Below are 130660 nucleotides of genomic sequence, written 5' to 3'. Positions count from 1 at the left end.
ACTAAATATAAAATTGTTAAATACAGGTGTTTTCACACTAAAAGGAGACATAAGGCACAATTATTGAAAGTGACACTCAAGGAGCTCATTCTCAGCCCAACATTTTTTGCAAAACCCTCAACACACTTCTCTACATTGAACGCAGGAATCCAACATGAAGGCGTGACAGCGCCCGTTTCAACATACTTTTTATATACTAATTGATCAAACACGGCCGTCAGGTGAACAGACACCTGCGTTCTTACAGTTTTTACGATTGCTTCCACACTAAAAGCGAATGCTTCAAGAAAAAGCATTAAAAACACTTCTTCAACCGTGCTTTTCAGTTTTTCACAATTGTTCACACACGTTTCTCAAAACAAAAATGGCTTTCTCAGAACTGCACACACAAAACTGAAAACTTCACACACAAAATGCTCAGCCTGACACTCCCTTTGCAAGATGACTCTTTGCCATCAAATCTCATCACTGTTCACAAAATGGAACTCGTGTTTTCATTTGGTACACACAGCCACATTTTCAAATGGCACACACACACACACACACAGACACACACACACAAACATACCATTCATCGAGTACACACAACTAAGCATTTGCTGCACAGGCATTTACAGCACACTGAAGTGCAAAATTGAAAACACAATCATAAGAAATGGAACACACCGAATGACGATGACTGGAGAAGGAGCCATTCCTCCTTTTGTAAAATGTCTCAGTGTAGGTCTACTGGTTTCATAGTCACACATAAAACAGCACAAATATGCAGCAAAATGTTTTATTTCGGTACACAGAGGACAGTACTCTAACCAGTCTGCTCCCCCCCTTCAGAAAAATGAATTAGGCAGAATTTTGTTTGTTTTTTGTTCCTCCTCCTCCTCCTTGTCCTCCTTCTCCTTGTCCTCCTCCTCCTTATCCTCCTCCTTGTCCTCATCTTCCTCCCACTCTTCCTCCTCCTTGTCCTCATCTTCCTTATCCTCCTCCTTGTCCTCCTTCTCCTTGTCCTCCTCCTCCTTATCCTTCTCCTTGTCCTCATCTTCCTCCCACTCTTCCTCCTCCTTGTCCTCATCTTCCTTATCCTCCTCCTTGTCCTCCTTCTCCTTGTCCTCCTTCTCCTTGTCCTCATCTTCCTCCTCCTTGTCCTCTTACTCTTCCTCCTCCTTGTCCTCATCTTCCTCCTCCTTGTCCTCCTACTCTTCCTCCTCCTTGTCCTCCTCCATGTCCTCCTGTTCCTCCTCCCCTTGTCTTCCTACCTCCTCCTTCTTGTCCCCCTCGTCCTCCTCCTTGTCCTCCTCTTCCTCCTCCTTGTCCTCCTCTTCCTCTCCCTCCTTCTTGTCCTCTTCCTCCTTGTCCTCTTACTCTTCCTCCCCTTCCTCTACCTCCTCATCCCTGTCCTCATCTTCCTCCTCCTTGTCCTCATCTTCCTCCTCTTACTCTTCCTCCTCCTTGTCCTCATCTTCCTCCTCCTTGTCCTCATCTTCCTCCTCTTACTCTTCCTCCTCCTTGTCCTCATCTTCCTCATCTTCCTCTCCCTTGTCCTCCTCCTTCTTGTCCTCCCCCTCCTCCCTCTCCTCCTCCTCTTCCTCCTCCTCTCACTCTTACCCCTCTTCTTCTCCGGTTGTCTCTCTCTTCAAAGTTCTCCATTCTTCACCAAACAAAACGGAGGTTGAAGACACTTTTATGCTGCAGTCCTGATTACAAATTGCTCGACAGACCTGAATGTTTAGAGATTTAAACATGTTTGTGTTGTAGGTTGATGCTTTGAGGTTTCACTTGAGAAGTGTGTGTAAGATCTGAACATTGTAGTGTTTTGACAACAAGGTGATGTGTAGTTGACATCAGAGTGTAAAGAAGGACAGTCAGAGTCGAATGCATAAGGGAGTGTGAAGTTGTGCCAAATTGAGTCGAGCGATTGGTACATGATGTGAAGGTTGTGCAAATTGTGCCGAATTTGCGCTTTTTATGTGTTAGCAATTGTTGAAAACTGTAAACAAAGGCTCCAAAACACAAATATTCCGCTTTGCTTTATCTTTGCAACTCCCCAACGTACATTTTACGAAGCAGTGCCTACTGTTTCTTACATTAGACACGCACGTTCATGAATGAAATTCTCGCAATCTTTGGGAACATGCTTCTATTCAAGATACAAAACATACCTGAAATCGGCCATAAACACGCCCACACACACAGACATGAAAACATGGAGCCAGGAGTAGGAGGGGGAGGAGGAGGAGGAGGAGGAGGAGGAGGAGGAGGAGGAGGAGGAGGAATGGGACCAGGGATGACATTGCTTGTGATGTGGATGAGATGAAGTGGCCAGACCCAGAAGACAGGATCCTAAACCTTCCACCCTCCCTTACAATACTATTTGTTCTTCTTTGCCATTGCACTTGCACATGTTATTGTTTATTGTTGTGAAAAAAGCCTGTAATGGCAAAATATGTTTTTTCTGATGCCTTTCAAAATTTGTGTTCATTGAAATGCAAGTAGATGTACTGGAATAATCTTTCACAGAGGCCTTTATGAGGATATTTCTTTGTAAAAAGGTATTGAAATTACTAAAGAATAGCAGTGTATAAAGTGCATCAGTTCATTGTTTCCGCTTTGAAAGAGTCATTCAAACGGTGCATGCAAAAAGGCCATTTTGAAAAAGGATTATGAAGTTTTAATTATGGTTTCACTTTGACATAGAACATAGAACAAAAACTCTACATGCAAGCCGAGAGAAACATCTCACTTCTATGTCAAAATGGCATAGAACGGCAGCAGCACACGAATGTTCTTTATACCAAACATTGGAGTTTGGTTCAATTTTTCATGAAGGTTTCTGTTAAAGATTGTTCCAGTACATCGCATTTCAATGAACACAAAAATAGGCTTCGGAAAAGAATATACAGGTTATGCAGGTTTTTACAGCAAAAACACTCAAAAAAGCCGTAGCAATGAGCAATATAATAAGCTATGGTAAACTCACAGAAACCAGAATTACAACAAAAAAATTACAGTGCAAGGTATTCAAAAGAATTGTGTAAGAGATGGCGGATGGTTTATGGATCCCACGTTCTGTGACAGTCTGGTCCCTTCACCTTGTCCACATCACAAGTGATGTCTTCACTGGTACTCTGCTTTGACCTCCTCCTCCTCCTCCTCCTCCTCCTCCTCCTCCTCTTTCTCTCTTTCTCTTTCTTCCTCTCACTCTCACTGCCTCCATGTTTGCAAAGTTCTCAGAGAGAGGTGAACTTACCTCAGGTCTATTTGTGTGTGTGTGTGTGTGTGTGTGTGTGTGTGTGTGTGTGTGTGTGTGTGTGTGTGTGTGTGTGTGTGTGTGTGTGTGTGTGTGTGTGTGTGTGTGTGTGTTCGCTGCCAATTCCAGGCGTGTTTTGCCCAATGTTTGCAAGAGATTTCTTTCTTGAACATGCATCGTCGAATGTAAGAAACGGTGTGTCATCAAATGTGTTTGCATTTTTACTGCCTAAACATAAATTTAAATTAAATTTGAACTAACAATCAGGAAGGCAACCTTGTAGTCAGAGAACGAAGGAGAGTGAGGATGAGAGAGGAAGAAGCGTAAGGAGAGGAAGAGGCTGTATTCTATGGACAATATCAGGGTTGGTAAAACATACAAGTGGCTGCTTCGCTCACCATAAAGCACCAGATTACCATAAAAATAACGGTAATCTATTGAGTGGCTGCCAGGAATCCACCACCCAAAGTGTCAGGTGGACAAATGCAGCTTTTGGAATTGTACGGATTATATTTGTTGACTGATTTTATGTGGAGAGAATTAAATGATTTCATCGGTGTACAGTACAGGTATTATGTGGAGTCAGTATATTCATGTACTTCACTCTGAGAGTAATCAACCAAGTATTTAGCATTAGAAAATCAGAAATGCTAAAAGTGTTGAGCAAAGCAGTTTGTAACATTCCAACAGAATCAGATCGCATGAATCATGTTTGTTGCCATACGGTAACGGTTTTATAAATGATCACACAATCAATCAAGTGTTTCCTTTTGACAAACACGGTGTTCTGCTCCTTATGGTTGTGTGATTTCTGTCGAGTCCATGTATTTATTTAGGATTTTGAAAAGCAACAGAGGTGCTTTCCAATGGGCTACGATCGACCTCAATAGAGGGATACACAATAAAGTTTGACAAATTGAGCCTTCTTTTCAAACTTTTTGCTTAAGCAATCAGACGCAACTTAATTTGGCTCAGTTCATTTATTTTGAGTAAATTAAATCAATATTTACTTGAAGAAAGTGTGATCCTGCAGCCGACCAAAGACCATGTGTGATTGTGTAGATTCATACAGCTTGTATACCAGAGATACGTTGCCAATCTCGTGATGTAGGATGACCTTGTAGGTTCAATAGCTTTATTGATTGCAGATTTCAAACAACCTATGGGCAGCAAAATTGAACCCTGCAAAAATAGAGGTAGTCACAGCGACTGTATGCACACACCCACACACACACACACACACACGATGATAAGTCAATGGAAAGCTGGGGAAATGAGAGCTAAAATATTTATAGGTAATGAATATTCAGCTGAGAGTACTTTTGTATCATCCCCCACAACAGTTTTACAGTTAAAACATTTATAGCTGTTTAAATAAATGGAGCAGCCGCACAGCCTAAACATTGGGGATGTCTTGGTGAATATAAACACGTGGAACACGAGGCTCGTTGCTGCGGACACGAAAGACTTTCAGTTGTCTGAAAGCGTGACGTGAATCTCATTCATTCTGTCAAATAAAGTAACCCTGAGTAAGAGAGCAGTTCGGGCTTCTGAAAATTCACACGTGGCAGTTGATCCGTTTTACAATCTCCTCTTCCCACCCTTTTCTCAGACTCAACACCTCCCCCCCCGTCCTGACCGAAACCAAAGCATTAAAGCAACTTTGACTTGGTTATCACTTTGTGCGTTGCCACTGGCAGAATTTATAACCAAATGAGCTGCAGTGAAAACGTCTGGTGAGATTGACGCGAGGACGTGGGCAGTGATGTCGGCTGCCACCTGCTCCGGTCCCAATGTTTTCTGCTCGGCAGTGCGAGGCCACAGGCGGCGAGTCTAATTCCGTCTGCAGTGCGAGTTCAAGATTTAGGGACCTTTTACCAGGGTCGTAAAGGCATCGGGAGATGACGATGTCGGTGCAATTTAATCTTCAAACTTCAAGGTTGGCCCAGAGGAAGAGATACCGACGACCCAACAAACTACTGTAAGAAACTCTGTTGGGTTGATTCCTGGCAGGGTTGAGAGTGTAGGGCCATTAAATTTTGCACGCTATCAACTCCAAGGTGGCTGTTGTTACAGACTACAAACACTGCTTAAGAGCCCTAGAGTTAGACACTAAACCCCCAAATTACTTCGAGGGTGATGTACTGCTGCGGAGCGTACTAGTAAGAGAGTTTGGCCTCTTTGTGGATCTTATTGCTGCCGTATGTTGGCTAGAAGAGGAATGGTAACGACTGCGCTTTTTCAGATCTCTGGTACAATTACGAGTTCTGGCACATGCTGCTGGTTGGTATTCCACTTAGAAATGACGAGTGGAGCTGCTTTTTTTCTTTTAACAGCCGTCAATGCGTCTCAAACGCTGTTGAGTTATATAATTCAAAGTGGACTTTACGGCCCACAGGAAAACCGCTCTATCAAAAAGAACCAGTGGTCACAAGTAGATCCTCACTAACGCCGACTAATGAACGCTTAACAGGACATTTGCTTTATAACAAAACCACAGCCTCTGAACGACCATCCAGTTGAATCAACACACAGACAGTACATATTTGTACTTTGCATGAACATGGATTTACAGTTATTTGAATTAATTCATTGTGTGGCATTTGTACTGCAATAATAATCAATGTAAAAATGACTGCAACAATAAAAAGTCATTGTTGCAGTAAATTACTTGAGCTGCTTTAATATCATTAACAAAACTGTATGAGAGATAATTAGAAGTGTTGCACACTGCACACTCAAGCTGTTGTAAAGTGGGGAGTTCTGATCCAGATTAGGTATGGCCACATTTCCAATGAACCATCTTGCTTCCTGTTGCAGAGAGAAGGCTACTGTTAAGTCCCCAAGGCATTCGTGTATTAGAGTGAGATAACGCTGATAATGGATAGTCAGTTTTTCATCAGTCTTTCGCTCACTCCACCATCAGCTTCAGCCTGAATACCGCCCAACCTCTCGCTTTGTGGGTTAGGGTTAGGTAATTCTTGTCACAATCCAGTGAAAAGCATTCAGAGGCTTCCCAATTCCTTTTTTGATTTTTTTTTGTTTTGTTCAGGTATCGTGCAATCAACGATGAAATGGCTTCGCTTTGTCTCAAAACGTTCAGTTCAGATCTCTGAACAATTAGTTTGTTGTTCTCAACAGATTTGAAGTTCTCATTCAAACAAACGTGTATTTTGGCAAACGAGTAAATACAGTTGTCTACAATTTGCAAAACAACCACTTTTGATTGTCAGTGAAATCTCTCATGCTTTTCACAACTTCTAAACATTGGTTGTTGGAGCCACGGTTGATGGAAGTACTGTGATTACGGTTACACTGAAATGCTGCAGCACCTTTCCTGAAATTTCAGCTGAAACAAATTTTAATCCAAGATATTTTCTATGCATCTCCTGCTCACTAAGTCTGATGAATATAAGTTTAAGGTATTACCTGCGATGATCCAGACAGACAGACAGACAGACAGACAGACAGACCTCACAAACTTGCCTGTAATTGCAAGTCACTTCTGAAGCCAATGTAGCCGTTTTTATTGACCTATAGAGCCAGATTTATCTCAAAGTGGATCTTTCCCATCATTAGCCCCGAGCCGAGCCTCCCTACAGTACCACCATGCAGGAGAGAGTGAATTGTTGATCCTCCAAAGTAATGGTCCTCCACAACCATGTGCAGTGAGCAATAAAAAGGTGTGCTGCCCTATTAGTCTTCTATGAAAGGCTGTTGGAAACAGCATGGCTAATGAACTATGGGCACCAGAAATATAAAACAGAACAGAAACCAACAAGAGAAACTTACTGATCCAATACGAGAGAGAGAGAGAGAGAGAGAGAGAGAGAGAGAGAGAGAGAGAGAGAGAGAGAGAGAGAGAGAGAGAGAGAGAGAGAGAGATATTTAAGTGAAACGCAGACAACACCCAAATCGTTTTAGATTGACAAACACATAGTCAAAAGATCTTGTTCAGATGTATTATAGAATGAAGCAAATGGGCATGAGAAAAAAGGATGGAGATTTATGTTTTTTGTGAAAAATGATTACAACAAACGTGAAAGAGATGTAAGTTTACATATTTGAAGAAATAGCTGTTACATTTTTCATGGAATAATAAAGTAGGCTATATGGTATTTCCCCCCAGTCCTGACAAATTGACAAATTGCCTTCGATTTCTATCTGGTTATGTGTGTGTGTGTGTGTGTGTGTGTGTGTGTGTGTGTGTGTTTCCTTTTCATATGCGCCTCCACTTCCTAGTCCTCAAATGCGCACATTTCCTCCCTTTCGACAAAGCCTGAAGTATTTTCTGTCAGGTGTGCAGTCAGGAGTCGAGCAGTGCGCCGTGATGAAGAAACATCATAATTAACATCTTAAATCCCATTTGAAGTGTGCGCATTTGAGATTTCCTCCTCCACTTGGCGGGGGGAAATTGCTGTGTTTCGCTGTCTGTTCACCGACCTGCAGAGTGAGCAAACTAAGCGCCGATGTTTTCCTCTGCAAAAGTGGGTTAAACATGGGGGTCGCTGCGTCGTGCGATAAGCGCAGATCTTGCAACCATTCGCACTTTTCTTTGTGCTCGCCCGAAATTAGACAAGCCAGTCATACAGGAGAATTTACATTGAGTCCTCTGAATGGTTGAGAAATAAGACCTAATGACTTTTGCAGCTTAGCACACACATTTAAGGCACAATGCTCGATGCCGGCACACACACACGCACACACACACACACACACACACACACACACACACACAAAATGAAGGAAGTAATACCTTCAGGGGGTTGCTATTAAGATGGTTAATCCGTGGGCCTCGAGAGGAGCAGGATAAAATATTCCTGGAGGAAGCTTTTCACAACAAGCTCCTAGGATCAAGTGCATGAATAAATTACAGGCATAATTAAAGGAAATGTCAAATGGCTGCTGTATGGAGCATTATTAACGATGCCCTGGCCATGTTGAAGGTACCTGGGCCCTGAAATAAGGATGATCAATGTAGGTTTAATGGGGCTCCTAGTAGACTAAGGGACTACAGTACCTATGATAATACAGTAAGGCTTTATTAAGGTTGCAGCATGTTGACCTGGCGGTGATACAAGGAAAGCACAACTGTGCTAGTAAAGACAGCCAGCCAGACAGAGAGAGACAAAGAGTAATGAGAGAGTGTGAATGAGAGAGGGAGGAACAGAGTTGTTAGAGAGAGTGGTTTCTTTCCCGTCTTGTCATGGGAAATACATCCTTTCACCATGAACCAAAGCTGTCAGCGGATGCTTATCAAAAACAGGGAAACGTCAGCCTTCTGCAACTCAGCAGCAACCCAATTTCTTTCAGCTGGAGAATGCAGTTTTGAATTATTGTCAAGTCCAGTGAAGTAAATTTACTTTACAGAGGCCAAAAATCACAAGTTTGTCTTTTTTTTGGAATCTGTACAACATGCAACGCCCGTTATTCATCCCTGGAGCCTCCATTCAGATTAGAGTAGGGATAAAACTTAAATGAGTAGGGGGGGAACGAGTTACTCCAGGGGAACAGAGGAAGGATCCCTCTCCCAGGACAGACATGCAGATTATACAGAAGTAGCCATTTCAGAAGTACACGGTAAAAAAAACTATGTTTAGGTTAATGATGTAAAAGTAGATACTTAAAATAATTCAGTTAATATTAACTGAGAGGGTTTCAGACAGAATGTAAAAGTGTATGGAATAGGATCAATTATGCATAGTGGGTTGATCTCAGGTGAAACTGTTACAAAACAGTCAGGAAGCGACATTTTCAGGCTTTTTTTCCTCCACAGCAGACATTTTCTTTGTCATAGTGCGAAAAGATCAGGTGTTACTAATAACTATAACAATGTCTCTGTTCTATTCAAAACCACCACCCTGAATCAGAAGCAGCTAAACAGAATCCAGCTGCCCTTTGTTTACGCCCACGTTGTCCCTGCTGTGACGTGTCACAACTTCAGTGAACAGGGCCAATTAAAGGACGTTTTTATCATCATCGATTTTTGCAACAATCGAGTCCGTGTTTTGTTTTTTTTGGGGTTTTTTTGTGCGGTGTGGAAAACAGGTGCAGTCGTACCCAAAAACACTTCAGTCTCTTCCAATCACAAAAGTAGTTTGAGGGATGTCACTCCCAGCCCACACGCTTGCCCCGCTTGCAAACAGAAGAGGAAGCCCCACTCACACGTTTTTAAGTCATTCTAACACCCCACTCTGCCGCTCCATGTTTTCAGCCACTTGCTGCTCATTATATTGGTTGCCTGCTACATGTATGCTTCAGTCCAGATGGCTCTCACTGACCCCACATATTCTAACTGGCAGCCACTCCAAGCTCATGAGCTCTGGTTTTTACGCTGCCTGGTATGAACAGCTTGCTGAAGTAAACAAGTGGCTGGTGCAGAATTCGACCCAGACCCTATTTTTTCTCAGGAGTGAGGTTTTCTTTTTTCAGACTTTATGCCCCTTAGTGGTCAGAGTCTGAATGCTGCTTTAAAACTGTCAGGAAAACCCAAGAAATAAGTGTTGATACCTTTCCTCCGTATGCTGTCCCCGGCTAGCACCTGGAGTTTCTCACAGGTTATTTAATGTCGCTATCCAACGGTTGCAGATACCAATTTAACTTGGAGGATTTATGGAGAGAAAGATCACGGCAATGTTTCAGGTTTCTTCGTAAGTCTGATGCAATACTCTGTGGGGAGAAAAAGATCCAGTTCATCCCAACTATTAGTATAAAATTGGAAGGGGTTAGTAGTTCTGGAGGTTTTTACTTTACTACTGACAATTCACATATTAATGTTTTTTTGAAAAATGTGTTTTCAGATCTCAAGTTTATTTATTATGAATAACTTATTAAGGCAATGTTGAATGTATCTTTAAAAAAACATTCAACAAAAACTAGCTTGTTTTGCATGGAGAAAGATCCACTAGTGGTCAAATATCGCTTATTACCACTAAAATAATAAACTTTAATGGAACATTCTGCATGATTACAGGAAATGTACACATTTTCTCTGTGATTCACTGTCAAATTTAAAGGCAGAGTAGGTAATTTGGAAAAACCACAGAGATTTTGAACGCATCACAGAACCGAAAAAGTCCCGCCCCCTTAGTTCAGACGTCTTTAAAGTGCGTGCAATCAGGAAGTAAACAAGCAGGCCATCCAATTATTTTCTCTGGCCCGACTTTTTGGATTGGACGGGGTTTTTACAGTCTTGCCACGGCCACAGAAGCCATTTTTTAAAAATGTTTTATGTCAGAGCATTTAATGTATTCATTGCTATCGGTAAGTTACAAGGATTTCAAGTTATATAACAGAAAGTGTTTCTGAATAGAATAGAATAGAAATACATGTTTGAATTAACACTTCCTGATCGGGACTAAATAAAGATCCTTGGTTTTGCACCTTTCCTTTGTTAATTATAGTTCAGAGGAATCTAACCCAAAATAAACTTTACAAATGAGCTTTGTGCCTAGTTTTGTTGTCTCAACCTGGAGTAAATGCATCACAAAGAAAATACAGTCAAATACTCCCCTGACTGTGAATCACAGAGGCTCACAGTTCCTTTGCAATACTGTGATCTGACGCAGGGGGGCGCAGTTCCCCGCCAGGTGCGCCTTTTCTCTCCTTCCCGCACCTTCCCATCCCAGCCTGCTGCTGCTGCTGCTGCTGCTGGTCTGGCTGCTCCGTCGCCTCCTCGCCGCCGTGCAGCCCACTTCTTCTTCGCAGCCGACTTGATGCGCATAATAAATCATCGCGGCGAGATTCTCTTTCGAGCCCGTTTGCAGAACCTGAAGCGCGTCGGATTCGGGAGCGGGAACACGGGCGAGAGTCGAGCCTCTTAATTGGGGATGTTTCAAATGTGATTCAGCACGGCAAACAACGTGGGTGTCGTGTGCGTGCGTGCGCGCGCGCGCGTGTGTGTGTGTTTTGTTTTTTATTTTTCGGCGAGGAGTGGAAGAGAAGCGAGAGCAGCGATATGAGACGCGTGTGTTTATGCGTTACCCGTTATCTCCGGCTGACCACCGGCTCAATTCTTCACCTGTATGAACGACCTTGCGATTGTGACCGATTCTTTTCCTAAAAAAAAAAAAAAAAAAGGTTTCTATGGAGGATCAGTCCGTCGCTTTTTCCGTGAGGGCTGAATTCGGTTCCTGCTGTTCTCAAGATATTTCAAGATAGGAGGTAAGACACACACACACACACACGAGCGCGCTTGACAATTGTGAACGTGCACAGATACAGCAGGCTGAATTATTTACACAGTGATATTTATATGCTAAAATATTTATTCCCTCGACCGTGCTCTCGTGTCGGCCCGTCTTGCCCAGCTGTCCCGAATTGGCCCATCAATTTCTAATGGCAATTTATTTGATCATAATTGTTGAGGCTGGAGTAACGTGACGTACCCACCCAACTGCAGCCAATTCCTCCACACCGGGGCAGTCTGGGTTTTCTGGAGGGGGCATGCATTCAGACAGGCACGTTTGATATATATATATATATATATATATATATATATATATATATATATATATATATATGAAACGAGGAGCCCTGCCTTTTCTTTTTTGTAGATGCTGTTGCGTTACTCACATTGTGGTGTTTCAGCCTCCAGTTGCTCCTGTGTCGGAGCACACGTTGCAGAGCCCTGCTTCACTTCACCTCGCCCTCTGAAATGACTCGCTGCAGTCCAACACACTGACACCTTTTTAGGCGCTAAATCAGCCTTGGGTGCAATTGCATGTGTGGTGCTTGTATGTGCAAAACACCAAGACCAAGGACCCTCATCCAAATGTATTTGAAGGTTAGAAAGAAAAAAAAATACCTTCGACAAACCTTGAGAAGTGTCACGGCTGTATGGCTCCTGAGATACAGTACGTGCACACACACACACACAGATTCATTTGAACCCTGCTACATTCACCAGGTAATTGCATGCTGGTATGCCACAATGTCAGCTGGAATATGACATTATATGATGAATGCAGCAAAGGCCTTTAAGTGAGTACACTGCCACTTTGCCAGCTGGGCTATTTGTTCAACCAGCATGTTGCTTGAATGCAGGCAGAGTGTGATGGAGTCGGTGGATATCCTGATTATACATTATTTAACCATGTGGCGTCTCGGTACAGGGGAGTTAACCCTCTGTGATTGAGAGCGATTCACCCTGAAAATCTCTCCCAGCACCTTCATCGTTCGTGCCATTATCTAGGTGATCAAGCGTTGAGTGTGTTGTCTCACGTGTTCACATCTGTGGTTGTATTATAAACAATCTTATACAGTATGTACATGCGAAACCACCCGAGAGATCCTCTCAGATGCAGATCCCTCGTGTCATTCTGTAACTCAGTACTTTGCATTTGTAAATGATGTATTAGATCTGAATTTAGGAGAGTGGGGGGGGGAAAGGGAACACATGGCACCCAGCTGTTACACGGCGCCATCCCTGACAAAAACCCAATTATAATCACAAACCATAACACGCAAAGTCGACAGCAGAGTAATACCCGCTGTACCTTCTTCCACACACACCAATCCTCAGTCCTGAGGTGCCAGCACTTTGCACACTGCAGCCTATCACCGAGGTATGGCGTGCAGGACTAGCCTTGAGAAGAGGCGTACCAATCCAATTTAGCAGACTTTGGGTGGAAGAAAGAGGGGAGAAAAAAAGGACTGAGCAAACATGAAAGGTAGGGGAAGAAAAAATTCTGGCGGAGACCCCCACGTGTGTGATTTGACATCAAGGCAGCTGACAAACAATTAGACCCTCCATAAGTAGGCTCGCCCCAGGATTAGGCCTCAAATGAGCCGCACATCACGGCTTATGTCTTCTAAACGGAAAGTGTGTGTGTGTGTGTGTGTGTGTGTGTGTGTGTGTTTGTGTGTGTGTGTGTGTGTGTGTGTGTGTGTGTGTGTGTGTGTGTGGAGGAGGCGGGGTGTTATACGCGTCGTTCACGCGGTGAGAAAGTGAGTTTGGTGTGTAGGCGCATGTGGGCTGTGTGACATTTAGCAGGCTGGCGTCATTAACTGCCTCTTGTCCTTATACATCTCCAACACCTCTTGGGGAACTTTCTGTGTACAGACCTGCTGGTCCATGCTTTGCTTTTTCCGCAGGTAGCTTGCTTGCGAACGCGCTTGCAACTGCTCACTTAACCGCGGCGTTATTGCCGGTTCTCCGCCGTGGGTACGTTTGACATTTCCTAATTGCGTCGTTACTCGCTAGATCTCCCTGCGAGGAGCGGATGCATCACAATCTGCAGCACATGCTACGAGCAGACAGACACTCGCCCTTGATTATGGACCTGGGCGGGAATCTTCCTCGTCAGGCTGTCTTGATTCACCCCAGCATGTGGGGAGACACATGCTGCTGTGGGTGAATCTAATTGATTAGATGGCACCCAATTCCCAGGTCCAAGGCTCCTCAGGCAGCCAGAGTGAATCCGTCCAAGTGAAGGATGAGTTTAGGAGTTGTCCCCCCCCCCCCTAATAGATTGGCATGGGCATCTTCCCATAAGCCTCTTGGTATCACAATGAGACATCTCTGAATGCAAGTTGGCTGAAGCGCGCCACAACGTGACACCGCCTCGATCTCCACTGATCAGAAATGTGAGAACGGCCAGAAGTCACGGAAACACATCCTGCACCAAACGGTGGGGTTTAAAAAAAGATATGGGGGGTCCGCCGAGTTTGGTGTTTTACCACAAAGTCCTTGTTCCGACAGGTCAAGCTCCCCCTCTCTCGGAGAACACGAGTGCCATTTCAAAGCTTATTGGATGAAAGTCTCATTTGCCCTTGACTGCCAAAGATGACGTTGCCATGGAAACAGCTTCTACTGTTATCAATCATCGACTGTCTGGCAGGTAAACCACCTTTTTTTTATATATGAGTAATGATTCTTTCACGTTTGTACATTTACAGTTGTGGGATGATAGCCCAAGTGTCGAAAAATCATGTCGGTGTCAGAAATGATCAGATGGGCCCGGCGTTAAAGGGACACTCCTCACTCTTGGCCTCCATTCACAACACAGACACTATACTCTCAATCTTCCTCTTCTCTACACTGGGGTTGTAACCCAATGATGGATTTTTTTCAATACATAATGTTGAGCAATTTACCAACGGATGATCGTCTTCAACTCACAGGAATGGCACCCTGTAGATATTATTAATCTTGTTCTTTTAGACGATTCTGCTCTTTGTGATGACTAAAAATATTATAAAATGCATTGAACCACTTCCCATTTTGAATGAGCCTCCCTGTTATACCTGAACATCCTATTTCCTCCAGAAGAACTCCGTCAAAATGGCACTTTTTTTCCGTCGTTGTGCTCAAGTTGTTACTGCTTCTCTGACAGACTGTCTGGACAGTGGATCATACCATGGCCCAAGATGGAGGATGGAGCCAGGCGACTTGTTTATTCCCATCGACTCCATAGAAGAAGAAGCGACTCTGACCTGCGACGCGAAGGGAACGCCGCCGCCTCAGTACAGGTAAGGGCACATTGTGATGAAATTGCACACAAGCATTAAGATGTTCTATTTTTTTACTTCAACTATTAAACCAAGTGGAAATGCCTAAAACCTCTCTGAAAATGGGTTGATAAAAATACAATTTGCAGCACCATAACACTGTATTTGTGTTGCTATTAATCACCATTTATAGGTTTTCTTTGAGGAACTTGAGGGATTTTCTATGCTTTATTCACCCTTTGTAAATAAGGACGTATACAGATTTTTCACATGAAAGAGGCAGGTGCTTGTTCCCCTTTTTCATTTTCTCTAAATCAGGCTGAAATGCACACAGACACTCTTCGAGCAGCGGCGCCGTTATGGCTTTACTAATTCATATTGACTAACACGCCGTCAATCTGCCCGTTGTCTCGCCAGATATTATCTTGGCGTCGCACGCGTAGCATCTTAATGCATCTTTTAAAACCTCCTCTCATAGGGAGCTGCGAGGCCAATGCAGGTTGCTCGACACCAGTTGGCACCAGCAGGCATTGATTACAAGTGTCTGTGGCGTCTAACGGCGGCGTCGCTGCGGCACGGCGCGGCACAGATGAGCGGCGTGGAGTGCGTGCGTGCTCGTTATTTCAGTGCATCTCACATTCCCCCGCCTAAAACCAGGTATTTCCATGTACTGATTAAAGGTGAGGCTGTGCCGGGCCCTGCGAGCTCTCAACACCTCTCTGGCTCCTCTCTTGAAGTGTAAATAGGCTCACACTGCTCCCTCCCATCCCCCATCCTCCCTTTTCTTTCCTCTTCCAGTCCCTGTCACTCAGAGAGTGAGATGAGACTTTTATGCCATGCACACTGTAGCGGCATAATAACTCTCGCGGGAGAAAAGCCACATCTTGTATGGAAAAGAATCTTCTCCACAGCAGGTCATAAAATGATGCTTATTTTTTTTTAATCTAAACTCAGCGTGATCTGCTTAACCGTTACTTGACCTGAGGTTTGAAGACTGTGGCTCTGGGGCCCGTGAGAATGATCCAGAATACCTGAGTTTCTCTGAGGTGGACAAAACATGTGTTTGGCAAAATGAGTCTCAAGCGGAGTAATTCAGTTTGGGATTTGCTATTCAATCACCTGCTCGATGTTCGGGCCGCCACTGAGCGGCGGAGGCACTTCAGAGCGGGTCAAAAGGAGGTGAAAGTGGCGACTCTTGGATAAAGAGCTAAACACAATCGAATGGCCAGAGACAGCTAAACACACGCGTGGGTATATATCACTATCAGAGTCAAGCCTTTAGGTATTCATCAGCCAGACCGCCTCTCAAACTACAGTTAACCATATAGAATACACAAACACAGCCATCAAGTATAAGTGTCCGCGGCATGGCAGCAAGCACTCATCCACATTCAGCGATTTGGATATTCTTTAAGAAATGATTTTGGAGGTTAGACTTGAAAGCTTTTTGGAAAGTTAGCCATTATGGCCTCTGCGTCTTTCATTTCCACTTAAGGGAAGTAGAATAGGAGAAGGTGGCTAAAGGAAAGAAATTGTTATTTTCTATGCTTTGAGAGAAATGATGGAACATTTTTGAAAAGTGCTCCGTCCTTTATCCCATCAATACTCCACTTTTTGAATAGCATTTTTAAAAAAAAGAGATGAGCGCGGCGGTGGCAGGGGAAGAAATATTTTCAAGCAGAATAATGGGGCTTGTTTGAATCAATGAATTAATCTTCTGGGGGTTTTTTTAGAGCAATTTCGGCTTCGTTTATTTGATCACAACACAATCTTAACTTGCAAAGTACTTTTTTAAAAGGGAAGGATGTGATGGAAGGCAAAAAGTGTAAAAGGCATCCTTGGCTGATGTTTTTGACCCTAATGAGAAGTCAAAGGTGGAATAATGTCACATTATGTAAATATAATGTGACAGTGAAGAGGTGATTATGGTTAAGATGGATGATAATATCTGGGATGGCTTCTAAAACCTTTATCTTCTTGCCTCCCTTAAATAGCAGAAGACAGCTTTGTGGGTGATACTCCGAGATTAAACTTTAATGATCCCTGCGGGGGGAAATGGTTTAGCTGCGGCAGCAAATAGTGGTAGAGCAAAAATAAAGCAAAAAAATGAAACAGAAACAGAAAGAATACAATATAAATAAGAAATGTGCATTTTTAGGCGGTTATATAAACAACACTAGAGCGTGTTTTAGCGTTATGGGTTACAGAATTACCAGATGGGGGAAAACAAAATGCAACAATCGTGTGAGCATGAGGTAGAATCATGACATCATCAGTAAGTTGCATTTGATAACAATGTGAACAATATAGGACTGAAAGAATTCAGATGCTTAAACGGAATCTTTGCTTTCAACATATAGGCCTTCTCCAAAATACTCTTTATGACTTCATGACTCGAGGATAACACTTTTGTTTGTGACTTTATTCTCAAAGTTAAAGCACTGCAGGAAAAAAACAAACTTACTCACCACCGTAAATGCTTCGCTTCGACCCGCGAGCCTGCGGATTCCTCGACACCGGCACAGACGTACAGTATATTATTCTTTGCTTCAAGTGAGTTACTACGGTGAGTTGTGTTCTCCACTCACCTCCTGTCAGACAACCTTGGTCGGCGGGAAAGAAATGGACAGTGTGTTTTGCCAGCGACTGATGGTGTCTTTGCCCTCGCAGATGGTCATTGAATGGGACTCTCATAAATCTGGGCTTGGATCGCCGGCGGCGTCTGTCTGGGGGCAACCTCATTATAAGCAGCCTGGACCGCTACCAGGATGTAGGGATGTACCAGTGTATGGCGTTCAACGCCGCCGGAGCGATCCTCAGCAGGAGAGCCAGTCTGCAGTTCGCCTGTAAGTGTCGCCGCGGCGTACGGATGTGTGACTGCACTTAGCAAAGAATGTGATGCCCATCTAGGTGGCAGATGTCTGCAATATTTATGAGTGCCGGAAGTTTAAAGCAACATTAAATGAGACATGAGAGCTGTTGTTTCCTTATGGCCGTGCATGCAAACTAAGAATGACTGCTTCACTTTGCCTCGCTCAGCTCAATCAAAGGTCACTGGGGTTTTATTGGATGTACTCTGGGATAAAGCAGTCGTCCCAAATGCTATAGTGCTGTCTGGGAACCCTAGGAGGTCCACAGAGTTACTGCAGGGGGTCCCCGAAATGATTTTATTTAACTTTTTTTCTTCCAAAAATACGATTAACATGAATACAACCTATAATAAGCAAATATAAATCTTCCTGTTTGTTTAATATTTTGTTGTGAAATACATCATTAGAAAGTATTGTTATAAATGGCACTAAAGGCACTAAATGTTATCATTGATTCGGTTTAATAAGCAACACAATTTTATACGATATGTAATAGGGGGTCCCTCCACTATAACGGGTCCTTGGCCTGAAAACGGAAAGACCTCTGCTGTAGTGGATGAAGAAAACCTCAATGAGGGCTGAAACCTTCACATTGACTGAAACATTACATAAAAAAAGAAGTAATGCAAAAACAGCTTTGCGACAGAAATAAGCCTGATTTATCTCACATCATGTTATATTTTTGTGGCGAAAACAGCAAACATCTGAACTGAATAAATAAATGAATACTTACTATTTATGTACTTTTCATTAAGGTGCCTCCTATTCATGCAGATCAGCAACAACAAAAAAACATCATTTTCACACCTTCTCTTGGCGGCGTCTGGCCATGCAGATATGTTTGTGTTTCACAAGCTTCTAAGATATGCACTGCTCAGATATAATGACAAAAACCCTCAATAACAATGAGTGTTTGCAGATATAATACTCGCTTACACTGGATAATCTACACCCTTTGCTGATAAGGGTTTTTACATATTTTCACCTTCTTATTAAAATAGCTATTTTGTGTGTGTGTGTTTTTTTTTTTTAGTTTGTTTTATCTCTCAGCAACAGTTAAATAATTCAAAGTCATAACTTTAACAGACTATAGCCTAAGTTAGACCGAGCAACCATTTGTTCAGTGTTTTCAACTTCATAGCCCTGGTTGGGGTCGTGACCTTTCCCATCATGCCGTGCATGTACGTTTCTGGAGGTAGAACCTGTTCTTACCATTCTAGTACTAGTGTCATGAATTTTTTTTTTTTTTAAATCGAATATCTCATTCAGGTCCTGAGCTAAAAGATCTGCACTGTATATTTTTGTGCTTCACAAAAACCCCTCATATGAACAAGCACTTTTCTGTGTCTCTCTATCTCTCTCTCTCTCTCTGGTATTCGCAGAAGTGCAATTCTCATGACAATTTCCTTACGGGCTTGTGTCGGTGTCTCGCTGAAAGCTTTTTTTTTTGCTCAGCTCTCGTTCCACTCTTGATGTGTGAGATCCTGCGGTGATCTCGCTTTTCATTTTTTTATTTATTTTTTTATCTCCCCTCAGACTTAGATCACTTCAAAGTCCACACCAGGAGTGCGGTGTCGGTCCGTGAGGGACAAGGAGTGGTGCTCCTTTGTGGGACGCCCACGTCCTCGGGAGGTAAACATCCATCTCAACCTTTTCGTTTCGAGTTTGTCGCGGCGGAAGCTCCCATTTAACACTCCTGTTTGTCTTCCAGACCTGACGTACGCGTGGGTCTTCAACGAGTACCCGTACTTCGTTCAACAGGACAATAGGCGCTTCGTCTCCCAGCAGACGGGGAACCTCTACGTCGCCAAGGTGGAGCCCTCCGACGTGGGCAACTACACCTGCGTGGTGATGAACAGCGTCACAAAGGGCAAAGTTCAAAGCTCGCCTACGTCTCTGGTCCTCCGGACGGACGGTAAGGCACAATGGCACAATGTGACAAGCGCACCTTTCAGACCTGTTTCCCTTTTCAAGGTGGCTTTAATCATCGTATAGCGTGAGTGCTTTTTGTCCTGCCTCGCTGTAGTCGAGTCGCCGAGCGCTAATGCTCATAAGTAAATAGTTGCTCCTCAATGTAGGCCAGCAAACAAAGCACCCAAATCTCTCCTTTTGCTGACTTGGCTTTTCTTATAATTCCCTTTAAAAGCTTCCCCCCCGTGCGCTTTTCTCATGAATTCTCCAGTCGGTTCTCTTTGGTTCTGTTCTCCGTTATGCCTTCATAGAAAGGAGTGAATAAAGATTGCCTGTGAATGAATTAAACATGAGCCGTACGTCACCGGACCATTACATTGAGTGTTCTAGTGGCTCGACCAGTTAGTTTCCACTCAGCGTACTGTACACGGAGGAGCGGAATAAATTTAAATCTCATCGCATCGTTTTCTCATCCCGGCCTTGACTCGTCTCAAATGCTGATGAAAACAATAAAACAACCAGCGGTTGCATGGGGAAACTGCCCACTCAAGCTTTGGAATAATGGATAAACAGCTAGCTGACTAGCTGAGAAAAAAATAAGGAACCAGATTTTCAAAATTCCACTTTGTCGCTTCCACCCAAGTTGAGATTTAAATTATTCCTCGCTGGTGTTTCACTGCACTCCGCCGACTGCACATTTACGTGATGTACGACTTTGAGTTTACCCATGAGGAGATGTTTGCTCATGTGTCTTTTTATTTCTCCTCTGTTCGCGTTACGGTGCTATTGTTCGGTCCGTAATGCCAGCCTTATAGCTTGTAAGTCATGAATAATGGAAGGCTGAGCAAGTTCCCTGTGCTTTGCCTCTTCATAGGAGTGATGGGCGAGTACGAGCCGAAAATAGAAGTTAATTTCCCAGACAATGTACCCGCCGCGAAAGGATCAACAGTTACGCTGGAGTGTTTCGCCCTCGGGAAGTAAGCTGGATTCCTTGAAGCATGTTTTCAATCCTCTGCTGTCTTTCATTCCAGACCTCTGGATTTCTATACAGTAAAAAAGTCACTGTGGCAATTATATTTCTCAAGAGTGTGGCATCGAGCCGTGATTGGTCTGAAAATCGTATGAGATGGTTTTTTTTTATTTTTTAGTCGTTGTTGTCACGTTGGGTTAACTCTAAACCATTCATTCTGCAAAAAAAAGGATTTTAAGCTCCATCAAACACTTTATTGCAACCGGATTATTGCAGACGCCTGCGACCCGAGCAGGCAATCTGAGAAGTTCAAAAGAAGTTGAATCCCCCCGCTGAGGTGTTATTTCCTGTGTGTCATCCAGCCCCGTCCCAGAAATCACCTGGAAGAGGGCGAACGGCGTTCCCTTCCCCAGCAAGGTGAAGATGAAGTACTCCAACGCCGTGCTGGAGATCCCCAGCTTCCAGCAGGACGACACGGGAGGATACGAGTGCGTGGCCGAGAACAAGATGGGCAAGAACATAGCAACCGGCCGCCTGGCCTTCTATGGTACGGAGACACACGGCATAATGATTGTTAAATTATAATAAATGATAATAGTGGTGTGAGATCTCTGCTTTCATCACATGAAGCATTGGTCTAAGTGGTTAAGAGTTGATAATATGATATTTAACAGCTCATTTTTTATGTACACAGCCAGAAAAAGAAGTCATTACCATGTTTCCCCGGGATAATAAGCGCTGTTGGTTTTTAATTTTAGCGCAGCAGTTTGTGTGTTTGTGTGTTTTCTTGGCTCACTTCAGCTGCTGTGAATTTGAGAGAAATTCCAAATGACACCTGCGAAATTGGAATTGACACCATGTAAAGTGGCCGCGAAGGGGAGCTTGTGTGCTTATTGCGAGCGCAACGCACCACCCGTGGAAAATTCCTGAAAAGCTGTAAAAAATGTGAGAGGCGAGGAGCCGAGGAGGCGGCGGCGGGGAGCGAGGCGGGGGGATATCGTTATTCTACGCAGAATTAAGGTGACAGGTCGGGGCTGAGCAGAGACGCACTTCAGCCTTCGCGAGCGCTTCCTGCTTTTCGTGGCGTTTGGTGCTAATCTTGAGTTGCCACAGGCTGCTGACACATTTAAGTGATGAAACTGAGCGATACAATGCATTCGCTCCTCTCTCTCTCTCCCCTTTAAAGACAAACCTCCGTTCTCCCAGCAACTTGTGATTCGAGCTGTCGCACTATTTTGGATGAGGCATATTTCAGAGAGGTCATTCTCCCTCCAAACATGCCCCCCCCACCCCCCTCTGGTTCCCGTCAGATATTTCAATTATGATTCTAATTATGTGTGTCTCTGCTCCCTCAGCCAAGCCTCAGTGGATGCAGGCCATGAAGGACACGGCCCTGGCCATAGAGGAGCGGCTGTACTGGGAATGCCGAGCCAACGGGAAGCCCAAGCCCTCCTACACATGGCTGAAGAACGGCCAACAGCTACTCTCAGAGGTAAAACACCCCCCGATGTTTCATTCTTAAAGACTTAATCCTCCGCTTCGGCTCATCCTCGCATTTTCTTGAAGAGATCCCGTCTGTTTCTCCAAGTGCAATTTCCGAGGCGAGTGTAAACATCTTGCCGAGGTGTGCCGGCGATGAGACGCGGATGTAACTGTCTCTTACTCTGCTCTACCTTGACAGATTACACAGTCTTAGAGAGTGGATCAGTGTAGTCCCTGGGAGATTTCTCCCATTTCATCTGAATGGAAGTCGGTGGTTTGTTTTTCATTATTCATGGTGCATGTTTTAGCTCCTCCAGATTTAGGGGACAATGGGTTTAATCTGCTGTGAAACGTGCTGTATACCGCTGCACACCTTTGCACCAGGCCACCAGGGAGATGCGGAGCTTCAACCTGACGTGATTTTTTTTATTTTCTTAGCAGCATTTCATAATGCTCAGAGCTCCGAGTCTGATTTCATTATTAAAAATAACCTTTTATTAATGCCATTCTTTTATTTGATTTCTAGAATAGATCCACCGTTTCTAGACATAGAATATGATTAGCATTTTTAACCAATAAAAGGGCAGCATTGTCTGGTTTTCATGATTTCAGTTTCAGATATACAATATATGCTTCACAATAAGCATAACATGCAATATAATTCATCGTTCAGTCATTCATTTATTTTACGCAAAACAGAAACAATAGATTTGATTGATCTATTCCATCAAAAATGTCTGATGATGCATGCATATGGAAGAATGAATTGTTTTACAACATCCCATTCACTCAGTGTTTCCGCCATGATGTTATTACAAGCTGCAAAATCTGATTTACATGATGTCTTGAAAACAAAAAAAATGTGGTTTCATTCACTGCAGCATAATCCTGATTTGATCGCCGTTGACAACGCCTCCAAACCCAGTCCGACGCTTTTTGAGCAAAAACGCTACCTTAAAGACTGAAGCAGTAATTGCTTTCTCTCATCCTTTCCTTCACAGGACAGAATCCATGTGGAGGACGGGGTCCTGTCAGTGTCCGTGCTGACGCTCGCCGACGCCGGCATGTACCAGTGTGTGGCCGAGAATAAACACGGCGTGATATATTTCGCTGCCGAACTAATGGTTTTAGGTAGGATGGCATTTATCTCTCCCTTAAATCCCCCCCAATCACCGTTGTCATAGAATCTTGAAGGTCATCTTACTGTCGTTCTTAAAGGTTGTTTGGATTAGCGGATAATGGGGTCAGCCAGGAGGATTTTGTGGGGTCAAACATATTAAAAATGTTTTTCCCTTCATGATATCCTGATTTGACTTTGATGTTGAGGGTCTACAGATACAAAAAAAAATCCCATTTGAACAATAAAAATCATATTTTACAGTAAAACCAATTTAAAAAACACACTATTTTCTGGCTTTTAATCCATTTTCTACATAGTAAATGACATAAATTGTATATTTCTTCGCAAATGTTCCAAACGTCAGTCTCCATTACTGTACGATTTGGCGATTTTCACACATCAAATCCTTGAGTGCCCTGTGAGATTTGCCACAGTCTTGTTCTAAAGACAGTTTACTGTTTCCCATCAGCCTCTCCTCCAGACTTCACAGGGAGCGTCCTCAGAGCTTTGCTCAAAGCCAAGGCAGGAACTACAGTGACTTTAGAGTGTAAACCCCAGGCCTATCCCATCGCCAGCATTCTATGGAAGAAAGGAAACCTGCCTATCCACACCAGCGAGAGGTAACGACTCGTGTTGTCAAAGAGCTCTGAAAGCACTTTCATGATGCGAGAGCAAAGACCTGCAAACAAGTCACGCTGCACCCCTTTTTCATTTGGTCTAAATGATTAAATATTCACTGCTGCATGCGCAAACTATAAAACGTCTATGATGATGTAGAACACTGACTCCGGGATCAGAGTTTATCTAATGATGAAATGATGTTTTTTTTGGGTCTCTGTTGATGCGCCCCTATAGGATCACACTCTCCCCAGATGGAACGCTGAGGCTTGCCAACGTGAGCAAGTCGGACGCAGGCAGCTATACGTGCTTCGCCAGGAATAGATTTGGCATGTCGAGTACAACTGGAAGGCTCCTTGTTACCGGTGAGCTCCGCTGCGAAGCAGGCAGAATGCTCGCTCACGCGTCCCACTTAGTAAGCAGATTTTATCGCTCAGTATGGATTATCGCGGGAGAGAGAGAGAGCCACTGTACCGCAAGGGGCTCGAGTCAATAACCGCTGGGCGGAAACATAAACACACTCGGCTTTCGCTCCGAGGAGAACTGGGAATTCTTCATCCCCGGGAGACTTTCCAAGGGTGAAGCAACATCCTTTTAATGCTTTCAGATTCCATTTTTTCAACGGCATTATTCATTTATTTGAGGGGGTGTAATTGTTACCCAAACTCAACTGCGACTTGACAAAGAAGTTCTCGTCCTTCTGTTTAATTCTGTGTAAATATTTTCCTGTGGCTGCAATAATGCACTCGGAAGGTGTTTGAGAAAATACTCAATCATTGTTTTCCTCAAAGCAGCTGAAACGACCAATTTACCGCAACAAATGAAAGTGCCCTGAGTGGAGGCAATGGAAGCGCTGGTGAGGAGGTGTTACAGATGCTGTTATTGTCGAGTGCATGTTTCCAGTGGAGTGATAGTTGAGGATCTCTTATTGGTTTTATTAATGCGCTGAAACGCTATTGTCTGCCGCTGTAGCCACCAAGGCCAGTTTCTATTATTATTTTATTTTATTTAAACGGCTGGCTTATTTTTCAAGGCCGTAATGCACTCAGCACCAGAAAGCCATGACCCAGACATTGATTATTACCAGCTTTAGAACCGAGGGGACACTTCTCACATGTGATTTTCATATCCCTCGACAGTCTATATAAGGGCGAGATGTAAGAGTGCAAATCCTCTTCCTTTGCCCCCGCACCTTCTTTATTTGATTCTGGCAGATTCATTATCTTGACTTTTTGAAGCACGGCAGACTTATCCAGATGATTGCTATTGTAGACTTTGAAGCAGCGCCCTTCATTTTGGTCGGCGGATGCATAGAGCAGCCCATTACCTGAAGTTTTATCTGATCCGCCGTGTATTGTAATTGCTATCAGGATTTCAGAAGATTATTCCAGCTGTGTCGGCCCGGAGTATTAGGCCATTTTAGTGGCGACAGGCTGCGCGTTATCACATTGTTCGACTACGATTTCCTTCCTTTTGTAGAGATAATACTCCCGCCTGTGACTTAGTGTATTACAGAGCATGTTCCTGTAAGTGTTGAGCCTCTATACCAGAAATATCAACAATACACTGCTCATCTTGTTTCATCTCAGGAGTGAAATGTCTCATGTTCGGTGTGAAATTGGCTGCCGCCCCGACAGAAATGAGTCCTTGCTATGTGTTTTTTTTTTTTGTTTTTTTTTCCCGGGGAGCAGATCCAACCAGAATCACCCAGGGGCCCGTGGACATGGAGATCATCGTGGGCGAGAGCATCGTGTTACCCTGTCAGGTCGCCAGCGACCCCGTCCTTGACGTCTCGTTCTCCTGGGCTTTCAACGGACAACTCATCACCAAGGGAGACGGTCACTTTGAGCTAGTGGGCGGGGTGAGTGACCCCCCCACACAACCGCAGTCATACTTCTTCAGAACGTGCGAATGGGCAGTTGGCACCTCTTCCGTTCCTGCCTCACTTCGTCCCTGCCGTTAGTCAGAAGAGACAGCTTGTGGTTTGACATGGCGGTATTTCTTGGAGAGATTTACTGTGGCTAGTTTTGCTGCAGCGAGTGTGATACCATCCTTTTTTTTTTTCAAATCTTAAACTCTCCTTGGAGGCATAATAAGCTTTGGGAATATGAAAATCTTTGCACTATTAGCTCATTCAGCCCCCTAAGCTTGTACTTTAGTGAATGAATACATGGCTGTGCTATGTCAAAAATCACTTCCTACAATAAAACCCATCATGGAGGTGAATGCATTAGTTGCTCAGACGTTTTGACAAGTTGTCATCTTTTCTGAGTACGCTTCTCCTATTCGAGCTCAGCCCTCCGAAGTCTATCTATTTTTTAATACTTGACTGGAATTCTTTTCCAATCCTACCTCGACATAGCCTGCCCACGCCTCCCTAAAACAGATACATATCATCAGAGGTATCTTGGCGGGGCGTCAAATGACAAAACACTTTCAGAACGCCCTCACACCGTTGGAGATTAGCGATTCTTCCTGTGTGCGTTTGACTGACAATGTTCCTATCTGAAAAAGAGACTCCCCCAGAAATGCAAGAATGTCCCCAGTCCAAAGAGATTATCAACTTAACTTTGCTGCTTCAAGGAAATTTAATTTCCATAATTAAACCACGTTTGGCTCTTCCGCCACATTTCTCTGCCAATGCCAAGAGAACGATTTCACCACTAATTTACTATTTGCTGCTTACGGGTGTCCTCTCAGCTGAGGATCTAGAGGGCTTTTTTTTTTTTTTTTTTTCTCCAGTTGAGCAAAAAAAATGGCTGAACCCTATAGTAATAGCTTATATGTGTATTTCTTCACAACGGGTCCTTGAAGGTCATGATTATGACCTCTGTAAAAAGCCAGGGAAATAGCAGAGGCCTTGTCGGACACAAAAAATCCATTTGCTACAAATACATGTTTGACCTTGATCCTTTTCATCCGAGCTCATCTTCAACAGAAGTGTGCAACTAAAAGGTTCTGTCATATTCAAGATTTTTTTTCATTATGTTTGCCTTCATGGCATATATTTGGCGTTGAAATATCTTTCTAAAAACAGGCTTGATTTCCCTCTGCCGAGCTAAATAACTGCAGGATGGGCTAACGTCTTCTGGCACCGCTATTTACTGCACCTTTATATATGCTTCACTACGTTCTTTAATAAGCTGTCAGAAGTTCTGTTATCTTTCATGCCACATAAAGCTTTCTTTCCTCCTTGGTAGAGAACAGCAGGAGATCTGATGATCAGGAGCATTCAGCTTTACCACGCCGGCAAATATATCTGCGTGGTGGACACAGACGTCGAGAGCCTGTCAGCTGTGGCTGTATTGATTGTCAAAGGTAAGAAAAAAAATCTCTTTTCTGCTCTGCAGTCACTAATTAAATCGCGGCGAGCAGCCAGGACTGATTTTAGGTTCCTCCTTTTTAAAATAGGGGAATCTAGACTTAACTGTAAATGGAAGATGGTAAATTGACTGTACTTATATTACGCTTTTCTCTTAATGGACAAAATGTGTTACGATTTGCCTCTCATGCACACACACACACACACACACACACCAATGGAGGTGGAGCTGCCATGCAAGTCCATGGCGTGTCCTTTGGGAGCAACTTAGGATTCAGTGTCTTGCTCAAGCACACTTGGACATGTAATAGCCGTAAAGTGGGTGATAGATGTAGCCAACAGCCCACAATAAAGTCGCGCCTGTACTCTGTAAGGGTTAGCAGGGGGGGGGGAGCTTTGTTCTATCTCACATTTTTGAGATATTATATGAATACACTTTAATGGGAATATAAAGAATGCTTGACTGTCCGAGCATATAATGTTCACTTAGGCTTTTAAACCCAAATGGGTTTTGTCTCAGCCGGTGATTGCAGCGCAACCAAAATGCCCTGCATCCTCGTGAAAATGATTCTGAGTGTCATCAGAGAGTCCTGCTTATTTCTAGTAGCAGTCGCTTGATAACATCAAAGAGAGGAGACGTGCTTTTCTTTTATATTGCCTTCAAGGATATTTGTGGAAGCAGAGAACTTGGACAAAACCGTGTGAAAATCCTCTCTCTCTCTCTTAAATGGGCAATTTCCAATATTGTTGCAATGCTCTTGACAGTGGAAATGTTTAGATGCCTGTCTGCGCTCACTCGTGCAGCGTGAATAGCTCCGGAGAGACGCGATTGTCAGGAGCTACATCGGGCAGAACAAAGTAGAACAACGTTCTGTTTTGTGTTTCGGGGGCAGAGGCAGATTTGTGTTGCATGCAGAGCGAGAGCAGGGGAGGATTCTGCTCTTTGATCAATGCATCAAATAGCCCAGCAAATCGACAGGACGCAAATGTGTTAAATGTCACACGAGGTGAGGGATGATATTTGTGTCAGGATTTGAAACGCGCGGATCCATATCTTTATCTTGTAAGGAATGCCCGCCAGTGATTCAACTTGGCATGTTAAAGATCTTCTAGGCAAATGGCATTAAAGAAGCACTCCTTTCCAACTGGCTGAGGACTAAGTGGAAACGGGGTCGTCGCTGGAGCAGAAGCAATATCAAGGCGGTGGAAATGGATTGTCCTAGTATTGACACGAGAGAGAAACTTGTCTGCGCTTCAGATTGTGCATTATTTACACTTGCTGCTCGCGGCAGCTGTCGCGGATGTCTCATTGTTTGGATCGAACGGCTCCAAAATGTTGAGCGACAAAGCATGAAGGCGGATAGAAAAGCAGTCATGGAGGGCAGAGAACGGCTTCGCTTGATCACAACTGCAGACCTTGCAAAGAACTGACAGTGGTTACATTTATACCCCTGACCCCATGAAGGACACAAGAAACACTCTCAAACCATGTGCAGCATCTTATTGTACATATGAACCGCATAAGATACAGGCTGTGCTCCCCCAGTTTACAAGGATGGAAATGTGTTTTCTGTGGTATTGAACCATGCAGCTACTGTTTGTCGAAGTTGTGAAACATCCATATCTGAGATGACTGCACCTGAACACAATAACCACAGAAGAAGTAAAGTAAAAGTATCAACACAACAATTTAGAAACTCTCCATTTCAAGTAAAGATCCTGCACACAGTGTCTTAACCTCAGTAAAAGTCAATCATTTTAATCCACAAAATGCTCTTTTAGAAGTGACAGATATGTGAATAAATACAACATTTAGTTATTAGTATTAGTATTCATATTGATGAGTCATGTGTGAGTCGTCAGGTGTAGGCTGTCGAGAAGAAGTTCATTTTAACCACTTAACCCAACCTGGAGGTCGGACCGCACCAAAGAGTCACAAATTATATCAGAGCGGTGGGAAATGATTAAACTAGGAAACTTTTTGTTTTTAAATTATTCTACTTAATGGTTAACTTAAACAACCTATTTTAATAACATTTTCCACATTTTATATTATTATATATTTTCATTTTTAACAATAAGTCCTTATCTGTAAAAAGAACAATTCTCCTCTTAAATGTAGCAGAAAATCTATAAAAATTTGGATAAAAAGGTAAATACTCAAGTAAAGTACAAGTATCCCGAAACCGGTTCAGTACTTTCCGTCATTAACAGTAACACATATGTTGTGCTGTCTCACATTTTATGTCAGGGAGAGAAATCGACCCACCGAATAACTCAAGACCTTTACAATTAAAACCCAATTATTCCGCCTGGCATTAAATAGTGTGAGAGGTGGGTGAGAAAACACTCCCTCAGGCTTCCCGCTGCATTTACACATGCTTAAAAAAAATGCAATTTTAATGTTAAGACAACAATATGAATAATGCAGAACTCATTTAGCTGTGATAATGACTGTGTCAGATTGCACTATAAATCAGAGGGAGTGGGATCACACATGGGCTTTATGTGATATGATAATGCTGATTATTGACAACCACGTAATATGTTACCCAGGGATAGTTGCTTAGTAATTTCGCAGGGTGCTAGTTCCAATCTCTCCCTCCTCTCATGGCATTGAAGCATTAATGGCTGCCGACACAAAGACTCTCGCTTAGTGAGTAAATACACACTATATGACAGTCAGTAGTGGGTTTTTCATTATCATTTAATCGCCTTCATAACTAAAATGATATTTTGATCCCCATCTGAGAGAGATGTGAGATGCCATATATTTAAATCTGCGTAATATTCAGTTCAGATCCAAATAATATATCTGTCTGTGAGTAGTCACAATACAGCTAGATATTAATTTGCCCGGTGCCAAGTTCACAGTAAAAGCCCAGACAGTCTGTCCATATTAATAACAGATTATTTGAACACCCTCAAGACACTGACAGCACCCTCTTGCCTCAGCCAATGAAATATAATTAAGAGGATAAGGAATTGATCCTTGATTGTGTGCTCCATTAATATGTATTACTGAAGCCAGTGTATTAAAGGTGTTTTTTTTTTTAATCAGGACCCGCTAATGAGTTTTGCAAAGATCAATATCTGGAAAAGCCGGGGCTGAAAGGGCAAATGTATGTGGGCAGCACGTTCAAGGCTTCTGTAAACAAATAAAATAAAACCCCACTTCAGCAGTCAGTTGCTTAGCGCGCGTGCATTTGTATATCCGGCACGTCCGTGCTGCATGAACCATTGATTGTGTATTAAAATAATAATTTGATGCTTTAATAATTAGAATATTTTGCTTCAGATTAGCAACCACTACAGAGGCAGCGAGGAGCGCGAGCAGAGCTCGGGTGTTATTATTCTGCGGTCTGTCTCGCAGCTCTCGAGTGGTCTATTATTTCTGATGAGCCGACACGTTCATTAGAACGGGAATCAGTAGATGAGGCTAAAGTAAAACATCACGCCGCATAATTGGTGGGATAATGAAAATAAATGATAAAACCCCGGTGCTTCGGGGCTATGAGGCGCCTTTTTTTTCTTCATCTTTTACCTTTTAATTTGACTCTCTGCATCTACTTACGTCTGCTGTTTCATCGATCAATTACCGGGAGGACCATGAAAGGGAAGGATAACATGTTGGTTGAATATCGGCGGATAATCTTCAATTTTAATTCCTTGTGAAGGGCATAACTTTTCCTACTTAGAGCTTTTATTTTTTAAAGATATTTCTCTCTTGCTGATTTCAAAGTATAAAGGCACAGCAGCCTCCAGTCGCGATATACTTCAGGTGGAGGTGTTATTTTATGCAAATGTAAATGTTCGTGTTCTCTCTGCATGTGCAAGCCCCTCACTGTGTCTGTCCCTGTGATTGAGCCAGGCCCCCCCAGTCCTCCAGACTCCGTGACGGTGGAGGAGGTGACAGACAGCACCGCCCAGCTGGCCTGGAGTCCCGGCAGAGACAACGGCAGCCCCATCACCAATTACCTCATGCAGACCAGGACTCCCTTCACCGTGGGCTGGCAGAAGGTCAACACGGGTAGGCGGCACTCCAAGATGGCTTTTCATCTTATAACACGTGTGATGTGATTCAGGTAATATCTCGGATCCCAGCGGAGGTCTCCTCGTACTTCTCTTCCCGCCTCAGCTGGGAGGTGAGAGCGTAGGGTCAGGTCTAGATAAAGGCTCGGGAGCCGGTCGGGATTCAGGGTCTTAGTACCAGGTCACCGCCGCTGCTTTTACATGATCTCATTTAAACCACTTTCACCTTTGTACCCGCCTCGTTCACATCCCAAATGTCTGTGTGGATGTCTTCTTGAACTCTTGCTCCTATGGAGGATGAATGCACTTACTGCAAGTTGCTTCGGACAAAAGCGTCTGCCAAATGACTATAATGTAATGACATTTCTTTTTTTTCCTTATTATTGGTTTATGTGACAGGGCCAGTGCTGCTCCATCAAATGAAAGCTCTTGTAGCGTCTTCCCCCTTTCATTGCCTTTGAAGAGTTCATTTTAAGGTTTTGGAAGGACAAGGACGGGGACAGCTCAGTTTTCTAGCTTTGTTGCAGAACTTTGATAGTCTAGACTCACATTGAAGCTCACCTCGATGAAAAGGCCTTTGACCGCCACACGTTATGCGTATGTACAGTATATAAAAAAAAAAAAAATCTGTTTTTTTTTTCAAGTCCCGGAGATAATCAATGGGAACACACTGACAGCCACCGTAGTGGACCTCAACGCCTGGGTGGAGTATGAGTTTCGGGTTTTGGCCAAAAACAGTGTTGGGGTTGGAGAGCCGAGTCCCGTGTCAGTCAAGACCAGGACAGAGGACGCAGGTACAGTACATGTGATTCACGTGTTCCTCCTTTAAAAGGATTCTACCACCATCCTCTTCTTATTCCTAAAGTGTTTCTCACACGGAGGTGTGATGCTGGTCTGTGTTGTGTAGTTCCTGATGTAGCGCCGGGTGACGTGGGTGGAGGAGGCGGGAGCCGATCAGAACTGGTCATCACATGGGAGGTAAGTCATCAGTCTTATGTTCTAGTGTGTAACTCAAAGTTCATCTTATTTCATGCTGCTTAATATTTCTAAATCGAACCCCCCGCTTTGTTCAGATGCGGGTGTCATTGGGTCGGTGGAAGTCTGGCACGGCAGACGTTGTAATTTCTCAGTTAAAGAGTCTGTGTTTGAGACAGCAACGATGTATTTACATTAGCAGAACACTTCATCTGACGGGTGTTGTCATTCACGAGTCTGGGATTTGTGGTGAATTACCCTAAAATCTGGTAAACCAGTCGGGGTTGTTGAGAAATAATAGAATAATGTGGATACTGAAGGAGTCATTAGCCGGCTAAAGCTATCTCATTATCTGAGTTTTGTCATTTCATTAAACGCAGAAATAAGTTTTCATTTTAAATAGCCGCACGGACGTTTTTTTTTTGTAATAAGCTTAGATTAGTTTTTTTTTAATGGCATTTTATTGCTCATTTCATTTCGTCAGGTGGGTCACAAAAGCAATTTGTGGGTCACGGGCGGTTTGTGCGGCGCCGCGAGAGCAGGCGGGCGGATTGCGTCAGCCCCAGTGGCGGGACGAACGTGAGCGGCTTGTATATGTTTTAATATCACTATAGTTTTGTGTTTCACTCTCAGCCTGTCCCCGAAGAACTACAGAATGGGGAGAGCTTTGGTTACATCATCGCTTTCCGCGCCTTCGGAGAAGTCAGCTGGACCCACGTGGCCACCTCGGCCCCCGGCGCCTCGCGCTACGTCTACCGCAACGACAGCATCGCGCCCTTCTCTCCGTTTAACGTTAAGGTCGGCACTTACAACAGCAAAGGGCAGGGTCCCTTCAGCCCCGTGGTCACCATCTATTCTGCAGAGACAGGTGAGTGGTTTGCATTCAAAGTGCATCGACTGGCATGAAGGCACTTGATGGATAAAGGGAGATGGTGGAGGAAAAAAAAAAGGTAGAAAAATCGGGGGAAATACACGCAACACGTTCATGTCCGGATAGGCAAATTACCTCCAAATATCACCACTCCTTTGAATGGCCATTCTGAAGTGAGAACCGGTTGGCATTTAGATCTATGCCGCCTCTCAGCATGTGGAGAGGGGGGGGTCAGTCTGTAGTGTGGCGTCAGGTCTATTCACCGGCAGCGCCTGTGTGTGATGAATCATCCGAGCAGAGATCAGCGAGAACGCCGGCCATCATAAATGTAAAAATTGAAGAGATTTGTTCTGCTAGTCTCTGTGCTGTTGGAAGGAAGGCAGCAGCTCAGTCTCCTGTTGTCTGTTTCCAGAGCCAAGCGGGATGCCAGCGGGAGTTTGGGCCAGAAGTGTCTCAGCCTCAGAGATTGAGGTGAATTGGCAGGCGCTCTCCTTCTCCCCTGAAAGGGTTCTGGGCTATGAGGTACATTTTATCCTTTTAAATGGAAATAGAAATCACACACACAACCACACAACGCAATTCAAATACTTGTCATCGCCCCTGTTGTACACTTCCAAACTCCGCGTCGCCATGGAAATGGCAGTTTCAGTCAGGGGACTATTATAGCCAAAATTATACTGTTCTTTGTGCCGGCATGACAGGAAAACATGTCAGAGCGTTTTCAAGAGGACAAAGGGAAATTGCCTGTCCACATGCCTTTTCAAGCCGCTGTCATGACACAGAACTCATGATGGTCTGCGCTGCAATGCCAGACCCTGTGTCAAAATACCCCCCCAAAAAACCGGTGGGATGAGAACTACAACTGCCTTCCGCTGTTTGTTCCTACAGTCTAAAAGAGCAGCACCTCTGGGATTAGAGCCTTTTCATTGTTCTCTAAATAAAACGGGAATATTAAATTGCATTTTTCAACCCATAAACAGTTGCGTTCTATTTTAACTTCAAAATCTGGGACAGCTCGGCCTGATTGCCTCACCTGCATACTTCTAAATCTGAATCATCCCACTTATCAAAAGGCTTTATTATAAGATGCTGTTGTTTTTCTTTTGCCCAATAAAATGATGGTTCTTTCAATGTTTCCGTCCCGAAAGTGAGCTTCCGTACCGTTCATTGCACAATGATGACAGGATGGTAGATGGTTGAGAAATCACTTCTTTTATCTCCTTTGAATGGTAACTTGATATTTGATCTGTGGTGTTTTCATCCAGCATATCAAAACTAACTAGATTTTCATTAGTGGGAAAATAAATATTACATGCCGCGTTACGCAGAACAGACTGATGTATTGTAGCGCCGAAAGAACCAACACAATAAATCCATTAGCCGAGTGACGATGAAATCTTGATTGTTCATTTTGTTAATTGATGAATCGTTGCCGTCATCGAGCAAAAATGCAAAGCTGGTCCGATCGTTCTCACGTGGGAGCATATGGTGCTTCTCTGTTTTTATATGCGTGTGATTTAAATACCTCTGTGTTTTCGAGGGCTGGTTGGACAAAATATGAATTACGATGGTGTCACCTCAGGCTTTGGGGAATTAGAAAGGTCCCTTTTTGTATTTCTGACATTTTAATGATTAAATAGTACTAATTACTCAAAGAATCTGTAAAAGAAAGATTATCACTCTCAGTAATATCTGAGCTCAGTGTAACATTCAACAAGGTGTTGTAAAAGTACATTAGCAAAAGCTTTGTAATGTCAGATCAAATATAAATGTGTGATCTCTCTTAAGATGCACCCGGGGGCGACCGTTTAACATCACCACATTTCCCTGAAGACGTCGCATACAAATATGTTGTTGTTCCGTCTGTCACATTTTGCTCCAGTACAAAGCGTTGCGTCACGGTTAACAAGGCGCTCTCCGCCTCACACAGGTGGTGTACTGGGAGGACGACACCAAACCGGAGACCATGGGGAAGGTCAGGGTGCCTTGGAACCAAACCTCGGTCATGGTGAGCGGCTTGGCAGGAAACGCGCAGTATTTCCTCACAGTCAGCGCCTTCAACACGGCGGGCACCGGCCCCTTCCTCCCCGCCATCAACGTCACCACCAAAAAGCCACGTAAGTCACAGCGCCCCCAAGGTGGCCCGCTGCTCGGGCGATTGCTTTTTATATCCACGCCGGTTTATTATTCAAGTCAGGCGGTCGAGACCATGTTATAATGTCGTTCTCTGAAGTAGTCATTTCCCCCCCGTGAGAGAAATGTGGCGATTCGGATTTGACTGTGTTTCCTACTTATAGAAACAAAACTATTTTCATATCGCGCAGCACCGGCCCAACCGCCGCTGAATGTCGAATGGACCTTAATTGGCTCTCAGCTGTCTCTTTACTGGGAACCCGTGGTGGCGATGGAGTCGGAGTCAGACGTTACAGGTTACCAAGTGAGTTTTACTTCCTCTGTAGCACGACGGAGTCAAAGGGTGGCTCTCTCTAAGCTGTCGGGCTGTGTGTACAATGTGTCACCCACCTGTGTCCCCCCCCCCCCCCCCTCCATCCCCCAATTCAGCTGTCATACAGGAGACAGAGGCACAGAGAGATAAACACACTCACAACAGCCAATTCGACAGCAGAGCTGACGCTCCCCGAGGACGACGACGACTACATAATCCACATCCAGACGCTGAGCGAAGGTGGCCTCGGCCCGACCTCGGATCCAATACGAATCCACCAACTCAGTAAGTTCGTAGGGTTCAAACATGAAAGTGCGTACAAGGCTTCTCAAAATGTTATTTCCAGTATCGAGCCTGTGTCGATGACGCCACAACAGAATAGCAACATTTGACATATAACTCTTATTTTATTTTATTTTTTTTCTTCGTATTTACCCACTCTTGCAAATGAATTCACTTAGCACTTTTTAAACCTGACAGGGACATTTTGTCCTCCGTTGACTCACCATTACTCGCGTCCCCAGCCACCCTCCTTCCGGGCTTATATTCTGCAGAAATATGCAGCGCGATCCATCTCTGTCGCAGAGGTTGACTTCCTCTTTTGACTAGATGCTATTACTGTCCTGCGGGACTCCGGGGGGTCTCTTCTCCTGCTCTAAATGCTAATTTGCATTTGTTGATATTCTGTGTTGAATCCCTGGAAACAGCAGCTGAGAGAGATCGAATTCCACACTTCCCTTTAAATTTCATGTGGAAAAAAATTAGGCTATTTTCCCTCCACGGATTCTTTGGATAGAAAAACGTGGGCAAAACCACATTAGCAGGCAAAACCGAGCGCTGCGTTTATGGAAACGAGGTTCCTTTGGTATGAATCATTCCTTTTTTTTGTTTCTTAAGGGTTTTATGTGCTTGTCATTACAGGAAAAATAGTCGGTGATCCATAAGAGCTAATTGACTCACTTAAATCATACATGAGGAATTTGTGATTAGTGCAAACTGCATCAGGCTCCTGGTCCCTTTATACCCAACTCCCTTAATACATTTTTTATACCTACAATTGCCGTCATAAGCCAGGACATAAATAGGTTTTTACAACATTCTAAGCACCCCAGTGAAACCTCACGATGCATGTTTTATGAATTGGAAATGTAAGCATCCAATGTTCAGTTAGATGGCGAGTCTGTTCAGCGGTGTCAACAGGTAACGTAGCAGAGAGGCCGAACAAAGATAAGGAATTCAATCCCGTGTGTCGGTGCTGCTGCAAGTTGATTGTGATTTTATTTGTGTGTGTGTTTTCCAGGTATGAGTGCCCGTGGCTCGCGAGCCTGGAGCGCGGACACCTCCCCCCTCTCGCTGCTCCTCGCCATCGCAATATCAACATTCAGGTCGACGTCGTGACACTATGACAAACTCTGTTTTTCAACATTCTTATTGGTATTTTTTTTTTTTTTCTTGAATTTGTGAACGTTTGAACTGTTTTGGCAGCGTTAGATTGCGGGTATGAAGCAGCACAAGAGTGGAGTGCTGTCAGGCACTTAATTAACAGTAAATGCTTGAGCTTTTTTTTTTTTTTTTTTTGACGTAAGTCTGACATTTTTGCAGGTTGGAACAATGCTCCATCTCAACTCTTGGTTGTTGTTGTTTTTTTTTTTCGACTCTAGATTGATACAGATGCCTTACTTCCATCCATGTGCCAAAGTAGTTTCAGCCTTCTTGTTGTTGCTAAGCGTCATGCTTTCCTTAACACTTCACAGTTTCTGACCGGTGAAGGTGTCGGTGTACCTCGCGGAGGGCCTGTGATGAGGATTTTGTATTTTGGAATATTTTCCGTTTTTTTTCCTCTCCACGTCTGATTCGGCGAGTAGGAACACGTTCATTCGCCCGTGCCTTTGGAGATTCTTGTAACGCCGCTACTTATAGACACTAGTCAGTGATGCCCAGTGTTCCTGAACGTACGCCTTCATCTTTACGTGCGCCATTAAAGAGTTGTCCCAGACGGAACTCATAAAGAAGGCTTGCAGTGCCAGTGTTTAGCCGTTTACCTTTTATCATTTGATTGTCGGAGAGCTGAATGTGCACCGCAAGGTTTTAAATGCCCCCCCGCCCCCGCTGATTGATGGATTACTCTACGTTCAGAAAGATTATGTCTGCCGGTGTTCGGCATTAGCGGGAGAGATATACGACTGCCACTGTATTTTCCCTCAACACTAATGCTGAAACGATCAGTCAATCACCAGAAAAAAAATCAACAAGTGATTTAATTAATTTATCAAGGAAGGGAAAAAAAATGCCAAACACCCAACGAGGGAGCGTTCAATAGCAATCCATTTGCTTCCCCGGTATTCAACTTGGAGGGTATTATCCCGCTTTATGCCTCGGCCACGTGCCAACAAACTGTTATATGTCATCAAAATGTGGAAAAGCTGCAAATGGAGGTGGCTCCGTTGCCATGGATTATCACGTGACATCGGTCGTGTTAACTGAACCAACTCCAGTATAACTGAATAAACTCAATATGCTGAGATGTGGTTGAAAGGTAACCTCCGAACATTAATTTTGCCTTGAGAACAGCCAACTAACGTCCCATTAACCAGACACGCCAGCCAATCAGGATCCAGAATGATCAGTCGCCATGGAATCCATGGGGCGGTGTCTTCAGCTCTGTGGACAAAACCAGACCATACGTTTGAAAATCAGCACCTTGAGGCTCTGACAAATGATGTGCATTTTTCTTGACTTTGTGACATTTTATAGACTGAATGATAAGCAGATAATCATTAGTTGGAGCCGGAGTCTACGTCCATCTGGGGAACACACAGTTGTCGTGCCAGTCAACGTGCATAATTAGCCATCGCAGTCGAGACGAGGGGGTTTAAAGTGCTGCCAATTGTGCCAGTCTGATAATTGAAATCTAGCCACCAGCTTAGACATTATTTGGCAAAATGTATGGTCAGCTGTGCTTTAATACTTTGTGAATCTGTCCTTTCTTGTCAGTTGTATTGGCTTTTTTCTTCTTCTTCTTTTTTTTTTTTAACGTGGTATGTGTTGTTTATTTAATATAACCCCCCCACTGCTCAGGTTTTCAGACCTGCTTCACCACACCTTTCAATAGCCCTAACGTGGCAGGAGCAGATAGATCAGTAATCTGTCAGCACACAACACAAGGGTCTATTTAACCGTCTGACTTGACGAATGGAAAGCCTGATATGCGCCATGATTTAGCAGACATTAAAACATCTTAATGAATTAGAGCAGGCCTGAGGGGCTTCTGTGGGAAAGGGCATAGGAGTAATGGTCCTCATGACACCCACACAAGACTAATGTATCAGAATTTAGGGAGAACTAAATCAGGACAATCCCATCAAGATGACACTAGGAAGATTCAAGGGTGTGTGTGTGTGTGTGTGTGGTTATTACCTTACCTTATGGTGTGTTTTCAGGAAGACCATTCTGCTCTTTGGGGGTAAAAATAGTTTAAACTCATTTCTTGTACTTAACCGCGGTTCAGGGCTTTGGGCAACTGAAGCGTTGCGGACATTCAAATAGAGTAATACAAGGTCAATATAGGAGGTAGAAGGTGGAAAAATGAGTTTCACCCGGGGAGGAGTTGAAATGTCTGTTTTTCTATCCAATTACCATGGATCGCCAGTGCAAAAGGGAAAAGGTAGAAAAGAAACCTCCAGAATCCGAGGCCAGGTCGGGTACAAATTTGTATTAAATGACAAAAGACACAAGGCTTTTCTTCCCACGGTGAGTGTTTCTGAAAGCGGTCTTTGAATCCTGTTTTTTGCTGTTTTATGTGGCTTTACGTGTGGTTAATCTGTATACATGAACTCATCACAGAACTTTATTGTTAAGATAACAAATGTTTACACAGGAAATGCATCTTTCTGGTTGATTTATTGATTATATGAACTGAAAAAAAAAAACGTTACGCAGTTTATTAACTTGTGTCTTGGGTACATAGAAGCATTGCCAACCTCTTTGTTTTTGTAATGTATCAGTACTGTGGAGATGTTTTGAGTTCTGATTATTTTTTTCATTAATTATGGTTCCTGATTGTTTTGTTTTTATATGTTTTCTTCCAAATATTCTGCACAAAGGTCAAGTGTTGCTTTAAAATAACAATTAGGAGCCAGCGGGATGAGATCTGTAACTCGACATCAATACACCGTGCTGTGTGTGTATTGTTGTGATTTGAAGCAACGCCCCCAACTGGGAGACCAAATTGCGGTGTCCTACTTCCAATTGTAATTCTCTGTCAAACCCAAAATCTTTCAAAATAAAAAAAACATGAGCAGAGAAAACATAAGCAGCTGCTATCACAAACAGCCTTTTGGTGCAATGACACAAACACTACCTGTTACAAGGTAGCCGGTAGATAATCCACGTGGTATTATCTTCTTTTTGCCTTTTTCTAAAAACTTTGCTTCTCTCGAGATCAGAAAAGGGCAGAATTGATCCGTAATAAATTAGTTACCACAAAAAAAAATGTGTTATCCCATAAGGATTGATGAAGAAATACAATTAGAGCTCCGGGTGACAACGCTTGGCCTTTCTGTTTGTAACTCCTCAGTATTTTGATGTCAGGGTGATCTCTGTGAGATCGTGGCCGTAACGTTTTCACATTGAAAAGACCATCAGCTGATCTTGATATGCTGAAGCTGTGCATGTACGATATTGTTTGGTGCATTTGTGTTTTCTAAATGAGGGAGTTAATAAAAACAATTCACTGAGGATTGTCTCTTGGATTTCTTTGAGTTATGTGTGGCACGGTGTCATTTTCAGCATCAGCAGTTTTAGTGTCTTTTACTGCAGGACGAATTTGAGTGGTGCCTTGAGGCACCATCATAGCTATAAAATGCATAATATTATGAAAAAGCACTTAAATGAGCGTAAACGGCAGCAGTAATGTCCTATTCGGTGGGTAAAGAACACACTTGCAAGGGCTTTTGTTGCATTTACTAATTGTTTTATTATATAATAAGGAATATCATCACAGGGAATCTAAGATTTCAAATCTATATCAAATAATACACAAAGCTAACAACTAGGTCGCTGTGTGCAGTAGTTTTGTAAAGAACTAGAGCATGTATCTGTGGAAGTTCACATGCCTTCCACTGAAACAAGGGGATGACATGGAAAGCTACTGTGAAATATTGATTGAGCCGGTGTTGCAGAGATGCTTTTAAGATAATAAGAGGGAGAGGACCCTGTGAAGAGATCAATAGGAAGGGGAAGTGAAGAAAAGAGAGGTTTCTCCCTACACACCGCAGATCATCCATAATGAGCTGGTGTGTCAATACTTCGGCAATGGCTCTCCACATGCTATCGACTGCTGAATCACAACACTGGGCTTTTGGGCGTTTATGTATGATTACTATACCCGCAGCATCACCTCTATTGCTGCGAACTGCAAAATGCAGCTATTCTGATATGGCTTAGATAGCTCCTACAGAGATTATTGGCTAAGACATGATTGGTGTATATGACTTCTTTATAGCCCACCAACACAGTGCAGATGCTGTAGTTCAGTCGCTGCAGATTGCAAATGTCAATACTGCCCCCTCATGGTACCAGCACCACGGTGCAGCGTCAGGTTGCGAGGCGATACAAGGGAGGCAGTGTCTGCAGTGTCACTGCATTGAACGGGTACATTGAGCACCAGAGCCTGTCCGTGGAATAGTGTCTTAATATGTACGACCGATCTTGATTTGGATCTTAATCTGAGTGCGAGAAATCAACACAACATTAAAACAAAGACAACATTAAAATGGTGCAGATGTGTGAAATAACATTTACACGTGTCGGGAATGATGTCAGATATAAGTACAAACATTGTACACGCGGTCGTGTAACAATATTTCTCTTAAATTGGCAATACATTTGTTGAAAATATGGTCCGTCCTCTCGCGGCCCGTCCACTCCACGCCACCAGGTGGCGCTGTGTGTCTCTCTCTCCCCCTCAGCTTCCTTCCTGGCAGCGCAGAAGAAAAACATCGAGGCGAGAGGCTGCTTCCTGCGGCTCACATGTACACACAGCACCTAAACTAAACTATGGATTCAACGAAGAGTAAAGAGGGACTTAAAGACACCAATTCAGAAGCCAACGACGAGGAAGAAGAGCAGTTGTGTCCCGGATTTAAAGACGTGGATGCGTTTGTCAAAGTAAGTGAACTTAGCCGAGCTGGACGCAGCGTGTTCGGGCTAGCAGTCAGGGGGGCAACGTGGATGAGCTCGGTTGCTACTAGTTGCTGTGGTTGTATTTTAAGTTAGGCGTTGGTAGAAGACAAGCTTCGCTATCCGTTGACACAAGACTTTATGACTGATTTTATGTTTGTCTTTTATATATTTAAGCAACTGGTAACAGTCGCTATTCGGGGAGTTGAGTCTCTTTGGTGTGCTAATTAGCTTAAACATGTCTGTCTCAAAGTTCACGTTTTCAGGTTTCACAAACATTGCATGTAGAGCTGCAAGGAAATGTCGATATTCGACCAACCTGATGTATTGATTCTGTCGTTTAATGTGTTCGTCAAAAAAATATTGACAGGTTTCATTCGAGCTCAGGGCTAACGGTAACGCTGTTTTATTTAGCTAGCTAAAGTGGTGAACATAGATAGTAAATGGTTAGAAGGGGGGGGAAAGTCCTGAAGCAGGTCTTTTCTTATAAAGATAAATAGCTAAGACAAGTCATTATTAAAAACGTTAATGATGCATATTAGTTTGAACTTAAAAATGTCAAAATATGTAACAACCACGTTTCACTATATAGGAATAACCTTGTAAAAATGTATTCGACATTACACTAAAAAGCAATGCAAGCCTTCCCTTCTGTACATTTGTATGTACCTACATGTTCTAATATTAGTCTGACCTGTCTCTCTGCAGTACGGACTGGGTGCCGTATTATCAGCCACCAAAGCATCTGCCAGCTTACCTCAAACTGGAGATGAATATGATTTCTATCGGAGCTTCCCGGGCTTCCAGGAGTTCTGTGAAAGTCAAGGAGATAAGCTCTTACACTGGTGAGTGTTTGTGTGTATCGCTGTTTGTGTGTATCGGCTTCCCGTCCCGTTCACTCAAAGCCTGTGCAATGCTTGACAGGTCAAAGTTCACCTCTAACCATCCTCAAATCGGAAATAAAATCGGTGGTTCAATCTCCTCCAGCCCCCGTGTCTGTCCTTGGGCAAGATACTAAGATCGTGAAGGCTGCACAATGTGTTTAGAGTAGATCCTGATGGGCATCTGCCATCAGTATGTGAATGTAGACATGTAGTGTAAAGTGCTTTTGAGTGGTTGGGAAGACTAGAAAAGTGCTAAATAAATGCAGGTCCATTTACCATTTTGATGTGTCTTACCTTTGGTAACGGTGGGAGTATTTGATCCCAGTAATGTCATATCGCCCCAGTTTGTTCACTACCATACTACATACTGAAACATCCTTCTCCTAGTCCTTTTACAGTCTATGATTGATCCACTCATTATTTCCTGATGACCTTTGTCAGACCAATTATGTCACATCCTGTTTCAATGCTTCACTTGTTATTTCAAAATAAGAGAAAAAATAAATATCTTCAACCCTTTTCAGCATGAGTCAGCTAATGCAGCACCACGGCTGCAGATCTCAACTGAGAGACCGGAACAAGCTGACAGGGCTGGAGGAGAGGTTTGACTTGGTCGTGGACTCGAACGACGTCATCCTCGAAAGAGTGGTATGACCCGACGATTTTGTTGTTTCACAAATGTCGACATGAAAAAGTCTTTTGCAGACCAACCGAGCTCTCTTATCTCATTTCCAGGGGATTCTTCTTGATGAAGCCGATGGCGTGAACAGGACCCAGCAGCCTGTCATGCCTGCAGGCTTTCAGCCTCCCAAGATTGTTGTTTCCAGCTGGAATCGCACGGTTGGCTAATTAACCTCTTTTGGGGCACTTCCAAGCTTACACATTCTTTGCCAGTCCAGCACTGAAGGCTCTTGAATAGTTATTTTGAACACTTGATGAATATTCATACCATTTTCTTTCAAACCATGTTTTTATTGATCAGGGTCCGGGCTCTGGGCGTCGCTCCGGGAGTCGTTCTGAGACGTTCCGTCTGCTCCAAGCCAAGAATGTTGCGAGGCCTCAGCTGAAATTCAAGGAAAAAGTTGACAACAGCAACACGCCATTTGTTCCCAAAATCTTCATCAAGCCCAATGCGAAAAAGCCTCTTCCTTCTTGTAAGATACTTTTCACTCTGGTTGTTCTCTGTTGTTTTCATAAACTTGTGTAACACATGTCGTTGCTCTCCAAACGTAGATTTCACCAACAAACAAATCCGTAAAGAGAGACCTGAAGACCTTGATGTCCCGGCTGCCCTGGCGGACTTCATTCACCAGCAGAGAACTCAGGAACATGTTGAAGACATGTAAGTCCTCTCTTTTGTAATAATAATGTAAAAAATCCTAACTCTCTTCTGTCCATCTTAACTTGTGCTTCTGATCCGTGAAGGTTTGCACACCCGTACCAATATGAACTGGATCATTTCACGATACCAGATTGCCTTCTGTCTAAGCCAGAACCACAGGTAAGTTATAATGAGCCTACAATATAATCCTCTCGTGTGAGTTAGGCTTTAATATAAATCTATGGTTGGTTCTTTTTTAGATGTTCAAACCGATGGAGGAGACCAAATGCTCCTTCATCGACTCACTGGAGGATCTGGTGGATCTGAATGAGAAGCTTTGCAAGTTGTCTGAATTTGCAGTGGACTTAGAGGTACGAGATTAAAAAAAGTTTTTGGTTGAACATGGAATGGGCACAATATCCTGTATATACTGTATGGATGCCTTTTATAATGTAATGTGATCCAATACGAGAGCCAGGCAATACACTGTGCCTTTGCAAGGCTTCTAATAATGCTGACATGTTGTGTCAGGAAGGCTTTGGTTCAGTGATGTGGTTGATTTTGATGGTTACGGTCCTTGAGTATAAGTGTTCTGTTTAACGCTCTGTTCTCCATGACAGCACCACTCCTACAGGAGTTTCCTCGGCCTCACCTGTCTCATGCAGATCTCCACCAGAGAGGAGGACTTCATCATCGACACCATTGAGCTCCGCGGCGAGTTGTACATCCTCAACGAGGCATTCACTGACCCAGCTATTGTCAAGGTAATGGGACCACTCCCCAAAATATTTGTTCCTGTTACCTTAAACTGTTTAACGGGATGATGCGATCTTCATCACGTCTGATTAGATGAGTTCTCAACCTGTTTTTCTTTTAAATATTTGTATATATATTTTAAATTATATTACGGCAGGGAGAAGTGGTGTAGTTTGTGTTAAATTCTGTCTTGTGCAATGTTATTATTGTTGTTCTCTGAATGTGGAAAATGAAGCAATAGAATTTTCCAAATAAGTGGTTTAGATATTAAAACTGAGGATATTTAAAGGGAACCTGTCTGGTTGTCCAACCACTTATTCCGCTCGCCATATTGGTTCTGTGTAATAAAGGTTTGTCTAGCTTTTTTATTGCGTTCCCAAATCTCAGCAATTAAAATGGCTTTAAAAAGGCCCAAAGGAAATCTATATTTTAAGCAGATGAAATTGAAGATGGCTCAGACTATATTACCGTACCTGGAGAAGAAAGTCTCCACCTGTGTAGGATTGCTACATTTGTACAGACTTAATATTGAAAACTTCTGAGCCCGAGTTTCTTTGGGTGTCTCAGAGCCGCGGAGTTTGATCAAATTGGTGGATGTCATGCGGTGTGTGGGAGCCACTGTGACTCATACACTGTAGGATACCTGTGAAAATGTGTGTTGCGTAGGCTTGAACTGCTGTGACAATAATCCAAATGGGAAAATGTCTCATGTTGGCCCCAGTTTTAATACTTTTTGTATAAAAATACTAATGTATGAACCAAATGTTGTTTTTTCCAAAAGGAATTTGTTTCAGCTGAATTTGCTTTCCCACCTGTTCTCAGATATTTCACGGCGCTGACTCTGACATTGAATGGCTGCAGAGGGACTTTGGCTTGTATGTCGTCAACCTTTTTGACACTCATCAAGCCAGCCGAGCTCTGAATCTGGCCCGACATTCCCTCGACCACCTGCTCAAACACTTCTGCAACGTGGACTCGGACAAACGCTACCAGCTGGCTGACTGGAGGATTCGGTATGATACGACAGGGCCTCTTCATGCTTGATAGTTTAAGGTTTAATGGTGTTATTTTTAATCTCTTAACAGGAAAAGCCATCATATATTTCAGATTGATATTATTGATTTTTAAAAACATGCCCATTTCCTTTGCCCTGTAGCCCTTTGCCAGATGAGATGGTCCAGTATGCCAAGGCTGACACCCACTACCTCCCTTACATCTATGACTGTATGAGGGCGCAGTTGTTGGACTTTAACCACGGGCAGCCTGGTCTGCTGCAAAGTGTCTGGAATAAGAGCAAAGACATTTCTCTGAAGGTGAGCACAAATCTCAAATCATACACCATTAGGATTAAGTTTCCCCTTAAAAATCTGCACCTTTTGTCCAATCAGTGCTGATGAGCACGTGAGCTACTGATGCCCAGATGAAAACATTTTTTTTCCAATACATTTTGTCTTTTGGACTCAACAACACTCTGGATTTATTGGAAATGTTTAGCTCGCACAATTTGGCAACAATCCTACGGCTCCCACTGGAATCTAATTTTAGAAATATTCTCTAATTCGCTAATATTCACGACCAAGCCTGTTTTGTAACCGGTACGGACAGCTTAATCTTCACTTCTCCCCTGACCTCCCCTCCATGTGTGCATGCACTCAAGAGCGCCGAGGTGCGTCGCTGCAGAGTGAAAATGGATTAGTGATGAGAATTTGAATGTCATCATTATGAATGAAGCTTCGAAAATATTTGGCAGAGCCCTTCTGAAAGCAGGCGGGCGTGACGAGGACGGCGTTTATGAGATCCAGCCCGAGTCTGAGACCGCTGATGCCGTGTCTTCAGCCAAAATGTCAATTGTTCATGATAATATCATCCATTGCCTGCCTATCAATTGTTTTGAAGCGCATATTTGACTGAAATGTCTCGGATTCGTTTAAGACATTGAAGTCTTTCAGGATTTTTTTCTAACCGAATGGAAACCCTGAATCAGATGCACTTCCCGAGGCGGGTGGCTAGCAAGCCGCTATCTCTATGTTCCATCTGATATCATTCGCCCCAGCAGCATGACGAGACAAACTTTCTGCTCATTTGTTTTTATATATAGTTGTATTGGTTATGTTTAATGGGTCGCAGACCATTCTAAATAGTACATGGGGGTCGGCTGTCGGAAGGAAAAGAATATCTAATGTGTCCCCCCTCATCTCGTCTTTACTCGTCAGGGTGTAATGATTAGAGATATTTTTATATCATTGTCATGAAAATGAAAAAGGATGCCAACAATTACCCATTGTCATAATTTCCCCTCTGTCCAGTTGTTGCATGGTTTCTTTATCACTGTCATTTATTCAATTTCCACACCGTAATCACCACCAGCATTTTCTGACATTCGTCGTGGTTCACTGTGTGCCTTCCTCCCATACAGAAATACGTGAAGCCCATATTCACAGAGGAGTCGTATTTGCAGCTCCAGAGGAAGCAGAAAAGGTCTTTTAACACCCAGCAGCTCACTGCCTTCAGACTGCTGTTTGCCTGGAGGGACAAGCTGGCCAGGCAGGAAGATGAAAGCACCGGGTAGGCTGTTTGGAAATGGATGGACTCGCTGTTCTAGAAATCCGCTCGGGCTGTTTTCCTATTTATAGTTGGTGCCCAGCCAGATTTCACAATCTCTCTGCTTAAAGTATCATTCAAAGTCATTCTGCATCTGTCTCAACGTGTTTCAATAAAACCTTGCTTGTGCGTTTAGATTCACCCTGCCCACTCATATGATGAGCAAGATATCTGAGGAGCTGCCCAGGTAAATTGATTAGATTCCCCACTTAAATTCTCAGTAATTATCAGCGTTGTTCTCTCCCTTTTTAGAACAGGTGAGTTTAGTGTTTTAATTGAATGATCTCCAGCATTGTATTTCATCTGTATCCCCTCAGAGAGCCTCAGGGCATCGTTGCCTGCTGTAACCCTGTACCCCCACTCGTGAGGCAGCACGTCAATGAGCTCCATTTGTTAGTGCAGCAAGCCAGAGAAATGCCCCTCCTTAAGGTGAGGAAAGCTGCTTGGCAGCAGTGGGAGTGTTTTTGTAAATTCAATGTGAAATCACTTGTCAATGAAGGTACATAAATCCATCAAATATTGTCATGTCTTCATCCGTTCACACAGGCTGAGATTGTTGCTCAAAAGAATAAAGGACTCACGCCAATAAAAAAGGTTGGTTGAAAGCCGATTAAACCAGATGGAATTTTTAGTTTTTGCATTGAGTATCTTAGGATCAAATTAATGTGATGTTGTGTCATTTTCCAGCCAGAGGTCACATTGTTTGGTCCTCATGATACGTCCAGGGTCTCCGACAGCGATCTCCACCCCTGTCCTCTTGATGGTGAGCCTGATATTCGTACGTATTCTGCATTATCTTTGGAATTTCATATTTTAGGCCTCAAACAAATGTGTTTCTTTTTTAGAAATGCCTGTTAAACAAGGGACACTTTTCTCAGAAGATGAAGAAAACATGGATGTTGATGCACAGAAAACAAGCGGTCTTGTGGCAAAAGCTAAAATCATACAGTTTGAGGTAGAAATCAACTTTTAGTCTACTTTATACAGCAGGACGAATGTGTCCGACTGTGATACCTAATGTGAGAACTTTGCGTCCCTTTTTAAAGGAGTTGGAGATCCAAAAAGACCAAGAGTCCCTTTCTGTGGCTGAGATGAAAGCCAGACATATCATTGAGTCTTTTGAAAACCCTTTCAGGATGGTAAGAGATGACCAGGGAGTTACCCTCACTATTAGCATTTTATTTAACCAGTAACACTTTATTCAGCTATCTTTCTTGGGATTTCAGTATTTACCCTCCGGAGATGTGCACATCAGCAAGAATGCCAAGTTCGACCCATCTTCGAAAATATTTGAGGTAATCGAGGCGTTCCAAACATTCATCCACATCCAGGCTTATGTGTTTTGTGTGTGAATGTTTATAGTTGTCCCATCACATTTACAGATTAGCAAAAGATGGAAGCTGCAGAGTATCGAGCAGCAACAGAAGGACTTGGAGGAGAAGCGGAAAGTCAAGGAAGAAGCAAAGGAACAAAGAAAGAAATTGGCAGGTAATGGTGTTGAACTTAATCTAAATTCCCTCTTTTCAAAGTAACGTCCCTCATTGTATTTAAATGGTCGATTTCCACAGAGGAAAGAAAGGCGGCGAAGCAGAGTTACCAGGAGTCTCTCAAGAACGTCGCTACTGTTCGCCAGCAAGCAGCGGTGAGTGGTTTGCTCTCTCTTCCATATATTTCTTCTGTGCCACTTCAGAAAGACTTTGCACTCTGTCAACTTCGCCGTTGACGTCCCCGTTAGGAAGGTACATAGCCACGAAAAACACGAGGTGTTATATTCACACAAAGAGCCCGGCGCAGCATATGAAAGATAGAGTGTGGTAATAGGCAGTTTAACCCTCTGCGATGCCCTCCATTTACTGAAGTGATGGCTGATATTTTTTTTGCACATAAATAGGGTGACTCACAAGCAAGTGAACCGCTGCTGCCAGTCTGCAGCACAGGCGTGTCAGTGGCCTGTTAATATTTATATCTGTCACATGATGTGCCTGGGGAAGAAGAACACACGGCGTGGGATTGCAGCATTAGAGACAGGCCCTCCACTCATCAAATGCTTTTCCTCCCTCCTGGGGACAACAATACTTACTTTTTGCCCAGAGGCTTCTCCGTGGGCCATATGCCGTTTCCTCTCCGTTTTAAAAGCTCGGTGCGACAAACGTCTCGGTACATCGTGTTCTGTTCTCGCCTTGCTGCTGGTGGCACCCCCTTCCCCCTCTGCCTTTCACTGTGTTTGAGCCAATAGTCGCCAGTGCACACAGCAATGGCATGCACCACAGCAACCCATTGTGTGGCGAGGGCTTAAGTGAACAGTTTGTTTTAAGCTGAAACGTTGGACCGAGTTGGCGGCATGCATTATAGTCAGAAGTGTTGGCAGGAGTGCTTGAAAGTAACACTTGTCAACTGCCAACAGCAGGCAAATATTGGCTCTTCTTGGGAACTGATTCAGCCGACGCTTTAGTAGCGAAGTTTTCTTGTCCAATTTCAGTTTGAAAGGTTTCCAAAAGCTTCTACTGCACTAATATTAGGATTGATATTAAGACGGGTTAGTGCTGTGTTTGGGCTCCAGCAGCAGGTTGAGACAGGTGGAAGGAGACGGAGATTGTATCGAAAAGAACATTTGATTTGTCAAGACTCAAAGTTTGTTGCCCAACCATAAGAACAATGTAGCAAATACATTTTGTTGATTGGAATATCTCATGTAACTCATTGACGTCCTCTAATCAAACTCACAAATAAGGATGATTTAGAAAAAACTACTGTGCAACTGAAATTAATGGTAGATTCTGTTATATCGGCCTGAAGCTGTAGCTTCAACCGCTAATCTGCTGCCTGAATAACTGCTGTAGAACTCATTATTTTAATTTCAATTAAATCTCAAAAATCAACTTGAGTAGCGAGCAGCTGTGGGCGCATAGGGACGGTTGAGCTAGATGCTGATGATGACAGCCAGTGTCATCGATTAATAATACCAGAGGTGGAAAAAGTACTAAGATCTTCTACTTAAGGAAAAGTACTCGTACTACAATTTCAGTAGGGTAAGGATAAGTAGTAGTAGGCTATATAATCAAGAAAATATTTGAAGTATAAAAGTGAATTTACTCATTGTGCAGCCAAATGGGCTCTTGTGTTCTTGCATTATTATATATTATAATATTAGACTATTATTATTGATGCAGTAACATCTAGGCTTAGGATGCATTTTAATGTTGTAGCTGGCTACATTCAGACATTTAAGATGATATTAATTATATTGTTAATCAAAGTATTGTTCAGAGTGTAATGTTTCTGACCAATTTCAATAGGAATCTGCAAAAGGCGGCGGAAAGAAGAGAGAGAGAGTGGCCAGTGAGGTTGGAGAGTCGACTCCCAAACAGAGCAAGAAGTTGATGAAATCTGCAGAAAAGCCGGCGAAGACGGAACCGGCCCCCGAAGACGACTTCAAACCCTTCGACTACAGTCAGTCCAACATGAAAGTCTTTGCCGGTAAGCATGCATCAGTTATTTTGCTGATGTCACTACTTCCCTTACATTCAGTTAGTTGGACATTATAAAAATGAAGTCCGCGCCGTTAACCTGCTTTGTTTCTTCAGGTACCAAAATGAAGGACAACACACAGTTTGATCCAAATCGGCAAGCCACCGGTTTCAAGAAAAAGGTATAAGTTTGTTAATTTATTTATTAACGGAACAATATGTGTTTCATGAGTTTGTGACTAATTTAAATCGTATATCTAACAGAAAAATCCCAAGGGACAAAAATCTAATTGTGGAGCCGGGAACCGAAGTATGTCGTACCTGCCTGGAAAGTCTGATAGGTAAACACACACAATTTACAGTGGTTTCTTTGCCTCTGCTAATTCAATCATGGCAGCATGTTCACCAGTCTCTCTTTCCTTCTCTGCAGAGGATTCCGACACAACTGGCCCAAAAGATAAACTCTCTTTGAAGCTACTTTCTGTCTTATTTTAAAACTTTTTTTCTCATCCGGTAGAAACAATATTTTTTTTCTTTTTTTCTTGCAAGTGAAATTCAGTATTTCAATATTTAATGCATTTCCAAGTGTATTTTCTTCTATCTGTGGAGCAGTTTACGCTGTAAATATGTGGAAGCACAGACCTCTTTATTAAAGATGATTTTAGAGAAAAAAGTTCTTGCTGGCATTTTTTTTAACACCAAACAAAGGAACTTTACTTTAGTGGCGCATCATGATCAGACCTTTCTTTAGAACCATCACCACTGATATTAACTTGTGGAGTGTCAGTGAGGATCTGAAGATCTTTACTTAGCCGTTTGTGGTTTAAGTTATTCTCTGTAAGGACCTGTTCTCTGTTGTGTATTTCCAGAGAACAGGTACTTCCAAGAATATAAAGTACCTGGAAGTACCTGTTCTGGAGTGCATTCTGGACGCTCAGGGCGTGGCCAGTGCACCACTAATTATGTTTTGCACCAGATTGGGACCACTTGTGTACGTTTTAACCATGACTATAAAGAGGGATGATCCTGACGATACTCATTAAGATCACATTTCTTTCTAACATTCAACTGCAACAAGAGTGTAATCTTTGCTGAAGTCGCTTGCTCTGTCATGTTTGTTTGTTTTATCCTCTGTGGTTATTGCTATAATTCTTGGCTCGCCATGAAAAGTTTGACTAGTTACATCCTGTTCGGTTTAATTTGTCCTCTGTAATTATTGGTATCGGGGCCGCCTTGAACAAACAAGCTTTGGGAACAAAACTGTCAGTGAAGCACTAAATAAATGGAAATGTCACTATTGAGCACGTCGGATACCTTATATTGGAAATCATCCGTGACACACAATGCACCTTGGGATTGTTTCCCTCGTCCAATGTCCATCCTTAGGATGCCACGCCAAATCATGAATTAGTTTAAAGTGAGGAGTTTATATGTAGTAGTTATTTTGCAGCAGCCTGGTTAACTTCGCATGTAATTTGTTCAACTTTCCACGTTGGGTCATCATGGATTTGCGCAGTGACATGACATGAAACTGCAAAGTCAACAAACTGCTGGTTATATGTGGTTATAGTGTATTTTGAGATATTGAGCACCACAAGTACTGAATAAAAAAAAAATGCTTCCATACGATGAAAAAAACAATTTAAACTCCCACAAAGACTTGTTTGTTTTGTATTATGCTATTTTAAAGTCAGGCACGACAAGAGGGACAGTTTTATGCTTGTTTTTAAAAACGTTGAACGGCTGTTAGGTTTTTTTTATCAAAAATATTAACTTTGGAGAAGGCCTTAGTTTCAAATCAAATGGAATAAAAGTACATGCACGGTCGTTACCTAGGCTGCGCCGGCGCAGTAGTACGCCCCAGGGCTTTTATCTTCACGTGTGCTCCGTGCTCTATGGTGTGGAGTCAAACAAACTATACGCGAACCAGTCATGCCGGCACGCCATTGGCTCGAAAGACGGCAAACCAGTGACGTCAGCGGCCCCCCATTCGCTATATCGCGAGCCATCATGTTTAGCAGTCAGACGACGGACAAGCGGTCCTCGCTCCCATTGAAACTCTCACCAACACGTTAGTGCTGCTCGCCGCCGTAGCAGCTGTCATGGAGCTCATAAAGGATGGATGGTTCACGGAGTCGTGCGCGCTGTGGCCGGGGCAAGCGATGAGCCTCCAAGTGGAGGAGGTCCTCTACCACAAGAAGTCCGGGTTTCAAGATATCATGGTTTTCAAGAGGTGGGTACTTCAGCTACAAAACTTGGCTAACGTTGCTAGCCGTTAGCGTCTACTAGCAGTGACTGAGCGACCTGAAGCTCGTGGATTTTGACAAGTTTTCTCCAGCCGGTAACGGCAGCGTACATGTGAGGGTTTATCTTCCGTCCCAACCGGGGGTTTGGCTCATGAACTAACTAACTAACTAGATGGCGAGATGACTACTATCAAGTAGTCGAGGTGGTAACGTTGACGTGACGTTAGGAGGAATAAATCTGGGTTGGTGAAATATAACGTTCTTACAGGTTAGCCACGCTAGCAATCTGTCAATACTTTTGTTGTTGTTGTTTTCTGCTGCATCTTAACCAAGTTATGTAAACATCCTGAATTAGTCACTTACGCTTTCAAATGAGACCCTCACACTATGCTGTAATGTCACTTTTCAGTAAAACCTATGGGAATGTCTTGGTGCTGGATGGAGTGATCCAGTGCACAGAGAGAGATGAGTTCGCCTACCAAGAGATGATTGCCAACCTTCCCCTTTGCAGTCACCCTTGCCCCAAGAAGGTTTCACTCAGATTCTTTCTTTTTTTTTCGTTCTTGGGGAAATGATTGACTGCAGCACATCCACGCTTGGGATGAGTCATGTTTCCTGTCTTGATGTTCGTCCCGTTTCCCTTTCCACAGGTGCTGATTATTGGCGGTGGAGATGGCGGCGTGCTCAGGGAAGTGGTGAAGGATCCGCTGGTGGAATCGGTGGTTCTGTGTGAGATCGATGAGGTGGGAGCACTATACTAATTCACGTTCTTTTCTCCTAATGGTGCACCGGAGCAACGCCTGATCGTTTCAGTGTTGACGTTGTCTTCTGTCTAGGATGTCATCAACGTATCAAAGAAGTTCCTCCCGGGGATGGCCAAAGGCTTTTACAGTCCCAAGCTCTGCCTCCACATTGGAGACGGCTTTGAATTCATGAAGAAGAACCAGGATGCGTTCGACATCATTATAACCGATTCCTCAGACCCCGTCGGTAAGTGCCACTTTCTTTATTAAGCGTTATAACACCTTTCTTTGTCAGCTCTTATAGGATGCGGTCAAATTCTGTTTGTTTTTTTTCCTGCAGGACCGGCTGAGAGTTTGTTCAAGGAGTCTTACTATCAACTGATGAGGGCAGCGTTGAGAAGCGGTGGAATTCTTTGTTCCCAGGGTAACTTTATATTTCAGTTTTGTATTCAAAGTTGGAAAAGGGTGATGAGTCACTGACTTGTGTACAAATCGTTACTAGGCTACTAAATGACAATTCCACCCCTTTTCCAAGCTTCCAAAAAAAAACCTTGTTATCACTTTATTAACTCCTCTGAAGCTGTTATGTTTCCCATTTATCTAGTCTTCCCTCGGACTACCTCAAGATGGTACAATGCTAAACAACAAAAGGCACACAGGAAATGAGCATGCCCCTTCGTCTGCTCTTGTGTCAATTTCACAGGAGAGTGCCAATGGCTCCATTTGGAGCTGATAAAGGAGATGCGAACCTTCTGCAAGACCCTATTCCCTGTGGTGGACTACGCCTACAGCACCATTCCAACGTATCCCAGCGGTCAAATTGGATTCATGCTCTGCAGTAAAAATCCTGTAAGTGTGCTCTATCATTCTGCAGTTGTCGGATCGTCTATGAATGCCACTGGCTAATTTGAGTGCCATCCTACTATGAAATGTCCTATTTCTTGGTGATATGGTGATTGATTGATTCACTTTTTTTTAAATTAGGAAACAAATTTTGTGGAACCAATGAGGTCACTGTCAAAAGAAGAAATGGAAAGTATGAACCTAAAGTATTACAACCCTGAAATTCACAAAGCATCATTCGTCCTGCCCGAGTTTGCAAAAAAGGTAAATGTTTTTAAAAAAAATTTTAAAAATTCTCATATTTGATTTGAGCGCTATTTTAAAATACTGTTGACACAGTTTTCACACTTGTATCTTCTTGACCATTGACAGGTACTCAGTGAAGCATGACCAGCAACAACACACCACCATGTTCATCCTCTACCTGGCCCTCAGACCACAGACCACCCACCTTGTTCTACGGCTTCTTCACCTCCTCACACACACCGTTCAGCACCACTGAAGAGAGGAGCCTCCTAAAGATTTTAACGGGCGGAGGCACCAAATAATCAGTGGGTGTGGATTTGCTCAGTTACACAGTGAGAAGTGTTAGTTTGTTCATGCGTTTCCTTCCTTCCAGTCTTACATGCTCTCTGTGTTTTATTTATTTTACTGACATTGTTTGGGGTTTTTTTCTTTTCCATTTTTACCGTGTAATCGTCTTATCAGCATTTTGTGAAGAGCAATTTAACGGGCTGGACTGAGTAGGAAGAGCATTGCCGTCAAACCGGACCTCACTCTCAAACTTTGTACTGTATCGGATGATCTGTATCTACACATTATGTGATGCATTACACACCACATAGTACACTGCTGTACTTTTATTTGTAATGTTAACTATCAGTTTGTGCTCATGGGAAAATACTCAGTTGCCATCTATCATGACTGTATATTCAGAATCCTAATTTGTCCTCTACACATGAACCCTATAGTGCCTGAAATTGGATGTTTGTTGTTTGGGGGGGGGGGAATACTTGTTCTGTATCTATCAAAGTGTACCAGGCACATAGTGGCCTAGAAGAAAGCTCAAGTGTCAGTAGTTGAGAAAAGTGCCCCTTTAAAATATTACCAAGATGAAATAAATTTGCTCAGCTTTGACCATCAGTTTGATGCGGAAGTCTTTAATGTAACAGTGTTGGAATGGCTTTTAACATGTGAATTCATAATGCAGTTATTAAATTGTAGTATTGGTTACTGACTTGTGATATCTTTAAAAGGTGTGGCGCTCAGGTGGGAAGTACAAATGGGAGTATTTGTTTTTCTGACACCTTTTTACTTACTTTCTACACCTTACATTCTAAAAACAGGCTCATTACTTTAGATTTAATGCATTTGAGGGGAATTATCGATTTATTTTGTTAATATGATGCACGATTCCAGTAGAAATGTCCTTCATAGGGATACTTTTACTTTATTCTTTGAGTACATTTCAGAGCCTGTATTTTTTCACTTTTACTTGAGTGAAGAAGTTGAACTTGTACATTCAACAAGTATCTGTACTTCTACTTGAGTATAGAAAGTGTACCTTTGACTTTCCGGTAAACCTGTCTTGTATTTGTGAGCTAATCCTGCAGGTTAATGTGTGTTTAGCTTTAAAATGGTTTACCTGGATCGTATCCGTAGGTCCTCGTATGAGCAGAGTCGTAGTGCAGTTTCCCTATTCAGTCACAAGATGGCATCCTCTAATCTGTTATGTATAAACTGGTTCCCCTATAGAGGTATAAAGGCATGCATTTCAATTATATTGTTCAACTTAATCAAATGCTTACTCAGAGAATACAACTTTGTATTCTAGGTTTTCCCCTGAATTTGAATGAAAAGCCCCTCGGCTCTATTAAATTGTCCAGATCAGTCAGTGTTTTGCAGACTGAAGCGTCACTGTTGCTCTCGGTTGCATCAACTGTTGTGATCACGTAAGACTTCAGCCCTCGCTGCTTTTCTATTAAAAATGTGACCAACCTGCGACAGAGCAGTACATTATCATCACGCTGCCTTCGGAGTGCTTTACACGCTGCATCGAAGGGCGTTTGTGTTCACACTGTAATACAGGAAATTCAACATAATATCATTTTTTTAATTGGATGTGTATGTGTTTTAATGATAATAGAACTATGATGCATCTCTTTCAATGCTTATGTTTGAATATTTCCAGTGCATTAATAGATCCTCAGATGATCTTTGAGCCCATTCCCCTTCAGAGGGATGTTGCTTGAGGCCAAACGTCAAGTAGTGAAAAAGGAGGCTTGCACCCAGACCTGTCGTCACGCTGACGTTTTTCACAGCGTGAAGCCTCTTTCAGGTTGGGCTGCAGATATTTATTTGTAAAGGGGCCCCCCAGTCGTTGTTGATTCTTTCGAAACACGTTGAATTTTCAATACAGCCAATTTCAGCCGTCGACTAATCTTGGGATTGGCTCGGGGCCCTCTTGAGATCAGCGGTGTACGAAAAAAATACCTCAAACACTGTTTTGAAAGCACGACAAATCCATTCGAGGCAAGGCGTACTGGAATATAAGTACTGTATGTTCCCCGCCGGTAGCACCGTCTTAAGACGTCACAACAGTAAACCCTGTTAATTGTGCTATTCCAGCGATATATATCCTGGAGGGCAGCTTCCCAAACACTCGGAACAATTTCTTCTCTGACAAGCGTCTATGTTTTATGCTGTAATCAACTCTCCATAATCAGTTTTGGTGAGGAATTCACCTCATATAGACCAGTATAATTGGCTTTTGCAGTAGATTAGATGTAGCAAATGTTTCCTTTCTTAGACCACATTTAATGAGGCTATTCAGCTACATAAAAGGCTATAATATTAAAAAATAAATGCATCCTAAGAATAATGCATCCGCTAAGAATAAAGACGAGCATGCATGCTTCATTAATATGAAATGCTATATAAATCACATAAACACTGTCTGGGGAAAACCTCCAAAGTAGTGTGGAGCAAAGACTTTGGCAAAGAAAAAGGCAATTTACTCATTTTGGAATACGCACTGGTAGTCGGAAACCATTTGTCACTTGTTTAATCCAAGCGGCTTAGTCTATGGCATGAATTTAATTGAACTGCAGCTACAGCCTGTAATATATTTAACTGGAATATATTGTAACCTCACAGTCATTGTTACTTGAACGAGAGTCCAAGCATGAATAGAGATTAAACCAGTTGGGATATAGTTTGTATTTTTGGTGGTGTATTAATGGTGAAATGACTCACATGCCCAGCATCTATCCTCAACCAAAGGCTATTGATTTTGTGGTTTATTCAGACAAGCAGATACATATCAATTAAATCTAATGCACTAAACTGCTGGACCTAAACATCTGGCTTTAAATTGCTGAAGAAGAATTTCTACTTCTTATTCGTATTCATTCTAACAACTCTGTTTGCTCTTCCAAAATGGGGATGCGCATTTCCTGAAGGCACTTCCTCCAGTCATGGTGGGTGTCAGACCGCTCAATTGTAATCTGCAGGTGTCAGAGAGGCACATGGAGGCACCGTGACAGCAATCAGATGCTGATAGAAGTACAACTGCTGGTGTTTGTATGCGGCACGGTCGGCTTCTATTCCTTTTACATTTGTTTGAAAATGTGACCCATTCAATCCTTCAGTGTTAAGTGAGGGTGAGAGCACATTTGATGCACATTTGATGAGTTGTGGAAGTGGTCGTCCACCTGTCTGTCCCGAGGTTCTACGATCAGAACTGTCAATACTTTAGTTGCACGTCCAAACCTGGTTTTGGCCCGGTGACGTCGTCGGCCCTTCTGCAGATGTTCCTCCAATTTGTCAGAAAGGTTAAGCGTTCAACAGTTCCATTTGTTCTGTCCCGAAACCCCCTTCATCCGCCCCCTCCTCTTCCACGCTCAACACCCTCCCCTCCCCCGAAAAAAACACCCTCACACATACACCCACCAGCCCCCGTACGTCAGTGGCAGACAGGGGTAGAGGCGTATAAAAGAGTGAGGTACTTTGGAGGTAGAGACGAAGAAACATCAGTGGTTTCCAAATCTTGTGACCAGCTGCCACCAACTGCGCCTGCACTTTCACCACCACTCTCCTCCGGAACTCTGAGCTGCTCAGACTCTCTCCGTCTCTCCCTCCCTCACACTCACTCCCATCTCGGTGAGCCTCCTGCTCCTGTGACTCTCTGGTCCGTCACCTGCACTCCTGTCACAGCATGCAGCTCCTGGTGGTGTTAGCGGCTCTCATGGGGGTTCTGATCAGCGTTAGAGCAGCGGCCGTGCTTCCTGTGGAGGATAGGAGCTCCGTCCATTTGAACCGGGTGAGGAGGATTTTTTTTGTTCATGGGACATATTCTATATATTTCCCACTGTTGTTATTGATATATTTGTCTTTTCTTTGGCATGTTTGAATAGTTAGAATTTGAAAAAAGAATGTTCTGCTTGTGAAAATCAAGAAAAAATGTGTTTTTTAATTCAATATACATTTGATACCGTCTTTAATTCATCCTCTTACTTCACACCATCTTAAATGTGAAAAGTAAATGATAATACTATGTTAGACTTGAGCTTCCCAGCAGCTGTAAGAGGCTAAATGTTCACATTTCCAATGATCTAGTCTCTTTAATACTAGGTTTTTATCATAACAGTATCTGTTTTTCCGTCAGGAGCTGAGCAAAGAGCGCAAGGAGCTGATCCTGAAGCTGTTGTCAGGCTTGCTGGATGGAGCTCTGGACACCAACATGCTGCCGGGGGAAACGGGACCCGTGGACCTTGAGGAGCCGCTGGAGTCCCGTCTGGAGGAGAGGGCTGTCTACAACCGGCTATCGCTGCCTCAGCGTGACCGCAAAGCCCCCTGTAAAAACTTCTTCTGGAAAACTTTCACATCCTGCTAACAGTGCCCCAAAAAAACCCACCCGCACTCCTTCCCTGCCAGCTCCACATGAACTGTAGTAGACCTGTACATATCATCCACACCTGTCAGACATGCGGCATCGATGGACTCCACTGACACAGTGTGTCTGTTTGAATACTAATTATGTATGTATCTATTTGTCTATACAATGTACGTATTTGTGTATGTAGCCGTTTCTTCCAGGGTCAACAATAAAGCATGGATAATAACATTTGAGTTGGTGATCACAGTTAACTGCTTTTGTAAAATTGTTCATATTTTCCACCTGCTTCTACGATATAAATACAAAGTCAGATTTCATGCAAAAAAAATGTTTGGCTGTATTTTTCATTGTGAACGTGAACTGTTCAAAAAAAAAGTGTGGACATATTTCAGAGTATATATTTGTGTATCTACTAAAATCCACATCGTAGTCATAAATTGCACTCAGAGGATACGGAGACAATTCTTCACTAAAAGCCCTTTTTTATTTACTGCTACTCGTAAGAGATAACAGATCATAACGTGGGTATCGTACTTATTCTGCTTTGTAGGCTACGTGTTGCCGTATAACAACAATACCATATAAATCTATAGGATGAAGGGGAAATAAATATTGCATAAGAAAACATTTAAAATTCTAATTTACAAACAAATATTCAAATAAAAGTGACACAGTGAGATCCTTAAATGAATAGCGTTTCGAAATAATAGCTATAAAGATGACTCACCGCAGCAGTGGGGGGTTCGAATCCAACCTGTTGCCCTGTGCTGCATGTTATCGCCTCTCTCTCTCTCTCTCTCTCTCTCTCTCTCTCTCTCTCTCTCTCTCTCTCTCTCTCTCTCTCTCTCTCTCTCTCTTATTTTTCAAAAAAAAAAAAAAAAGACAAAAGCCCAAAAAGTAATTTAAAAAAGACAAAAAGCCCAAAAAGTAATTTAAAAAAGACAAACAAAATGACTGAATTCAATCAAAATAGTGCCTTCATGCTTTATAAATATAGATATGCACGTACAAAAGAAACTCGGAGTTGGGAGTCTGCAATGTGAAAGAACTGTACATGTTTAATAGCCGGACCGAGGCTTATTAATTCCTAGTCACAAGTTGAGGGAGACGCTTCAGTGACTTATAGCAGGTCATTAAAAATGTCAGTAAGACGGGAAAGTGAATCAATCAGATCTTCCCCCGTGTTCACCGCATGTAGTCTGGAAGGTGGGAACATGTTTTTACAATAAAACAAACATCTACATGGATAGAAAGTGTGTGTGGTGTTTGCCAGTGAGACGAGGCTTCTGTTGCATGTTGGGATAATGAAGTGGAGACCCTTTCCAGCCGGGTTTCAGTTCCTTCTGTAAACGAGTCCCTGCGGTGACCACGGGCGGCTCGGCCCTCAGTCAGTCACACTACAATTACCACTCGCTCTCTCAGCCCTTCTGGCATCTCCCACTATTGTTACACGTGTGTCTTTAAAACCACTTGAGGATGTGAGGCCACCATCAGATATCGACTTTGAAGCCGGCCCCTCAGTCCCCATAGTGATCAGATGGATTTCACGTGGGAAATGCATGCGGGTGAAATAACCTCCTGTTTGAGCAATATATCTGGATAGATGGCCATTCACCATACTTGATATTTCTTACAAAGCTGTGTGTGGTACGAACGGGAAAACTGGCAGGATTGAACCAAGATTGGATCTCAGAGCAAAAAGCAGATTTTTTTTGTTTTACATTGAGCTCTATAATAAAAGTTGAGATGAAACTGTTGTTCTTATAAACGCCAGTGAGTAGATAATAGCTAACAGTAGATCAGTAAAAAACTAATTCATGCAACATTAACAACATTAACAGCAGCAAAAGGGGATAGTGCAAAACAACAAAAGCATCAATATCAGATGCAAAATACAAAAGTACAACACACTTGCCATCAGTAATTTTTCTCCATTGCTGAGATGTTTAGTACTCGGCAATAGCAAAAATGATTATAACGAAATGTATGAATTCTTGAATAACATATAATAATGTAGTCCATAGAAAATCAGACGGGCAAAGCTCAGAGTAGTTCCCCTACACTTTCCTCCACCTGGGTTACCATCTCATTATGTTGCCGAACAGGATGAATAGGAGTTAAATGGCTCATAAACGTGCTTGTTTCACAGGTGTGAAGACACGAGATGACATAAGTTCACAGCACTCATTCAATTACAGGTGGAACATTAAAGGCCACACTGACGACGTGCTCCCCTTGTATTGACAGATAGAGAGGGGGGGGAAGCTCTTGAATGATCCATCTGAGTTTTTATCGAACAAGGCTGCATAATCCCCTGAAAACACCATTTGATGGCGAGCTACGGCGCCACAAATTTCAGAGCAATGTAATTGCATGCTTTTTGCGAGCGCTCCTTTTAACAATGCCAAATAGACAAAGGCCCATGTGGGCTCTCTTGATTACAGTTCATCACACAGCACCTTAAATTCTAACGTGCGGTTAAAAGCACCATATCAAAAATGACCCATATTCAGGTTTTACAGCTTGTGGGAGAATAGACGGACAGTCGAACAGAGGACACAATCATATTTGAAATATATAGAGAGAGAGGGGTAAAAAAAGATGTCGGCACCTAAAAGAGCAGCATCTGATGCCAATCGTTGTGTGTCTGGGTTGGAGACGATAAACACAAAATCTTTTTGACGTGGGTAAAGGTGCTGTCCACTCCTGACTTCGTGGCTCCCGGGGTTTAAATGAGCATGCAGAGGAGCAACATCAAAGCTGATGCCTGCAAGCCAAGCATTTTTTATTGGCTTTTCTTTTGATCTGAAGGAGGAGGAGGAGGGAAATGAGTGCTCGGGCCTAACTGTGCAATTCAAATTTAAATGTGACTTCATATGTGCCGGTGTTTAAAAATAACAAAGAGTTACATTTTGTTGGTGCTGCTCATAGGAGGGGAAACTTCAAAGTGATGGTTACATAAATGTACATTAAAGGCGGGGAATGGTTTTAAACTTAATAGAATATATATGTATATATATATATATATATATATATATACATATGTTGTGTGATTGCGGTTGGTGGTTCAATATGACGTATGGCTCACGATTTCATATTGGATAATATGGCACTATGTGTCAAATTGAAGGGGTTGCTTATAGAGTCAAAAAGAAATAGGATACCAGATGATTTTACCTTCACCGTACGCCGCCCCTGCCTCACTTAACGCCACATGGTCACAGTGTTTGTCTCAGACGTGTCAGAACCCATCTTCATCCGCCACTAGTGAGGATTTAGAAAGGGGTTAACATCAAACGGTTCGCTAACCTGGCTTTTATCGGTCAAGACAGGCCAAATTAACACCCGGCGCTCGGCTAATGCTCCTGAAGAAAGGTGCTAACAGGCAGATTGTGTGTCTCCAACCTTTTACACCAAACACTATCAGTTTCTCAACAAAGACATTGATTTACATAAAAGGGTCTGTAATGACCTTTTGAGTGTCTTCCATGTGCTCAATTGTGTTCAGGTATTGATGAGAGTAAATGGTCACACTGTTAAAATAATCGCCTAAGTCATTTTTTGTCAATTATTATTATTTTTTTTGCCTAAATCATCTCCTAATGACGCCGGCCACCTTTGGTAAAATCGCCTACATCCTCAGTTTATCAGATCATGTGATTTTACCCCTTTAAGATAATGGCCTATGTCAAGTGTTACACTTTTGGTGAAGTTTTTTGCGTTTCCTGAAAAACTTTAAAAAAAAAAAAATGAGTTTGGCGATTATTTTAACAGGGTGACGAAATTGGAAATATAAAAGAATATAAAATGGCTAATTGTACATCTTGATTAAGAAAAAGACACTCATCATACCTTTCCTGAATTTGATTTCATGTGTTATACAATGCGTGTACATGCTTTGCTTGATGAAACAGAGATGGATGTTCTGTGTCGTCTACAGACTTCTACTACTTTATTAACCCAGTGACTGATTCATCTCTGTCAGCCGGGATCAATTTGTCTAGTTGTGATATCTACTGCACAGTGTGGTTGAGAGGCTGAGGTGTTTTGAAGTAAAATAAATATGTATGTGGTTTATATTCTAGGGAAAGGACAAGCCTGGTAGGAATAATGGACCCGTCTCTGTGTGTATGCGGCAGGTTTGCATCACTCTGTCGAGAGATCATTCCTGCTTTTTCCCTTTGAGTCGATGTTACCATGGACCCCGCATCTTCCTGCTGTCTATTAGTCGTTGCCTCCTCTTTTATTACATAACAATATTTTAGCAAGTGAGTGTTAACAAATCAGCTAACAAGCAGATGTCACTGACTGAATGAATTATGTTTTTTTTAAGAGCTACATCACCAGGAATAGGCAGCCTTTGACAGCCGAACGATGCCAAAGTACGCTACAGCACGCGCAACACCAAGCTAAAGTGTCCTCTGATGTATTTCTCTCAAAGAGTTGGCCTGTTTAGGAGCACCGGCGGGAATGGAGGGATTGTTTTCCCCAGCAGGGTCTAATGATGCCTGATGGCTTATTCAGCCGCCCGGTGCCAGCGCTAAAAGCTGATCATTATAGGGCCCTCTGCTCTTTCGGTGCTAAAGCTGTGGCTCAGAAAATGAGCTGTCGCCGGCACGAGGAGGGGCTGCAGCACGCCGGCCACTAGTGACCCTGTAGACGCCACCACTTTGGGAGGCTGTGGTAGGGGTGGCGAGAAAGCTAAACACAGGGTTTCAAAGATTTAGTTTAATGAATACTGGAGCAAAAAGTAGCTCTCATCGGTTTAATATGAGAAACTACAGCTCATTAGTGCGCCGACGATGACAGCTACCTCGTAACGGGTTTCTTTCTCTCCAGTGTAATTAGGACTGCCGGTAAAAAGAATAAATAGGAATTAAAACTGATCATGTTTTGACCACATTATCCTCAAGTCCACAGCCACAGGGGCTTTGTGAGGTTGTATTTATAGGACCAGCCACCACATTCTCACTCCCAACTCATCAAGTACCAACACTTGGTACTATGACACTCTTGGTTCGCCTCTAGCTTCAGTGTTGAAGGTGTCAGTGACGTTTGCATCAGTGTCCTTTCAAAATAAACTTCAGAAGAAGTTGGGTTTAGCCAACAAAAGCACTTAATAGGTCGAGGAAAAGAGCGTAGTTGAGTCACATGAGTCATGTGAGTCACATGACTAACGACATTAATGACTCATGTGCCTAATGCCTGGCTCAGACGACAGCATTTTTGTGTGGAATGATTGACAGTGTGTCAGTTCAGGCGATTATAGTCATAAAGTCGTGTATTGACTGTCGTGAGAGACAGACTACACATCGGCCCCCGACCAATCATCCCTGATTCCACCACGTGTGTTATGTCATACCAACTCATCAAGTACCTCTGCTGTTTCTTCTAGCTTTTTCCTTTCTTCACTCTGTCGTCCCTCGAGGAAACATCAAAGAGGCAGAGCTGTTGTTGCCATAGCGCCATACAATTCCACCTCAGAGCACCGACACCGTTCCACTTTTGCTTCGCCCTTTTTTAAAGTCGTGTGCTCCAAAGTACGACAGCGTATTAGGGCCACTGTGGGAAAAAACATGACAACAAGTGAACGCTACCGCTAGCATCTACCCCAACTCCCCGATCAATAAACATTTGATGACAATTTGGCCCATATTAAATTAACCAACAACAACCATCAACAGCCATCACCCTAAGGACCTTAGCAAGGTGTTGTCACACGTTGTGATGTTTTAATTAGAAAAATAAATGCAACATTCATGGGATTTTAGCTAGCATAAATGCTGGTTGTTCGTAATAAAGTAGCCGTCGTATCAAAGTGACCAAAACGCAATTAAAAAAAAACGAAATTGCTAAACTTTCTGTCAGGTCTTTATGGTGTTAGTTTTCAACGTAGTTTATCGCTCACTTAGCGTTTTACCACTAAATGGGTCTAACTGTCATATGTTTTGCAGTTGTACCTTATTTGACCTGAAAATGGCACTGGGTGAAAGGTCATGATATCACCAAATCCATTACAATCTATCCGGAGAGGGAACTTTATGCCACAATAACAGTCTTTTCAAAAGCTTTTTGCCATAGGAGCCAGTCTTAACCATGCTACTGACTGTAGACCCAATAACATACTAGACTGGGTATTTGATTAATATGAACGCCACATGACCTACTGCAAAATAAAGGCAACCAATTTAAAACGGCAACAAAAGAGCAGGTAGACAAATTTCCAATTATGAGACACAATGCTTTATTTCTGTCATATCCTTTATACGGTTTATGACATCCCTTTTGACCCTTTCAAGGCTATATTTAGACCAGTGGACTATAAGCCTATTGATGACAAAGTTTGCCAAACAACAAACCATTCTTTTTAAGTCAAGCGAAGCAGCAAGGCAGAAGGCTATTGTATAAGCAGTGGAGCAGAGGCATCGGTGGGTGGTGTTGTGTGGTCTTCTGGTGGCAACGGGAAACATGTAAAGATTAATTATTCTGTGCTCCGTCGACCAGCTGATTGACTCTCACTGTCAACCAATCTCATCCCGTTATCTGTTTAGATTAATTGGTGTATAAACTGTATGTAGTTCAAGGTTGTAAAGACCAAACTCCTTCACCAGGTCGTGAGCCTCAACTTCCACTGGGATTATTGTGGCAAATATAACCGTCAGAGTCACGAAACAACACATCAGTGATGTTCAGTTGTAGAATACCGATCTTATGAAGAGGCAAGCTGATTAGATTTAAAATGCAAACTGTGCCTGATGAGAGAAAAACACTTGAGTCATCGACACTGACATATAGCCTCTGTGTATGATTTTCTATCACTTAGTGCTGCTGTATTACAGTCACTAAGCTGCTCTTGGTCGTGATGTAGGGGTGGGAGTTACCATGGCGAGTCATTATAGTTTGGCTTTCCAGCGTCGGACTCCTGACCCGGAGCCCCTCGTGTTGATGGTGTCATTAGAAGAACAGGAGCGCTGCGACGGAGAAGAGGCGCCACAAGATGCTGTTAACCGTCTTGTTTAAACACTCCAGTGTCCTGTATGATGTGTACGATATAGATCCCTAATCACACGGGTAACACTCCTGTGATTATCCACCAGAGCCGTCCTCGTCTGGCTCAGCCTTTTGTACCTGTAATAGATCTGTTGCCACAGCAGCAGATGAGCGTTCCAAGTAATGTTATTTCCCCCCAGTATGGAGCGCTGCTTAAGACTATTTTCAGGACAATTGGGCCCTTGTGGGATGGCAATACAACTGATTGCTGTTGCTCTAACAACATGAAATCCCCCTACATCAAATGGTCTGGACCGCGATGCAGAAACACACACACACACACCATCCTAAATGTTGCCACAGCATTACAAGTGACAGTGATGGTATTCGTTTATTAATGCGACGCGTAGCCCTCGCTGCTGCCGCCGACGGGAGTCATGCCATTACTCATATCGGAAATCCATGTTTAATGTTCAGGCTGACCATCATTTTTCTCCAGCCTAACAGACTCGAAAATGTTTAATCAATTATACAAGAAATAACCCACCATTAATATCCCTACTGGAGTTATTGAGTCGTGGCCTGTCGGCGCCGTTACATAGCTTCATATCAGTGACATGGGTGCTTTTGCAACGAGTCGATGTGCTATTAAAATAAGGAGTTACTGCTGATCAACTTAATAGATTTTTTTTTCCTTTCTTTGAGGCATTTTTCTGACTTGGGAAATTTACTTACAAATTCTCTCCTCACCCTAAATAGAAATTCTGTTGTTTCGTGAAAGAGAGCCGTTTGAAACATAATTAAGGGGGAAAGACACGGCGCCGTCAGGCCCCCTAATGAAGGAAAGGATTCAGGGGCGAGAGAAGCACCTGTGTGCCATTTCTCATCATCGCCTGTTCGCGCCGACGTCACCGAATGCTTTAGTGCCTCATGGCAGTCCACTGAGTCGCTGAAGCCGGGGCCCGCTTGAATTAGCAAGGAAATGACCGTATTTGTTATCTGTGAAAAAGAGCCGTGCAGGACAAATCTAAAGAGTAATGGGCTTGACGTCAGGAATGAAATCCAGCACAAAAAGGACTCAACATGAATTAATCAGGAGCCATTCTGTATCATTAGCATCTGGTGATGCTGGGAACCAGGATGAGCAATAAATTACACACTGAACATGTGGCTCTAGTATTTGGGACACTTTGGGGTAAATATGCCGCCGCTCTGTCACCGCGATATGCTATCAATCCAATCATCCTTAAGTGAAACAATACAACCCTTTTTAAACATATTTCAGTGCATTTAAGATTATTGATTCAAATTTTTTTTTTAAAAGCTGTCTTTCAACCCTTGCAATATTTTGCTCTTAACATTTATTCATGAATGAAAGTGTGGGACTGTTAAATAGGAGCATATGTTTTCTACATAAGGGTTTACACAACAGCATAATTAACCACATTTACTAAAAATTTCACTTCACCAAAATATTTTTATTCTAATGTGCAGCCTTCATCATTAAACAGAATATATTTGTCTTGTTATTTTTAAGAACCACAAAAAAAAAGCATGTATTTTGTAAATCCAATCTTTCAAACCGAACAACCACTGGAGATTTATTTTGGAAAGGTTTGCCATTTTTATAAATATATATATATATATATATTTTGCTCATGTTTTTCCAAATTGTCCTCTGATTTGTGTTGATTTTTCCTTTCTGTTTTCTCTTTGAACCAAGACGACAGCACGGCACAGATTTATTGGTTGCATTCATTTGCAAGTCCCATTTTTACTTACGTCGTCTTCTCTGAAAGCGAAGTGAGTGTTTTCCTGAATATTGCCCGGAGACATCTCCAGGTGTATTCTTATTTGATGCCATTTGATGCATTCTCTGTGCCCACGCATGGTAAGCAAGAACAATGGCCGTGTTAATGGCAGCAGTAAATGGAACCTGCTGTTTCCCTGCGAACAAAGAAAAATGTTAATATATATTGACGGCATTCAATCAATTGTGTTCCTTTGGCTCGTGAACATCTGGCCTCCAGGCAGCGGTGCGGTGAATCCCTGGAACGACATTTGAAAAACCTATTTTCTCTTGTTCCGTGAATTACATGTGGATGTTCCCGCCAGCAGCAGTTTTACATTGCCTGCACCGATAGCTGAATGAGTATCTGGTACTTAGAGACATCTTGGCATGTGTTGTTCCTAAACCGTCTTTTATTTGAGGCGTATGCCGTTGAAGCCGAAAAACCCTATCGTGTCTGCGTAACTACAGTGGACGAGCAAATTACAGTGGATTAACAGCACATTGTTCCTCGGCGTGCAGCTAAAGTGACACATCCCCACTTATTCAAGTCCTTAATTACAGTTTACAGCATGTGGGTGGTTGAGACTGCTGTGATTGCAGCCGATGTATAGGAAATAGAAAACAAGGGTGAAAGCAACCCGAGTGGGATAGCATGTCTGAGAGCACATGTGTATGTTTTTTGTTCAGAGTGAAGTGTAAATTGTGTAAAATGAGGGGTAGAAATGAAAGGAACGTTTCTTCCAACATCTTATTCGACACTGATTTGAAGCTTTCTCTCTCTGTTCCCGCATCTCCATCCCTGCCTATCGTTCTCTGGATACAAACCGCCACCGTCCTTTACGTCTTTTCACATTGATCTCAGGCTGGCCTGTTCTCTATTTAATGGCTGACTGACTTCCTATGAGGAAGTACTTCGTTAAGGCATGGTACGGCGAGCAGATGAACCAGTGCTGTGAAGTGAGTGACTGTCTGTCTCGGGCACATGGCCATTCGAGATGTGATCATGCTGAAATCCAAACAGCCCTGTGCCTTGTGTCTCCAAACACGTTTTGAGTGCACACTCAGCTCCGTGGGTTGGAGGGAATTATCCACGGCCGGTGCTCACCACCGACTTTGGTCTAGCAAAAGTGCTTTGTTTCATGATGCACATGTGCAATACCTGCCCCGACACACACCCTTAAGTCTTTATAATGAGTGTTTTTTTTTTTTTTTTTGCTTTGAGGATGGGCTCCAGAGTCACATATAAGCTCTTCTTTTCACCTTCAGATTCTGGCTATTGCAGGTACAAATGCAAACTCATCAATGCTGCATCAAAAAACGACAAATTGACAAACTGCTGATAATGCAGTTCCCTGGGTAAAATCTTCTAACAAACTTCTTTGAAGGGAAAAATCCACCACAACTTATTCAGTTGATTTGAGATGGAAAAGCAAATATCTACCAATAGAAAACTCCTCTGTAGCTGGAAAAGCTGAACGCTGAGGCTTGAATTGATGGTGAGTGTGTGTGTGTGTGTGTGTGTGTGTGTGTGTGTGTGTGTGTGTGTGTGTGTGTGTGTGTGCTGTCTCCAGTCCACAGCTAGCAACAACAGCACAAATGTTTTTCACACCTTAAGTTGTGACCTAAGGGTGGGGAACGTATGACCTGGGGGTATGAAAGGGTTATAAAGCTAAAAGCATGCAGTAAGGTGCTGGTGTCAGCAGCTGTACACATTTTAGAGGAAGAGGTTGCATTTTCTATTTTAGAACAGTCATCATCATTTTTTCCCTGTCAATAAAGCAAACAATTAGTATATTATGAAGGATCAGCTGCCTGGAGACTTATAATTACTCCAGATATGGCATTTCAGTGCCGATCGCTGCAATGACATTTAGATGATGGACGGGTTCTCACAAAGGCAAAGCTTAAAACTCAGCTTGAAGCAAAGGATATTGTTCTTGACAATATTATATTTTTGGAAAATGTGGAAGGTTTTCCGAAAGTCATCCCCACATTGGCTTAAAGAGATCTATTCGTGATCAGAAAATAGGATTGTTGACTCATTTATGATCAACGACAACTAGAAATAAAGGTATATTTCCTGATGACAAACACACACATGTAGAAAAGGCCCCTCGATTCCACGATATGAACATTTACACAGCACCTGATTTGTCGTCGACAGTGGCTACCAATCAGGTTGGAGCATTTCGACCAAGAGAGTTATGGAGCAGAGGTTCAATGCAGCCGGAGTGTTATTGTTCTGTTTGTGCAGTCGAAGGGAAAGTTCATGTGGAATTTTAAGAAGGTAACGATGCCTGGAAGAGATTAAATCCTTTAAATCAAAATTCAACGTCATGCTAGGAGCCCAACTAGTGAAATATGTACTCTTGACTGTGTTGGTAGAGGTCAAGTCTAAGAAAGACGGGAAACAAGTAACATCAGTCTGTCATTCGATTATTAAAACAGCAGATATTCTTTCATGAAGGAGGTTAGTGAAGATCTCTCCTTACAGTATAACTGGGTTTGTCAGGATTTGTGTCGCTCCTAAGGGGGAGGGGAAGTTGCAAAAACTCAGGATCTTTATATTTTCACCTTGAAGATCCCACTGAGTTCTCTGGAAATAAAGCTCTTTGATTGGCATTTCCACTCCTGGAGACCATGGAAGTGAGACTCTGTGTCTGAATGACGCATAGAACATGAACGTCACAATTATGAGTTACTGGGCGTTGGGTTTTTTTTTATGATTTTTGTTTTGTGTCAGAGGGTGTCACATCTGCTGGAGAATCAATGGCTGAGTGGCAGCTGGATGACATCCAAGAGGAGGAACATGTGCCATAAGTCCAGACTCCACAGTGGCCCAACAGCCCACCAGCTCACAGTCAGGCGAAAAAGGAAAAGGTCATGGCACCGCTCAAAAGGATCCATCAGAGAGGTCATTTGTAAAGAGGAAAAAAACATTGATATTTATGTGGATAATTATTATAATTAATTTCAAACGCTAGCCATTAGTGCTTTAGTGTTGAGGTAATGGGGGTTGGTCATTACAAGCGTACTAATCATGTGGCAGGGTGAAATGCCCCCATCACCATCCATATGCCATCAAAAACACACAGCAGGAATTAATTGTAAAACCTTTACAATGAAGTCTGACCTGAAATTTTAAAAACAAAAACGTGATTCAGTGTCGTTTCATTCACTGGGAAACTGCTGTTGACGTCCCACGGACTGTTTCCGCCCCTGTTGCAGTAATTATGACAAAAGGACTGCATTTATATGGCGGGCGCTTTTTCTACCTTAGCAGACAAAGTGCTTTACAGTCTCACACACACACACACACACACACACACACACACACACACACACACACACACCAATGGGGACAGAGCTGCCCACTGGGAGCAATCTGGGGTCAGTGTCTTGTCCGATGACATTACGACGCGTTGACATGAAGTGTCGGGATCAAAGCCAACCACTTGATTAGTGGAGTTACCTCCTGAGCCTTTTTGTCATGAGGACTTCATGTTGGTGGGGTTGTTCTGCTTGGCCTGGATCTGTGGCCCCCAAGGCCAAGTCCTCTCACTGCCCAGACCTGCCATCCTCGAACCATCCACCAGATGACCTCAGAGTTTCTTGGTCACCTGACATCCTCGCCTACCGACACACCTGTTCCCACTTTCCTCATCAGCCATACACCTGAACTTCCCCACCTTTGCTCTCATCTGTTTCCACTTTCCTTATCAGCCAAGTGGCCGTGTGCATCATCAACCTTGGTTGATGTTTCCTTAATTCAACATTGTTGTGGGTCAGTCTAATTAACTTTTACGGCTCACAGCGAATTAAAGTATGATACAGGTCAAATGTAAGCTGAATTTATCTTGAATACTTAATTTCAAGGTTTTTATGTTACATCTTTAATTAAAAAAAATACAAAATAAATTCAATTTACCAGTTTTTTTAAATTTTGGACAACAAAGTCAGTGCCGGTCTTCCTCCCTGTGTTCGATGGATGCCGTGAGTATTTTTAAAAATAGAAGTGTCATATTCATCGAAACTATAATTTCTCATGTGTGAAAACTGATTTCATGTGATAAAACGACAAGAAAGGGTGCAAAAGAATAGACTGAATATTCATGACTCTCTCACTGATTTCTGTGACTGAGGAGGATGATGACAAACTGATCATGTGCCCGTCTCACTGTTTACCTAAATGTAGGCAGCTGGGTTCATTTACCCTGAGGGCGAACCGTTCCAAAACACGCAAATATATCTGGGGACCGTGCAGCCAGCATGACCAGGTGAGTGTCAGTTAGCATTTTGTAAAAAAAAGAAATCCTTGAAAAGCTGCTGCCATCACACCTAATGTTGCCCAGTGGGCTCTGTCTATTTGTCCTGTTTTCCCTCCTCCACGTTTCGCTGAGTGTGGAAATGACAGGGTTGTACGGTAGCTTCACCTCCCCTGACTTCCCTCAGCCGTACCCTGACAACCAGCTCCTGATGTGGAATATCACCGTCCCCGATGGCCACAGGGTCAAACTCTACTTCGGCCACTTCAGCGTGGAGCCCTCGGACCAGTGTGAATATGACTACGTCCAGGTAAAAATGCTGGAGAAACTCCAACTCCCACTGTGTCTGCTGGAGTCATTAAAACAAGGCCTCTGACCTTGTCAAACTAGGTTTTGGCAGAGGGGAATGAAACCTTGCGGTTCTGTGGCGAGGAGGAGAAGAGCTATGAAAGCGCCCCGAGGAACACCATCGTCCTCTCGGCCGGGAACCTCATGTCAGTGATCTTTAGGAGTGACTACTCTAACGAGGGACGATTCATGGGCTTCCAAGCATTTTACGCCTCAGAAGGTGATGCAGGATAGTGACATTTTGTTGCCAGGAGGCAGATAACATTTATTTTTTTGGTGGGTGTAATTGCACTGAGAAATGTGTAATTCTGTGCGAAATAAGAGAAAGATGGTATCATATGTGTACAGTAATGTTTTTACATTTAGAAAGAAAGAGACTTTAAACAGAAATGCAGTCGTGACGAAAGGCACACAATGTTAATGCGGTAACAAACAAGTTACTAGAAGGCACTTATGTGTAGGATTTAGTGGCATCTAGTGGTGAGGTTGCAGATTGCAAGCAACTGAATACATCTCTGCTCAGAAAACTACTCTAGAGGACCGGCTCTGTGTGTAGATATAAAGTCTCATTCGAAGATAATGAAAACGCAACAATTATTAGTTTCAGGTGAGTTTTATTAGTTATTAATACAATATTCTATTTTGGCCAATATGTCCCGTGAATCCTTCACTGCTCCTTTTAACATTTAACTATTGGCTTATACAAATGCAATAATACTCATATACTAGTAACAGCAGTTTGATAAATACTTCTTGCCATTTTTCATTGTCCTCGCATCGTTATATATGATAAACAAAAACATTTCTCCCAGATAATTTTATTTACATTTTTTTTTTCATCCAGTTACTTTTAGGATTTAAGCGTTGAAGTGGTTGTAAATGTAGTTTGCCGTCCAACTTTTTTTGTGTGGACTTGAGTAAAGACATACCAGTCACATTGCTGGTGACGGCTAACATTTAGGTTAAAGGTGTGATGGTAAACATTTAGGACGTAACATCCATTTACATGAAGACACTTTCTCCATTTAAAGTATGTTAGTGTTTCTCTCTTTCCGTTTCCATCAGATATCAACGAGTGTCTGTCCAAGATAGACGGGGAAAGAGTGTGTGATCATTTTTGCCACAATTACATCGGTGGATATTACTGCACGTGCCGACAGGGATACCTTCTCCATGACAACAACAGATCCTGCACAGGTAAGAGCCATGCAGACGAAAGCTCAAGAGGCGTGTTCATCTGGGCAAAATCAAAGTGCATCAAAAACCTGTGTCGTGAAGTTCAGCGTGAAGAGCTTTGTGCACGGCCTTTGACCCTGTATTGATCTCTGTAAACACACTATATGACGTTTCTCAAGCTAAATATGCTGCTGCTCGGCTCCCCACTGTACACAGGAGAAATGACTGCAACAACACGGCAATAATGTCAAGCCATTAATGTGTATCCACTTACTCTTTAGTGTGTTTGGCTTTAAAGTATTTTAGTTCCACAGCTGTTGTTGATTATATAAGCAAATAATGGCCTTCAGTTTGTTGATGTGGTTTTGAGTTGGTGAAAATGACTAATTTCAGACTTTAGTGAGAAGCGTGGATGGAAATGAGATGGCGTTGTAAATTTCCTGACATTTCACACGAGGCACAAAGTTGATAATGTTCTAGATTGGATGTCATTCTATCGTAGTTGGCCGGCGCTGACTGATTTCAGGCTGAATAAAGTAGTTGATCTCTGCCAGCTGGTGGAAGGCAAAGGGTGACAACTTTCGATTCCCCTGAGAAAATCAACCTCGGAGTGGCATCAAAAATTGATACCTGTGTGCGGCACAAACAGGGCACTGACACGAGGTAATTAATCACAATTACCAGTTGATGTGCCTTAAATTATTATTCTTTGCCGGAGGAAAAGAGGGTGACTAAACAAATCATGCGCTGAATGGGCAAAAATGATTATCTGCCGAGAGATTGTGCTAATTATATGAATTACAGGAACTCAGCCTCTTCGTAATACTCATTTGTTTTTGTCTCCAACAACATCTGCACAACTCGCCGGAGCAATAATGCAAACCTAAATGAATCCCATCATTTATGATGCCAGGAAAATGTCTCAATTGACGTGAAAAAATATTTTTTTCTGAATCACTTTCATAGCCAGTACTTTTGTTCATCAGAAGGCCTATTCAAAATAACAGCGACTGAGTGTGTGCGTGTCCGCCACAGTGCCATGCCCCAGCCAGGTGTTGACCTCGCCGTCGGGGGTCCTGACCAGTCCGGGCTACCCGAGCCCTTACCCGCCCATGAGCAAGTGTGACCACACCATCCGTCTGCCTGAGGGCTACCGGATAAATCTGCAGTTCCTGGAGCCCTTTGACGTGGAGCAGCACTCGGTCGCCCCTTGTCCATACGATATGCTGAAGGTTAGTCATGTGACGGCAATGTATTCCTCCTCATGCCTGTAGAGGCAGTTTGTTACCGACTTGTCCTTCTCGGGGTGATATACTATACGGGCCGTGCCCTTTCCTGCATAATTAACTTTGGCTGGACATAAATCAGTCGGGCGTTTTAATCAATCTTCTTATTCTGATGTTCCCCCGTTTTACAAGATTTCAACAGCCGGACAAGAGTATGGACCCTTCTGTGGCTCGACGCCGCCCGCTCGCATTGAGACAGGAAGTTACCAAGTGCATGTGGCATTCAGGTCCGACCATAGCGGGAAAAACAAGGGATGGAAGATCAAGTACGCCAGTATCCAGACTGAATCCTGATTGGCTGGTCGACATGAACCACACATGTATGTATACTGATACCTATCTGGAGATTTTACACTGACTTTTACACTTTGGCAACTTGTTCCAACCATCTGAGTGATGAGTGTTTGATATTTTGTTTGAGGCTCACGATACTTGAGCTTGACATTATGTCACCGGAGCTACCAAATTTTATAATTTCATTGAATGCATCCGATTTCCGATCTAATTGCTATTGTTCATTTCTGCTGCTATAATCTCACCATCCTCTTTTGTATGAGGCGTTTCATTGTTTTTTGTTATGTACGAATAAAAAGACTCAAAAGACACTTTGACTTAAACAAAGGCCGAGTATTCCTCAGGTACTGTGGCTTAACGCGAACCATTCTGCGCTTTTAATGCTGCGGGCAGAAATAACAAATTAATTCTGTGCCGTACTCTGCAAGTCAGTCGGTCTGATCTAAACAGTGGTGAACGTTGGTCGTTTAACCTTCATACATTATGCAGCTTGTTCTCGGCAATTCAAGCTCCGCTCCTCTATCAAAACAGCTATTATAGAGGTTCTTCAGCATGAAATTGCCTCTCATTTGACACCTTTGCATTCACGCGCTAACATTCCCTCCATCTGTGGCCCACAAGCAGGGCAAAAGAGCACGCCTGAACGCGCTGATATGAGACACTTGTGTTGATTTATATCCTTTTTTTTTTTTGAATGAGGCCAACGCCACTTTTCTCTCGACTCGCGTCATATTTTACAGTCTCGTCATGTTAACTTTGACTGAACTGTTATTTTGTGACGCACTGTAAAGGCCAGCGTACCTTGGCAAGGCAAGGTATGTACTGACCCATACATCACCTTGGCATTTGCAACTCAATAGAAACACAAGGCCTCAGGTGGACAAGAGTTCTGTGAAAGTCATCCGAACACATGGGATACCGTTTGTTTCCAGCATGAAATGTCCAGACGGTCCTCGGGGCGGGACCTCATAATCTAATCCACCAGGACAGTGTGAAACAAGCCCACCTTACTTCTAACTGTTCAGCTAGTTGAAGTCGGCCCATTAAGCAACTACTGGAAAATTATGTAGCAGCAGCATGCAGCCAATAGGCTCACAGCTAACAACCCTGCATCCCGGGGGGCATGAAATGACTGCATGCGAAGAAATAGAAGAGGTATGTTCGTGTTTTTTGTCATCAGTCAGTATTTTAGGGCTCCTCGCTTCAGGGCCTCAAACTTCCAATCCAGCTTTTGATCTGGTCTTCAGAGGAAGTCTCAGGAATCTGCCAGTGAGATTTGTCAGTTTGCAATTCTACATGCATATAATATTCATTATACAAAAGGACAAGAGCACTGTCAAAAAATTCGAGGGCTGGTTTATTTTAGAAAATCCCTCCTACCACCATTCAGTTTATATAAAAGGCACCTTAAATCACAGAATGTACAGTCATTTACAAATTCCTCTGGTAGCCTGTAGCATGTTTAATCCAGTACCAAGTCTTACAGGGTTATAAAACAGCAGAGCGATGGCTCACTTGATAGATACAACAAAGTTGCATAGTAAACAGGAGATCTTGATGAATGCTGTGCTTTTGCCCTGTATCCAATACTAAATTACAAGCGGGCGGTGACGTCTAAATCTCCGCAGATTCATCTGTAAATTGTGATGACGGGCATGTCAAAGGCTATCTTCCACGTGACCCATGAGTCACACACAGCCCCGCACCATGCATCCTCTTACATCACTCAGCCACCAGACTGATACATAACTTCCTTGATGGTCTATAATGGATGGTCTTTAACGAGCTCTCATCCAGAAATATTGGTTCTATGCAACTCAAAGAAGCTGTCATTCCTTGGCTTGTGTTCAGTGAAGCTACCCTGTACGTGGTTTACATCTTGTCATATTCTTTAGTGTTGGAATGATGAATTAGTCTGCGTACCTCCATTCAAATTAAGCTTTGATAGAAATACATTTGGTCGATGTCGGCATTTGCATACGTCTCTGAGATTTTTTGTTCTCCGCCTGCATGTCACTCATGTAGTGCCGTACAAATATGTGCTCTTCATATTTTGGTATTACTGCTGCTCCATGTTGACATTAAGGTGCATATATGGATACAACATGGAAAGAAGTGTATTTACAAAAAACATTTCAATATTTTCAGCACAAGTTAGAAATGGTTTGATTCAAAAAGTCTACTAGTGGCCTTTATAACTTAGAAAAAGGTCAAAGCTATTGAACTGTACATAACATTTGTCTCTTTTTGCAGGAATCACTGAAGTTGACAACAAGTAGGAGCACGTTATGAGGTGCAGGATCAGCCTGGATGCCAACTGTTTGAAACAAGAACACACTGCAACCCATAAGTTCCCTCCCTTAAACTAAATCCCCTATATTTGAGATGTAAATGTCATTTCTGTGATAGCACATCAATGCTTCCCAACAGACGCAAAATAACATGCCCTTCCCAGCCATTTCCACAATGCCAACAGTCTTCAATCCTTCAAAACAGCCCTCAAATCTCACCTTTTCACTCTTGCTTTTAATCTTTAAACTTGTTTTTTTCCGTTTTGTTTTTTTCAGCTGGCTTGTTTGCTTTGTTCTGTTTTTTTGTTTTGATTTCGTTTTTTTTTGTAAAGCATCTTTGAGCACCGTATGTATTATTATTATTATTTAACATATTTTGTCATTCACCATATGCTGGAGAGCCACACACACATTAGTGTTTACCAGTGGAGGTAAACAATATTTGGAAGGTCATTCCCACAGCAGCAGCAGTATATATATATATATATATATATATACACATACATACATACACACATACACCGGTGTATATATATATATATAAAACCTTTACGTCGAGCTGAAATTAAAATGTTTTAACCCTGTTAGATCACATCCCTAGTCATATTGTGCGCCTTTTTAATCCATGCCCCCCAAAAATTACTAAACACTTTTACCAAAATCCAATGTTTTTTCCTTATGCCCCACCTGCCTCTCCTGTTTCATTGAGAAATGTCACAGTACGGAAGATAATAGTGTTCCAGCTCGGCTTTAAAGCAATGATTCCACATTTTGGGAAGTACGCTTATTTGCTTCCCTGCCAAAAGATGGATGAGACGACCGATTCCACTCTCATGCCTAGCTACTAACTATGAAGCTGGAATGAGCAGAGGTTAGCACTCAGACTGGAAACTGGGAGAAACAACTAGCCTCGCTCCATCCTGAATCTTATTTTAATCTGGAGTGCAATAACAAGTTATTGTTTAAGGGGGTTTAAGTTCGAGACTATTTCTTGACTGGGTCGTTTCCTTACCAGGTGCTGGTAGGCGGAGTTTGTTACAGGCTAGCTGAGTGGTGGTTTCCATTCTTTATGCTAGAAACCAGCAGAGAGCAGTGGTACCAATCTCCTCAGCTAACTATCAACAAGAAAGTAGAGTGTCGGATGTGTTTATCTCCGATTCATTTCACAGCATGGCACTTGAGAAAATAAGCAGCCAATAGAGGGTTGATGCCAGTGGTTAATGTCAGCATGCCTTTGATAAATATGACTCTGCTTCCTCTTGAGGCGAAAGCTTTCCAGTGGTTTTGCAGGTTTAACAAAACGAAGCAGACGTCAACATCATTAACATTCATGGATTCCAGCATTAAGGATACTATCAATAATCCCGTTCTTCTGACCCCGAGGCAAGTTGTGTGCATCCTTATCAGTCTCTGCTCAGGTGACGCCTAAGCCTAGTTGCCGTCTTGTGCCAGTTTCGTTTCCACACCCTCCTCCGCGTTCTGCTCGCTTGACTGCCGGCTGCTCTCCGGCTGCGTGTTGCTCCTGATGGACTGCACGGCCTGAACCTGCTGCAGACGTCCCGTCAGCTCGGCGTCGCAGGCCTGCAGCAGCGCCGATGTCCTCGTCCTGTCCCAGCCCAGCACCTGCTCCATGGCTTCCACCCCTCTGGTCACCACCATCTGAAAACACATGGACGAGGCTTCGTTTCAAACTGGAACACGTGAGACTTGTTTATAGATACACATGTATAATATGTTGGGTTGGGATTTGCTGTTCTCATAATTGTTTCATTACTTTTTTACAGCTGGTTATCCGAGTCAGATGGGGTACAAGTTTTGAGGCAGACTGGATCAGTGGTGAGAGTGAATTACCTGCAAATCCTCAGTGGAGAGTCTGGTCTCTGGGCTCGTTTTGCCTTTCAGGACCATCAGAGTCCTGGACATGAATCCGGATGCAGGGTCCACCTCCATTCCATCCACCACCTCCTCTCCAGCCCCTGAGACATTACAATTCATGCTCTTTGAGGATCATTCGTTGCGATAGTTTCAACAGATCACAACAAGAGGTGGGCTTATTCAGCAGCGACAACGGCTCCACCTAGTGGCCGAAAGGCCCAAGCACAGCTCTTCTCTTATTAGCAAGTAGATATTATGAAGCACCAGAGGGAAAAGACTGATTACTGAAGGTTTGGAGCTAAGAAAAATAACATTTTAAGAAGTAATATCTGCAGTTATTTAAAAGGGCTTCACTGTCTTGTCATGACTACATGCGTTGCCACTTTATGCACACAAAAAATAAAAGGATGTAACACGGACGTATTCAAATATTGCTCTATTGAACACATAGCAGTCTTAGCTCTTAAAAGTAATACATATATAAATATTCATCAATGCAATCCTTGCGATACCCAGCCACCTGTCCAGGGTGTATGTTATGTCGAGAGGTGGGGCGCATTTAAAAATGTTTTTCCAGCTGTAAACTAAATTATGTGACTGTAAGGCGATGACACGCATTAATACTGGTAATAATATTGACAGCTCTTCCCAAATGTATTATAAAAAAATCTGTATTTAATAGGGGGTCAAATGGCTCAACACATCAGTAATTAGCCCTGGACCTTGCAGGCCAATGCTGAGATAGATTCAACCAGTTGGGACTAATCTACATCATGCAAGGTTTCTAAAAATAAAATGTCCTGCCTCACAGATCCTTGCACACCACCTACCCTCCCCTCAGTCCCTTGCTCACTTTTTAATCATTTTTCAAAATGATGCAGTGGGTAGAGTTAGACCTGGGAGGGATGTTATACTTTCGTAAGCCACGTCAGTGATCCTTGTTTACCTTCCTGCAGAGCTTCACAATCACAGGTTCATTGTGATCATTTTGCTGGATGTTCTACTCATCCTTATTTCTCACAGCTATTACGGAAATGGCAGAAAGGATATGATGGTGGGCAGCACATGATGATGGGGATAGCACAGTATCAGGCCTCATTAGATGCCCAAAGCACAAGGAGTGTCACATTTCACATTTTTATAGAATAAAAGGAGCAACTCTGGTATTTTATGACTTAACATCTTATATTAAAATCGTACATATATGATTATAAATGTATAAATAAGTGTTTTATTAATGTTATGAACTCATTTAGGTCTAAATGAAAACTGCCGTACCTTCCTGGCTGGGCTCTTCCTGCTGTCCATCCTCTTTCCTCGCAGCTTTGAGGAAGAGTTGGAGCAACTCCTTGGACTGCCTCTCCTCCTCTCGCCGGTCCAAAACCCTCTGCAGTGTCTCCTGGAGGTCCTTGGCCTTCTTCTCTTGGAAGCCCAGCGCAGACGCTAGCTCAAGGCATGGAGCATCCACTAAGGTCTGGAATAGCAGGTGACACATAGCAATCATATACTAGAACACTGGATACTGAGAACACTGCAGTATGTATATACAGTGCTTCACAGCAACAACCAATACTGGAACGAAAACAAGGAGGAAATGGACAGCAAAGCTAAAAGGATAGCATTACATTGTTAACTCCTGCCATAAGCCTTTAAAGTCTACGGTGTGAAGCCCCTCCCACTGTGTTTTTTTACACTTTTGGATACCAATCCTAAGTGTTCAGACACTCATCCCATGCACTTGTAAGCACCACTCTTGTCATGTGACTAATAACTTTGTAATTCACTGGCTTTTCTAAACTATTAGAATTGCTATGACGTAACACCTCTGTCTTGGAGGCACACATGACACATCTATGCACTGTTTTCATTGCTGAGCTACACAATCTGTTGATAACCTTAAGAAATAGTTTGTACAAGTGAATCTCTTGTGTGGACTCCCTCATCATCAGTTTATTAGTATTTACATAAGAGTTGTTGACTATAAGAATACAGAATATTACCAGCCTTATCCCTCACAGGACAAACTTACCGGTGCATACTCAGATGATCATGACTAACCACTGTTGAAATGCAGGAATCATGCTTGTACCTGTAAGTCAGCCTCAGACATGAGGATGATGCAGGCGAGGTCCTGCTTCAGCTGCTGAGCCAGGTCCCACCAGGCTTCTACAGCACCATCTACAGTGTCAGCATCCAGCAACACAGAATCCCTCGCCATCCAGGCCGTGCCGCCGTCCACTACAATGTCAAGGAACAACGGGATGTGCGTTTCATGTTGTAAAATTCTAAGAATGAGTCTAGACTGTAGACAAAACTCAGAAGTAAACCTGCTTACCCCTGCGACCTGGAGACCACGTCTCTCTTTCATTCAACAGCATGAACTTTGTGTGTAAAGGTAAACACAAAAAGTAGGCCTGGTCCTGTACTATTGTCCCATCTTCCTCCAGGACCACTTTGACAGACTCACCAGAACTCAACCCAAGAAACTCGCATCCTGAGGGGAGAAATTACATTACATTACAGATCAGACCACATCAAACTTGGTACTTAGTACTAGTCTATAGCCGTATACGCAGCCATCCTTCATGGCAGTTATCGGGACAATCGGTTCCAATATTGTATATAAGCTAAATATTTCAGAGGGTAACAACTCTTGCACTATCTGATAATTTGAGGAATTAAGCATCTGGAACATCTGTAAATGATTCAATCCTTATTCTTATTTCACTTTGTAAAAGTATATGTATATTCTATGTTAATTATACATCCATATTTAGTGTATCTAATAATGTGTGGTGGATTTGCCTCTGGTGGTTTTCGGTTTAAGTCCTCACTAAAAAAAAATATTGCAGTCCAGCATTTACTTATGATTTGAATTCATGTGTGAGGCAGAAATGCAACCCTTTATGGCTGAACTTGTTTGTGTCAATCACCTGCAGGTTTAATAAATGAATACTAAGCTGCTTGAATTAACTTTTGTTGTTTTTATTGTATGTATGCATACACTCCGAGGCTGCTTTTAAAAGTAAGTAACATTCAGTACTGCCTTTGTAATAACACGTTTTGGTTGTAGCTCTATATAAAAAGGTCAACAATACTGAATTTGCGAATGGAAGCTTTTCAAAATAAAGCTCCAAGTTTTGATTCATCTGCAGATACAGAACTTTATCCAGAACAAAACTATATCATATGAGAGGTGTAGATAGAAAAACGTGGTAGTATCCATAAGAGCTTGTATTTTAGATACATGAAACCCTGAAGTGTGCTTTGGTGTGGGCGACGCCTGCTGGCTAGCATGCTCGGAATGAGCAGGACGGGACGGAGGTCTGTCCTGACTCTTCACGTTCAGAGCCTGCGAGTTTGAACACGATGGAAATGTTGACTCGGCTCGGCTCGTCCGTGATGACGGCGGATAGAGAGAGCTATGTAACACGGTGCTGGAGATCACTGTGTGTCTTAACGTTTAGTGTTTCACATTAGACGACAGCTTTAATGCCGTTTAGTACAACACCGACCAATGCAAACTGCCTAACGTGACGGTTAAATACACTTATATATTGTCAGGTGTATCCTCACTTTGTCTGGTATAATATAGTTTTTATATAAACATAAAAAAACGTTAGACAAACAATTACAAAGTCGCTTAAGTCACAGATGTTATAACACAACTCACCTTTTATCTTCAGCTCGCTTAAGGAGGGAACCACCAAGCCATAGGATTTCTGTCGTGTGAAATTGCACACTTTACACGGTTTCCTGTCTGTCATTGTCGGCTTTATTTGGAGGAACGTATTGTTCTTTCTTCCAACCTGAAACTGACAGTATACTTCTCGTCTGTCTGATCTTCAGCAGTTTGTTTGGAACACGGAACCGCCGCGGTGGCTACTTCTTCGTCTTCTTCTTCTTCTTTGACGTTTAACGGCAGTTCGCGTGTCGCATTACCGCCACCTTCTGGACGTAGTTAACTCCTACAGGTTCTGACTAACATTCCCTTAGAAAGATTACATACACCCCAGTTTTTAATACTGTAAATGCAATGTACACTAAAGGCTCAATCACAATTATACCTCAGTTGGTAATAAACAGTGACTTTATAAAGAGGAACTGAGTGGATGCTATAGGCCATTTTTTCCCTGTATAACCGATAAACCATTACAACCTCTTTTGGGCCTTATTTATAAATTGTGAGAAGAGTGAATTTGTGCATTAATGAATGTCCCTAGCCCTTTAACACCTATTCCTCATCACATATCTCTTTTATGCATATGCCATGAAAACATCTGTTAAATACTACTAAATGAGACTATATTAGAGCAACATGCCCCCACTTTTTTCTCTCCTTTGTGAAACAAACAGAATGTACGCCAGCCTTTCATATTAAATGTTCTAAGAAGGTTACAATTATCTGAACATTCAGCCTCCTGTTCCAAATTACAGGAATTATATTATGCTGTTGTAGTAGTGTAGTTGAAAACTATGTCAATATGAGAGTTAAGAAATCGTAAAGGCAGACCTTGGATTCTTATTTTTCATGTATTAATTTTCTGATGGGCAAAGACTAAATCCAATACAGTTTCACACCAATCCTTTTTTAATGTGTTATGAATCTGTACATTTAGGTGATTTAGTGTTCATTAGGGGGCAGCAACCGTGTCAGGGTGAGAATAAAAGAGATGAATAAAAGATGAAAAAAGGAACACATTTGTACAATATTCAATTGCCAATCTCACCCTCAAACGTTATTTTCAGCTAATCGAAAATACTGTGATTCCCGTCTCCAAAGAACACTTTGCTGGCATTTTACAAGTTGTTTTTTAAGGTTTCCTATGTGGACATATACACACACAGAATACAGACACTCAAATAAAATGGCATCAAGAAATGTAGTGCACTATATAATAAATAGGGAGTCATTTTTGACACAGCCTCTGTCTTCAATTGAGTCTTGAAATGTGTCCGTCAACTACTCCTGGGAAATATAAAGACAGCATTGTCTTTCCACAAGACATTATGGTCACGGTAGCTAATTTCACTTCTTTTAATGTGTCACTTGGTGGCGATTATGAAGATTAATGTTCCATTATTATTACAGCTTATATAGGGATATATCAGTCATACTGGTCTTGACTGACAGCATTGTCTTGGAGCAGTCAGACTGCACTTGAGGCTGGATTATGGGAGACAAAGGAGAAAACCGCTCCAGGCCCCGAAGAATCTCAGGACCCCCAGACCGCCAGGAGCTCAGATGGCCCCAGAGCAACTATTTTTTTCTTCCGCTGTTTCGATTCATTACAAATTCAAGCAGGAAAATGTAATATGTCCTGAAACAATAAGCAGCTTAAAGTGCTGGCCCTGTCATTATTAATCTTGGGACTATCTTGTAAAGGGGCCCCCGTGTAAAAATATAGTTTAATTAATGAAGTTATTATGCTTAGGCACTCGTGACAGCTGTCACTGGAGGAATGTCTGGGTTGTTTTGGGGTTGTTGGTCCAGTCCATTCTCTTGAAAGTGACATTTCAGGTACACCTTGAGGCAATTTGTTCAAATTTATCACAAACGTCCACTGGATTCAATGATGTACTTATTAGATTTAGGAGGTCAAAGGTCAAGGTAACTGGGACCTCTAATTGTCCCATTCTTGCAATATCTCAGGAGTGTAGTGAGTGGATTTCTTCAAATTTCAGAACTTTTGAGGATGAACTGATTCAATTTTGTTAGTCAAGGGTCAAAGTTCAAGATCACTACGACCTCACATCCCTCCCATTATCACAAAGTCGACATCTCCGGAATGCCTTTAGCGAATTTCTACAAATTCAATACAAATGTCTACTTGGACTCAAGGATGAACCGATAAGAATTTGGTGGTCAAAGTTCACTGTGACCCTAAGCTGTGACCTTTTGGCCATGACTCAAGAATGCATGTGTTAATTATGACAATTTCACACAAATGTCTTTTTAATAGGATACAATCATAAAGTGATGATATTTTGGACAGACATGGATGGAAAGTGCAGCAGACTGGTTGATGGAGGCACACAACACAAGTCGTTAATTCTAATTGTGTGTTAATATTGTAGGCTATTACATATTATTAGTAAGATGTTTGTATTATTATTATGATTATTAAGACTTTTTACAGATCCAAGTGTTATTGTGCTTGCCTTTAAAAACCAGGGTTTCCCTGTGTTGATTCAACTTTCATGTGAACTCTGAACTCAATGAGCGAGCCTGTAACGTCCTGTGATGGATGTGGACCAAACATATGTACCTTTGACATCCTTCAGGAAAAGCAGTCGAGCGCGGCTCATCGAGCAGCCTTGTCCTGTAAGGAAGCGGTGGCTAGAAAAGATGGCATCCACCGACCAACCTGCACCTCCAGCACAGGTCGACATTTCTGCCACTTAAACATTTCCGTCTTGATATCCAGATGAGACAGCGGGCTCGCATAGTGTGTTTAGACGCTGTGACCCTCGGAATGCCTTCATTTACTTTTATAACGGCTCTGCTCGCGAGGGTTAGCATGCTCGCTAGTTAGCATGCTAGCTCGCCCCCTTGAACGCTTGAAAAGTTGCCTCTCCTCAGACACGCTTGTGTTGACAAGTGGACCCCGAGGGCCAGGCTGAAAACTTCTGTGGTTCGCTTACCTAGTCGGCTAGCTATTTATCCCGTACACTTGTACGTCCTTCCCCCTGTCCACGTAGCCTCCCTTCTGTCTTATTATGTGCCGTTAATGACATGTTGTGGTAAAGGTCGCTGTGAGCCTGGCGGCTTTAACTCGACTCTTTGCTAACACTTTCTCGGTTTAAACTGCTGACGAGCCGCGATTATTTACGAGAAAACGCACGTCATATAAAGTTGTGTCTCATACATGCCACCAGAGAAGGCTTTCCATGTTGCCTCTGCGTTGATTTCAGCAAGCAGACACCATTCGTTATCCAGAATTAAATCTGCATAGGTCAAAACTGAATCATTCAAATATAGATTTCATGTTGACATAACCCAGAGACTGATGAAACAGAAAGGCAAATTAAGTAAGGATTACTGGATTCATGTTTGTTATGCATGGTAACATTTACAAAACAATTACTGATTTACTGAAAAATAAATCAGTTGTTGCATGAGCGCCTATATAATCCAGAATATGTCCTATTATGCACATGTATCGACGTCATGTCTTGCTATTTGCTGTATTAAATTGGAATAACTAGAGATAAATGGATTTGAGGTGAAATGGCAGCAATGTAGCCTGACTGTCTTCACTCCTCTCCTGTCAGAATTATAAATAGTTTGAGACTATGAAATATATATATATATATATATATATATATATATATATATATATATATAAATCTAATGTTTAAAACTGTTTTTCCTATCTTTTCTTGTTCATTTCAGCAGCATTAATCAGTCAGATAGATCGACTTATTTGCTCACTGCAAATGTCACTGCTGTCCAGTGGTGGAAGTACTTAGAGCTTTGACTAAAAGTAGCAATACTGTGGTGTAGAAATATTCTAGTACCCTCGCTTTCCAGATTTTACTGAAATAAAAGGAGAAATATATTTGCATCAAAACATACTGGTACCAAAAGTAAACATACACATTTTTTTATTGTTATTGTTGATACACTCATGTGTAAATCACATTAGCGTTGCAGCTGGTAATGGTGTGACTAATTTAAAGTACTTTATATACTATATGACAATTTATTTATTGATTGTGTTTTGTATTGGTGATCTGAATCTGCAAACTAACTGGTAATTGAAGATATTAAATGGATGTAGTGGATTAAGAAGTACAATATTTCTCTCTGAATTGTAGTGGAATAGAAGTATAAAGTAGATGAAAATACTCAAGTAAAGAACCTTCAAATTGAACTCAAGTATTAGTACTTGAGTAAATGTTACTTTCTACCACTGCTGCTGTCTGACCGTGGCTGTATTGAACTGTTATATCCTCTGTCCTCCAATAGATGGCACTCTTATACAAGTGTGTTTTTTATTTTTCTCAGACTGGCCCTCTACCTGGAGGTATTGACACAGCTCCCCCCAGAGAAGCACTGGTAAGGACTCTGTATGTATAAATAACTTGACTGATAAGGCAATATGGACTAGAATAACAAAACTAATCAAGTGTGCCTATTTGTGCTTATTAGATAGATATAGTAGGTTAGATCAAGTTATACTCACATTTCCTTTTAATCTCAAAAAAAAAAAAAAAAATGTAAAGAATGTATTTAAACACTTAAGCAACTGATTTTGTGCCAACCAATGACATCAGCTGCTGTAGAGAGACGGAAAGTCAGCATACACTTGGGAATGATGACGCATATTTAAGGAACGGAGAGCTTTTAAAATGTTTGTGATGTAGTGACTTAAAGAAGTTCACTTTGATCTTTTCATCAGCAAACTACTTTTCCTTAGCTAATCAGATGATATTACACAAACCCCAGTGAGATCAAGTGTTGATGGCTTCCAATTAGCAGCCAGTCACTTAAACGCCACACTGATGTCCCCAAGCTCATAATGAGAGTACTTTATGTTCCTTGACTTTAGACTGTAAAAGGCATGTAGGAAAGGTCTATTTTAGCAAGTCACAGTGGTTTCACAGTTGCTTTAATCATGTTTGGCAGAAAAGTTTTACCACATACTGTACCTTTTGTGATCCTCAGTTTAGCCCATTGTTTGGGTCCAGGATGTTTTTTTAATTAATTAATTTCCCAATAGTCAGTAGTCATCAATAGAAAAAATACCGTTTAAGCAAACTTTTTTCAATAGACATGCCTGCGATCCTCCATGCGCCCACAAAAAAAAACCGAAAGAAAGTTTCCTCCATTTATTCTTGAAGATGTAATAGAAAAGTAAAATAATATTTTAATGGCCGACCTCATAAGGTGTCCAAGTAGTGGATATATGCACAGCCATTTACATTTAATAACAGGAAGCATCTTCTCTTTTTTTTCTTTCAATAATGTGTGAAGGGAAGTGTTCATTAGACATTGCTCGGCTCAAATGATGACAACGATTATAGCCAGAACTTATTGCTGAGTGGGATGGAATACATCACAGGTACATTCACTGTCCTTGTTTGGACACAGCATCCAGGTTATGGGAGTGCTATATTGTTCAGCCTACATGTCTCAATGTCATTCACCACCATTCACTCTTCATCCTCCCCCCATCATCCCTTCATGCCAAGGCTAATTTAATCCTGGGGTTATTGATTGTGGGAGCATTCTCCCAGGCTTTCTTTCAATTTACTTCAATTTCATCACCCCAGTGCGCTTCACGACTGCCTCCTCAAAAAGGGAAGAAATTCTTGTTATGAGGGTCCTGATTCGAGACTGGTTGACAAGTCTCCCCGCACCACCACCACCCTCACTTCCAGCCCCTTTTCTCCTTTCTCTTTTTGATGAGCTGCTCTTTCTCAGTTAAGTGGATTATTACAGTAGGGATAATTCTTGTCACATGGCATTATTTGGATGAGGTGAATAATTGAAATTTATGTCTGAAAGGATTTTATCTGGATGAGAGGAAAGGGAGTGCTGGCAGGGTTGGGAGGGCAGAGAGGGGGAGGGAGGAGGAGGAGGGGGGGGCAGCAGCACACACGTTTGTATAACATTTATGTGCACATGTGCATGTCAGACGAGCCAGTGTGTCAGGCTGGGGACACCAGTCATGTTAACAGGTTCTGACTCACCTCGCCCAGATCAGCAGGCCCTGGCACACTGCACGGCGTGGGCTCTCCTCTGTGGCAGGAGGGCCCAGCTCAGGGGCCGGTGCCACAGCCTTTGCCACCATCCTGGCCAGAGGGGGGAGGTCTGGACCTGCAGTCGGAGAGAGAGGGAAAAGAAAGGGTGGAAGAGACTGTTTGAGTTTGTGTTGAATGGTTGACTGCTATACCAGTAGCTGCCAGCCGCTGCCGTTGCCTCTGGCGGTGCTCTTTGCTCGCTCTCACCCCGGCTTGCTGCATCTCCGTCTATAACTCCCCCCCCCCACCTTCCACTCATCACAACCCCTGCCAGTCTCTTGCTGGTGTATCCCGAGTCTTTGTGCTCTCACCCTGCAGTGACACCCTGCACTCACCCCTCGTCTCCTCCTATCACTCTGCCCTCGCCTTTACGTCCACCCAAACACAATAACAATTATATGTGTACCAATCCTTTTATGGTCACATGATAAGAAAACCGGGTAAGTTGAAAGCAGGAAAAACATCAAACTAATATCCAGTAGTGGAGGAGAATTGTGACACAAGACCACTGTACATATCATTTTTATTGGATTCAATTTAAATGTTGTATTTTCCTCATAAAAGCTGCATTATGGTTACATTTTACAATTTTTTTTAACTAATGTGACTGCATTGAGTAAAATGCAAATGAATACCGGTTTGCCATCATATCCAGATGAATAACAATTATTTTTCTCAGAAACTGTAGTTTAGATTTTCATTATTTAAAATAGCATTCACAGCCCAAGTATCTTGTTGATATGGAGATTAGGCTGCAACTAACAATTATTTTCATTATGGATTAATCATCTGATTATCTTCATGATTTAGCTTTTGTCTGTAAAATGTCAGAAAATATTGAAAAAAAGACCAAGGTGCCATCTTTCAATTCCTTGATCTCACCATAAGTCCAAATATTGTTGTTGTACTGTATCATTTATGACAAAGAAAAGCACCAAATCATCAGACAACATTCGGTTTCTCCCCTCGCTAAATAGGATTCCTATCCTCCTGAGTATCCTTGATAGAAGTAGGCCTGTCCTTTTACTCTCCGCACACTGAAAAATCACAGCCCCCTAATGAAAAGCCATGTGTTTGTATGTGGGGATGCAAGCGTGTGGTTTACATGTGCAGGAGTTGCATCCATACCATTTGAGCACCTCTGTGTGTGCATGTGGGCATAGATAGTGTGTGTGTGTGTGTGTGTGTGTGTGTGTGTGTGTGTGTGTGTGTGTGTGTGTGTGTGTGTGTGTGTGTGTGTGTGTGTGTGTGTGTGTGTGTGTGTGTGTGTGTATTTAGGTTTGGGGGTTTTCGTGCAGCAGAGGGAGGGTGGTAATGGGAGGGGGAAAAGAATTGTAAGAAGAACATCCTCAGTCTCACAGCAACTTCAAAAGCTCCCCTTCCCCAGGATATTAAGCGACTGTGATGAAAAATTTAGCAAGCGTTAAATAAGCTGCTTTGAAGTGATCTGTTTTGGCTCAGCAGTCTCCAAATTTCCGTAGCCCCTCTGCAATAGCCATCACACTATAGGGGGGGGGGGAGAACAGTGTGTTAAGTGCAGGAGTTGTGGGCGACCTGGCAGGTTAGCAGAGAGTGTGCCAACAGTAATCCGGTCCAGCCAGCGACAGTAAGGCACTACGGCTGCTACTGTCCCCGGTTGTCTTTTTCTCCTCGTTTTCACCTCTGACCCCCCCCCCCCCCCCCCTCCCTCTTCTGCTGAGTCCCATGAGTCACAAGCAGACAGATGTTCCTCATGTGTTAGCCCTACAAAGATTTATTTTTTTCTTCACTGGTGATACCAGGAAGGCCGAAGTTGCTCTCGGGTCTTGACTCAGTTATTATTTGATTTTTTGTCCTTAACGACTTCCCCCGTTGAACATGTGCTTGTGAAAATTCCATTCTGTCCTCTGCACGACTGCTTTCTTTACTCGATTATATGACTTACGATATTTCCGTACCACCCACCCTCCCCAAAAAATACATTTTAAGTGATTTGAACCTTTTTAGAGTTCCACCACCATAAAGCAAAAAATAACAAGAAGTTAATCTCTTCTTTGATCATTCTTATTTCAATTCATTTCCCATTCATCACTTTCAAAACCATTATTTTAATTTTTGAGGACTCCAGGTTTCAACACGCCCCAAATTAATTATTGGGGCAGAATAAGAAATGGGAGCCAGTAATGAGTCTGGTATGGTAACTCCATTCTGTCAAGAAACTAGGCTACCATTTAGTTAGTCAAGGGAACCTTCTCTGAGATTTTCCTTTTTTCCTCTTTGCTCATTACTTTAATTGTAATTGTAATCCTTTATTGGAGCTGTCTGCAGTAAAGGAGAGTTATGGTCCGAGTGGGGGCGCGAGCCATAGAGATATTTCATGATTATTGGAGAAGACGGTCACTAGGTGGCAGCCACTAGTTCGGCCTTGCTGTAATTACTGGGTGGGAAGTGATGGCGAGAAACTGTGTGTGTGCGCATGCGAGCGTGTGTGAAGAGGGATTTTTTTTTTTTCCCAGTAACACACTCCTTGAAAGAGAAACGTCGAATAAGTCTGATCACCTGCCATGTCGTAGTCGGCGGATTCAGGCTGTAAACAAGCTACACGCTCTGCAGAAGCACAATTACCAATCAGTAAACTTACTTTCATGTTATTTCACAGGATATGGCGATGACATCAATAGGATTTTATTCCCCTTGCCCATCACTTTACATGTGACACATCTGCACGCCACAGTTTGTTTTTCGGTTGTCGTGGTGCGGTTTTCTCTTTACGAAAAGCATAAAAAGCTCAATTCTCGGCGCAACATTCATGGTGCATCATGCGCTGTTTGTTTCGGTGGTTAATGATACAGGAAGGGCCCTCCATTTTATTGTTGCTGTGTTGCACTTTTTCCCCCTCCTCGCCCAACACGGCAGCCAACCTCCTTAGAGGACTCTGTATGAATTCTCACTGTCATGTCCAAGGACGAGTGGCGCAGGGTCAGCTAATTGCTTTTATGATTATGATTTCACGTCAGATTTATCGTGCATGCTCGGAGCACATCTTCCAGGTCCTGCCGACGTTGCTGGCTCAGATGGGGAAAATGAGTTTACAGCTTCTGGCTGTGACTTCTTGTTTAAGTGCAGGTCACACTTTTTGACTCATTAGAGTTGAACGCAAGAGAGTGAATCACACAGGCTTTTCCTGTAAAAGCCGGTTTTCTATGTCAGTCACCGCCTTATTCATATTCGGCCACAAAAGAGCATTTCTCGACTGTTGTCTTTCAACATGTGCTAAAGTTTGGAGCTTGCGAACGAGGAATGACACAGACAAGGGTTTTGGGTTTTTTCTGTCGTTTGAACTTTTTACGAGGCATAAATCTCTCATCTTCGTTTCTGTTCGCAGATTAAATCATTACGCGTATTCCCCTCATAGTATGCCAGAGTTATCAGTTGACTTCCTTTTGATGTTGGTGACTTTTTTTTTCTGATGGTGCCTCCCACCTCTTTGAAAAGGATGAGCACAGATGAGTCCAACCCCGTTTTATATATTTTATTTATTTTGTGGTTTCTGCCTCATGTGCCGAGACGGACTAGATCTACATTGCCGACCCTGACAAAAGCGTCTTTATCTTTGGATATTTATGGAGCATTGGAAATCCTTTAATTCACTGTAAAGTTCATAGTAAATGAAGAAGAAGCTGCTGTCACCGTGTGTCAATAATACGCATATTTTATGTAGATATGTATAGTCTCATGTCGTGGCCCGTGGCTCTTGATTTGTTGCAGTAATTTGACCTCGCTCTGACCTTCCTGGCTAGGCCGCAGTGTGACTAGTGACAGATGCAGCCTGGGAATATGGTTTGGATAGTTTTCCAGTGCTCGGAGGAATGTTAAAGCTAGTTTTACCCAAAGTTCATTCTGGAGACACATGTAAAGTCTGTGATTAAGCCGAATTCAATAAACTTTAATGAATACGTAGGGCTTTATTTGTAGGGTTTTTCGTCTCAGCGAGTACATTAATGTAAACAGCATGGTAACACAGCTGTAATTTCCTATTCTCCCACAATTTAGTGAACTGTCATAATATGTTTACTTAAGAAATGATAGAAATACAGCACCAGTTTAATTACAGTGCAGTCATTTTGCCTCAATATACTTGGGAAAGTGGCCTTATCGAGCTGAGCTTCCTTTATACTCTCTATTCTGCTTTGTAATTACTTCAGCTTGATTTATCGTCTTTTCTTTGTGTTTATGGTTGTAAACTGCTCGAGTGAGTAACTTGGTCTGAGAGTGGCTTGTCTCCTTGCAGCGAGGCTGGAAATCTCCCGATGAATCTGAGATGTCTCCGCTGTCAAGACTGCTCACATCGCTCTCAGCCTCCAATGTCACTTTCAAGGCATAATTACACAAGTTGTGTTGATTAGTATGAGAAGCAATTACACTGGCTTTCCGCCGCAAATGGAAAATGTGATGGCCCTTGATTGACAGGAAGCATCCTGGCTTTAATAAGTAAATGACTATGGTAATTCAGGTGCTGAGACCCTTTGATTTGTCAGCATCTTTCTAATTTTTGTGATGTCCTCTGATTTTAATGAACATGAATTTGATTGAATCCCCCTCCATTTCCCGTTGTCCCCCGCACCCGTCCGTCTGTCTCCCTCCTCTCTGACCAGCAAGTGCTCTCACAAGGGAGCCATATGCTTACGCTTCCAGAGCTATCCTAAACAATCCTGCTGCGGCTGCTGAATTATTTCTCTGTGAATGAATCCAGCGTGTAAAAATAAAAACCCGATTAAATGAACAACATGCAATTTGAGCACGCTGTTGAAAATGCTTTTTAGCTCATCACGCTTTCGCAAGTGTGGGAAATCAGAGGAAAAATTATTTGTAATTGACACTTTGGGGAACATTTTTTTCTCTTTTTATCTGGCTTCCCAGTAAGTTATTAGCTGTTAATTTGTCGGCAAGCTCCCCTACAGCGCCAGATATTTGTTCAAATGCTGGGATCCCCTCAGTGCATTTGTAACTACACTTCTGAAAATGCTGCCCTGTCTAATTATGTAATATAATACTGCCTTTTAGGCAAGTTTCTTTTAATTGAATAATATTTGTTCTAGCTCAGCGTAAGCCATTGGAGCAGCGATACTTTGTAAAAGCTCTTTATACTGTATAAAATAGACAGTGTTCACTGTAAAATGTAGCTTAAACAGAGTTTTCTCATTTTAAAGATACAATATCTTATTGATCTGAAGCTTTTAAACTAAGATCTGTGTGTGTTTTTGCTCTTTGAATCGAGGCCAGACATTTGAATAATACCAAAATTTGATTGGCCCGACCCACAGTCTCATATTTCTTTCTTTGTTAACCACAGTTGGCCTAATCAAGTAATTCCCTGTTTGTCTTAGTAACCCCCTATAGAGTCATACATGCATAAATATAATAAAATAATTTGCTCTTGCACTCCCTAGCCCAGCTGTAATTTATATGGATTGAATGAGTGCTGCATTGTGGAAAAGCACGAGTGGACCAAATGCTCGTTTGTCACCTCTAATAAATGTAGGAATGTAAATTATGAAGTTATGCTTCAGATGTAAATGCACTTTATTCCAGTCCTTTAATGTAAACAGCCCACACCAATACATTAGGAGGGGTGGGGGGAGGGCGGAGGGTGATTTCACTTGGAATTTTGAATGTTTTCATAATCAATAATAAACACAAAAGAGCCTAGATGGGGAACGTTATAACATATCTGAAGTCTGGTTCATAAATTATTGCATGAAAGCAGGCTTGTACACCAAAAATGTAAATACATTAATGTTATTAATAATGTAGTGACTAATAGTTCTATCAAGACTGTAATAGCAGTTTAATGGAATATGACAGCAAGAATGTATTACACTTCTTACATTTAGAGGGGACCTCACATGACATTTATCAGGGATTTCTGAAACAATTTTTTTGATTATTTTGTTAAGTTAATTGCTTCTTTTCCCCCCAACGTCTTGTCTGGGAGAGGGGCAAAAAACTGGTAATGGATATTAATTAATATGTGTCAGTTTTCTGGGTTTGATTAAAAATAATGAAAGCAAAATGCTAATGGGATTTCAGAGTTTCTCTGTGTGTGGCGCCCTGAGATTGTGGCTTTATCTGGGGAATCTGAAAAAAAGAGATAGTGGGCTACTCTCCAGGCTAAAATGAAAGTGGCAGAATACAGAAACTGAGATAAATTATCTGAAAACCTGCAAAAATAGAGCACTTAAGTGAAATATTGCACTCTTAATTAGCCCAACTTTAGATGTGTGATACTGAGGTGCGTGGGCAGTAAATCGTAAAGTTTTCAGTGATATATAATGAAAAGTTATGCCTTGCCTGCGATTCCTCACATCTTCTCAGAATAACATTATCCTCACCTGCAGATGAAGGACTTTCATTTCTGAATGAAAGAAACATGTGAATCATTTCCATTGCTGCCTTGGCAAGTTGGGTTTTTTATCGGCCTCCCGCGGTGCATTTCTAATATACGGTTGTTTGCCAGAAACAGGATATATGGTCTTGTTTTTCTGAGAACTCTTTCTATAAAGTGGTTTTGGGGCCTTTCATTTAAATCGGAAGCTCCTCATGCTTGAGCTACACTTCACTTGGCACTGATTATTGCGGGAATCCTAAACCGTCATCCGTAGTCCACTACAGTCAGCATGGAGAAACCCTTTCCAAGACTTCTTTGTGTCTGTGTGCAGACTTCAGCAGAAAGAGGTCTTTTAAAAGCTATTATTAAGGTGGGGCACTAGTGTAGAGTGGCAGTGAAACAGAGGCTGGCACAGTAAAAAAGCAACCGTAGCCACTTGCTCAACTGACAATTATCCAACACCTGGACTGGCTCCCCTCCCTGGCATGTGCGTTGAGACTGTCGTCTTCTTGTTAATGCGGTGATTAACAGGAAGATTGCATTTGTTTTCCTGTGCACCTCTCCTGGCAGCAGTACTTTGCGTTCTCTTTGATTAAAATAGTAGTTGGATGAATGCATTGTGGCTCTATCACAAACTTCAAAAGAATGGGAATGAGATGATAGAAGAAGGAATAAATAGAAGAAAGGCCAAGGCCTCTTTGTTCCTTCCTTATTATGTTGACTGTAGAATACGGGGATTTTAAGGGAGGAGGAAAGAGCAAACACTCCTCGGTTATTCCCAAATATGCCTCGATATCAGATTTTGAGTTATTTTCCGTCACTGCACGACTTGCCTCCGGTCCGCCCCTCTTCACATCTATTGGACTACGTCACACTCATTCTCCCCTTCTACATACTGTGTGGAAAGTAGTTTTAGGTATCATGGGGACGAGAAAAGGGGAAGTGAAGGGGCTTCGTCAAACAGCCTGTACTTTTGAAATGCAGAGAGTGGCATTGTCATGTGTTTTCTGTGTCAAGGTCGACAGAAAATGTCAGAACAGGTGCGCGTCTGCTGCTGAGCTGCTTGCCAACTCAGCCCCTTTGCTGTAACACGCCACCCTGTGTGACATTATAGTGGTTCACTGTGGGTCGTCTCCTCTCCTCCTTTCTTTCCGAGGAGCTTGGTAAAACATGTATTTTCCCCCCCGTCACCACGTGAGTTGATGCAGAGTTCAGATGGGTGTTGACGCCTTAATTTTGACCACTGCCTCTTGATTGTCACGTAGTCACAAAAAGTATGGGTGCTGTGCAGGAGTGACGTGCAACATTCCTTCCTGATTACTCTTTTTCTTTTCTTTTCTTTTTGTTTATCAGATTATATCTTCCTATTTAAGGAGACATCATTTTTAAAGGAGAGATCCCTGTTTTTTAGGGTTAATTATTGCTCATTGCCTTCTTAGGAAGAAACACTTCATTATAGAGGGATCAGATATGTTTTTTAGTAGTCGAATCATCTGTGATCTAATAGGGAAAAAAGGAGTGTCTGAACATGACATGACATCTGTGACTTAAGGCAGAATGGATGGCGTTATTGCAGGTGTGCTTAGTTATATCATTGTCACGTCACTTATAGTTAAGTTACAATCTCCCTCAGCCAAACAAATGTTGCAAAACCTGAAAATTCTGTCTTGAACTTCTCAGAAGAGGTGGATTATGTTTAGGTGTGGCATAAATAGAAATGTTGTGCAGCTTCACTGGCTCAGTAAGGTTGGAATTAGGAATTATTATTCGATCGGACGGGCTGTCGTGTTTCTATCCTCTCTGGCATCGGGTTAAATGAGAAGAAAGGGAACTGCTACTTCTGCGACCCTGAGTGTTTTCTGAAGCTGTCGGCACCGCACTCTTTTTTTTATGCTTATCCAATTCTCGAGGTTAGAATCTTACAGGCAGCTGGAAGCCTCCAGAAAAGGAGAATTGGCCAACATTTTTCTTTGTCACTTAGTGTGATCAGGAACAGACTCTGCCTGCTCTGTTTTTTTTCCTAACCAAAATGAAGGCCCAGTGCCCTAAGTTTCCTCCCTCATTTGATGGCGACTTATCTGCCGTTGTGGGTGTGTGGCCCATTGTCTTGGCAAGTGTGTCTAAATGTTTCTGACAGGTCTCAGTGAAAGACAGGCCGCAAGGGTAAAACTGCCACGCTTTTTGTCCCCCCTTTGACTCCACCCGTACCACCCCTGACCAGTAGATGGCGATGTTAATCTTCTCTGGCTACACTCCTGCCTCGATGCGTCTCCCTTAACATCACACTTCTCCTCTCCTTCCCTCTGTGGCGCTCGCCGAGGAAAAGCGGGGTCTCACCCCGTGTGGAGGGTCATGCCACCAATTCCTGCCCTCCTTTGAAGACCATGAAATTGCTGATCCAAGACGCACGATTAGTGCATTCAGCCTATTGACTGGAGACGGGTTGACGCACGATTATAATGTCACTGGAATGTCACAATCTGCCTGCTTGTCTTTGTGAGCGTACTCTCATCCGGGTGGCACAGTGTAACCAACAAGGCATAATTTGATCAATAAAAGGACACCTCTCTCTCTGTTGTCACTGGCCTCTCCATTTTAGTTTTATTAGTCAATTTGGCAGGCTGAGAGGACTGCAAACACAACTGATGCCAACTTGCTGAATCTTCACCCCAGCTCCCTGCTTTATTTGCAGATTGCTGTGGTTCCCTTCAAGTTGCTTCACTGTGTGCGTGTGTATTGCAGGATGTGTGTGTGTGTGTGTGTGTGTGTGTGTGTGTGTGTGTGTGTGTGTGTGTGTGTGTGTGTGTGTGTGTGTGTGTGTGTGTGTGTGTGTGTGTGTGTGTGTGTGTGTGTGTGTGTGTGCGTCTTTGGGTGGATGCTGCCTCAGTGAGAGGAGCAGTTTGGATCAACAGAGGAGGATAGGCTTGTCACTGTAAGTTGCTTGTGACGGAGGCGGCTCTTCTTCTGACACCACAACACAACTTCTGTGGTGTGTCGCTTGGACACAAGCTTCACGTTGTTTGCTGCTGGTGCCGCTTGCGTTTTGCCTCAATCAACTAATTGAATGTGAAAGGCTGGCGGGCCTTGATGATATGAAGGACAACACGCGAGAGAGCGTGGCAGTTTTAAGAAAAGCCATTGTGTTCGTTGATGCAACTGTAGCCGCTCGCTTTACCATTTCTGTTCACAGAAGAACTTTCAACCGGCTGCTTGGATTGTGGGGAGAAACTTTTATATTTCAAAATGGAAATGTTGAATGGTTTTATTGACCTCAGTGCTGTTTTTTTTAATATGCAAAGATCTTATAACATTATTTATCATGTTTTTATGAATTTCAGGTGAGCAACCAAAGAGGAAGTTCTTTTCTTCTTGGGTTTTGTGTCTCGGTTTTACAAAACTTTAGGTAGCGTATATATAAACCATTTAATAAGCACATTTTAGTTATTTCACTGTGAGCCAGAATGCCAGCATTGACTCTCATTTCACTACAGTTTTTGTTCATTTAAAAACTGGTGCACAATTATTTTGTGGAGTTAAATAATCTAAATAGGATCTTCTTTTTGAAACAGTAAAAGTTCAGTGACCAAAATGTATGTGCAGTTTTATATTTGTGTTGAAACATGTTGTTATGCACTTAATCTTGATTTTTCAAAAAACGTTTTGTGCATAACACATTTTGAAACCGAAACACAACCACATTATTTTTGCACATTCCAGGGCTTAAGTTTCATCTCGAGCACTCTTGTGTTAAGTAATGCTCATTCCCCACGCCGAAGAGCACCGCTTGTCACAGAATGTCATCATTGGCTGTAAAAGAAAAAAAAAAAAAAAACGAAAAAGAAAAGCTTCAAATTACAGGAAAGAGGCACTGCATTAAAGAACAAAGGAGATCGATGGCAGTACATTAAATTTTATGCGAATGAAAAAAAATCAACTAATTAAAATTGATTACTCCTGCTTTGTAAATGTGTTTCTGAATTAAATTATTGTATGAAAACATTTTGACCAATTGAGGAGCTGAGGAAGTATCCATTACTGGATTGCAGCTGAGAAGGGGCTTGAATGTTTTGTGGTGGCTAAGTAGTTTGTTGTGCTCCACTGCGACTCCTCTCTTGCACCCCCACTGCTAAAGTGCCATGGGTTAATCTCTGATGACCCTCATCTCTCACAGAAGCTCCGGACTCATGGTTTGGGCCTTTTACCTGAATTAAAAGGAATTTGTGGGATATATCAGTATTTCTGTCCAAAGCGGGTGAAAGTGAGGTGTCACTGACAGAGTCGCTGCTCTTTAGTCACCGGGGCTCTCAGGGCCCCGTTGGGGACGTCCTTCTCTAAACAGTCATCTGTCTCGCTAGTTTAGCAAGGGCAACCCCAGGCAGCACGACTGACAGTTACACATTAAGAAATGTCAGACTCTGCTTTATAGCGTATCTCTCAAGCTAGTTTTGAATTGGCTGGATGCCACATGTTTCTCTTCGGGTTTAGATCTCACAAGAATAAAAGAAAAGCTTCACTTTGTCGTTGCTTCATCAAAAAACACTTTTCGATGCTATTGTTTCTTAATGCTGCACTAAAATGTCTGTTTTTTATCTTGTTAAATCCTTTAAATTATTATTTCTTTTAAATAACCACCTTTTTTAAAACATTTTCCTTTAGTTTTTTTAGACAGGAAATGAAGCACTCACACGACATCATCATGCATACCCAACAATTAAATCATAAAAAAAGTCACTGTAGTAAAATGTATTTCTCTATCTGCAGAAGAGAAGGGGGGAACGGACAGGGCGACTGTTCTTATTCCTCACTGTCCTTTGTATAACTCCGAAGGCTGTATTATCTGTATTTATCTGTATTCTGCACAGTCTTTACAGTTTGATGGTGTCCTCGCCAGATCAAATGTACGTTAGCCCCCAGTGTTTCTTACCGTTGAACCTACACAACTTTTCCACGCTTGTGATGAGAGCGTTACGATAGGGAAATGCTGCGGAATGGAAAGTTGAGTCTGTGCATGCAGTGGACTTGAAAAAGCCTTGATTTCCGTCCACCAACCCCCCCTTTACAAAAATTGCGTAATGCCCTTTTGATGTCATGATTGTAGCCTTGCCCATGGCTCTGACACTGATACAGGGCTGTATGTTATTTTTAAACCTTTGCAAAGCAAGTGTCGATGAAGTTTTCCATGACCCTTTTTCATCCATGATGACTCTGATCTTTAATTTTTTTTAAATAACAGTCATTCGATAAAAATTGACCACATTCTGAGAATATTACATACAAAAACCAAACCGTCGTATTTAGCGTTGTAATTACTGGACCGTTTTAACAGATGTAAAAGTAGGTTGTTTCACCCGTACTCCTTTTTGTCAGAGTCGAGTTTCCGTAGTGGTTGTTCATTTAATTTTTCTCACATTGTAGCTTCTCTGAGAAGAACTGCCAAAAAGAAAAGAAGACACAAAGATGGGAAAAGTTCCCTTTGTACAGAACAGAATTGTCAGAATGGTTCAGTTCCTGCAGAGCCATTGAAGCTCTTGCAGTGTCTGAACGAGAGTGGATGTGGAGGTTAGCTAAATGGTTAGGTCTGCACTTCACTTCCTGATGTCTCTCAGGGTCAATAATTCCCTATTGCTGCTCCCATGAGGCCTTACTTCCTCCACTAAAGGTCACATCAAGGCGGGAAAGATGTCACAATTAGATGGGCATTTAAAGCTGCTCTTTTAAAAAGATTAAAAAGCACTGCTGGCCACATCAAGCAGCCAGGCGACTAAAGGAAACAATAATTGCATTAAAACGTCATTCCTTTTTGGTTGGGCTCTAGTATCAGAAAGGTATTGGGTTAAGTAATTTAAGACAGCTGCCCCTGATAGCAAATCATCCATGAAAGCACCAAATTAATATAGAGCTTCATTTTTCGCCGTCTCTCACTTTCTCTCGCTTTTGGTCCGCCAAACGTGTGTTTGGGGGGGAAATTTGAGATCAGCCTAACACAATTTTGGTTCATGTCTATCAGTCTGTTATTGTATCAGGGCACTTCTCCACAAATGTACAGGCCGGGGCAATTTGGAATGAATTGATTCACACTGAGACTAAATCCTATACTTGCTAATGATTTCCTTTTAGCCCCTCCATTGTACCCCACACCCAACTTCTCGTTCCATCATGCCCTCTGAATGTCTTCAGTGTTGCAGGCTAATTGTGTATATGTCTTTTTGTGGAATACATGACATGGATTAGGTGTTGCTAAGAACACACAACAAAAATTATTTTTCTGTAAAAAAAAATAAGAAAAATTGAAGGACAGATGTGAGACTTTTTACTATGGGAATAGTCATAATGAATGTTGTATTTTAATCAAAAATATCTGTAAGTTCAAAAGTTCTAAAGATGCCGAGAGATTTACAAGACTTCCATTTCAGAGTAATTACAAGTTAACTGGTGGTGTATTCAGACTGAAAACAAGAGTTTTGCATAATTTCTTGTGAGGCATTTAAAAAAAACTGGGTTCAAATGTTGTTCTGTGGTTTATTTTAGATACTGAAACTTACTGTAACTTCAAATACGGAAACAGTACATTGCAGTAAATGAATTTTCCAACTGCTCAGATCCTGAAACCCCCTCAATGCACACCTCCGAAACATCCATAGGCCTTACTGTATATTATAGTTAAGTGCGTTTACTAGTAGTTGGAGCAAAAATATACAACTGGTTACATGGATTCCCTCAGGCGTCCGACCATGTGGTTCGAACATAATTGGATTTCATCCTCATTTCTCCCAATTCAAGTTATCACAATTGTAATTTTCAGACAAGTGCAGTGCAAAGTCTTGTCCAATTCAAACTCAATAGCATTGCTGTAATCGTGTCCGTTCATCAACTTCACTCTCTTTAAGTGTGTTGGTTAATGTTATCTCTTCCTGTGATTGAGTTTCCGCCTCTTTTTCGCCTTTACCTGACACTTTATTGGTTATCCAGTTTGTAAAGATTATTGCTTTTAACATGGAGCACTTTGGTGCATTAGCAGCTTTACAAGAATCTTTACAAAATAGTCCTTGATTTAACCAAACTCATTTTAAGTCTTCCAAAAATAAAGAAATGCCCTATTTTTAATAATAGTTTGAGTTATTTACACTGCCAACCCACTGCCTTGTACTGTTATCCATCTTACCCCACTAAAAGCCCAATTGTGTGCTACCCAACACTATAACTGGGATGATCCATAAGTCAATAACAAGACAAGACTGAAATCTCTGCAATGTGGTTATAATTGATTGAGATGTCTGGGTGGAACTAGTGCAAAGCATCTATGTCATCTGCTAAGAAGTGCACTTTTCCTCTCCCTAAAGATCCACCACTACAGTTTTAACCAAATGGACATTTGCCTCATTAGTTTGCCGCTGAGCTAGCTGCCGTCCTTCCTAAGATGTCATACTTATGCCTATTAACATTGACACAATTTTCCTACCAATGTTGTGCTGTTGAAATTTTAAGTGAATGGTAAACAAGGTTTGCTCGTTCAGCATATTCTTCCTCTATTAGGTCATTGCCTCTCCCAAGGCCTACATCACTTCCTTCTTTACTGGAATAAATATTAGAATATTAGATTTCGGTGTGTTTATTATCTCTGGACGCTCTTCCTTTTACCACAAGTTGCCTCATTGGCTCACTTACTTGAGCAGTACGAGCTTCGCCAAGAGCTGAATGATTTTGTCTCGTTATCAAAGGGATATTTTCTCTGTGTTTTGACTGTATCTTTTGGCCCAGAACATCAGTTGGGGGTTCACCATGCAAATGGTTTAATCTGCTTGTCACAATGAAGGTTCCGGGTGACTGACTTTAATAAGCCCTCAGCATATAGAGATACAGGGAATTCCATACCCCTTGCATAACCCATAGGTACACCAAGGTCACGGTAGTGTCACGGTGAAATGGTAGATTAGTGTCTAAATATATTGCGCCGGCATCTCCCGGGATGAATCTGGCACATTTTGATAAAATTCAGTCCCAAGTAATCCTACAAAATAGTATAATAAGTCTCCGCACGCAGCGTGGTATTTTTAATGTGTGTATCTTATTAGAACAAAAATGTACTTATGTTGCTTTTGAGCATATTTATAGCCCTTTAAAGACGAGTTATATTTTCTGAAGTTCCATAAAGTTCCCTGTGCTGTGATCCTTTACTGTACGCTGTGTTTGACACAGAAATCCAGCTCTTTATGCAGCCTCCTTGCCACACCTACCCCTTGGACAAGTTTAAACTGCAATTCTTTTTGATTGAAAAAGGTTCATAGTATATGCAATGCATTACCCAAAACGAATTACCACTGGCAGGGCGCTCAATCACTTTGTATCTTTCAACACTAAGAGAAAAGAAGAGTAATCAAAACCTTTCAACCTATTAGAGGGATGACTTTTACAATTGAATCACGGGGACCACAGGTGCGATAATAAGTCATCTAAACCTCCCCTCCAGTGTCTTTCCCCTTTCTCTGTGTTCTTACATATTTATCTATTTTAGGAGGCGCCACTTCATGGCGCCCACTTCAAATTTATGTTTTAATACTATTTGAGGATGATCTTTTTTTTTTCTCCCTCCAATTCTTGGAAATGAATACTGGGGTGGAAAATTAAGGTGCATCTCGAAGGAAAACATAATAGAATCGATGAACGCGGTGCACTTAAAACTACTGATGTTCTGATGCTATTTAACGTTCTAGTGCATTAACGTTTCAAGTCATTACAACATTCAGGCTGGGTGATTTGATCATGGCAGGTTTTTAACTGGAAGAATTACAGAAGTTTTCAGCCTAGGATTCTCAAGTTATTAGATACAAATGATCACCTCTGCATTAAGTATAGATTTTCTTCCACTGCGCACTTAAGAATGGAAGTTTGTCTTTAAGAGGGTAATAGCAAATTAAGCTCCATACTCCATTTGTCCAGCACTCTTGATGGGCTAATTTTATAACTGCTGATTTGGTCATTCCCCACATTTAGCTGGAAAGTGGTCAGGTGGTCTTCCGCCTCACTCCTGGGTGAGGGGGCTACTATCAAATTGAATCCATTTATGTTTTTGTCTGGATTTATAATGAACCTTTTTCTTAGGGGAGATCTCAACTGTTGTTTGTACTGTTAAAAGCATCACTTTCCTGCAGACCATATCCTCTTCCTCTCACATCATCTCATTATGAGGAATTAAATCACACGTGTCTCTTCCAGATCACCACTGCAGTGAAATTTCTACAGAACCCGAAAGTACGCCAGAGTCCCTTGGACACCAGAAAGGCCTTCTTGAAGAAAAAAGGTGAGAGGCATTTGACTTGCTCTTGCTTTATTAGGCGGCAATACAGGAATGCCTTGAAAAATACTATATATGTATATATATATATATATATATATATATATATATATATATGTCTCTCTCTCTCTCTCTATATATATATATATATGTATATGTATGTATGTTTAAATATATATACACATGTCAGAATATTGTATTAACATTATAATCCATATATGTCACAAAATTTGGTTGGCCCTGGATGCACACGCTGTCTTTTTATTTTTTGGTAAGATTAGTCTATAAAGGTCAAAGGTTACGGCTGTAGCTCTTTGCCCTGGGGGTCTAACAAGGGTCGATTTTAGCTTCAGAGTGCATGATTCAGGCCCTGTGAATAAATGACACACCAGTTGGGATGCTCCTTTGGGTTCAGGAAAATTAATATTGACAAACTCCCTCTGCATTTTCAATGGAATTATCAATATTGCCTTCCAGCATTTTAACCCTTTTACTTAATTTAACTGTTATCGTAAATTTGAGGCTTGACACAGTGAGGTTTTCTAAGCAGCGATGGTGGAAATGTTTGCTGGCTCTTCAGTTTCTTTGCAATTCATTGAGATTATTTCTGACACATTGTTTGTGCAATAAAACTTGCAAAAAGCTTTATTACTCTGAACTCATTTAAGTCGGTTCAATATAAAGCGGCGGTGGAAATGCGCACTGTTATGCCATGTATCTCTTGATGTCGGCCTATGGCTGAGCAATCCCAGTATGTACAGAGAGAGAGCAGGTGGCTTTACCTCAGATAAGCTCTTTGTGGTGTGTGTTTTATTTGTTCTTTTGCAGGTTACAGGCCTATACTTACAGGACTGTACCTCTGCAGTGCTGGGGGACTTTGTCTCCAGCATTAGAGAAGCCAAACGGTGAAAAGTGAGCCTAAAAGCACCATGACAGGGGAAAGTAACCTGAAACCAAATCCATGGTTGCCGGCTGCTACTACACACATCTCATGTGGCTCTAATGATTCTTGATATCTTTTGAAATGTCTTTGTCTTTGTGTCTCATTATTGGCAACCAAAGCATGTTCGTAATCTACTGTTGGATATCTCCAATGTAATAAGGCCTCATCAATATCAAATGATATCATACTCCGCCAGATATTCATCTTACTTTCTGCTTTAAACTGCTGTAAACTCTGCAGAGCTCCGCTAGCCAAAATGGTTTGCTCTTACTGCACTTTAAGTCCATGAAATATGTATGACGCTTTAATGCAGATTTATTTTGGAAAGTTTGTTCCACTGTAGATCTAAACAGGAACCCTCGTTTTGCATAAGGGCATTGATCTCGGGGAGAGGGTAAAGAATGAGAGACAATAGAGTAATGAAACACTAAGCACAAAGTATGTTTGAGTAGTGCTCTGCAGTATTCATAGGATAACTCTTGCATGGTATAGTCACTCAACCTGCAAGTCCCGTACATTTATAGTTGAGCTTCCCTGAGTTGTTCAGGAAAATGTTCCAACACACTCATTTCAATGGGAGAGCACTATTTGTAAATGTTTATGCTGCAGGATATTGTACCAGGAAAAGGCTATGTAAGGTCCACCTTGAACATTTCTATAGTAATTATGTAACTGTGAGTGTAATTTAGTAAACAACTCATCTCAGTTTTATGGAGTGTAAATCATGAATGAAATTTGTTTCTGTGTTGGCAAGAGTCTTATTTTCAAAGGACCACTTTTCCTCCATAAAAGTGTTCATATGATGATATAAGATAGTAATAGAAGATGATCAGTCATGATGCAGATTAGTTGCTTCCTTTTCTGTCTCACTTGAGCCATATTAGATTTTTTTGCATAGGCATAACAGCACAGTGCTCACAGTTCCCCCGTTTCTGTACCCAGCATGCATTGTCCTCTCAACCCTTTGACCTAGAAACTGGATCATCCTCCTCCGTCCACCATCACCACAGCAAATGTGTCACTCTTAATTTCTAGTACAGTTTAATAACATATTTATGTAAATACATTTGTATTTTACTCTATATTAACAGCCAGAAATGTCAAAGCACACATAAAACGGAACAATACCATCTCCCCGCAGAGTGGATTTTAAATTGGATTCCTCTTGCTGCCAGTACTTACACTGGACAGCTGATGAAGGGGAAAACAGGGCCCACTTTGATTGCATGTTGCAGAATCTTCATGTAATAATCCCACTCCTGCATATTATTTCCCTGCATATTTGTGCCCTAATCTGCACTGAAGGATGGCTCTGTAGTTACATCCCCCCAATAGATTCTAATAGTGTGGTTTATTTCAATATTCACTGAAAATATAATTTTCTGTTTTCCTTCAACTGTCAATTTGAGGGTATGAATTGGCAATTATGCAGTCCAATATTTCTCGCTGCCCTTCTTGAGTCCTTAAACTAAACTGGCTGAAATATTGAAACTTTGTCATTTAGACGTAATATAAATCAAGATTCTAATCCAGATGCTTTTTTTCCATTTCGTTTGCAGAGGACTCGGGGAAATGAATTGCATTTAAACTGTCTTGCAGCCATCTTGAAGCAATTTTGCTTTACTTGTTCCGTGCCAAGATCAAGTAAATTTTATTGTGTTTGAGTGAAATATAATGTGCTCCAGTCTCATCTAGTGAATTGTGCCATCTATGTCCTCTACAATTAACAGATGTAACTACTAAAGAGCGTTGGGACCCATTTTGGCACCATCGTTAAGCTCAGACAATTAGCAGTTACACACATAATTACCAAAAAAAGAAAAAAGAAAAACGAAAATCATATTCTCAGGACAAAGTCAACAACATTTTCCATCTTTCAACATGTCACTTTGACCATAGCCCCTGAACTGACATCACTCAGCTGCTACCTGATTAGCAAACAGAGTGCAGTTTGTCTGGGAAAGTAAAGCACAGAGAGGACACATACTGTACGTTGTTGCATAGCAGGCAAATACAATATTAAATGCATTACAGACACTGTACACCCTCTTGTCAGCGAGACATAAATGATGGCTTGACTTATTTCTTTTTTATACCGTCCCAATTGTTATTGAGTTGAATAAATAATGCTAATAGATTTCACCCTGAGTAGAGGGCCAGTGATCGAGGGTCACAGGGAACACAGGTAGGCTGTTGGTCTATTACCATACCTGGTTTGAAGGTAAGGGTAAGGTTCATCATCCCAGATATTAATAGGATGCTGTTTGTAAGTGGGGTTATGTGACTCACCTCTCGGACAAAAATGACAATGACCAAGGCCTGCATAGAAGGTAAAGGGATTGATGTGGTTATAAATTACTCCACGGCGCCACCTAGCCTAGGCCTTGCCTACTTTGTCATCAGTAGAAGGCGATAAAGCAGGGAAATGAGAGCAGAGTCCCCCTTTTTAATACATAAATGAATACTCTATGAGAGTGGTCATTATTTAGGGCATGCTATTTTCAAGCAGTTGTACCGAACCGGATGACATGTAGAATCTTCCTTGCCAGCACAGCATGAGAAGTTGATCTCGACTTCTTAATAACCCGTTGCCCTCCGTCTATGTATGACCCTTGCCATGTCTTCTTCTCTTTTTTTTAAATACAATATTCAAAATGTAAGTAATTTTCACTCAAGGGCAACTTCATAATTCAGGCCTTGGGATGACAGTAAAAAAAAGCATTCACCACCCAAAATATTTTAGTAAGCAATTTTTATAATTGGCTGTCCAGCCTAGGTGTTGACCCATAAAGTCCAGAAGTGCCAGAATTGGAGAAATGGATTTAATGTAAGAGCCTTGCTGCCTCTTTGCCCTTTAAAAACACCCACAGAATATGAGCCACTGAAAATAGAGCTGTAAATAACCTGACGAGCAATGGGTTTTCCTTTAAATAAATACCGATCAGGTTTATGTTGAAAGACAATAGAAAACGTAGCCCAGATATGCAGTTTACAGTATTTATAGCTGTAATATCGAGGTGCCAGCACCGTAATTTCATGCCCCAATGAGAATGGCAAGGTCAAAGCAAATGCTTTGGCTGAGCATCTGCTAATACGGTGACTCATAAACAGGCACTGCGTGTATCAGGTGCACCAAATAATACAGTATAATGAAATACAGAATAGCTTTCCATTATTGTTCTTTTTTATGGTGTCGTCATTAGGTGTAATTTATGTCTTAAAAAAATTCATCTCCCCACAGGTCGATCTGAAATGGGGGTCCAGGGGTCATTCCACAGGTTTTGGAACCCATAATAAATTTCACAATCCCTTTTTTGTCTTTTCCTTTTATATGTAAAACTCACTTTCACCTTGTTCCGTTTTCTTTTGGATCTAAGGACTCTTTCATTTGCCGTTGTCTTCCCTTCGACAGTAAAGAGATCAGAGCACACAACACAACTTAGCAAGCTTGTAATTTGACTAGTAAACAGCTTTTGGAATTTCCATGTATTTTATTTTTGATGCAAGGTACGAAAACCTTTCATTTGCTGCATAAACAACATCAAAGACGTCAACAGCCATTAACATGTACATACATTAATGTTCAATAGCAGCGTAAATGTGGATTTTTGTTTTATTTTTATTTAAATTGACATGTCAAGGTGAAAGGACAAAACCTGAAGCATGTTTTTTTCTCTCATTCAGTGAAACTGAGATCTTTGCATGTCTCACTCAATAGTCTGCCACCATGTAGTCTGCTGTGGTCAGATGAATCAGGAGTCCAGGGACACATTATTGCTTATTTGACAGTGCAGTCTGACTGCACAAACTCAGCACATGGCGCTCACCACTTCCTGGCACTCAGGACCTGCTGTAGACTACAGGCCGGCCAATATTTGCCTTTAATTATTCAACAATTTTCATGGCCATTTGAAGTCCTCGGAGCATTTAAATAGGTGACGGGAGGGACCTCCTCTTGGCATAAACTGTGTTGTAGATTATCAAAGGATTTCTTTATGCTTTTGGGCTGCTGATACAGGGATAGGTTAAATGATCGCGGTTCAACTTGCATATTCAGATCATTTTACTGGGAGGAATCATTTGATTTGGTTATGATATCAGCTCCGTGTTTACACAGTTTGTATTATTAATATCTCACAAGAGTGTTACTCTGTGCCTCTCCTTTTGAAGACTGCTTAGGAGGTCAGTACCAGAGATATTAGGAGCTGGCACTGTGCACTTACTATTAATGAAAATGTCCAGCCACCTCTTGAAAGACTGCAACTGAACCTTTTCCAATTGCTCGATTTCTCTCAAAGGATGGAAGAAGCTCACTCCTGGCTTGTGTAAATTCTCTTCATCCTGAGGGAATAGTCGAAGTAAAAGGTTCTCTTACGGAGGGGATTTTTCTGTCAATAACTAAGGGAAATGGCTAAAGAAAACAATTGTATGATGTAATGAGAGACGGACTGTTGTGCCACAATGATTAATTCACAACGTGTTCATACAGACTTTACAGATTTTTCATCATAGGGTAAACTATGCTCACTTACTGTACACGTTTTGGTACTTTGTCTTCAGCTATCTGTGTTTTTCTATGAACTGTTTTCAATGTAGTTCATGGAAAGTTGTCATTTTCCTTTGTTTAGATCGAGTCGCTCATTAAAAGATGAGACCCGCAGCATATGGCTCCTGAAATAAAATCCTTTCTTGCCACAAAAGGAGATGTTCATATTAGATTTTTTTTTCCTCCTCCCTTCAGATTCTCCATGAGGGAGCCCTTTGCAATTTAATCATCACTAAAATCATTAAAAAGATCTGAAGATTAAATTATATTGGCATTTGCAAAATTATGTAATACATTTACATTACAATGAAGAAATTAAAATAATGCATTTTCACTGTCTGGGGTGTATGAAATCTCCACATGGGAAATATAACTGGAGAAGTGGACAGACTCTTATTTTCTTTGCCTTTGGTGGCAGTTAAAAGGCTAGCAGAGTTTCAGATTTCATTGTGTGAACCTTTCCACACTATCTTCCTTTTGATTGATGTCCCTGAAGCAGAAACTCTCAGTGGAATTTCTAAATTATGAAATGAAAATGTATTTTTGAGAAGAGCGTAGGTAAAATTGAATGAAGATTTGTCATACTTTCTCTAAATTGTACTTAAAAGATTTGTGGGCAGCTTGGGAAGTATTTAAGCATACATTATGATAGCCAAGGAACCATTTGGTGTTTCCCATTAACACACACACACACACACACAGTCACTGCTCTCCCTCTGAATGACTTAGAGGTGTGTGTCTTGATTCCAGGGCTGACTGATGAGGAGGTAGAATTGGCCATCCAGCGCTCTGGCAGCACAGACGAAGTCCTGCCTCTGAGCCCCGTGGGCCCCCCACATCCACATCCACTCCACGCAACTCAGCTGGCTCTTGCACCACACAGTGAGTGCACACATCCTTTTTCTTCCCTTTGATACTGGCTGCATATACATAATATTAATATTCATGTGCACTGTCTCACCTGAAAAAAAAAAGACTCAAAGTTAAAGCCTCATTCAGTTTTGCCGTTTTGAGGTTTACCTTGTTTTTATTCATTTAAACCCGCTAAACAGGATTAGCGGTAGCTCCCCAAATACCAGGATGTTTACAAGTGTTACAGACGCACAACATTTGCCTCGATTGTGAATCCAGATACAGGTATATGACATAGCACAGCACAAGCTCGTGAAGTCTCTTGCCATCCGGCTCGGAGGGCTTCCACGCTGGCAAGACCCCACACAGCAACCTGTATCTTTATTACCTCAGGAGGTTATGAGTGCTGTCCACTGATTTACCAATGCAGAATGAAGTCCGCGTAATGCTTAACCCATATGACAATGATTCCAGATGTATTCCACCCTCATTTATTACCACACTGTCCTTGACTCCCCTGGCATCTCATGTTTTGTAATGAAAGTGATGTTGATGGGATGGCCATGTAGTTAGGGAGACTCGCGGCTCTCCGTCCATAGTGGGGGGTTTTATATCAAAACGGCTATAAGGGAGCTGCATAATGAGGTGAGAGCGGGGAGTCTTGTATGGGGGGTCATGCTGAAAAGAGGGGGCTACCTCCCTTTGATGTCCTTGTTATGGGGACGGTGCACGGAGACCCGCATCCATCTCTGTCGAAGTAATGGATACTCTGATCTCTATTTCCACGCGGTAGAAGGACAGGAAGGCCTCCACTGAACCCAATAAATTTGAGAGGAGATTGGAAAAACGGGGGATGGATACCACAGTTCCACATCTTAAGTGACCAAATAAAAAAAGGAAGATGGCAGAGTGGAAGTGGTAGAGGAAAAAGGAGAGACAGAGGAAGAATGGAAGGTCCTAACAGATGGGGGGGGGGGGGGGGGGGAGCAAGTGAAGACCCCTGCATCCCAGTGATGCAGTGAGGCTTGTTCAGGGTCAACCACCTATTCCAAGGACTCCCAGGCCTTTCAGAAGCACAGTATTCTGGGATAGGTGACAGTCTATCGCGGCTATAATGTTGATGAAGACCCAAATTTATGTGGTTACCATATGGATGCCGGAGAATGACTCAAAATTTTTCGATAGGAAAGGTTACAGGTTCATCCCCGAATGCTGCAGCAGCAATGAAACGTGCCCTTGAGTAAGGAGAATAAAATGGCATTCACCTTGAATATATATACCATGTAGTCCAATATGACAACGGGTCCCTCATTTTATTTGCATGTCAAATCACACAAGTGGTAAGGCACAAGATCAATCTGCTTTACTTACTTCAGGCCGGTAAACATGTACCACATAACCCATTAGGTGAAATCAGACCTGTAATAGAATATGAGTGGCGTACTTTAGTGGCCTAGCCGCTAATAATTTCATATTCATTTGGGCCCCACTGACGGTAAACAAAAAAAAAACTCTCACACACTATATTTCCTCCAGACCTGTTTGTTGTTTAGTGACATTTTCAGTTGAATGCCTCTCTTATGAGGGGAATTTCCACTTTGACAGACAGTTGGCCTACCCAGATGACAGCTTGCACAATGACACACTTTCACATTATCTGTCACTCAGCAAGGCAGTCAACTTCTAAACAGACAAACACACAGAGACACACACGCACACACACCTTACCTTTCTACCCACTTTAGTTGTTTAAAGGTTTATGTGCAAACACTGGATTAGGCCCAACCCCAACATAAATTGGAAGACAATGATGTCGTTTCTGCAAGAGCAGAATAGAGAGTGCTGGTTTGCTCTTTAGACATTACTTATTCAGACATTTTGCGTACAAAGATAAATTCTATTGAATTGTGCTCATTAAGTTTACAATTATATTTCTAAAACAGGCTACAATTTCTTTATCTTAAAGGACCACACCAGTTGTTTTACATTTACCTAACAAATTGTGTATACATCACATTGAATTATTCTGAAAACCCCATTGCTCGGTTTATGATTAGGTGATGAATGTATTTTTTATTTTATTTTATCGTTTCTGGCATCCATTGGCTTCCATTAATTTCTTTATAGTCTGAAAATAATTAGGGGACTCTTCAACTTGCTTTTGTTGTCTAATCTACCACAAAGAGCATTTAAATAATTAGAAGTAGTAAAGTCATTTTGTTTTTATCCGTCTGCATTGCAATTATGCAACCACGCATTTTGTTACATTGAGAAAAATCTGAGTGACAAAATAAGTATGTGGAAACAATTAAACATCCATTCAAAAATGGTCAGCAAAAATGCAGTGTGTATAATTTCTACTAAAACTAAAACTTCAACTTCACATTAAGTTCAAGTGATTTGTCTTCTTCACCAGGTCCAGCAGGCTACAGATGGAGAGACTACGGCGCCCTTACCATCATTATGGTGGGCATCGCCTTCGGCTTTCATCAGCTTTACAATGTAAGTTGCACCCTGCTCCTTCCACTGTGTTTCCTCACTCACTTTGTTTTCACAGTCAATCTTTCTCAAAATTTGTTTTTCAAATTATCCTCCGCGTCCTAGGATCTGTCAGTACTGTCTCCCTGATATTACATTAAAATTGGTGGGCTTAGCAAGTACATCATTTATGATGAATTATGGTGCTAGAATAGAAGGCGCCTCTGCAGTATGTAACATCACTCTGGACGTGTTATTAGCTACCCTGCTTTACGTCAAACCATGATCTCATCGGAACCCCTTCTTTTTAACTTCCCCTTCCCTCCTCCTCTCAAATATATATTTTTTTCCTTTTAAAAAATATAGTTGCCTACACAGCACACAACCAGGTTTTTTTTTCTTTTTTGACGTCCTACCATCTAAAAATAATCACCCTGGTTTTTATCGGGCTTAGCAGCCCTTGAACATGAGCTCATGAGGCCCCTTGTCCCCGCTGACATTAATCCCATAGTGGTTGTTAGTAGTAGTCTGAGTGGCATGTGGAAGCCATTACTCTAGTTTTAGAGGAGGACAGGAGCTCCAGCAGTAGCTCTCCGCCTAGATGGCTGTTCTACTCTGTGTTCTCCAAGAAGAGGGAAAGGCAGCACGTATCGTGTACATGCATATGCCTACCTGACCCTGTCGGACATATTGCCTTCTCTGTAGATCTTGTTATGTCTTATTATTTCATCCTTCTTTACACAGCCTTACATAAAGTCCCTTATTCCACTGTCCCTGCAGTCTTTCACTGCGACAAACACATGCCGTACCAGTCCACTGTTTCCCACGTAGCAGGTTTCGCCAGCCACTGGTTGCCTGGGAGGTGGGATTCCCCGGCGGGACGGCACAGGTTGCTGTCATGTCACCGGAGCGTAGCGCCAGTCGCACCATATGTCCAGGCTTCTGCCCGTACTTTATTTATGTTATGGTGCACCTTGTAAACACCACACTCCCAGCAACCCACTTATTAATTACTACGTGTTGACACTCATTTAATCTTTTTCTCTAAAAAGTGTTTATTACTTGCGCTGGTGTGGCTGCTTGCCACCTGGGCTGGATCGAAAACCCGGCTCGGGCAGCGGAGGGCTGCGAACCGGCTGCGAGGGATTAGATGATCCTTATTCAGCCTTTCAAACAAAATAAAAACATGTATGCAGTCCAGTGGGCCCCTCCAGGATCACTTGAACATTGATTTTATTTGGTGAAACTCAGCTCCACACACACATGTGAAGGATTCAGTGGGACACTCACAAGCTGCTCATCTGGTTAACACTCAGAGAAAAAGCATTTGGCTGTCAGACATACATGTAATTTTGGTGGAGTTCTGCATATTCAGTGGCAGAGAGACGATAAACGATGTGACATTGTTTTTTTTTTATTTTTACAGACTGTTTTCTGTTTCACCATGTTGTTCTATGTAGGCCTGTCTCTTACTTTCACTGTTTCATTCGATTATAATGAAGGAAATATGTTTCAGGGCTGCAACAAACTATTACTTTTCATTGTAGAACCCAAAGGTCGCATCTTCAAACTCCAAGATGATTTATTTACAATTTACTAATTACCAATAATTTTGGTTAATTTTCTAATCGACTAATGGTTTCAACTCTAGATGTGTGCACATCCCCGTATCAGTTGCTTGGCCACTCTGTGTCCACCTAATCAGGCAGTTTAGACAATGAGGCACTCGTCCAATAAAACAATGCCTTTGACTCACCGCTGCCAAGTCTAGGTGGCCTTGTCTTTTCCTCATCGTCTGCCCCTTCCCACCAGACAGAAGTGTAATATTGTGCCACGCTTTTAATTGCAGAAATACATCCTTCCCCTCATTATGGGCAGCCGAGAGGACAAGAAGCATCTGCAGAGGATGGAGACCAACATTGCCGCAATGAGTGGCACGCTGACACAGACAGGTGAAGATTAATATCTTCATCACTTTCTCCCTCCTTAACATTTTCCCTCATTTATCTGTCGCCAAAATCGGGGGGCCCCGCACATTTTTAACAAATGACGCCGCTGTCATTTCGCTTTAATTTGAAATTGCTTGTTTACTGTCAGGCTCGGGCTCAATTAATTACGTTTCGCTGAAAAGCTCTTAACCTCAGAATATTAATGAGGAGTTGGGAAATGACAACTCTCCCCCCGCTCCCCCCCCCCCCCCTCCCTCCTCCTTCCTCTCTCTCACTCCCCCCCTTCCATCCGTCTCCCCCCTGCACCAACCTCACCCCCCATCCAAACATCCACCACCATCATCAACATCCACCCTCTTCCCCGTAGGTTGCGAGAAAGTTCATTTTAATTTTCTGTGCGCGTGTTATGTGTGAGTGCGCGTGTGTTTGTGTGCAGGATGTGCGTGCGGCATGGCGCTGTGTGGCGTCTGGGCTCAGCACTGGCCCTAGTGTGATTAAGTGCACGGTGACAGGTGCGCATCCCATGTTGGACAGGTGAGGAATCTCAACCCGGCTGTCAGACATGGAGAGAAAGAGGAGCGGGGAGAGAGATGCTTTCCTCGCTCTTCGTCAGTATAATTAAAAATCCAGGGAGGCGTAAATGAGAGAGGCACTCAGGAAAAAGTTTGGTCTCGTTAGCAGTGCTGTTGAACTGGAGTGTGATTCCACCTGAAAGGTACCAATTCCCATTTGAGAAAGGTCGACTAGCAGGAATAAAGACACAGCGGAAAATGCAGTAATAATAATAATACAATATAGCTGTATCTGTAGAGCTTTGATGGCATATTTCATTATTTTATATAAGTCTCAGTTAGGTCAACTTTTCTGTTTGAATTATGAAATGATAAATGGAAATGTGTATTTCAATTAAATGAATTCCCTTTTTAAATGTAGTAAAATCATATTAAAATGTACAGCTGTGTACAACTTTATGCCTGAGATGTCAAACAAGGCAAAAACTCCCCCTAAGGACGTTTTTATGCCTTAAGAGTGTGTTACTCACATTTTCCAGTTGAAAAACCATGAATGAATTGCCATCATGCATGTGTGTTTATAGGGTTTTGAGCTGCAGAGAGACGAAGAGGAGCTAAACAAATGTTTCCCCCACAAGGGGATTTCTAAACTTGAATAAATACAACCGTGTCAATTTCAATACAAGCATCCTTTGTTTTATATCCGTTCATCTTCAAATTAAAACAAATTAAGTGTGTTTGAGTTTAGGGCTCCTGTCACGGATCAACGTAGTGTAGATATAAATATGGCTGTTATCATTGTATCCAGTTACACCCATGCTATTGTTTTCCTCTGGCAAAGGTAGGTGGAGGACAGCAATTGTGGGAGATTGCGTGCAAGGTGTGTCGCACCGAAATCTGATTAACAAATATATGCTCTTTTATGGTCATTTTCTCCCAACTATGCAAACACATTTCCTCCGTCGTATTTTACTGCCAGTTCTTGATCTACTTATCACTTTCTGGAGATTTGCCAACTCACAAACCCTATTTTGTTTGTCGGCGTGGACCGGATTTCACAGTAAGAGTCCTCCTGTGCTCTGCAGCGAGGAGGTGAGACTCCGGTGGGGGAAAAAAACAAAAAACAAAACATGAGTCTTTTCTTCAGCCAGTGTGGGGAACTAATTTGCTATGACTGCAGTAGCCAAGCTGCTATTGTAGTTAATGACTGTTGTAGTTAACAGTTGGGGAGAGGGGTTGCAATTACACTGAGAGTTTTTCTCCCTCTGCTTTCCCTTTGTCTTCCTCTCCCTCTCGCTCCCTCTCTTCTCGCTGCACTGAGTAATAGCGACCGACTGCCTCGCCGCTGCCAATTGCTTGAACCCCCTTTTGTTAAAGTTCATGTATTTCTCTAGTGCCGGGCGCAATGAGGTGATGTTTCCTTTTGAATGGGGACCACATTAGTCTCTCTCGCCAGCCCCAGCTCGAGAGTAGGGGCCTTGACTCCCATTATGATTTGCCTACAACTTCACACAGACAATTAATGAATGGATCTTGGAACTATTTCAGCGCACCCAGGCTGTAATGGAATTGTGCGGCTGTTTGGCCACTCTTCGTCAGTGGGAGCCATATTGGTGACCAGCTGGCCATTAAAGACGGAGACAGGCCCGGACATATGTAGTGTACATTATATCGAGGTATTTACTGAATAATTTACTGAATACACAATGTGCGCCCTCCACACAGCAGCTGCAAGCCTCACACATCATCTTGTCTCCGATTCTTCCTCTCTCTCTCAAACACACACACACACACACACACACACACACACACACACACACACACACACACACACACACACACACACACACACACAGCCTCCTTCTGATTCATGCCTGGCCAAAGTCATTGACTTCATTATTCTTGGCTTTCATATCTGTGCTAACTGGGGATAAGAAGTTATGCATTTTTTTGTCAAGTGTCTGAACAGTAGAAAGGAGTCAACTTTGTGGAGTGACATGAAAAGAAGACTGTTTGGCTGAAGTGGCTGAAAAAAAGCGGTGCCAGTGGTAATTCAGGAGGCTCAGCATTACAGGCTGGCAGACTGACACGCACATCTGGAGAAGCTGTTCTGCGGTGAGGTGGAATCGGAGACTAATAGGGCAGCTCTCGGTTTAGCGTGCACACCCTGTCAGAGTAACACCTTTCTTTAAGCAGCGATGGCCACAGTATTTTAGTTTTATTGCTGTTTTCAGTAAGGCCGGTCACACGCTGGAGCTCCGACAGAGTAGGAAACTCAAATTGTTTGCACGATGGGGTTTTTTTTTCGACCCCAACCAATTATCCCGCTGAACTCCTGTTCCATAGGATCCTGCCGTCTCGGAAGGATCAAACGTTTCTGCACCCCACCTATATTGATACAACTCCACCCATTTAAACACAGGTGTCACTACAAGATATTAGCGTCTTTGCGAGATCAAATATTTTGTCTGTGTTGGTTTTTTTTTTTTCAAAAGGAACGCATCCTCCGAGCTGCACTCTGTCTTTTGTCCCGGCCCGGCTTAATGTGAGAGGAGGGTTCTTTACATCCCGTCCAGCCGGCTGCAGCTCAGGCTTTTAACCATTGGCCTGACAACCTCAGCAGTGGACCGCCACAATATCTGTTGATGTTAATCCTATTAGGCTTGATTTAACACTTTACACGCCCATGATTTATATGAATGTTTATTGGTTTTCTGTAATATAATCAGCTCGGGGAAACTTAATGCATTGTTTGGTAATACACGCATGACTGGAAGCAGGGGGCAACAAACTGCGCCCGGTGTTATTTGAAATCATACACCCTCGTCCAACACCAACACTTGAACTAATTCAATCTTCAAAGTCAATGGAAAAAGAACAATATTTATTAGGATTAGGGGGGACATTTTGTCTGGCAGCCTCCTCCCAAATGAGCGCCTTGTTTTTTCCTTTGTTGATCGTTTGAGGATTTAAGATGCATTAGAAGGCAGTGTCTGGGTGGATAATGGAAGGATAGAGGCTGTTATTTGATTTAAGTTCAGGCACTAGAGATTAATATCTCCATCCTATGTGCCCCCCCCCCCACCCTCTACCCCCAGCGCCTCGGACCAAAAAGCTCCGACTAAAGTTACCGGGTATTAGCTTTGATTAGGATTCTTAGAGGACGGCTTTGATCACTGACAGTTGAGTCTCATCACTTCTGTCGTGGACGCTTGAAAAGAAAATGTGCAGTTCTGTGTCACCGAAATGGCATCATCACACAATCTTTAACTCACAGTTTTATTCTGAATGCACCGTCTTGTTTCCACAGTCAGCCAGCTGCAGCAGACCCTGGTCTCCGTCCAGGAGCTCCTGATCCAGCAGCAGCAGAGGATGCAGGAGCTCTCTCGGGAACTGACAGCAGCAGAGGTAGCTACCAGCTCATCAGCACCTCAGCGCCCTATATTTACCACCACAAACAGTTTGTTAGAATATCAGTGCTGGAATTGTTTCAATATTTCTGTTTTTTTGGGTGGTTTGCATCAAATTATCCTCCCCATGATTATAGTAAATTTACTCACAGCAGATATTGGCACATTAGTTGCAGATGGAGACGCTACTAAATGTTAATCTGGTGCGTCAAGTCACGCCTGACTTCATTATTTCACTAAATTACCTATTTGTGTTGTTATATTGTTACAGCAAAACTAGCAGCAATGAGATGAAACAACTTTACAAAGCTGGCGAGAAGTACATCTCTACTGTAGTTTGAACATGAAAGTTACGGACTGCACCTTCAAGGTCTGTGATGTGTGATTAATGCTTTTTGAGGAAAGCTAGACAGGCAGTAACTCTGGAATTGCGGAATAGCTCCGTAAATGTAAAGTTGCAGGTTGAAATCTCCAGATTGATGAGGAGAGAGAAAAGGTTTCTCGAGGCCTCTGTGTACTAAAACCTCTTGCGCTGCCCCGAGTCATAACTACCCAAGACGGACAGCCTTATTATACTGTATATCATCAGAACACAAGCTGCAAAAAAGTATGGCGCATCTCATCACGGGACCATAATCTTTAACCATATTGTCGTTCCTCCTCGCCTTGATTTTTATAGACCGTGTTCATAATCTACTCAGAATTGTAAGTGTTTAGGTGAATCAGTGTGAGTGATTGGTCTAAAAACTTATGTGAAGGCATGAAATGTTGCTTGCTTTTTATAACACCGCTCATAAATCGCTTTATGATCTCGAGGCTTTAAAAAAGTGCCTTGAAAGAGACAATCTTAGACAATGTTTTATGTCCACAGCTTGTTAAGCACATGGGTGTTTCACTGTAGCATCTGGATATCACAGGAAAACATATGCGGACACATCTGCTCCGGCACAAACGAGGGAGAAAAAATATGAATCTCTTCCCCGGACGAGGTTCATCAAAAAAACTGACGACTCATATCTCATTTTTGTGCCGTTTCAAGTTCTAAGTCGCACAGTCTCTCTGAGTGGCGTAGAAAGCAGCGGCTGCTCACGTCGGCATGTGCGAGCGACTGATCTGATTTGACCCCACGTTGGTCTGAAATCTGAAAACTATCTAAGGTTTTTTTTCCATCAGCCAGACTTCAAACAATGACTTCCCTCCAGCATAAAGAAACGAGGGATGTTTTCTCTTTTCATTTGTCATCCAAATCAAAGATTGGCTTAAAAAGTATCTACTTCATTTGCTATGAGTGCCTTGTTGGACAGCGGCAGTGTATAAAACGTATAATTCACATCAAAACACCCATTAAACAAATCATAAACTCTGCTTTATAGCTATAGTGTTGATCTTAAATTTTCCATGCAAGTCGGCACAAGGCCTTCTGTTGTCTCGGGCCACGGGGGAAATTGGGAAATTGTTTTCAGGTCCGGGATGCTTGATGAGAAACACATGTTGGAGCTGGCGAGCTACTTATCATTCACCGTTTGTGGCTTTCGGGGCTTGCCTCACCACGCCGCTCAAAGTGCGCCACGCTTAGCAATTATACCTCTCAACGCGGAAATGTGCCTTTAACCCGAAACACATGGAGACTTCTGTTTCCTCGGCTGCTAAGAAAACATTTCTCGTAGTTTGGAAACCGCTCAATTGCGGAGTGCGTTTACTGTCCCTAAACTGGGGACCTCATTATGGAAGTGCGTTTAGACAGACCGACTGACTCACGTCCGTACGCGCTGATGCAGCACTTTTCCAGACTTCCCAGCCCAAGACAGTTCCTCCTTTTTTTCTTTTCTTTTTTGCTATTTTGTCAGTAATCCGTGCCTCTTCAAAGAAGATGCTGCTGCATTCTCCCACTGCTGTTCAGGATGGATTTGCCCGAGGATGATTCAGCCCTTATGTTAAGCAGCCTAGTCTATTTCTGCTCCATTATCATTACAAATCTGCCTGTTAGCTGTGTTTTCCCTGCTGTCTCAACTCACTGATCGTTCTCTTTATTAGTGGATACTACATAGAAGATTAGAAACCGCCTCCTTGCATGCGCGAGACGAACTGCCAGTGGGAAAGTGCATAAATAGAGTGAAATCAATTGCGCTGTACCAGTGTTTCCACTCAAAAACACTCCTCTGGGGACTTCCTTTTGAAACTAATTCCATCATAAATATACATGCCTTACACGAAAACACACTGTCTGCCGGCGGAGTAACTGTGAATTAATTTGCCTTCAGACACTCTTAAACAAGCCTTGTTAAAGATCTTATCTTGTTGCTAATGGTCCACAGGCATTTATCTTCATTTAGCCAGATGCGTTGCCGTCCTTGGGTGCTGCTAGAGTTGATCGTTTTTTTTTTTTTTTTTTTTTCCCCTTCTTTGCTTGTGATATGTGTTTTTTTTTTCCTTTTTTTTTTTCTTGAAGCACTTAGTAAACCAGCAGAAAGAGGTCGACCCCTATCACACCCAGGCACCCACGCGAGACATATTAGTAATAAGTAAATCTTTACCATGTAAAGTATTTGCACAGTAAAAAAAAAACACAGCGGTGATTGATAATGTAATAAGCGGCACCTCTCTCCCAGAGAGTTGTTATTTTGGTGTTGGTTCACTTGTTGGTTGGTTGGTTGGTTGTTTGTTCATGCTTGGTGCTTTTTTGCGATGGGCAGTGCCAAGCAGAGAATGATGTTCTCCACTGTTTAGGCCACACAGAGCCCTTAAAGCCCTGCACCTGTACACCAGGAAGAACGATTAAAAGTCAAACACCAGATTGAAGAGCGGAGCGATCTTTTCATCTTCTCAATCTATGATTCGGTTTAGCGCATAAAGACCTTCTTCAGGGTAAACTTGTCATACGTAGTTTATAGGACAGGTGGGTCAAATGGATGATACAGCAGGAGAATATTTGGATAAATGCATTTTAATCAAGTCTCCATGAGAACACAATGCATTCCAGTTCAACATGCAGTATCTAAGGTCCATGAATATTTTCAATCAAATTGGTATATTAAGATACAAACTTGGGCAATAGAAAAACATTTTGGATACACATCTCTGTCTATGTAAACATAACATATACATAAGCAAAAATCTTTATTACAGGTAAAAATAATGTGAATAATAATAATCTAGAGGTCATATTCTCCTTTGCAAAGTCAAACATTAACTGCCATATATCAACAGACCGGGAAGTATATTGTTGATGTTGGTGCTTTTTTGTAATCAAAGCCACTAAATCATTGCGGAAGTCAAATATTTTGATCGCAGTTTTGTTCACATCGCACACTCCCCTACGGTCTATTGGATATGTGTCAGCACTTCAGGTGAGGCTTTTAAAGTCAGCGGCGTTTTCTTTCCATCTCTCCAGTCACCGATACCCTCCAGTCAGACTCCACCCACGCAGCCAGTGCACTTAACACTGTGTGTGTGTGTGTGTGTGTGTGTGGGTGTGTGTGTGTGTGTGTGTGTGTCTGTGTGTGTGTGTGTGTGTGTGTGTGTGTGTGTGTGTGTGTGTGTGTGTGTGTGTGTGTGTCTGTGTGTGTGTATGTACACATAATGTATTTCTAAGCTGAAATCTAGCCCTAGCCCAACGTTTAATTAGGTTTCTTCAGACTTAATAAGACATATGTCAGTGGTAGTGTTGTGTGACAAGTCTTGATATGAGATATTATATGGTGCTGCTCAGTAGATAATGCACATTATGTAGCTGACTGTTAACAATTCTACTCTAAAGCCTTTTTTTTTTTTTTCTTATGTGAAGTGATATAATAATTTCCAGTTATTTGGATCCATTTGCATATTTCTCAAGTTGAATCTGTGCTTTGGAAGTCAGCTCAGCACATACAGCAATTAATTTTTTTTCCCGATGTAAAATGAGAGAGAAGCCGAATCCAGCCTTATTATACGGGTGCCTTGGGGAGGCGAGGGATTAAGATGGTTCTAATGAGGTGACGGCTGTAATAAGAGTGTCTTCAGCAGGCCTCCAATGCAGCACCTCTAAAACAGGGCTCCTTATCAGCCAGGTTTAGGAGTTGATAAGAGCCACAAAAAAAGCGCCTCCTTTTCGGTCTCCCTTTACTTCTCCTCCTCTGCCTCCCTCCCTTCCACTGTAAATGATTCTGATCCCTTTCAGATGTGATTCAATTAATTTCTCTTAGATTTAATTACAAGCGAAAGAGTCCAAGTTATCCCTCTCCCCTCGATAGGGGGTCCACGCTTCCTAACAAGCTCCTCTGGTGAGTCAGGAGAGTCTTAATTAGAGTTTTTACTTTTCTTTTATCCCACTTTTTCTCCCTCGTCTTCCTCCCTCTCCTCCCTCCGGTCTCATCGATCTATCCCACTGTCCTCACACATGTTTGTGCTTTTTATTCGGCAATGGATTGCGATTAGGGAGCAATTATCCACATCATTGGCAAGCCAAATGAGGCCTTCTCATGGAGCCCCATCACAGGTTGTATTTTGTCTCTGAGGAGTTCAACCGATGATGGTTTGATTTGGATTTGTTTTGGGCGCCCTGAGAAGGTACAACTGAAAGATTTTTCTTCCTCTCTCTTGTTGATCATCTCACAAACCCAGATTTATCTTGACCTCCACATTGGGCCTTTTAATGTTGTTCCTTTGATTTGCTTGAAGATATTGCATTTGATTGTTGGCATGTTTTTTTTTTCCACCTCCTTTATCAAAACTCCTCATTTTGCAGCTCCCTCTGCCAAAGTTCTGCCTAAAAAAAAGTGCTGCAGAGACAGATTTTGGGGCAGCAATTTGCCATTCAAATACTTGCCATTATATTCCGTAGCATTTCCTGCCACACCAGTGTGTGTGATAACACATGCCTTTGATAAAAGACAAAAAGAACAAAACAAACTGCTAAGCTATGGTCTGGCTTCATGAATGTGGTCATTGTCAAGATAAAGTCATTATCCAAAACATTGGACACTGGCCTAATCTTTTCTAGATAGTATGGAAAATTATGTAAAAACAACACGAATCCTGCTCACTGGACTTTCTGAGCAGCCGAGGCCATAAAGCGGACTGTAGTGGATCCTCCTTTCTGTCATCACAGGCAGTGGGCCGTTGTGAGGTTGTTATGGGGATGAATGTGTTGACTGCACAAAAACATGTGGCTTTTAGCATTTGCATTTGCCATATTTGTTTACCCTTGTAGCCTATGTCCTTTTTTTATTAGTATTATTTCATGTTGTTGAGCCTGAGCAAAGAGTAGTTGTTGAAAGACGTATGTTGACTTTGCGCTGGGACCCTGCATGTGACCTGAACAGTGTTTGTGTGTCCGTGACATTTGTTGTGTGTCTCCCTCTTGTGTGTTCCCTATAGACATTATCTTCAACCAACCGCGTCCTGGACAACCAAACAGTTGGAGAGCTGAAGGCTGAGATCGTCTCTTTGAAGGGCTTACTGCTCAGCAGGTAACAAAGTTATCCAGACCACCGTCACATGAAACTGTGCAGGTGTGTGTGTGTTTGTCTAAGGGCCAACCGCTCTCTGTTTTCTATGCACTTTTGAGATCCTGGATGCAGTCCGTTTCAACCATTTGACAGTGTTGAATAGGAACTCTATGTATTATACTCAAACATACCATATTTGACCATATTTTATTTCTAGATATTAAAATACTTTTGAACTACTTTATATTATTTTAACATTATTTTATTTTTTTTGCATATCCAAAAACTGTGTATTGAGATTGAGGATTCTGCAATAGTCAAATTAATTCTATCCGTCGCTACATCCACACAGTAGTACATGAGACAAATGTGTGAAAAGAAATGGTTTCCTCTGCCTCTTCCTCAAACTTTAGACATTTTTAATTATGTGTAAAAGTTAATTTTACTGAAGGATAGATATATTCACAGGCAAGGGACTTGCTTGTATGTTTAGAACAGGAAAAAAACACGCCAGCATCGCCCGCCAAGCATGTCATAATGTCACGACCTCTGAATTGACGATACTAATCATACTGAATACTGAGCAGAACTACTTTAGTCTTAAACGCCGAGCGGCAGCAACAGCAGAGCAACACTGAAAGCATGCATTGCAAGCAAAGTTCAGCCCTATTCACAGAACTGTCACCTTTTTCATCCCACTGCGGTTTGCAGACCAAAACTATCTGAGTAAACTGCTGAGCTCTGGGAAAAACCACCACGTTGACCTTGAGTTAAGATTCATTATTTAAGTACATATATCGTTTCTGGAGTTCTGAGTTTAGATCTCAGAAAAAATGTACCCATAATAACAACAAAACAACCATCCTTGCACTTCTAAAGCACACTACACTGGTGTTCATGGCCTGGAATTGTTCTGCTTGTGTCTAAATAAATGAAATAAAAGAACGCAAATCGTCACATTGCTCTTCCAAATGACTCGCACACTTAAAGCATAATCATTAATCTCAAATATGTTTAATCTCACAGGCACCAGAGGTTATATTACTGATTGCACCATTTCTTTTAGTTCACAACGTGCCTCGGTCAATTAGCATACTGCAGGCATCAGCTGATCTTCTGTGTCTTAATGCTTTTATTGGTAAGCAAGATAACCACACGTGTGCATAATTGCTGCTATGCAGCTTCAGTCATTTTATGAGCACAAAATGACACGACACACAAATTATTCATATGAACTGGAAGATCAGCGAACATTTTATCTGTCGTCTGTGTGACCTACCTACCACATGTTAATGCAAGGTGTATTTTGTGTGGTTTTTTTTAAAGGTCTCGTTGTCTCATTTCTAGACATCCCCTCATCCTCCCCGTCTTTGTTCCCTGAATCCACTCAGGCACAGCCCAGCTCAGTCGGGCCCATTAGCATGCATGATTATGTATCAGTGTCTATAATGAAGCCTGAAGTAAAGTGTACATCAGAAAAGCGGCGAGGACGAAAATTGCCTCAGAACTGTCTTGTTGAGCATGTTTTGTTCGCCTCGTACATTCTAATCAGCAATAATATCCCTTTGTCATTTGCTTTCTTGACTTCATCCTGACACTCACAATGAGTTTTCTGGCTTGAATCACAAACTAAAGGCTCTGCATCACCATCTGTCTCCAAAACATGTTCCCTTCCTGTTCAAATGATCCAAATCATCTCCAAACTGTTTTTTGTTTTGTTTTGCAAGAAGTGCTTATCCCGTTACGATTCAACATTGTCTTTTTGATCTTAAAAGCCGCAGTGAATGTAATTAAAAAAAAAAAACTGAGCATTTACCAGGTGTGACGAACATCTGGCGGTTTAAGGGGGGAAAAGCCATTTTCTCCCGTTGTAATTATGAGAATGACATAGGGTGCTTTGTGTGTGAATTGCGTGCTAAAATATAAACTAGGCTTGGAGGTATGTTCTCATTTAATACCTGGCTACGGTATTTTTGTACATTTGGTGGTTATGTGATAATGGGCGATCGTGGGAAAGCCCTTTGAACACATTTTGTGACAGTGAGGTTTTTGATGAGGTTGTGATCTGGCCTCATTCTCTTCATTTCTTGTTTGCCCTCCCCTTCCACAGGAGACAGTTCCCTTCCACCCCCACTGTTCCTAAAATCCCCTCATGGCAGATTCCCCTGAAGCCGCCATCGGCGCCCGGCTCGCCGCCAGTCAATCACACCAACAGCAGCAGCGACATCTCCCCTGTCAGCGACGAGACCGCCGATTCCTCCCCCATCAGAGATGGACACCACAGCCCCCAGGATGCACTGGCAGGGCCTGATGGAGTGCATGGCATCAAGACAGATGATGGCACTTTGGGTGTGGGCACAACGCTGCTCCTGGACCTGAAGGACCAGGTGCGCATGGAGGTGCAGGGGGAGGAGGAGGAAGAGGATGTCAGCCACGTAGACGAGGAGGAGGAGGAGGATGGTGTAAGCATGCAGACAGTGGATCGCCGAGGTGGGGATGGACAGATTAATGAACAGGTGGACAAACTGAGGCAGCCCGAGGGTGCCAGCAACGAGAGCGAGGTGGATTAGATAGCTGTAGAAAGCGCAAAAACTCTCCAAAACACTGCTTCTCATCACCACCCAGGGCTTTGTTTCATTCTGCTCCTCTCTGCTCACACTTGTTTGTTTTTATTTTTAATTTCTTTTCTTTTTTGTCCATCTTCACTGTCTGTTGCCACTTTTTTCTTTAACATCTTAATCTTTAGCAAAGAGTAGACACAAAGTCACAAAACTGACTAATATTGGAGGGTCTAGTTGACACGCGGCTTTACTTTTAATCATGCCAACTAAATGACTGCATGCCGAGGCTGAGTACCACGCTGTGACGTTTTCTTTTTCATGAGAGAAATGACGAGCCATAGTCAAATCAGGGTGACTTTAAAAGGCTGCGTGCCGTACTAAACGTGTGTGACGGACTGCTTTTAATTTTCATGATTCGATCAGATAATTCACAGCTTTGCCTTGGCGTCCTTGTAATTGTACAAATGCTCTCATACAGACCAAAGAGGCAGCGCCGGATGAAATGTTTCTCCTGTACAGTGCAGCCGTAGGTCAGGAGTCATGTGTTGCTACTTCCATTTCAAAGTTACCGTGAGCTTCCAGAGAGGCATTAGCAGAGTTTGTCTCCCTGTTGACGGCAATAGGAGAGGACAAGCTCCAGAGCCGGAGCTTTTAGCCTCTTTTATGTGTCCTTTCGCATTGGTGTCAGTCTGTCAATAATTCACAAGGCCAGCAGGGTGGCATTTGGGTGAAATAAAAGCCTTGAAATTTGAGATTAGAATGTGATGACGGGCTTTGTTCCATGCCGGTGTCAGAGTGCTCATACGCTCGAAGGAAGGGAAGATAAATGTTTTTTTTTTCCTCCCCCTCGCTTTCCTTTTTCACTGAGGGCTGAATTGTGCATCTTTTTGCGAGTGTGTGTTTGTGCATGGCAGGCGAGAAAACCCAGACTGTCTGCTGAGCTGTAGCTGTGTCTCCAGCAGGGCAGCTGATTTGGTTTGTGAAGTATCTTAATAATCAAATGATCAACAAATAACAGATGTATTAGTTCATGCAGCTTGAAATGTCAAGGAGGCTAAAAGAGGAAATCTAATACAGAAAGCCCAGTTGCATTGTATTGTTTTCCGTGACAAACCCTGCGGTCCAAATTATGTAGGGCCTCCTACAGTGAGTAATCTTTACAGAAAACGGCGCCAATATTTTGTAATTAAGCTGCAGTAAGACAACAAGGGCTGCCACGGATGGAAGTTGCAGAAACCGTATCGCTGTTCTCGGTGTGGAGGTGGAAGGGGAAATTTAGAAAGGGGAAAAAAAATTGCCCTGTGATTGAAAAGGAAAGTAATAAATGAATACTTGCCTTATTGAATTACTCACTTTGTACTCACTGTCTCCAGCTAACAAGAAGAGTCCGTGATTGAGAAGAAGGGATATCAGCTCTGGTGCCACTTCCACCTCCGTCACATGGCCTCCATAGGAACACAGAAAAGGTAGAGGGGCACTGCTCGTTTCTGCGTGACACCCGTCCTAACCCTGCAGATTATGTTTGGTTATGTTGATGGAGAGTCTGTCTGAATGATGAGACAATGCTGTAAACTATATATTCTTTTGTTTGACTTACTAGAGATGCATTTGTATGTATGAATAAGGTTGGTTAAACAAAGTGTATAATCAGGAGGTGTAACGTATGCTTCTTAGCCACTGTAGAACCAGTGGTTGGTCCTCTCTGTATCCTGCTGATTGCTGTCTGAATGTCAGCCACAAGTGTACATAAGTGTAATAAATCTGGTTTATCTCAATTACAATCTGTTATATTCTTTTTTAACCAACTGGACACTAAATACACGCAAGTATATATTTTGGAAAAACACACAGCAAAATGCCCATTCTGAATCATCATTGAGTAAAATGTCCCTCGTGTGTTTGTGTTAATCTCTCTGAGGTGTTTGTGTGAATGTGGTTGTGTGTGTTTGGGTGTAGGAAGGTTTTCTGTTACATTCATTGTTTACCAAGTTTGAGCCTCCTTCATGCAGTAACATCTGCACTGTAAATCATTGCCGTTTGAAAGAAATCCAACATCCGAGAAAGGTTTGTGAATTGTAAAACCGTTTTAGGTCCTTTTCTGATTTCTTCTCTGTGGTTTCTGTAGTTTTTTTGTTTCACCTCCGAACCAGCTGTGATGTGTCTGCCAGAAACAGACGAGAATACTACAGTACCTTTCAGAAAGCTGTGACATTTCTTTCAACTTTTTGTCTGGAAATTATGAGTGATATTGCACATTAGACTTATGTGTGAAGTGTTAAGTTGTGTAGGTCGGTCGTCTGTGTCTTTTTGGTTTCTGTTGTGGGAATAGTGCCTTCTCAGAAAGGGTTTCCCATTCTACCTAAATATGATGAAGATAGCCATTAGAGACCTAAATGTAACTTTTAGAAAGCACTTGATTTGGAACAAATTATGTTTCTCATTCCAACAGTCAACTTTGAGGCAGGTAATGCAGGCAGGTATAACATGCTAAGTATACTGTGATCTACACCTACAGTAGGGTACAGTTACATGCATTAATGTTGCTAACTTGCATAAGAAGCTTGCACAATCTTGTATAAAACTTGCATGCATTAGCTATTGCTGTATCTAATTCAGTAGATCACTCTGCTGATTTAGCATTGCACTTTTTTAATTTCCCACATTCTTCTTCAAAACCTGGCACCTGCATTTCCCCCAAAGCAAGCTTCAAGTGAGTTATGCCAGTAGCAGCTTGTGTAGCTGCTAGCTTATTATAAGACTTTGTGCACGTTCCTGTGGAATCCCAATTTTTTTTTTCTCACATATGCAGACTTTGATGTTTAACATTGCTGGAGTTCACTTTGGAGTCCATCCAATACTTAAAAAAAACCAACCAGTCAAGATGATTTCCTCTGGATCGAGTGTTGGACTGAGGTTGTGAAGTCGTCTCGGCACCGTTTAGATGGACAGTTTGTCATGCCGACTTCCGTTCAACTGTGTTATTCATGTTTGGTGCAATCAATCTTAA

At 42.3% G+C, this 130660-nt stretch overlaps 7 protein-coding genes across 9 annotated transcripts; 6 read left to right on the top strand and 1 right to left on the bottom strand.

The window, feature by feature from the left end:
• Positions 1 to 13952: 13952 nt before the first annotated feature.
• cntn3a.2 (contactin 3a, tandem duplicate 2) lies at positions 13953 to 40049 on the top strand. Its single transcript, XM_084016308.1, has 22 exons — positions 13953 to 14085; positions 14581 to 14716; positions 17366 to 17541; positions 19102 to 19197; positions 19277 to 19480; positions 20351 to 20453; positions 20809 to 20993; positions 21802 to 21938; positions 22930 to 23059; positions 23518 to 23668; positions 23904 to 24031; positions 25358 to 25527; positions 26867 to 26984; positions 30860 to 31018; positions 31665 to 31814; positions 31928 to 31998; positions 32629 to 32863; positions 33279 to 33388; positions 34797 to 34983; positions 35191 to 35303; positions 35429 to 35597; positions 36613 to 40049. The coding sequence occupies exons 1-22, from the start codon at positions 14031 to 14033 to the stop codon at positions 36708 to 36710; spliced, it is 3081 nt and encodes a 1026-aa protein (XP_083872434.1). The 5' UTR covers positions 13953 to 14030; the 3' UTR covers positions 36711 to 40049.
• A 1260-nt stretch (positions 40050 to 41309) lies between these two features.
• On the top strand, positions 41310 to 51183 carry exosc10 (exosome component 10). The gene is made up of 25 exons (XM_084015769.1): positions 41310 to 41480; positions 42201 to 42337; positions 42901 to 43024; positions 43112 to 43216; positions 43359 to 43530; positions 43610 to 43718; positions 43802 to 43877; positions 43958 to 44068; positions 44318 to 44461; positions 45276 to 45466; positions 45610 to 45766; positions 46870 to 47018; positions 47191 to 47241; positions 47372 to 47483; positions 47601 to 47648; positions 47742 to 47817; positions 47900 to 48009; positions 48101 to 48193; positions 48281 to 48349; positions 48437 to 48542; positions 48623 to 48696; positions 50351 to 50531; positions 50639 to 50703; positions 50786 to 50862; positions 50952 to 51183. Exons 1-25 carry the CDS (start codon positions 41370 to 41372, stop codon positions 50980 to 50982), a joined length of 2679 nt encoding a protein of 892 aa, XP_083871895.1. The 5' UTR covers positions 41310 to 41369; the 3' UTR covers positions 50983 to 51183.
• A 1395-nt stretch (positions 51184 to 52578) lies between these two features.
• srm (spermidine synthase) lies at positions 52579 to 54797 on the top strand. Its single transcript, XM_084015773.1, has 8 exons — positions 52579 to 52754; positions 53177 to 53297; positions 53418 to 53510; positions 53604 to 53757; positions 53851 to 53934; positions 54214 to 54359; positions 54495 to 54617; positions 54726 to 54797. The coding sequence occupies exons 1-8, from the start codon at positions 52624 to 52626 to the stop codon at positions 54741 to 54743; spliced, it is 870 nt and encodes a 289-aa protein (XP_083871899.1). The 5' UTR covers positions 52579 to 52623; the 3' UTR covers positions 54744 to 54797.
• Positions 54798 to 58378: 3581 nt separating this feature from the next.
• Positions 58379 to 59546, top strand: sst6.1 (somatostatin family member 6.1). The gene is made up of 2 exons (XM_084015345.1): positions 58379 to 58674; positions 59020 to 59546. The coding sequence occupies exons 1-2, from the start codon at positions 58570 to 58572 to the stop codon at positions 59245 to 59247; spliced, it is 333 nt and encodes a 110-aa protein (XP_083871471.1). The 5' UTR covers positions 58379 to 58569; the 3' UTR covers positions 59248 to 59546.
• A 12693-nt stretch (positions 59547 to 72239) lies between these two features.
• masp2 (MBL associated serine protease 2) lies at positions 72240 to 75705 on the top strand. Its single transcript, XM_084016555.1, has 6 exons — positions 72240 to 72309; positions 72385 to 72607; positions 72688 to 72865; positions 73711 to 73842; positions 74857 to 75053; positions 75240 to 75705. Exons 1-6 carry the CDS (start codon positions 72302 to 72304, stop codon positions 75399 to 75401), a joined length of 900 nt encoding a protein of 299 aa, XP_083872681.1. The 5' UTR covers positions 72240 to 72301; the 3' UTR covers positions 75402 to 75705.
• Positions 75706 to 76732: 1027 nt separating this feature from the next.
• On the bottom strand, positions 76733 to 83463 carry dffa (DNA fragmentation factor, alpha polypeptide). The gene is made up of 6 exons (XM_084014792.1): positions 83241 to 83463; positions 81903 to 82061; positions 81657 to 81805; positions 80846 to 81041; positions 79544 to 79668; positions 76733 to 79351 (listed from the first exon to the last, which is right to left on the bottom strand). The coding sequence occupies exons 1-6, from the start codon at positions 83332 to 83334 to the stop codon at positions 79124 to 79126; spliced, it is 951 nt and encodes a 316-aa protein (XP_083870918.1). The 5' UTR covers positions 83335 to 83463; the 3' UTR covers positions 76733 to 79123.
• A 2402-nt stretch (positions 83464 to 85865) lies between these two features.
• Positions 85866 to 129434, top strand: pex14 (peroxisomal biogenesis factor 14). Of its 3 annotated transcripts, none has more exons than XM_084015772.1 (10): positions 85866 to 85952; positions 87579 to 87629; positions 104898 to 104982; positions 111216 to 111347; positions 113734 to 113819; positions 115645 to 115747; positions 119567 to 119664; positions 125022 to 125113; positions 127203 to 127479; positions 129027 to 129434. In XM_084015772.1, exons 1-10 carry the CDS (start codon positions 85917 to 85919, stop codon positions 129048 to 129050), a joined length of 984 nt encoding a protein of 327 aa, XP_083871898.1. In that variant the 5' UTR covers positions 85866 to 85916; the 3' UTR covers positions 129051 to 129434. The 3 variants fall into 3 exon arrangements, with proteins under 3 accessions (XP_083871898.1, XP_083871897.1, XP_083871896.1); XM_084015771.1 differs by having other exon boundaries at positions 127203 to 127582; XM_084015770.1 differs by having other exon boundaries at positions 127203 to 129434.
• The last annotated feature ends 1226 nt before the right edge of the window (positions 129435 to 130660 follow it).

This window comes from Eutrigla gurnardus (assembly GCF_963514095.1).
Source record: "Eutrigla gurnardus genome assembly, chromosome: 8".
Taxonomy (NCBI): domain Eukaryota; kingdom Metazoa; phylum Chordata; class Actinopteri; order Perciformes; family Triglidae; genus Eutrigla; species Eutrigla gurnardus.
This window is presented reverse-complemented; position numbering and strand designations above follow the sequence as displayed.

What these genes read in the sequence shown, in the direction of transcription:
- exosc10 (XM_084015769.1), top strand. Translation starts at nt 41,370, where the DNA reads ATGGATTCAACGAAGAGTAAAGAGGGACTTAAAGACACCAATTCAGAA. An exon ending in CTGACCCAGCTATTGTCAAG is followed by an intron (nt 44,462 to 45,275) that starts GTAATGGGACCA and finishes ACCTGTTCTCAG; the next exon opens with ATATTTCACGGCGCTGACTC. An exon ending in CTGGCTGACTGGAGGATTCG is followed by an intron (nt 45,467 to 45,609) that starts GTATGATACGAC and finishes TTTGCCCTGTAG; the next exon opens with CCCTTTGCCAGATGAGATGG.
- masp2 (XM_084016555.1), top strand. An exon ending in GTGAATATGACTACGTCCAG is followed by an intron (nt 72,608 to 72,687) that starts GTAAAAATGCTG and finishes TTGTCAAACTAG; the next exon opens with GTTTTGGCAGAGGGGAATGA. An exon ending in CAACAACAGATCCTGCACAG is followed by an intron (nt 73,843 to 74,856) that starts GTAAGAGCCATG and finishes TGTCCGCCACAG; the next exon opens with TGCCATGCCCCAGCCAGGTG.
- sst6.1 (XM_084015345.1), top strand. Translation starts at nt 58,570, where the DNA reads ATGCAGCTCCTGGTGGTGTTAGCGGCTCTCATGGGGGTTCTGATCAGC. An exon ending in GCTCCGTCCATTTGAACCGG is followed by an intron (nt 58,675 to 59,019) that starts GTGAGGAGGATT and finishes TTTTTCCGTCAG; the next exon opens with GAGCTGAGCAAAGAGCGCAA.
- pex14 (XM_084015770.1), top strand. Translation starts at nt 85,917, where the DNA reads ATGGCATCCACCGACCAACCTGCACCTCCAGCACAG. An exon ending in CTCCCCCCAGAGAAGCACTG is followed by an intron (nt 87,630 to 104,897) that starts GTAAGGACTCTG and finishes TGTCTCTTCCAG; the next exon opens with ATCACCACTGCAGTGAAATT. An exon ending in AAGGGCTTACTGCTCAGCAG is followed by an intron (nt 125,114 to 127,202) that starts GTAACAAAGTTA and finishes CCCCTTCCACAG; the next exon opens with GAGACAGTTCCCTTCCACCC.
- cntn3a.2 (XM_084016308.1), top strand. Translation starts at nt 14,031, where the DNA reads ATGACGTTGCCATGGAAACAGCTTCTACTGTTATCAATCATCGACTGT. An exon ending in GACGCCCACGTCCTCGGGAG is followed by an intron (nt 19,198 to 19,276) that starts GTAAACATCCAT and finishes TTTGTCTTCCAG; the next exon opens with ACCTGACGTACGCGTGGGTC. An exon ending in CAGACGTTACAGGTTACCAA is followed by an intron (nt 35,304 to 35,428) that starts GTGAGTTTTACT and finishes CCCCCAATTCAG; the next exon opens with CTGTCATACAGGAGACAGAG.
- srm (XM_084015773.1), top strand. Translation starts at nt 52,624, where the DNA reads ATGGAGCTCATAAAGGATGGATGGTTCACGGAGTCGTGCGCGCTGTGG. An exon ending in CGATTCCTCAGACCCCGTCG is followed by an intron (nt 53,758 to 53,850) that starts GTAAGTGCCACT and finishes TTTTTCCTGCAG; the next exon opens with GACCGGCTGAGAGTTTGTTC. An exon ending in TGCTCTGCAGTAAAAATCCT is followed by an intron (nt 54,360 to 54,494) that starts GTAAGTGTGCTC and finishes TTTTTAAATTAG; the next exon opens with GAAACAAATTTTGTGGAACC.
- dffa (XM_084014792.1), bottom strand. Translation starts at nt 83,334, where the DNA reads ATGACAGACAGGAAACCGTGTAAAGTGTGCAATTTCACACGACAGAAA. An exon ending in GTGGTCTCCAGGTCGCAGGG is followed by an intron (nt 81,806 to 81,902) that starts GTAAGCAGGTTT and finishes TTGACATTGTAG; the next exon opens with TGGACGGCGGCACGGCCTGG. An exon ending in TGTCTGAGGCTGACTTACAG is followed by an intron (nt 81,042 to 81,656) that starts GTACAAGCATGA and finishes CTGCTATTCCAG; the next exon opens with ACCTTAGTGGATGCTCCATG.